This window comes from Crinia signifera, chromosome 5, assembly GCF_055691185.1.
Source record: "Crinia signifera chromosome 5, ASM5569118v1, whole genome shotgun sequence".
Classification (NCBI taxonomy): Eukaryota; Metazoa; Chordata; class Amphibia; order Anura; family Myobatrachidae; genus Crinia; species Crinia signifera.
The window spans coordinates 264,786,201-264,930,379 of NC_139221.1; the positions used below are offsets into that span (position 1 = coordinate 264,786,201).

Consider the following 144,179-nt stretch of genomic DNA (forward strand, 5'->3'; position numbering starts at 1 on the left):
TTGCTTTAATGCAAACACGGAAAACGCAGGCATTTCCAGGCGTTTGAAGGGAAATCATGGGACTTTAGCTCCAGCCCTGATCAGCCTGTTTCTGGGCTACGCACAGACTGGACACGCTGGAAAAATCATTTGAAGGTGAGAAGGTGATTGCTGCAAATCACAAATTGGTGTAATTTTCACAAGCCTTGCCCAGTAATTCGCAGGGTTGCACAGGGCAAGATTTCACTCTGTTGGGCTGAAATTATCTGATTGCAGGGCTCTTCAAATCAGCAGCTCAGCAATCCGGTCGGAATAACCCCCCTATATCCACACTTAACATCAACTACTCATATATGTATGTCAAGTTGAAGATCAACCTCTATAGCATTGATGGTCACCTGCCAATGCTAAGTGGTTTTACCATCAATGGTATGGACACAGATGATTTCCCACCACTGAGGGTTTCTGTGAACCAGGCGTTACATTACTAGGCTTCCAAGGTTTAGTGCCGATATTTTTTATATAAAACCCTGAGGTTCCCATCAGTTCTGGTTCTAGGGTGTTCGGTGTTCACTCTACAAACTATACATTTGAACCGTCCTACAAATATGTTCTCTTGACAAATCACTTTACAGTTTTTCATACTTTACCCTGCAGCCCAGGAAACAGAAAATGGGGGATAGTGATGTCCATCAATGATAATACGCCAATGGTTGATGATTTTACCATCGATAGCAGTGCACCAGATAGTTACTCAGCATCGATCGTATCTATGGGACCATAACGGCCAATAGTTTTAATTTATTTTCAATATCCCCTGTCTGGGTGAATGGACTCACCAACTCCCTCTCCTGCCCTCCCTCATCTAGCTGTGCAACCCCGCATTCTATCAATGCTTTAGAACCATCGATGGTCTATACTTTTACCAACAATGGTGTATAAACAGATGGTTTCCCGCCATTGATGGAAACAGTATTCCGGATTTGGGATGCTGCTGCATCACAGGGCCACTAGGCTGCCAGCCACCGGCCCTGCGCTGCCCATGGTACTTACACTATGGTCTAGATTCTGACCTGCTCCTGGGCTGTGAGTCTTCGGATCCCAGTGAGCAGGTAAATGTCACCCCTCCGAGCTCCCTCCAACCGCCCCTGTGCACGGCAGCAAATGCATTTGCAGTAGTGCACACAGGGGGGAAATCCCTCACTCTAATGATTCTCCCCCTGCTTGCAGCACTGAGTAAGTCTAGACTCACTCAGCGCTACAGAGACCTTGGGGAGGAGGCCACTACTGATGTCAAATTCCCTCCCTCCCAACAGCCAGGCAATGTATTTCAGAAGTTTCAGAATCACAGGTAGTGCGCTCTCAGGTGGGCAGCAAGTCTGCTAGTGAGATAAATTGGAGGTATTCCACAGTCCTCCCAGAATACAGTGAAAAAGATAGAATTATCTCCCAGCACCTAAGCGCCTCAACCCTTCCACATGTATTATGCACACAAAAAATATTCAGAAGTTCTTATCTTAATAGGCTCAAATTGATGGGGCAAGGTTCCTCCTTCAAATCTCTCCAATTAGTATCATGCGAATGGGAGATACAAAGAAACCATCATAGCGCAAACAAATTTATTCACATACAATGCACACTTTAAAAAAAAACCTTAACATAGGATTTTACAAGTACCATAAAAGATGGAGAACTATAATCAAACAGTTCTCATAAAAGCATGAAACATAGAAGGAAATCCACTCCAGATATATCCCATAAAGAAAAGGAAAAGTCAAATGCAAGTTACCAGATGGCGTGGAGACTCAGTGGGCCACTGAAATCTCACATGAGCAATATGCACGACTCTTTGCTAGTCCTGGACCTCTGCAGCTGGTCACCGGGCAGCAAATCCCTTCCTTCACTTCTACGTCAGGGGTGGGCTCCTTCTGGATCTCCTTCAAGGGCCAACGAGTTTCGACCACGTCCGTGGTCTTTTTCAAGGCTTTAGGAATGTTCAGTCTTTCCGTCTCAGACGGCGCTATTTACAGTCCCTGATTGAAATCATCCCTCCAATAGGGAGAACAGGATTGTCCGCGTCACCGCGCTCAGCGCGATGACGTTTTCGGCGGTCACGTGACCCGTTCCTGTTGGTCCGTCCGCTTATCAATAAAGCTTTACAGCGTGTGGGCAAGTTTTCCCTTAGGTAAGATGGCGATGCCGGATTCTGCAACCTCCGTGAGTTGTATTCCCAGGGTGATCTAAAACGTGACGCCCGCATGATCTGGGTCACGTGATCGCCGCTTCCTATTACCATCTTACAGGGTGTTTTCTTTTGGGTGCCATAACAACCCTTTGTTGTTTTCCAGATTCACTTATTCTATAGGTCAAACATGGAGAAAAATATAAATTACCACCTAAAAATATTATGTTTAAATATACTTTAAAATACATAAAAAATCAGAGATAAAAGAATACAGTCCCTGAATTTAAAGTGACAAGTGCATTATATATAAAGAAAAAGAAGAAATGGTGAAAGGGGAGGGAATCATAAAAACCATTTTAACTCGAAATCCGAGTTTAGACCACCTGGTCACGGGTCACGTGACCGCCGAAAACGTCATCGCGCTGAGCGCGGTGACGCGGACAATCCTGTTCTCCCTATTGGAGGGATGATTTCAATCAGGGACTGTAAATAGCGCCGTCTGAGACGGAAAGACTGAACATTCCTAAAGCCTTGAAAAAGACCACGGACGTGGTCGAAACGCGTTGGCCCTTGAAGGAGATCCAGAAGGAGCCCACCCCTGACGTAGAAGTGAAGGAAGGGATTTGCTGCCCGGTGACCAGCTGCAGAGGTCCAGGACTAGCAAAGAGTCGTGCATATTGCTCATGTGAGATTTCAGTGGCCCACTGAGTCTCCACGCCATCTGGTAACTTGCATTTGACTTTTCCTTTTCTTTATGGGATATATCTGGAGTGGATTTCCTTCTATGTTTCATGCTTTTATGAGAACTGTTTGATTATAGTTCTCCATCTTTTATGGTACTTGTAAAATCCTATGTTAAGGTGTTTTTTTTAAAGTGTGCATTGTATGTGAATAAATTTGTTTGCGCTATGATGGTTTCTTTGTATCTCCCATTCGCATGATACTAATTGGAGAGATTTGAAGGAGGAACCTTGCCCCATCAATTTGAGCCTATTAAGATAAGAACTTCTGAATATTTTTTGTGTGCATAATACATGTGGAAGGGTTGAGGCGCTTAGGTGCTGGGAGATAATTCTATCTTTTTCAACAGCCAGGCAATGCCTGCATTCTCCGGGACACTACCAAAAAGCGGAGGCTTTACACCCCCCCCCCAAATGCCCAGCGCCTGTCAATCCCCTTGCGAGCGGCCAGCAAAGACTAGCCGGTACTAGTGTATTATAGCGGCGCCCCCGATTCCCATCGTGCAATGTTTTAATCGCATTGCATGCCATGCACCCGATGGCATACGATGCGATGCGACACGATTTTTGACCCCTATACGATGAAAGATTGTATAAGCACCCTAAAGGGTGCTTTTAAGCACCGTAATGGGTGCTTACAATGTTAAATGCACCCCCACGCCACCCCACCCCCACTATAAACGTGAACCCGAAGCGTGGTGAGCGCAGCGGTACGCGTCCTCCGACCTTTTCATACCCCCACTATCCACGTCGGCGTGGAGTTGAGAATAGAAAGTGTGGCGAGCATAGCGAGCCACCGAGCCCGAAGCGTGGCGAGGGGGCGCGGATACCTTCACAGGTATCGGAGTCCCCTCGCGGCCTTCACAGGTATCCGCGTGCGCTCGCCACACTTTCTATTCTCAACTCCACGCCGACGTGGATAGTGGGGGTATGAAAAGGTCGGAGGACGCTTTCCGACGCCCCTCGCGGGCTCGCTGCGCTCGCCACGCTTCGGGTTGACGTTTATAGTGGGGGGGTGGTGGGGGTTGCATTTAACATTGTAAGCACCCATTAGGGTGCTTATACAATGTTTAATCGCATTGTATGGCATTGTATGCCATATACAATGTCATACAATTTTAAAATTGTATGGCATTGTACAATATCGCGCGATATCGCGTTGCATACCATCGTATGCCTTATGGTATGCGATGCGATGGGCACCGCCAAAATACACAAGTACCGACTAGCCTTTGCATGATCCATTCGCAAGGGGACCCCACACAAAATCACAGCACTGCATATGGCTCTGAATCGGGCCCTATGTCTAAGAGCTGGGAAAAGGATGCCACGCCTCCTTATCTGTCAATCACAGCTTGACCCCACCCCTGCTCTCATACAGAAGTGTTAGCTGGCGGGCATACACAGAAACAACAATGGCAAAACCATTGATGGCACAGCATAGAATAGTTGCCTGCCATTGATTGTAACCACCAATGGTAACTACACAGATGGCAACATGTAAGGAGTCTCAAATAATACATTCGGGGCCAGATGCACTAAGCTGCAAAAATGATAAAATTGAGAGTGATAAACAGCCAGCCAATCAGCTCCTGCCTGCTATGTCCAAGACTGTATTTGAACAATGTCAGGCAGGAGCTGTTTGGTTGGTTGTTTATCACTCTCTACTTTATCTCTTTTAAAGCTTAGTGCATCTGTCCCACAGTCAGCAAGGCCCCTCCCAGTCCCTCACTGATCCCCCATTTTAGTCAAACAGAGCAGGTGCTGCCAGACCCACAGGACTACAGGGCACACTGTGCAGGGTCCAGAGATAGCGCCACCCAATAGTTCTGTGAAATTGCAATGAATTGGCATTGATGCACAAAGCAGCAATAGAATGAACCATTGACAGGAGGCCATTACATACCACAAATGTATAAAAGGAGAAGGCTAGACATTCATGCCTTCTCGCATTGAAACTTGATAGTGCAATAGAGATCATTTCTTTGTAACCAATTTATTACTAAATCAATACATTCTGCAATACAGTACAATAAACAGGAACAGACAGACAGAGCAGACAATAGCTTTTTTATTTTCATTTGTGGGTGCATGCAGATGTAAAGGAGATTCATGATTCATGTTCTTACAAGGACATCAATTCATACAAACACTATACATACTAATGTATCCTCATGGGATTTCAATGTTCTCAGTTTCATTGCTTCTAGTGATATTTACAATATCCACTGGAAATACATGCTTATTATTATCTTCATCAGTTTATCTTATGCCAAAGTACAAAAAAATCTGACTTTCGTCAATTATTTCCCAACCTTGGTTTCTGTAACTTGACCAAAGTGTTGTGTGGTTGGTGAACAGGCAGAAATTCTATGACGGCGATAAACATTCATTTACATTGGTTAGGCATATGCATAACAGTCTCGAGCTCTCTCAGTTCAGCTGAACATTGTCATATTTAATAAATAAACCGATATACACTGAACAGGCTGCAGGCACACAGATAGTCATTACACAGCATAGGCAGAATACAGAGACCTTTGGAATCTGCCAAACATACATGACTGACAAGACCGCACAACATTATACAAAGTATGACAACACTAAGACACTGGAGAACAGGTGGAGTGATACATCAGTATAATGTATGAGTAAGAAAAGTAAATAATAATTTTATATATATATATATTCACATGCATACAGTATATGCAAAATTGACTGGAGCAGCAAAATTAAAAAAATGTACAGAAAGTAAAAAAAAGGGGGGGGGGGGGGTGATAAGGGCAAAAAAAATAAGAAAATTATAAAATATGAAAGGATATGAACTGAACTACCCAATTATTAGATTAAGAAAATCTAAATATATATTATACTAATTTAAATAGCAATGCAAAAAAGTTAGACATATTTGTTGGGTGTGTTAATACAGTAGATCTACATATACTACAATATTATAAGTAATTTACATATATGATCATTAGTTTCTGTCTTTTGAATGAATGTTTGATAGGTTAGTATTCAGACTGGCACAGATAATACTGCACTTGATCATTTTTAGGCTGAACGGATTGGTTTGTTCATTACTGATGCTTCAGTGTATTAGTTTCGTATCCTTGAAAATGGAGCTTCATGCAGTCAAATACATTTTTTTTGTGGATTAACAAACTATCTGTACCATATTTGTATACTATGGTTTCTGCATCACACAACTTTGAACTTTTTGGTCTATAACCTTTTTGTCCACTTTGGCCTCATGTAACTGCAAGTCCCCGAGTCTCGACTCCATGCAACGTTTATGTCCAGAGGTTCTGTTTCTCATCTTCTTTCTCCTCACCTCCTGCCTGCCTGCTTGCACAGACCAATAGGATTCACCCCTTTATGCTTTTTTTTACCTTGTCACTGAAATTCCAAATAAAGTACAGTACATTCCATTTTCACATTATTATCAAGAGGTTGAATGTTCTCCAGAAAACACCACCAACTCTGAATAATTTGGTGTTCATTTAATACAAGTCAAAAGAAAACAAACTAAAAAAAAAGTATTCATTTTCACATTTAACAGTGCTAAGTCGAGGTAATGTTGTCATATATATAATATTCCTGTTGATTTGAGATTTGCTGTCCCAGAAGTTAAACTTCCTGTTAAGGTTCTTCCTATGCAGGTGTGTTAGGAACAGGTGTTGCTGGCAAGTACTGTTTGGCGTCGTGCTATAGTAAGACAGGATGCAGTGGTCCTATTTCTCCCAGTCAGACGTGACTATTACAATTCTCAAAAAGCCATTAGCAGCAAATGTATTTCTTTTACTTAAACTTTAGTATATTGCCCAGTCTTGTTGAATTTCTTTTACGATAGCACCTGATGTATGTGTGACATCACGAAACACTCTAACCCTTTCCTCTTGCTTCTCATGTGAAATATCGACATTGTGTAGAGTCAATGTAGCAATAGATAGTGCATCGCAATTGTCCATAAGATCTGTTGGGAAAGGACATAGAACAATATTATTCCATAGATAGACAATCTCATTTGTGAGCCCACACGCCACCAACCACTGACACCATTTTTTAGTTTAAGTGACTAAAAGATTTACTATTACTATACAATGACTGCCAGCCAGTGTGACCAGACACATATGCTTATGTATCCCAATGCTGGGCTTGTTGTACCACAGGAACAAAGTCTTAACATAAGCAGCGGGAAATATGAGTCACTCACAAAATGGCTGTGGAATCTGTTCACAAATAAAGTATCTGCAGATGTGTCCAAATACAACCATTCTCAAGCTGCTTCATATTAGCCACATCAAAGCACTATTCCTAAGTAGCCAACCTAGTACAGCTCAGAGGCAGATGCAATGGCAGTGTTCATGGCATTGAGCAAGCATATTCTAATATGTTATGGACCCAGTAGCACAGAAGCTCAGTCACGCTGAAGGCCATGCTCAGAAGAAATCTGCACCTTCCATGGGGTTGGTGCAAACTTAGACAGTGTGACCAATGGTCTAAAGAAGCACCATGGGTATTAAAGTGCCTACAGAAGCTCATAGTGTCAGTCCTTGCATATTCATATCCACAGATGTACATCAGGGAAACCAATGGTTCCAATTGAAGCATAAAGGAGCAAGAGATTAATCTCCATAAGAAGCTTTTGCGTTCACCTCAGAATGAGGCCATATAAGCCAACTTTAGGGAATAGCACGACAATGGAGGAAAAATGTACACAATGTAGCGTAAAAAGGTAAAAGACGGGTCTGTTAGCAGTAACCCATCACCATGCATTGTGTTGCTTACTCTGGAACTTTATACCAATTCCCTTGATACAAAAAGTTACAATAAATTCCTAGTACACTATAATCAAAGATGAAAATTTGAGAAAAAGTAGTAACAACTGACGGAGAGGCTACTTGCGGGTAAAAACCAGGCACCTTACGCCATATAGAACTAGGAGGAAAGGTGTATGAGGACACATCAGTAAAAGCAGAATTGACCCGCTTACACATGCAAATACAATATTTACTATCAATAATATCATGTATATGTATATACATACCCTGGTAAATATGTTCCACATGATTGATAGCCAAAGTCTTTGCCGTCACATTCTTCTAAACCCTCTTGCCGAAAGCCGTCCCCACAATAGGCCCGCTTGCATTCTAATAAAGAGGCCACATTTTAGCTACTATCCATTTCTTCTATAAAGCACTAATTAAACATTCACTGGGCTTGGGAGAATAATACATCCATAGCTTGCAATGCAAGGGGACAAGTAAAACCTAGAGATATCTTGTGTGACATACTATGTATGGGAAAGAGATAAAGTAGAGAGATCTGCTCCATCAGTGATTATTATATAGATATATTCATTTACTACATAAAATGTTAAGATGAATTTATCATTGTGATATGTCTGCACTTTTAGCCCATCCTTTTCCCTTTATGATGTAATGGCCTGTATACTTATTGAGGCACCAAAACCGGTCCTTATGGACAGGAATATGTTCGCAGCTCGACCTGTGCGCATGAGCATTTTTGTGCATGTGCATATGTAGGGTGCGTGCACCCTACACAGCATACGGAGGGGCGTGGGGCACCAGGCAGCCTCATTACCATATGGGAACGTCCAGCGTTCCATGGGCATTCCTATGAGAACACTGGGCATTCTCATGGTAATGAGGGCATGATGGACAGGCAGGATCACCGGATGTCAGCTGCCCACCTACTTCCCTCTGAACGGACACGCATATGTAAGGTTGCTCAGAGCAACCGTACATGCAGAAACCATGTTCCCTGTCAATAAACAGAAGTGGTATGTAAAATGATACATTAGGCAGTTTACACTGTTACTTGTAATACTTATGACAGTTACTGTTTTTCAATAACAGACTGCAACAGTTATTTCTTATTTATGTACACAGGATTGTCTACCTTTGTATATGCACTGCAACGAGAGCAGCATAAATCCAATTACCTCCTCACTGGGATGGAATTAGCAAAATCTGACAACCAGACACTGTTATTGATAAGAGAAAACATACCGCACTCACAGTGCTCAAAAAATGCTAAATAGTATTTTTTTTTTAATTTATAGATTTCAAAAACAGTGCAGGTTTTTTTTTATACTTTATTAGCATTACTATCACAAAACATTCCTAAAAATATAATCAGCTTTATTCCATATGTGCTATTGTCCTTTTATATAGAAGGTTGGTAGGACATTACCAGTGAAAAGGTAATGATGAGGCTTTTCTGTGAACTGTTGTATCACTGCCTTTTGGCCCTTATTCAGACCTGATCGCAGTACAAATTTGTTCTCAAAATGGGCAAGACCATGCTGCACTGCAGGTGGGGCAGATCAAAATGCATTTGCACGTTTCTTATTCAGGTCAAGTCACAACTTCTCCACACTAGCCGATTTTAGAATATCTCAATCTCAATTTTTTCACTCCGCCCTACTGTATATTTTACACATTTCTCTGATTAAAGGGATATGATAACAACCATGAATAGATCACAGCCCATTTTGAGGCCTGACGCGGTAAAATAAAAAATATTGAAATAAATTCTTCTTTGTTTCTGGCATAGGCATGCTTATGTGTAATATGAGGCTCACCTATACAGGTGTCTGTGGCACTTTTATTACCATCATCACATTCCTCTCCAGGCTGAACAATTCCATCCCCACACGTGCCGCTGGCGTCAGACAAGGAAGAAACTGGCTGGAAATAAATAATGTCGGGGTGATCGGAGATTTGTGCTTTAAGGGAGATGTCTTTAAAAATATTGTTATCATAAATGATCAATTTATTCACAGCCAACATTTATCAAGGGCTCACAGCCAATGTCTTATTAAAGATATAAAGCAATATTATTTTAAATATAGAAGTGTTTCATGGGGATTATGCTGAATACAAATTGGCCATAGAGGCGCGATAACACTTGACCATATCCTTGGTTTGCTACTCTTCGTTGGCACAGACATACACCAGACTATACTTGGTGTAAATGATGCGACTATAAATAGGAGTTTTTATGCTTAAGCCTTGGGACGAAAGCTGTGCCCTCAATGAACTATGGGGGTTATTCTAGTATTCTGACAAAAACCTTCTTAGATGGACAAAACCATGGAGGTTATTCTGGTTGGTGCGTACATTTCCGAAATCTTTCGGAGCGGTCCGCACGCCATGCTGTGCGGACATCGTACGAAGAAACACCCACCGGACCTCCGCTTACGGACGGACTCACACTAGAAGAACAGGGTGTGTTTACGGACGACATCCAAACCTTGCGTGTGCGGTGGATACACACATATTCTGCACGGTCTTACAGCGTATGCACGGTATTACCGCGTCGGAACGGACGGGAACCTGGCCGTACGCACGGATGCGGTGTATTTTCACATATATTTGTGTGTTTAGTAATGGTCCATTTAAGCTGCAATGGTTCCAATTGAAGCAATGAGAAGAGTGTAATTAATGAGTAATGAGTAAAGAGTGGATTGTATTGTGTTCAGCTGACATTGGTTGCGGTGCGCCCGTACTGATTGCGCGTTCCGAATGCCTAGCGCATGACCGAGTGGTGTCCGCAAAGAAATACTTGCTTATGAACACCGCATATTTCTTGCCTTTTTGTTCGTGTGCATTCGGTGTGCTGTCCGAATGCACTCCTACCAGAATTAGTGCACTCCCTCTTGTACGCCCATGTTTACGCCCAGTTTAGCCCACTTTGAAACTACGCCCCTGTGTAGTTCCGAATGACGCCCATAATACGCCCATATTTCACGAGTGAATGCGGTGCACATTTCTGTACGGTGTTTGTGCGAACAAGTACGGAGACCATGCGTGGCACATGCGCATAGTGTTGCCCACGCATGCGCAGACGGCTAAAAAACGCCATCCGAAAGAGTGCGCGAAAGTACGCATCGACCAGAATAAGGCCCCATGTGCACTGCAGGTGGGGCAGATGTAAAATATGCAGAGAGAATTAGATTTGGGTGAGTTATTTTGTTTCTGTGCAGGGTAAATACTGACTGCTTTATTGACACTACAATATAGATCTCACTTTGAAGTAAAACCCCACCCAAATCTAATTCTCTCTGCACATGTTACATCTGCCCCACCTGCAGTGCACATGGTTTTGTCCATCTAAGAAGGATTTTGTTAGAAAGAGTTAACTAGAATAAGGCCCATAGTGACAGCCCAGTTATTCTTCTTAAGTTGTAATGGGAGAAGTGTATAACCCTGAAATTGCAGCCTTGCAAGTCATCCAGAATAAGGACCTATGTGTGGAACAAATATAGGGCCTAATTCAGACCTGTTCAATGGGTTGCGTATGTTCATAACCTAGTAAACCGGAAAACACCGCCCGAATCCCCTCGCTAGCATGTGAGGGCGTGTGTCGTCTAACACATCCCCTCGCATGCGGCCGAAAGGGAGAGTCGATGGTCGCACACCATGATTTTTCTTTGCTTCGGTAATAAAAGTCAGTGTAAACTGCAGATCGCCGAAAAGGGGGCAGACACCGATGTCATGTGATGCCAGCCGCCATAAAACGCTAGGTGTTCCCCTGCTGTCGCCCCCTGCCCACCCCTTCTGGAGCGAACGGCTCGGCGAGTGTGAAACTTGATGAAGCCGCCCGCTTTCGGGATTTGCACATGCACATTGCACATGTGCAACTCCCCCCCCCCCACCACCACCACCATGGAACACGGGGCCGAATTCAGGCCCATACAAATGGTCTGAATCGGCCCCATAGTGGGAAAGTTTGCAAGAAATGCTCCCCAAATAGCCATATATGCAGCGCAGCATCAGGCCCTATGTGTGCAATCTCACTAATATATATATATATATATATATCACCCATAGTAGAAACTCATTTGTCCCCCACCTATACCATCTAAGTCCACTGTATGGCTATGTTCTTATATTTTTTCTTATATTTTTTATATATGAAATTTTTCTCCATTTGTGAATACTTACTATTGTGTTCTACTATTATAGATGTGTATAAAACATTTATACCCCTGATGAAGTCGCATAACGAGACAAACGCGTCGGGTACATGTTTCATCCATAATCTTGAGAAAAAGTACATCTCTGACAAAAATATTGACACAGAAATCCTGTTTCAAATTATGTTGTAATAAATGTTTCGTTCTTGTTTATGGATTTTTAAAGTAAGGAGAGACAGGAATCACCACCCTATACTGTAGGGCGCCTTGTAACACTATTGTGGGTATATTTTGTTTGTGGAGTGTTACTGGCGACCAACATTTTAGAAATAAACAAAATTATCAGTCCCAAGGCGCAGTCACTCTTCTTCTGCCGGTCCGAAAGGAGGGGTCACCACTCAACCCCGTGTCGGTACAATTGGTAGAGAAAGGGACCAGGGGCGATGAAGAGGTGTCAACACATCCGAATAATATGAAAAAAGATGGTAATAATAGGTTAGGGACCACCTAAATGATTTAGAGATGTATAGTCACAACATTCGGGAGAGGGGTCTTCAAATGCATACCCGTACTCACGCTCTAAAATTGAGAATAGTGCTCATAAAGGTTTCTTTAAGCAATTCTAGGGGATTTCACCACAGGTGGATTTTCAATATTGGATGCGTACCGTACTCACAAGTGAATATTGCTGGTACAGGCGCATCAAGGTTTCTTTTTTTAGAAGGGAACCCGGTTTCTTAGATGTAGTAGATATCCATAGATTACTCCATACATAAAGATGAGACAAAGAAGTCCTCATTCAGGAAATGTGTACAATTTTTATTGACAAAGACAATGACTGGGAAATACCAGATGTAAACAACACGGTACCTGGTGACTGGGGTATTGGCCTTATACCCCAATCATAACCGCATGTAGGTGGTGAATTCCCAGGATTAAATACAGCAAAGCTCCTCTCCTGCCAACGCGTTTCAACAGGATAACCTGTCTTTTTCAAGCCTTGAAAAAGACAGGTTATCCTGTTGAAACGCGTTGGCAGGAGAGGAGCTTTGCTGTATTTAATCCTGGGAATTCACCACCTACATGCGGTTATGATTGGGGTATAAGGCCAATACCCCAGTCACCAGGTACCGTGTTGTTTCCATCTGGTATTTCCCAGTCATTGTCTTTGTCAATAAAAATTGTACACATTTCCTGAATGAGGACTTCTTTGTCTCATCTTTATGCATGGAGTAATCTATGGATATCTACTACATCTAAGAAACCGGGTTCCCTTCTAAAAAAAGAAACCTTGATGCGCCTGTACCAGCAATATTCACTTGTGAGTACGGTACGCATCCAATATTGAAAATCCACCTGTGGTGAAATCCCCTAGAATTGCTTAAAGAAACCTTTATGAGCACTATTCTCAATTTTAGAGCGTGAGTACGGGTATGCATTTGAAGACCCCTCTCCCGAATGTTGTGACTATACATCTCTAAATCATTTAGGTGGTCCCTAACCTATTATTACCAACATTTTAGAAATCATCATTAGCGCGGCCTAAGAGATTTTGTGCGATTATATATATATATTACAGCGATTGAACAATAAACCAAAGAAGAGCCCTTCCCTGCTATCCCATGAGCCAAGTTTCCTTAACACATTGGCCGCTAGGAGCAATGTAATAGTAACGTCATGGACTAAGCAGAGTGTTTGATAGGGGTTATTTGTGGATCCTGAGATTTACTAAAGCTTCTAAAACAAGACGTATGAGGGTGTTTCTCATAGCAACTAATCAGAGTCTGTCTATCATTTCCCCAAATGCAATAGAAAATTATAGCTTGGATTTAATCAGTTGCTATGAGCAACACCACCACTTTATTTTAGAAGCTTTAGTAAATCTACATCTGAGTTTCTTACCTGTATAGGGAACCACCTATTTGTGTGCCTGAAATAAAGGGATCGTAGGTCCTTCCGAAATGCTAAGGCATTGTCAATATCCAAACTATCCAGCTCCTCCTGACTGTTGACGAGAAATATCTGGGAACACACAAACATAAAATGGAACATTATCTCCGTCCGACCAATTACGGTTTAGCTTAAATGAGGCTGATTCTCTTTGAATTGTCATTTTTACTTTATTTTCTGATATAATAATTACAGTATCTGCTTTTACCTATATCCTCTTATTATTCATTGCAGTACGGATGGTGTAATGTTAGCATTACTGCCTCACAACGCAGAGGTTATGGGTTCGATTGCCACCATGGCCCTAACTGTGCGGAGTTTGTATATTCTCCCTGTGCTTGCGTGGGTTTCCTGTGGGTACTCCGGTTTCCTCCCACAATCCAAAAATATACTGGTAGGTTATTTGGCTCCTAACAAAAATAATCCTAGAATGTCTGTGTGTGCGTGTACATGTGGTAGGGAATATAGATTGTAAGCTCCAATGGGGACAGGGACTGATGTGAATGGTCAGATATTCTCTGTAAAGCGATGCAGAATATGTGTGCTCTATATAAGAAACTGTTAGTAAATACTAAACTGCATTACTTTGTGTACATATTGGATTCTTCTTGTATTCCTGACCTATGTTCCCTCTGCCCAACTTTCTTTCTTCTATACCCCTTTCCATGAAAACATGTCTATAAATATTTTTCACAATAAAAAAAGTGTTTTACAATTTGTTAATTGCCTAAATAACTCCAACTAATAACAATACTAATAAATTCCTGCTGGGGGGGGGAACTGATGGGAATGGCCTAATATTCTCTTTAAAGTGCTGCAGAATATGTGTGTGGTATATATTTAACTGTTAATAATAATAAATAATTAACTTTGCAGTGTTATTCTAGTTTTAAAAATAAAAAAATGAAAATGTGCACCAAAATCGATAAGAGATGACAGTCTATTGACATAGATTCCTGAATATTATGAATCTGAAAAGTTATGTAACATTGACAAAAGGGAAGAAGCACAAATAAATTACAATGTTAACATAAGACAAATCTTGCTCATACATGAACACTGAATAAAACCAAGATATTAGGGGCATGCTAAATGTTTAATAAAATAATATATTTTAATATTTTATGTTGTCACCATTTGTATTACTCAATAAAGGGTGGTAGTAATTAAAGGTCCCCTATTCAGCGCTGTCAGTAGTCCAACAGCCTAAATGTCACTATATTTCTTAATAGGACCAGGGGCAGATCCAGAAAAAAAAGGACAGGGAGGGCACAATGAGTGAAGTAGAGCCAGCGGGAAGAGTATCTTGTGTGTGATCCTGAAAAGTGGGTGCGGTCTCATAACAAAGGCATGATCAAGCAAAAAGGGTCATGGCCTCAAAGGGAATGCCATTCTCATCTGATGGGGAGAGGGTGATAACTTGTAGAGGCAGAGGGTGACAGGAGAGAGAGGGTGATGGATATATAGTGAGGCAGTGGGTGACAGATAGGTAGTGGGAGATTAAGAAGCAGTGGGTGATACCAGGAGAGTGTGACCGTGAGAGGCAATGGGTGACACCAAGAAATGGGCGACAGGGCGAGAAAATGGGTGATGCTTAGGGGGATGTGGCAATGAGTAAAAAAGAGAGGAAGACTGATAGATGCAGTGGGTACCTAAGGTCACTGTAGGAATAGGAGGTAGTGGACGGGGTAAATTTTGTTGAAAAAGAGAAGGCAAGTATCACTGGGGTAACATCGGGATCTAATACAATAGCTGGGAGAGAGAGGGAAAGAACGAGAGAGGAAGCGCAATAATGAGAGCGCGAGAACAAGAGGGAGCAAGAGAGGGAACATCAGGGAAAGAACGAGAGGGAGCGAGGTAGGGAGAGAACGAGAGGGAGCGAGGTAGGGAGAGAACGAGAGGGAGAGAGAATGAGAGGGATTGAGAGAACATGAAGAAGCTAGAAAATGAAAAAGAAGCTTAAAGAGCTTTGAAGTATTGGCCTAACCACAGTGCCCGTTATCTTATTTATGTCAAGTGCCGCCATATGTCTATCTTCTATGTTTAGTCAGCCGCAGTTATTTTGTTTCCGTGCAGGGTAAATACTGTCTGCTTTATTTTTACACTGCAATATAGATATCAGTTTGAAGTAAAAACCCCACCCACATCTAATCTATGCAAAGATAGCGGAAGAAATCTAGATGCAAATCCAAACATGGATCTTGAGTGACAAGTTGCATCCCATGCATTTATATGCCTTGTTGAGGTTTTCTACCAACTCCTTGTAGCTCTGCCTATTTACCACTAACATGAGTGCTTCCCATGCAGCCCTTTCCTTGTCATGCAGTGTAGGGACAAATTCACTACCTCTAAGAATTTCACAAATCCAGGAAATAATAAAAACACCTTCTTTTCTCTTAGCATCACTTAATCTGGGACAGTGTGAATTGAGCTACTTTAAAGCGTGATCTGTTTTGTCCGTGGCTTTGTAAAAGTTCTTCATCGGACACAGTTTTATGTGTTAGGGTGGTAACAAAATCTTTCTTGATTCAACCACTGGTGGATGCTGAACCTTTTTCTTCCCAGGCTCCAATAATGGACGGACTGGCCAGATTGTGATGACATAGTGGGTATATCTTACACAATAAACTAACAAAAATATACCGATGGTATATCAGGCGCAAATTATAAAAATTAAGCTAAATTAAATAAACAATATATAATATTAAAGGTACCACAGCATTAATTGGTTAAGGTGCTGCTCCCAACAATTAAACCAACACTACCAAAATTCAACTAAAAAGAGAGAGCGCACTTAATATATCAATGTATTTAATTAATATAAATACACACTTTAAAACAATTCATTTGTAATCAATAAATATAACATAATAAATAAAATAAAATAAGAATCAACTTTAAATGTCACTAAAAGTTTATCCAGAGGTCAAATATCATCAAACTTTTGCTCCGATGCTCTTACCCACTTGAGTCCTTGTATTGAAGGGGGGTGTGGGTAGCCTCCACTATATAATTTGTAACAATTGTGTAAATAGATAGATTGTATCAATTTGGGACAAATAGAAGGCAAATGTCGTTAAACCATAGGTTTCCAGGCACTTTGTATTAGTCCTTATCTTTAAGGGTTTATTACCACAGGACAGGAGGATGATGGAATAGGGCAGGAAAGTCAGTAGGTTGCTTCCACCGGTGTGGCTCTGTTGTATTTGGAGCCAACGTCGGGAGTAACCTTCGCTGTAGTAGATGGAATAAGTCGCTACAACCGGCGCGGCTCAGATGTGATATGAGCCGGGAGCAACCTCTGCCGTGATGTTACCTCTCCTGTCCTTTGCGTGGGATGGATAGCGGTTGCCGTTGAGGCAGGCGGTGCAGGATTGCCGCAGGTCTCAGTTCACCGCAGTCTGGACGCCTCTTGGTTTCTCTTGAGGTGGAGGGCTAAGTTTGATGTTTGGATATTTTGGCCAAAAGTCCGCAATTCATCGGCGGGTGCCAGTCCGAATCAGAGTCTTGGACCAATGGACAATTTAAAGTTGAGCAATAAGTTTCCCCATTCTTGACACGTTTCTCCCTTGTGGTACAGTGAGGGTTTCCTCAGAAGATGGGGGTGTATTGTTAAAGTCCAGGTTTAAAAAGGTGCCTTCACCTATTGGCATACAGCATTCATTAGGCTGCACCTGTATGCACACACCTGTGAGTTCTTACATCAGGTAAGCGTGTCTCACAGGTGTGTGCATACAGGTGCAGCCTAATGAATGCTGTATGCTGATTGGTGAAGGCACCTTTTTAAACCTGGACTCTAACAATACACCCCCATCTTCTTAGGAAACCCTCACTGTACCACGAGGGAGAAACGCGCCAAGAACGGGGAAACTTATTGCTCAACTTTAAATTGACCATTGGTCCAAGACTCTGATACGAACCGGCACCCGCCGATGAATTGCGGACTTTTGTCCGACATATCCAAACATCAAACTTAGCCCTCCACCTCCAGAGAAACCAAGAGGCGTCCAGACTGCGGTGAACGGAGACCTGCGGCGATCCTGCACCACCTGCCTCAGAGGCAACCGTTATCCATCCCACGCAAAGGACAGGAGAGGTAACCTCACATCTGAGCCGCGCCGTTTGTAGCGAAACCTATGGTTTAACGACATTTGCCTTCTATTTGTCCCAAATTGATACATTCTATCTCTGGACACAATTGTTACAAATTATATAGTGGAGGCTCCCCCCCCCCCCTTTAATACAAGGACTCAAGTGGGTAAGAGCATCATAGCTAAAGTTTGATGATATTTGACCTCTTACACGACTGTCTCAAGCACGTAGAAAACAGTAGTACTTTGTATATCCGCCCTGCAGACCACCTTCAAATAGCCACAGAACTGCCACTGATGTTTGTTTTAGTTTATGCAACCCAACAACTGATTTATGTTCTTATCAGTTTCTTTCATATGGGCTACATAATCCAGTGTAATTGATGTTTTATGCTCCCATTATGCAGAAAAAGTTTAAGAGACACAGTATTGCATCTACAAATGTAGAGCTAATTAACAATTTTAACCATCATTATTATTATTATTATCAGTGACCTACACCTACACTACATTTCTATCAGAACCTTTCTGGCTGTAGATCAGTGTTACCTTTATTATGTTACACTAATGATGCCACTGCCAGCAACTTATCTGTTTAATCCGTTGACAATCACGGTTGCAGCTTCCTAAATTGCATTGCTTTCCGTCCTCTGCCAGGCTGAATTTCCAAAGATCCTGTTTCTTCAAACTTACGAATCATTGATCTAGCTGACCTATGACCTTACACAAGTTATGGCACGTTATAATCTCCTAAACAGCAGCTGCTACTGTATATTACAGTGGTTCTTGTCAAATTATTTCACAAGCACAATTATCAATAGGAGCAGGTTTCTGATGAATCTCCTTTACTTCTAACTCTATGATGTCAGCTACACAGGTGGTCAACTTCTTTTTATGCAAATGACTGGGTTCCTGGCTACAACAGCCCTATATTTCTAATATAAGCAACTTTCTGCACTACAGTTCTAGTTATTAGACGGAAATACAGAAAGCTATGGATCGGGGGGAACTATATTATTCATTATAATTTAACTACAATCTCCTGTTTTCAATTTTTATTTTGTTCCTCTTTTTATTTTACCTTTTGTAATGCACTAATATCACTGTTACTTTGTGGTATGTTCTCCTATACTATCTTGACTCCACTGTTTTCAGTTTGAACACTGATTATCCGGCACCTGATGGTCCAGAACCTCCACTCATACCCCGTTCTCACTGCCGCAAAAACCCGGGTTTTTGCCAGGGCAAGAAGTAATTTCCCGTGTCCTGTGTCAGTGTGAAAGGGTCTTTGTGAAATTCCCGGGTGTTTTGCCCTGGGAATTACACACAGATTTTTTGCAGGGTTTTTCCTGGGTAATACACGGGTGTATGGCAGTGTGAACAGGCTAGACCCGGGTTTTTCTCACAAAATGCTAAAAAGCAAGTTCATTGCATTGCTCAAAGCTGCTTTTTAAACAGCCAATCAAAGATACTTTTTAAACATCCAATCAAAGCTGCTCTTAGATGACACACACTTGATGGCAGGCATACCAGGGGAAGCAGTGTGAACGTGGAAGACACAGGAATTTCCCGGGTCTAAGGTGCAGTATGAATGGGGTCTGTAGAGCCGAGATGCTCTGTGCCCCCGCCAAAAACACAGGAACAAATACCCGGGATTTTGCAGGGGCAGCAATGAGATCGCAGCATAATCCGGACACATCTGGTGCCAGGGGGAAGTTAGAACTTTTAGGGTGTTAGATGTAGAAGGGGCAGTGGGAGGGCTTAGAAGTACTTAAGAGGGTAATCCAGCTCAGTGCGAGAACCGATGATGCTGTATAATCGGTGTTGAACCTGTATCCCACCAGCCCACATACAGCTCCTTCCCCCCAAAAGTTTATCCGCATCCACTCATAACCTTCAACTAGTACTAATCTTGCACCTTGGTTGCGCAATCGGTTATGGCAGTGGTTCCCAAACTGTGTGCCGTGGCTCCCTGGGGTGCAGGGGTGCCACGGGTTGGTGGTCCAGGACCAATTCAAATAATTTATGATCAATTATTTACGGACAAAACCAGTGCTGGTGGCTTCCAATCATAAACTATGTACAATCAGAAGCAAATTCTGCCATTTAAAACATAACTGAACCAAATAAGCACATATAAACACAATCTACTTAATTTTATATATATTTTTTGGGCCTAGGGGTGCCGTGGAAAAATTCTGATACTCTAGGGTGCCGTGATTCGAAAAAGATTGGGAACCCCTGGGTTATGGTATAAAACATAGACTGATAGTCATATGGTTGACCACTAATGGCTGACAGTCACAAGGTTGACAGGGTCTAAAGTTTGACAGGTAAAAGGTCGACATGGTTAAAAGGTCCACATGAAAAATATCGACATGGTCAAAGCGTCGACAGACAGACAAAGCGTTGACAGGTCAACGTGGAAAAAGGTCAACATGAGTTTTTATTGTTTTTAGGGTGTCTATGTTGACATAGGTCGACATGGACAGTGTCTAAGTGTACAGCGTCCCCTCGCATGGCTCGCAATGCTTCGGGCTCAGTGCCTCGCTGCGCTCGGCACACTATTTTATTCTTCCTCCACGCCCTAGTGGATGATGGGGCATGAAATACCACCTGTCGGCTGAAAATTTTGTAAAAAAATGTATGTCTACCTTTTTCATGTCGACCTTTTCCATGTGTACATTTTGACCATATCAACCTTTAGACCCTGTCGACCTTTAAACCCTGTCGACCTTTTGACCATTAGTGGTCGACCATATGACTGTCTGTCATGAGTCAGTCTATGATCAGTCCGGATACCGCGCAATTCTAATTGATGGAATGTTTTGTGTAACTTGTGGATACACAGGCATGTGGGCTTTATAACACAATGTTACTAGTTACAGTGCTGAATATTTTTATACTCTATAAACAAAGGTAAAAATATTGATTCAACAAACTGAAAAAAAAAAAGCATTAACATATTGGGGGTTATTCTAGTTCATTCTTTCTGACAAAATCCTTCTTAGATGGACAAAACCATGAGCACTGCAGGTGGGGCAGATGTAACTTGTGCAGAGATAATTAGATTTGGGTGGGGTTTTTCTTCAAAGTGAGATCTATATTGCAGTGTAAAAATAGAGCAGCCAGTATTTACCCTGCACAGAAACAAAATAACTCACCCAAATCTAATTCTCTCTGCACATGTTACATCTGCCCCCCTGCAGTGCACATGGTTTTGTCCATCTAAGAAGGATTTTGTCAGAAAGAATGAACTAGAATAAACCCCATTATGTAAGACACAATTACACACTATGGGCCTTATTTTGGGTTATTCTTTCTGACAAAATCCTTCTTAGATGGGCAAAACCATGTGCACTGCAGGTGGGGCAGATATAACATGTGCAGAGAGAGTTAGATTTGGGTGGGGTTTTACTTCAAAGTGAGATCTATATTGCAGTGTAAAAATAAAGCAGTCAGTATTTTCCCTGCACAGAAACAAAATTACTCACCCAAATCTAATTCTCTTTGTACATGTTACATCGGCCCCCCCTGCAGTGCACATGGTTTTGTCCATCTAAGAAGGATTTTGTCAGAAAGAATGAACCAAAATAAGGCCCTATATGAGGTGTACATATAGCATTTAGGATGGAGAGATTGATCTTTTTTTTCTTGTACCTTGGCTGAGTTGTATCCATTAACTGACTCTTCAATCACAGACTGAGGGTGCTTACAGTGACATCTGCCTGGTGGTCCAGGTACTCCTCTCTCTCCTTTTGGTCCAACAGTTGCTTGCCCTGAGAAGATGACAATGTTTGTATGCTTAGACTCGGGTACATCACAACAACATCAATGGGAGAAACTGATTGGAACACAAAATACTGTGATGCAAATATTATAATATCATTTTGTTTTGTATAAGCAGAGACGAAGACAATGTTTTCTATAGTCATATTCATCCTTGTTACCTGGTCCTGGAGGTCCAGGTGGACCAGTAGAACCTGGTCTACCAGGAGGGCCCATAATTCCCATGGCACCAGTCATGCCCTTGTCTCCCTACAAATAAAAAACATCCTTCATTTATTACACAGTTAAGTAACACACAAAAATAAAGATACACTACAGTATATACAGTATGTATATATAGATATATATACCCATATAGTATGTATTTAGAGTTGATTGAGTATGTTCAGTCTTATGAAAACCAATAACTTTGTGGGCATCTCCAGCTCAATAAGGTTTGTAGAGGTAGATTCAAATTCCACCATTTAATCGCTAGTGTAAAGATTCTCAATGTGTAAGTACTCCAACGGGTTGGATCCTTAATTATATACAACATAGACCTGGGGTAGCCAACTCCAGTCCTCGGGAGCTACCAACAGTTAATGTTTTCCAGATCTCCTCACAGAATCACAAGTGAAGTAATTAGCTCCACCTGTGGATCATTTAAAATGTGTTAGTGAGTAATGAGTGCAGCTGTGCAGCAGCTAGGTTGTCTGGAAAATGTGAACTGTTGGTAGCTCTCGAGGACTGGAGTTGGCAACCGCTGACATAGACCATAGCTCCTCTCTGTCTGATGCACCTGTCCACAGTCTGAAGGAGGATTGTGGTCATGTCATGAGAACCATAATATGGAAATGCTAGTTTCAGTTCTCCCCTTGACAGGGGCGGATTGGCCTGCCGGGAAACCGGGCCATTTCCCAGTGGGCCGGACCAAAACTCCTTAAAAACGGGCCGGCCGTGCTCCTCCCTGGGCTGGCAGGGTCACGGCATTTTGCCCACATCCAAAATGGCCGCAAGAGGGCTGCTGCGCATGCGCAACAGTGCACAGCACCTCCCATGGGCCTTCATGTGTGGTGGCAGCGGACCCCCAGCTCCCGTTCCCCCCATCTGGAGCCAGCAGAAAGGAGCAGGTGAGCCTTCCCCCCTGCATTACATCAGCGGCCGCCAAACCCCCGCCCCCGCATTACATACGCCGCCGCCCAACCCCCCCCCCCCCCCCCCCCAGAAGATTTTTTTTTACCGGGCTGGATTGAAGTCCCAATCCGCCCCTGCCCCTTCCCTTGAGTTCTAGCATGCACATGAATGAAACGTCTCAGCACACTGTAACACTACCAGTGGATTCATGATACACTGCCATCACTACACCAAAGCATGCATCCTGGACACTTGCACCAGCCATGTGGACAGACTTTTTACAATCACCCCCCAGTGACTACTCAGGAACACACTCAATTTCTGACACTGTGTTCCCATGAACAGGCTGCAAATGGATGTTTAACATAAACATCCATTCGCATGCTGCGGGGAACACCCACATCTTTTGATTGTAAAGCGCAACAGAATCTGCTGTGCTATATAAGAAACTGTAAATAATGTGGAAGGTACACATATATATAAAGTCAAGTCACTTACATACGCATCACGGCCTCATTATCATGAGAGTGATTAGCGTAAGGACAAGAATAAGGGTCTATATCCCAATAATACATAGTCATTTATTATTTATTTATTTATTAACAGTTTTTTATATAGCGCACACATATTCCGCAGCGCTTTACAGAGAATATTTGCACATACACATCAGTCCCTGCCCCAGTGGAGCTTACAATCTATATTCCCTGCCACATGTACACACACACACACAGACATTTTTTTTAGGGTTCATTTTGTTGGGTTCCAGTTAACCTACCAGTATATTTTTGGACTGTGGGAGGAAACCGGAGTACCCTCAGGAAACCCACGCAAGTACGGGGAGAATATACAAACTCAGCACAGTTAGAGCCATGGTGGGAATCGAACCCATGACCTCAGCGCTGTGAGGCAGTAATGCTAACCATTACACCATCCGTGCTGCCCGAAAATAGTGATACACACTCCCAGTACTACACACTATACACCGTCCTAGTGTATACATAGTAATGCACACAATCGAATGATTTTGCCTCCGCATGCTACCCTGCAAATGAATGTTTATGCAAAACATACATTTGCAAAGCAGCGTGGATGTTAGCGTTAAAAGGCTCGCTAAGCAGCAAATTTTCCCTGCTTAGCGAGTCAATCAGAATCACCTCCTATATCCCAGTATCCCAGTAATACATAATACACACTGCCTCCCAGTGATATATATTAACCCCTTCAGTGGTAATTCCAAGAATTTTCCTGGCTATGGTTCAGTGCCCAGACTCGCAAGCCTGGAAAATTCTTGGGATTGCCACTGCTTAGTGCCGGGCAGCGACGCTGAGCTGATGGCTGAACTCAATTTCAGCGCTGTCCGGCTCTGGCTGCTTGGCGTCGCGTCCCCTTCCTCCTGTGCCCCCCCCCCCCCGGCTGTTTGACAGTGTGTGACGTCACGCTGGGTTGCCGGGGGGCAGCTGACATAGTGCTCAGCGACGCTGCCTGGCCCCCGGGACACAGCGAGGTGGGTTTTTTGGGAGTGCTACCTAAAAAAAAAACACTGAAGGGGTTAATACATAGTTAACCACACTAGTAATAAATACTAAGTACACACGGCCTACCAGTAAGACACACGGCATACTTGCATAGTACATCTCACTAATACATACAGCTTCCAGAAATAGACAGTATATTAGGTACAGTGCTGACAGGGGAGATGTGAGACAGATCTCCCTTGCAGCAGTTTGGGCTTCCCTACACTGAGGCACATCCCTGATAACATCACCACTATGATGTCCCAGGATTTCCAGTGCTCGGAGGGCAAGCCTAGACCCATAATGAGCAGCAGGTTATAAATGGCAGCTTAGCATAATGTTCTCTTTTAACTTAACCCAAAATTGTTAGCATCGGAGAATGAGTTAAAGGGGAAATGCAAACAGCACCAATATGGAGTCAGGACAGCAGCAAGGCAATGCCACACACACACACACACACACACACACACACACACACACACACACACACACACACACTCTGTATGTTCCACAAGTGCTAATATTACGACAACGCTGACAATCTATTATACATTACACACAAAATCAATGTTCATCTTATTACAACATTTTCTGGCTTTATGAGTTGCAGAAATGTTTAGTCATACCTCCTAACTGTCCCGCTTCCCACACGCACAGCGTCTATTTATGCCCCCACAGAGGCAGAAACTGGGTGTGGATTCGCGGGAGCGTTGCACGTATCAGTCACACCCCCTCTCTTCTAGGCCACTCCCTCAAAATGTCGGACACATCTACGGCGCACAGGAGCAGCCCTTCTTGGCCATCCTCAAAGTTGGGAGGTATGGTTTAGTATATGTTATGTAGAGGCCAGTGTCCTCAAAGGTCACTGCATAAGACCCTGGTAATAATGGTAATTGGTGTCCAGAATCAGAACTTTTGCAGAGGTCACTGTAGACCAGTGGTGGCCAACCCGTGGCTCTTGAGCCTCATGCGGCTCTCCCCCTTGTAAAGTGAGGCTCCTGCTCCCACTGCTGCCCGCCGCCCACTGTCCGTCCCAGTCCCCCCTGCTGCCGGTTCCCTGAATCCCTTCTCCTTCTGAGGGGAGGAGAGCACACATCGCGCATCTCTCCTACCCCTTACTGTGCATCCTTGTGACTGGGCCGTCCGCCAATCAGAGCTCGCGGGCCAGCAGCCAATAAGGAGACGGCCAGCGAGCTTTGATTGGTGGACAGCCCAGTCACAGGGAAGTGAGGGGGAAGGAGACGCGCGGTGTGCTGTGCTCTCCTCCCATCAGTGACATGACAGGAGGACTGCAGGGGGACACCAGACTGTCCTCTCCCCGCCCGGCAGCAGCAGCAACAACGGTGAGTGCTGCTGCTGGGAAATTTGCACTGTGGGGGCATAGCAGTTTGTGGCACTGTGGGGGCATACCAGCTTTCTGGCACCATAGGGGCATACCCGGCACCGTGTGGTGCATTCCTGGCACCGTGGGGGGCATATGTATATATGGCACTGCACTATTGGAGGCATATTTGTATCACACCCACCCAAGGGGTCAAAATAAACTACGCCCCTTTTTTTGGCGCATGCGCCTTTGGCGCGTGCATGATGTCGGCTCTTTAGCTTGACTACCGATATTTTTCAGCTCTTTACCTCTGACCGGTTGGCCACCCCTGCTGTAGACCATACTTACCTATCTCCCAGGATGGCCGGGAGGCTCCCAAAAGTCGAGCGGCACTGCTGGCTACCTGGAAAAGGGATCAGCTCCCTGCTAGCAAAGGAAATGTGGGTATGTGATCACGCAATTCATTTGTTATTTTCAGCCCTGCCCCCGCTTTACAATGCTGTAATGTGGTCATAGTAGAGAGGGGCCACAATGGCGCAATCCTATCTCTGTGCCTCCAGTCTGCCCCTGTTTCTAGAGCCGTGTCTCCTACTGAGCCTCTCGGAGGGAGCATTCGGAGAGTCGACAGTTTGCTGAAGATTTCCTAATGCAAACTGTTCTGTTTCCACTTCTAATATATAACTCTTACTAGTATGACAATTCATTGGGGTTCCGTTCAGATAGAAAAATTGTGTCTGTTTCACATCCCTAACTGCAGGACACCTAACGCAAAGGTCAATGCAATTAGGTAGTATTAGCAGTGCTAAATGCTGTAAATGGAAACACTGGCAAAAGCATTTCCTCTCGTCCCCTTCTCACTCCGTACCAGATTTTTGTAGGCAGACATATGGGCGTGTTGATCCAAATTGTATTGGGAATCCCTATCTGCAAGACAGGGATTCCATCTGTAGAGATACATATCACTGTGTAGTTGTGGACTGACCTCAGTGACTATCATGCATTCCATTACAGAACATATCCCAAATGTCAATGGTGCTCGAGTATTACAGGCACACAGAGAAATAGCTGCAACAGGTGACTGAGGAGGGTGATCTACTTTCCATATTGCCTGCCACATGCTACACGTAGGGTCTCACATGCTTCACAGAACCACATGACACTAAGATTGACCATGTCATTACCTGTTTGCCTCGTTTCCCTGGTCTGCCGGTAGGGCCTCTACTCCCGGGAACTCCTTGCTCACCTTTTGGGCCCATTTCTCCCTTTGGTAAAAAAAAAAAAAAAGATACATTATAAGAAATTCTACCAAAATAATATTAGTTTCCTAGAGCGTTTGTAATAAATAGAGTGTCTGTATCATCAGGAACATAAACCATAGCGTTACTTCCAGCATTCAGACTCCAGGCAGAAAGCACTCTGCTCATAAACTCAATTGATGTTAAGTCTGTTCTTATAAGACAATTTAGTTATAAGAAGCGAGCATTAAACCTTAACTGAACTGGAATAATCTAAGGGCAATTCAGACCCGCTCATTGCAGGCTGAATTTGCTACCCCATCCAATGTCTGGGGTTCACGCATGCACAAATGTGCATCTGTGCAAACCCCGGTGCCAATGCCTTCAGTGAGTTTCACACTCGCCGGGAGTTCGCTCCAGGATGAACGGGCAGGAGGTGACCCACCCAGTGTTTCATGGGCGTGCCAACAAAAATGGTGGGTTCACCAATAGAAGTGCTGGGTGTATCCCTGCAAACGCAGGCACGTCGATGTCTGCTTGGGGTGTGACGGCTAATGTCATATGACATCAGTGCCTGCCCCGAATTCGTCTGTCTCTGGCCAGAATAACAGTCAGTCTAGACTGACTTTTATTAGAGCAGGAAAAAAAAAAACAATCGATGGTGAGCGATCATCGCATGATTTTTTTCCTATAAATTGTAAGCTTTCAGCAGGGCCCTCCAACCGCCAAGTCTGGGCCTCTGTACCCAGTTTGTTCTATCACTTTCTACAGTTGTAAAGCGCAACGGAATCTGCTGCGCTATATAAGAAACTGTAAATAAATAAATAATAAATAATTCTGTGCAGCCGCATGCGATTGGATGTGTATGCGAACGCATCCGCTCGCATGTTACTGGGCGGATTCAGGCTACAGGGGGGCTACTTTTTTCTGCTCGCTAGACTGCGAAAAATTATAATAACGGGACCCCAGCAAGTTACTGCAGAATCATCATATCACATGTGTAGGCAGCAGGCAGCACATGTATGGCAGCATTGTGGAGCCACAAAATGATGTGAGTCTAAAATAACAGACAATTCAAAAGACTCCTTGAGTCACTGACTGATATTAGAAAAATCAGCAGCCTGATGGTCAGCAACATGGAGTCGCGACCCCATGCTGAGAAGCGCTGTATTCAGTGGCGTAGCTACCGTACGGCAGCCACCGCGGCTGCTTAGGGGAGCAAGCGCCAGCGGGGCGCAGCACACTGCTCAGAGCCGCCCCCCTTACCCCTCCACATGCCGCCGCATTCCTGCCTGGTCCGGCACCGCAGATATCCTCCTGTCGTGTAATGAAAAATTACATGGCAAAATGGCTGCCCCCATACAGCAGACAGTGTTTTTAGGAATGTTAGAGGAGGCGGCTGGCTCCTCTAACATCCTTAAAAACTGTCTGCTATTAGGGGGCAGCCATTTTGCCGTGTCATTTTTCATAACTGCAGGAGACGGAGCCAGGAGGATATCTGCGGTGCCGGACCAGGAATGCGGCGGCGGCATGCAGGGGGGGGGGGGGGGTCTTAACTTTACATGGGTGGGCAGGGACTATGGGGGGGCGGCGATGTCAATTTCGGCGCGGGGGGGGGGGCGCAAAAATATTGGTTACGCCACTGGCTGTATTAAACTAATGTAATAAATGCATATACAATATTTCCACTAGTCCGGTAGTGCACGCGGATGATACACCCTTATGTTTTGTATCCATAGCCAATGCTGAATACAATTTAATTTCTACCTCTAGACCTAAATTATATTCATTATGTCATTTGCTCTCAGTGGGTTCATCCACCAGTTAGAGAAACAAAACAAATTTCCTTAGCATGATCCTCATGTAACAATTATATGATTATCACAGATAGCACAGATGCTGCCAGTAAGCAGTGCTATATTTAGCCGGGTTATTAAGAGTAATGTGAATAAAACAAATACAGCGCAGCCTCCTCGCTGCCAACATTTCCTAGGACACAAATTAGGTGGTGGTGTGTGTGTGTGCGTGTGTGTGTGTGTGTGTGTGTGGGGGGGGGGGGGTGGGGGGGGGGCGGCATAAACTCAGTTGGTGTAAGGAGATATTCGCTCAACTGCAAAAACTTTAGCATAGCGTACAACTCAGAATCAGGCCCATAGATTGTACTAAGTATCTACCCAATGAACAACAGTACTGTTCTACCAAATGGGGCCAATTCAGACACATTCGTTCTGGTCCGAATTCGGCCCCTTCTCTGAAGGTGGGGGGTTTGCGCATGTGCGAATATGTGCATACGCAAACCCCCTGTAGTTTCACACTTTATAGCGGGCGTGCGGGGGGCTGGAGCAGGGGAAACCCCAGCATTTTATGGGCGTCCCCATAAAAACTCTGGGTGTTCCCCTGGGAATGCGGGTGGGTCGAATGCTGCTGGGGTTGGGCGGCTGACATCACATGATGTCAACTCCCGCCCCCGAAATAAAAGTCAGTTCAGACACTATTATTTTGGAAGGTGATAAAAATCATTCGATGGTCCATCTAATGATTTCTCTCCCCTCCAGCAGCATTCAAGGGGATGTGTTCTCATAAGAGGAGTGCAGATCCAGCATTTGGAATATATATATTCACCGGCATACAGTATAGATAGTGTTACACGTGTACAGAAGTCCCATCAGCTGCACCCCAAATCCTGTTGTAAGATTCACAGATCTTGCTCAATAGTGACTGATGGGCCATACAGTGGGATGTTGTCTAGCTTTATTCAATGTTGTTGGCATCTAAGTACATAGATGCTGGATGAAATGATGCATTTATTATTTTTTTTATCTCAATACAATTTATTTGAAATACAGCGAGTACAGAGGAATCAATCACATAATAACTTCCTAGGTACAAATAAACCATGGGATAAAAGGAAAAAAACAAACTGGGAAGGATAAAACGGGAAGGAAGACAACAGGACATAAGCATAATTAATGTCAGTAACATGGTATATACAACTGTAAATAGCCAAGTGTTGCGGAGAGTTAGCTAAACAACACATAAGAGATAGAGGCAGTGCCCAGAGGCGTAACTAATATTGTGGCGCCCCCCCGCCAAAAACTTACCTTACCCCTCCGCATGCCGCCGCCGCCAGCCCCGCATTCAGTCCGGCACCGCAGATAGCCTCCGGGCTCCGTCTCCTGCAGTAATGAAAAATGACACGACAAAATGGCTGCCCCCGTACAGCAGACAGTTTTTTAGGGATGTTAGAGGAGGCGGCGGCCTCCTCTAGCATCCTTAAAAACTGTCTTCTATTAGGGGGCAGCCATTTTGTCGTGTCATTTTTCATTACTGCAGGAGACGGAGCCCGGAGGCTATCTGCGGTGCCGGACTGAATGCGGTGGCGGCGGCATGCGGAGGGGTCTGACCAGAGTACCCCGCTGGCGCTTGCTCCCCCAAGCAGCTGCGGTGGCTGCCTTACGGTAGCTACGCCTCTGGCAGTGCCCTCAGCAGCAGTATAAACCATTCCATAGTCTCCATTTGACTATAAGAGAGGACAGGGAAGTTGAATATTTGAAGCATATGATGTAGGGAAGGTTAAAGGAGGGAAACCAAGTAACTTGAGTTATCATATCAAAAACATCAGTCCATAAGGGCTTAACCCTTTGAGTGCCAAGTGAATTTGTCAAAATAGGTGTGAAAATTGCCAAGCAAACATTTTTATTCATCATAATCACCTGAAATGTTTACCTTATATAGGAAATGTCATCTTTTTTTTTACACCAACATTTTTATTTGATTTGAATTTATATAACAAATGTGAGCGATGCTGGTACAGTATTTGTAGCAGATATTTTGCACATCTCTCACAGAGATGTCGGCACTCAAAGGGTTAATAGCAGGACATGATCAGAAAATGTGCAACAATGAACCAACTTCCCCACAATACTCCAGCAAAATTTAGCTCTGGAGATCCTCCTCCCATCTCTTGGATAGGCAACTTATTCTGTTCTTTGGGGGCAAAAGGGTTAAATACCACATCGTAATGCCACCTTTTTCGGGTGGGGAAGAAAAGTTAGAGGATACATAGAGGTAGAATGGAGAAGCCAGTGTCAGATCTATATATATTGGTACAGCTTAGTAACTGGGATAGAGTATTGTTCTGGAAGTTGGAGAAGACTTCAACTGATTGTTTTCATATATATTCTTTATAGTAAGCTATACACTTGCTGTGGCAATTTAATGACAATACATCCATGATTTCCAGCACTTACTTTTTGGCCAAGCATTCCTGGGAGGCCCATAAATCCCTGAAAAGAGAAACATGACATTTGTAATTAGAATCTGGGTGGAGTGTGGTGTAAATACAGCAGAGGTCTGCATGTAAGTTCTCCCAGGCTTAAGGCTCCAGCATTAGACTTCTACTTGGGCTTTTTTTAAGTTATTCCCTGCTGACCAGGACTCGCATTCATAATAAGTGACAAGACATCAGCATCACTAAGCAACTCCTCTAATGCACTGACATGAAAAGTCCTACCTGTTCACCTTTGGGACCCTTTATTCCTGTATCACCTTTCACACCCTGAAAGCAAAGATATTAGGAAATAGATTACATTTATATTAATTTTGAGATATCACTTGGTACAGTGGATCTACAATAGCCCACTATCAATCAATATTTATATATATATATATATATATATATATATATTAAAATTAAAAGTATATGATCAACCACCTACAGCAGAATATTCCGGATGAGTTTTGGAAATGGATATTGCATGAAACTAGTTTGGAATACAATTCATATAGGTAAGACAGTGGTTACTGCGTTCTAACAGCTTTGTTCCTTTATTTGCACGCATGTCCAAACTGTGGCCCTCCAGCTGTTGTGAAACCACACATCCCAGCATGCCTTGCCAAAGCTTTAGCATTCCCTTATAGCAAAACTGTGGCAAGGCATGATGGGACTTGTAGTTTCACAACAGCTGCAGGGCCATAGTTTGGACATGCCTGCTAATGACTATAAAGCCATATTAGGCTAGTGGTAATGTGCAGTAATGATCTGTGACTGCGCATATCACAGCTGACTACATTACCACAGTATAGCAGACTTTCCTGGACCCTGTTCACCTACGTACCTGCCGACATATCAAAGCTCCTCACTCAGAGAAGCCAAAAGAGGAGATGCATCCTGTTACTGTTTTGGGGTGGAGTCTGGCTGCATATCAATCGATGCCGCCCCAAAATGGTGCAAAATGAAGGACTGCGGTAGCGGGCAGCACTTTATGACACAAATTCACATCATTTAGCCCACCCTGTCCATATAGCTCTGCAACTCCCAGTACTAGGGCTTAAAGTGGTCCTGGAGAGGTGGTGAAACTCCTTTCCCCTAATACCGACACTGCCCCCCCCCCCCCCCAGTAGGCAGAGCCTAGACCAGTGCTAGTGCCCCTTATACACATAATGTCCACAGTTGTGGTGCTTATACACATCTGTCTCTGTCATTCCAGCAGACCACTCTCCATGTCCCTGAACAGTTCCATGCCCTGTGCCCCTTCAGCAGCTTCACAACCTCTGAGTCTGTCCAGCCACCTCTCGCCCAGTCTTCAGCATAGCTTAGTGGCTATTCTTCACTTCAGCGGCAGTGATGGCATGACATCACCTACGACGTGCCAGAAGAAGCTGCCGCTGGGACAGGCTTTTCTGTTGGAATTACTGTTCAGGGTTGTGGTAGAGGTGGATCTCAGTTTCCCCTACAATTTAAGGTGGTGGAACTCAGTTCCACCCCATTCCCTCTCACTTTAACCCCTGCCCAGTATGATCTAATCCTGCAAGTTGCACTAGGAAGCAGGCGGGAAGCAGGAGATGTGGCCTATCTGCTGTGGCTGTGGGAAACTATCTGAAAAATCATGAGTTTCCCACCACTAGTGGGAGATTAGGCAAGTTACGTCTCTATACAGTAGGACTCGTAATCTATTATAATGAGTGTTACACTTCTTTGTGTTATTATGGTGACAGTAAGCATCAAGTATTTAATGAACATGGGATTATGTCTTACTAACGGGTGAAACCTTCCCTTTTTTTTACCTACTATCAGTAAACTAACTGACATTTGGTGGACCGGACACACACTTGGAACTGAGTTTACTATTATCAAGAGGGTAAACTGACTTTGGCATGGAAGCTGAGAATTAGCTCAAATTATTTTCTGTACAATCAATAAACATTTTGTCTGGAACAGTAATTACTATTGTGTTCTAATATAAGTGGGTGAACTCATATTAACATTACTTGTAACTACAGGTTGAGTATCCCTTATCCACATATCCATTATTTAAATTATTTCGAAAACCATACATTCCAGAAAGTGAAAAAAAAAAAAACTACTAGGGACATCTATAACAGCACTACTGAGGACATGATATGTAACTGGCACTACTGGGGACATCTATAACAGCACTACTGATGACATGATATGTAACTGGCACTAAATATGTGCAAGAAAATGATTGCTTGGCATTCCAATTCAGTACCTGAGATAGGACACAAACTTTGTTTCATGTTTTGAAACCTTGTTTTATGCACAAATAATATAGATTTGTGTGTATGTCATGTGTTTAATGTGTTTATACAACATAAATGTAAGATACCTCATTGAAATATAAAAATATTCAGAAATACAGAATAATCCGTTATCCAAAACTCTTGTGGTCCCAAACATTTTGTATAAGGGATACTCAACCTGTAATGTGTTTTATTCACAGGACAGAGAAGAAGGATGTCACATGACTGCCAGGCAAGGGCAACTCCAGGGATGGGCTGGAAGTGCAGACCAAAATAAAAAAATGGGAGCCACACCAACTTCCAGTGAGTCCCGGACAGCGATGTTTGCCAGCGTTTGGTTTAGCAGTTGGTGTGGCTCCCTGTTTGAATTTTGGACTGTGCTGGATTGGGGGTAAATAAAATGGAAATTGCTAAGTATCTAAGGGATACATATGATTTCCATAAAAAAAGCTGTCACAAAATTATGGTGACCTGGAAATAAAGGAGATATTGTAGGTCTACAGAAATACATATTGCAGTACTACAATTAACATATTTCGTATTTTTCTGAATAAGATTAAAAATGATGGGTTGGTTCCTGTGTTCTCTCATTCATTGGAATCCATACAATCCCACTTGAGTCTCAGCAGCAGAATTGTAGGAATGTACATCTACTGCCTGCTCTCCTGCCATTGGACATTCCATACCCCGGATCAGGTCTCATATTTATTTAAGGACAGTTTGGATATATCAAGTGCTCCATTAATGCAGGTACTACTGCAAGTTGTAAGCATCAATTTCCATATACTTGGATGGTTATGTATCATCATTATCATCGTCGTCAATAGTGTGGACTAGCTAGCACTTGCCTATACTGGAAACAGGTATTTTCACAGTTCTGCCCAACTCTGCATGGCCTGCAGTTACAGTATATGCCTCACTGAACTTGATTACAGCTGAGCAGGAGAAGTTGTTCTTAAAGGCTCATACTTGTGTACCCTCTGTCCCGGAGCACATGCTAATGCTAAAACATGCACGATACACTATGCGAACACTATATGGTGCCCGGACACAGGTGAGGGGGGGTGGTGTGGGGCGGCGGTGGGCCGCAGTAGAAGCCCATCCCAGTAACCCGACAGGAGGATTTTAGAGGGGGGATTTTAGAGAATCCTCCAATGCGGTTAAAACCCCCCGATAACAGGGTTTTTAGCACATTTTTCCTTTAGAGAATCTCCCTCAAGATCTGGTCAAGCAGCATGGAAATTGAAGTTGGTTTATGGCCTCCATAATTACATTTGTAACCCTAAAACAGGTATTCCCAATCTCACTTGTCAAGGCACCATCCAGGTTTTCGTGATATCCATGATTGAGCACAGGTGACTTAATTAGTAACACAGTTATTCTGATTTACACAGCGATAGGGGCTGAAATCGCTGGGAATATGGTCGCAGGCGACCATATTGCAAGTAATGGGAGTGTGCCCCAGCGATAAATCGCCTGATGCCTGCTCCCGTTTTCAGCCCCAATCTAATCGCTGGTCGCAGGAGCTTGCTCCTGCGACCAGCTGATTACCTCTGCGGCACCGCCAGCAGAGGTTCCCTTTCATCAGCTACCATCTCTGGTCGCTGATGAAAAGGAGAAGCTGAGCAATATATCTCCCCCGTGTGTACGGGGCTTTAGTTTCTGCTAATTTCCAACAGAATCAGATTGTTTTGACCAATGCTGTCCTGTGGGACCGCTGCAGCTGCATGTGCTACATCTGATCAGATTGCAGTGATCTACTATGATTATAGTACAGGTACAATATAAGGCTATAGATTTGAATGGGTAGGAATGTAAACAGTTACCTTAATAGTAAACATTATTACTTTTAATTATGTGAATATAGAAGGTTCCAATTAGAAAGCACTGACAGGTATAAATCAGCTGATCCTTCGAATAGACAGGTCAGTGGCGCACTGTAACCTATCCTTGATTGAAAATAAACTCTCATCTACAAAAACTGAAGAACAGATAGTGCCTCCATCAGTATTAATACACAAGATTGCAAGAATTTTGCAAATGTTTATATATTGGTGCTATTTCCATGATATCATGGCACAGTAATTCTCTAGGCCAGGGGTTCTCAAACTCGGTCCTCAGGACCAGACACCGTTCACGTTTTCCAGGTCACCCGGCAGGTGTACAGGTGCATTCATTAGTCAATGACACATTTTATAAGATCCACAGGTGGAGCTAATTACTTAACATGTGATTCTGTGAGGAGAACTACAAAACATGCACTGTGTGGGGTCCTGAGGACCGAGTTTGAGAACTTGTGCTCTAGGTCATTCTTGCGGTAAGCCACAAATATGCTTGTATATGTGCTATAAAAGCACTTTAAAAGTGCAGTACAATTATGCGTTACAGCATGCCAGGATACATAATCTGCAGTGACTCAGATAATAAAATAAGCTGATAGCAGGTGGTTATGTGAAATGATCTGGGGTACCTAGAATTGCTCTATCGACAGTAACAATCAGCACATATTCTGGTTAGTACTCAGGCAGAACCACTGACCTTTTCTCCTCTCATGCCAGGAAAACCCTTAAAGAAATGGCAGACAAATTATCTAAATGTGCAACAGAAACAAAATATCAAACATGCTGTAGCTAAACAATCGTATGCTCAAAATAATCACAAAGACAAGAAAAGCCTTATTTAAATAATGTGTAGCTTCCAAATTCCACTTTTTCTGTATTCTTGTCTTCTATTTTAGTTTTTTTACATTTCAAAAAACTATTATATGTACTTTGCGCCACCATTTGTTTTATTTTATTGCTTCACATGTAATATGATGTTATGGTTATAAAGTACTTGGTTGTTAAATGTATGGTGGTTAGTTCTTAAAAGTAATTAGAGAAAGGCAGGATACACATTATTTAACATTAAATACGTTTTCTGTTAAATGCTGTGTGCTGAGCAATCTTGCTGAGCATTTTGAGCTCAGAATGCTCAGCACGCTCAGCAAATCCAATCTGTCACATTGTTTAAAAATAAGCACAAATCGCTTTGTCTGCACCCCCAATAGTGACCATTTGCCAGCTCAGATCTTTAGCACATGCAGGCAAAATCTAGTTAGACCACCTAGCAAGTGCATACAAAACATTAGCGCAGATCGCTTAGCACACATTGTTATGTGTATGTGTAATACCCTGCTCCTGCGATGTTTTACTGTATGTCTGACATGATGCTTTGTTACACACATGTCTGTTAATTTCTCAGGTAGACAATTCCCAGCAGCCTCTGCAACTGTTGCAGAGGTCAGGAGCTGGTCACATGATCAGGGTCAAAGGATGACAGTTTATAGTGGGCAGCAGTTGGGCAGGGCAGTCTAAGGTGATGATGAGACCAGTGAGAATAGGTGCAGCTGTGTAACCACCAATGGAGGCTGTGTGGGGCCACATCCCAGGAAGATGTGATCTGGGGCCCCCAGCGCTGAAAGACATGCAGTGAGAGTGAGGTAGTCTTCCATATCAGCATCCACCTTGAGTAGTACAGAGACTGGCAGAGGCAGAAGGAGCAATATGGACAGCACCATAAGGCCTCCAGCAACTGACAGTGAAAGTAGGCAGGTTATGAGGTAAAACCTGGATATCCTTATAAAGAGAGAAGGCGGGCATAGCTGCAGTCTGTAGATACCCTGCACAGATGTCAGGAAAAAGGTATCACCTGCAAGCCGTAGGTTTTTACACAGTGTCAGACAGCTACATTAAATACTGAACTGAGCTTTAGCGGAAACAAATATGTACAATATTCTCAAAGCCAGAGTTGCTTCTATAGGAACAGTACAGTCAGTGCCTCATTGAAAATAACATTTAGTGTCTGAAGCAAAGTATGTAATATTGGCTAAAGACAGAAAACAGCTTTGTGCCTGGCATAAAGAATTAAGACAGTTCTCCACAGAGGCACCTTTTATGAACTAATCACCTCAGCTCTTCTACAATTAGTGAGGATTGTATAAGGGAAGTCACATTAAAGTTTATCCAGCAGCAACTGATTTGTTCAGAGATATTTATTTTAACCTGTAAACAGATTGGCATACAGCTGAATTACTAAGAGTATAACTGACTTTTTTCCCCACCGGAAGTCTTACAAACGTGCACGCAACGGAAAAACTACAGACTAACTACACTGTCTAGGAAACTTAGGAAATGTTGGTACTCTTTACCTAGAAGGGCGCCAGCGATTGAAATCGCGGTCGTCGGGGGTAAAAATCGCGGTCATCGCGGGCATCGCGGGTAAATCGGGATGGCCGCGATGCCCGCGATGACCGCGATTTTCCCATAGGGAACAATGTTAAAAAGGCTGATTGACCGCGATTTGACTGTTAAATGCCTCAATGGACCCGATTTGGCCCTAGGAATCAATGTTAAATGGGCCACAGAGCCCAAATAAGCACAATTAACCCTTAAATGTCCCCCCCAATTTTTAACGCCACCCCACGATCCACGCGAACCCGAAGCGTGGCGAGCGCAGCGAGCCCGCGAGGGGCGGCGGTACGCGTCCTCCGACCTTTTCATGCCCTACTATCCACTAGGGCGTGGAGTGAGAATATAATAGTGTGGCGAGCGCAGCGAGCCACCGAGCCCGAAGCGTGGCGAGCGCAGCGAGCCCCGCGAGGGGACGCGGATACCTTCACAGGTAGACGCGTCCCCTCGCGGGCTTCACAGGTGTCGGCGTCGCCACGGACACATGTGAAGCCTGTGAGGGACCGCGTATAACTGTGAAGGTATCCGCGTCCCCTCGCGGGGCTCGCTGCGCTCGCCATGCTTCGGGCTCGGTGGCTCGCTGCGCTCGCCACACTATTATATTCTCACTCCACGCCCTAGTGGATAGTAGGGCATGAAAAGGTCGGAGGACGCGTACCGCCGCCCCTCGCGGGCTCGCTGCGCTCGCCACGCTTCGGGTTCGCGTGGATCGTGGGGTGGCGTTAAAAATTGGGCGGGACATTTAAGGGTTAATGGGCTCTGTGGCCCATTTAACATTGATTTCTATGGCCAAATCGGGTCCATTGAGCCATTTAACAGTAAAATCGGGTCCATCGCGCCTTTTAACATTGATTCCTATGGGAAATCGGGAGCATCGCATCGCGGGTACATTTATGGCCGGCCGCGACGCGACCGACACGATTTCCATGTTTAACATGGGTTTCAATGGGAAATCGCGGGCATCGCGTCGGTCGCGTCGCGGCCAGACATAAATGTACCCGCGATGCCCGCGACGGGCGCCCTTCTAGGTAAAGAGTACCGAAATGTTTTATCGGATTCGTACAAACCGTGACTATTTCTATAATCTTATTATTTATTCGCTTAGAGGAACTTTTTAAGAAAACTTGAATGCAAAGATTATTGCAGAAACACCATACTGTGTTTAGGGACCAAAAAATTTTAGCAGTTTCATAAATGTGGTTACAGTAACTGAAAGCATTTAACGTGTGACTTTGTATCTGTACATATTCTCCTTACTGTGCATAGTGGGTTAACCCTTTTAATTCAGGTTATACTGGCATCAGAGGTAACCAATGAGAAGGTAGATTCATTCTAGTATAACAAAACCTGTGTTGTGTTGGAGTACAATTTCTTGCATTGTAACAGTGTTATAATATTTATGTTGTTATCTCTTACTCTTAATATAAATATATTACCCTTCATAAAATAATCTATTGACAAAACAAGTGGTACATTATTGAAATTATACTTATCTAAGAAGTACATTACATATGGCCGATATAGACAGCAGGAAGTTCAAGGGAAATCACCTAGCCTACAGTAAATCACTTAGTAGCACACATTGCTAAGCACGAATCTCAACGTGAGCATGGGCCTTCAGTGCTAATACAGAGTAGAGATTCTACAAAGGGCAGTATTCAATGAGAAAAATTCTCCGTGCATGGCGAGAGATTTTTTCTCTCGCCATGCACTCGCCCTGTTCCGGAGGGCTCGCTGCCACTCCTGCTCCCACTATTCAATGTGGTTAAGACTCGCCGCCACTCGCGGCGAGTCTTAACCCCTGCAGCGGACGAGCGTCCGCGGCAGGGAGCTGGCAGGGAGCCGGGGGACGGTGGCAGCCAGGGAGATTAAAGTCTCCCTGGCTGCCCCAGAACATATGTGGAGGGGAGGAGGGCTCCCCGGGACCCAGGCAGCACAAGCTGCCCCCCCCTATAGCCAGCGGGGGACCCAGTATTCACTGCACCCGATCGTGCATATGTAATGATCGGGTGATGAATGAATATCTAATGAGCGGTTTGAGAGCTCCGGCCCCCTGCTGGCTGCTCTGTGTAAAAAAAAAAAAAATTAAAAGAATATTTTTTTAAAAATTAAATATATATTCATGTGCTATAAGCACATGAATAAAAATAACATGCCCCTTCACAGAAAAAAAATCCAGATTTTTTGACACCAAAATTAAAAAAAAAACCTTTTAGTTTAAAAGTTCACATTCCAGTTCTCCATGAAAACATGGAGAATTGCTACATGGAGAGACACGGCGAAAATCACTTAAAAAGATGGCGAAAATATCACATTGAATAGGGTGGTTCACTTTTGGAGAGCAAAATGCTCCTTCCAACGCGAAAATAGCACAAACTCGCCAAAAAACACGGCAAATTTTTCTCATTGAATACTGCCCAAAGTGTTCCCCCGCATTCTGCAACGGGATACGGTCACTAGGTCTACATGCATTAGGTTGACAAGCATTAGGTCGACCCCACTAGGTCGACATGACTGAAGGTCGACATGCAGGAAGGTTGCCATGGTCATTATGTCGACACAAACATTAGGTCGACAAGGGGAAGGTCAACACGGGGGTTTTCACGTTTATTTTAAAAACGAAATTTTCCGACCGGCGGTATATCATGCCCTAACATCCACTATGGCGTTGTGGCAAAATAAAATCGTGTGCCAAGTGTAGTGAGGCCCGAAGCATGGCGACCGCAGCGAGCCATGCGAGGGGTGCAGTTTTACATTTCAGTGTCCATGTCGACTGTGTTGACATTCGGGACAAAAAAAACTTTAAAAACCCCATGTCAACCTTTTGACTGTTGACCTTCCCCATGTCGACGTAATGCTTGTGTTGAACTAATGACCCATGTCAACCTAGTGGTGTCTATCCAATGATCCCATTCCTGTGCAACATTTTGGTCTGGGCTCTGTTTATTCAGATGTGCTCATGTGGGTTTAGGTATCGGGATGAATTACCATCGTACTTGCTGGATTTAAGGAGATCTCTGCAGGGTAGTAACTAGGGATGTGTGACCAGTAATGTCGCAAGGGGTGCAAGGCTGCCGCACCATCACTTGCCGGCTGGCCCATCATGTGTGGGCGTGCGATTGTACTCTGGGTTACTTTTAGTTGCTTTAATGTTTAGTTGCGTGTACCCGGTATTGTTCTGATGTGTGTCATGCTGTATGTACGACGCTGCCAACCACTTGTAATAGTGAGGTTTGTACTTCCCTACCGCGATTAGTTTTATCATTAGGGTGTTATACACAAAGGTCTTTGATAAAAAAAAATGTAAAATAACTAAGCTTAAAAAAATCATCTCATGATAATTGTACTTTCAAGCTTAAATTGGTTTTAAGCGTTAATAGTATAATACAGCAATGGTTAACAATTAAGAACATTTTGCAATAGTAACTACCATACAATGGATTATTAAATAATGAATTGAATGACATGAATAACATGTTTGGCAGTGATATATTAATGACCGTTTAGTGCTGAATGCAAAGCCACAATGACAACTGTTTAGCATTGTTTAATGAATGAGGTGCTGAATATTCTGCAGACAGGTTTCTGGGTTTAAATAAATAACTACAGTCATTATAACACATATTTAGCGCTTTGGGACTGTTCACATTTTTTTTTCTTACATCACAGAATCAAAATGGAAGGAAATTTTTTATTGGGTTAACAAATAACAAATAATAATTGCATACTTACAAATTTTACTTAATTTCATTTCCTAAGATACGTCTAAATACAACTTATAAAAAAAAAAGTCATATAATTGTTTCATTATTTGAAGTTTAATGAAACAATTAAGTGTTTTAAATGACAGTATTTTGGCTACACCTGTCCCTGAGAGATCCCAGAGCTGTTTTTTACATTTCCAAATTACTTCATCATGAATATTAAAGAACCTTAGACCGGCAATCCAAGAAAAAGTAGTTGGAAAGCAACATATGAACTTTACTGTTATAAATAATTTGGTACTTGTGGAGTATCACGGCTCCCATCGCATGCCATCCCATGCCATATATAGTGGCATGTGATGGCATGCGATTGGATGCGATTTTTGCAGTTTTTAACCATTTTTACAAAATCGCATGCGATTTGATCGCATGCGATCGCATGCGTTTTTTAACAGAAAAGCATCCAAATGCATTGAAATTAGTATCAAACATGTTCAATGGCCCCCAAATGTCATTTTTGAGGCTGTACCACCACCACTACCAACGCGAACCCGAAGCGTGGCGAGCACAGCGAGCCCGCGAGGGGCGGCGGTACGCATCCTACGACCTTTTCATACCCCCACTATCCACGTTGGTGTGGAGTTGAGAATAGAAAGTGTGGCGAGCGCAGCGAGCCACCGATCCCGAAGCGTGGCGAGCCCCGCGAGGGGACGCGGACACCTGTGAAGCCCGCGAGGGGACGCGGATACCTGTGAAGGTATCCGTGTCCCCTCGCGAAGCTCGCTGCGCTCGCCACGCTTCGGGCTCGGTGGCTCGCTGCGGTCGCCACACTTTCTATTCTCAACTCCACGCCGATGTGGATAGTGGGGGTATGAAAAGGTCGTAGGATGCGTACCGCCGTCCCTCGCGGGCACGCTGCGCTCGCCACGCTTCGGGTTCGCGTTGATAGTGGGGGTGGTACAGCCTCAAAAATGACATTTGGGGGCCATTGAACATGTTTGATACTAATTTCAATGCATTTGGATGCTTTTCTGTTAATATAGTGGACTAACCAAATGACACAAAAGTTGTAAACCCTAAAAAATCCACAAAATAAATGCATTGGCTTTGCAAAGATTTACAGTATATGCTGGGGAAAACAGCACCCAGTGACAGATAGGTAAGATTTAACAAACCTTGGGGCCCATTGGTCCTCTTGAGCCTGTCACTCCCAGAGATGCAGAATCCCCCTTTTCACCCTGCAGACAGCAATGATGGAGATGAATGAAATAACATTTAATGTAAGTGACATTTTGCACTACAGCCAGTAATTTCTTTAATGGACATTCTTAATGAACCTTGTATCCAAATCCACACCACATTAACTGTACTGTATGGCGGCGGATTCTCACGCAAAAGTGTTTGCTACTCCAAAGGGGAGCAAATTGGTGCGAAAAAAGGCTAGCGGAAGGATGAAAGTATTCATATACTTTTAGGCCCTTATTCTGGTTGATCAATTCTCGCGCACATTTGCACACAGCCAAGCAAATGACAGGCACACGGGCAGCGAAGGCACTACTATAAGACATGCAAACCCATTTTTTTGCATCTAAAGACAAAGGGGAGTGGTGTGCCACTGCACTACACTAAACTGTTCGCACGTACCTCAGCCTGTTCGCTCGGACATCCAGTGGGCGACCGAGCGAACAGGCTCTGCGGGTGTTTTACTTGCAACAGAAAGAATTTGCTCATATGTGTTCTATATGTACGGCGCTGTGTACCACTTGTGGCTCCTTATAAATAAAAATATAATAATAATTATAATAACCTATTGACCAATTACCCTCATTTCATGTTGTTTACTGGATTCCATTTATAATTACACTACTAATTAACCGTTATTACATGTGTCCTTCTTGAATGTGTCACTTTCCAAAGTAACTCTCAATCTATGTGTCCCACAAATGTGGTGTACATTAATGATACATATATAGATATGGAGTATACAAGTGTAAATGTGTAAACAGCAAAAGTGTGCTTACCGTGTGGCTGCATTGAGTGGATGTGGTTAGGTAATTGGTTAATGAGAGAAACATGTATGGTGCATGTGTGAGTATTGCATGCAGCTGGTTGTGTTTTAGCAATTGTGCGTGTTGATTGGGGATGCGAATGTTGGGCCGCTAAGCGGTTGTCCTGCAAGGCGTGAGACTTGTTTTTTTGGTGGGAATGATACTGGAATGGGTGGTGGTGCCGCGCTCTGTCACTGAAATTCTACAGATGTTTGATAAAATGTTTCTTTATTTGTTTACAAATGTATCTTTTATACATATAGCAATTGGCCTTTTCAATACACTGTTCAGTCAATCGCGCTGAAAGAGTGCATTCCTTCAAGGTCAATAAATATGATTTACAAAATGTACATGAATGTTGTGCCTGAATTACACAATATCAGAATACAATTAAACGAAAAAAATGTGAAAATAGAAAAAATATTGAGGAATTAAATAAATTGGGTCATGGATTGGATGTCCAATAAATTGTATGGTGTGTACACTCGGGTTGGATATGCACACAATGAAGTGGTAATTCCTGAAAAAAAGTTTACACAGTCTTGCAATGTGAAGCGGCGTCCCGCTATTTGTAATCCTTTATGATTTGAAATGCTTCCTGAAAAGGAAATGATGATACCTGTGCGCGCGGTGCTTCGTGTTCGGGAGTGGTTTTTTCTAAGTCGAGGTTGCTGGGGATCCCCGGGTCCCGGACTGGGTGTGCTACGTCTGTGTACTGTAGAGCACCGGCAGCTCCGTGTGTAACACGGCTGACTGGGCTTCAGTGAATGCAGACGCTGCTCCCTGTCTTGGCGAGGATGTGGAGTCCTTTGCGTTGACCGCTTACCTCTTGGACAGGACCCTGCTGGCTTGCCCTGCTCCCCCTCCTGTTTGATACTCACCACTGCCGGTACACTTGCTCCGTGTCAGTCTCTCTCCGTCTTCCGTTACGTGGCGGCGTGTGCACCCGCCGCTCGCCTACTTGTGGGGTTCTCACAGGTGTTGGTCTCTTGGTCGGCTTGAAGTTTCAGTGGACATTGGTATGTACCCTCCAACGCGTTTCAGCTTTTACCTTCTTCTAGGGAGACGAATGATGTTGACCTTGAACACTGCGAGCGCTTGCACAATGCCAACAATGCCAACACCCAGCGCTTGTAGTTACCACCTATGTATACGCCCCAGTTTCCACTCAGTTTTGCCTACTTTTATGGCCGCGCCCATACAAATGCCCACATGATGCCTACTTTGCTCGAATTTGTTCGCAGGCGTATTTACACTCGCAAGGTTGCGTGCGTGTACGGTTGAACAAACCAGCACATGCGCATTGTGGACGGTACACATGCGTACTAAGCAAAAAATCTTGGTCGGTGCGAATTTGTGCAGGACCGAGTCAACCAGAATCAGGCTCTTAATACCTTAACATTGCCATGATTGGCTGACTGCATACTGATTCGTCATCTGTTTTTCAGTTTTTTTCCGCTTTCTAGTTAATACACGGACTTCCTTTCATGTATTCTTACATAAGGATTACAATTCATACATGAATCACTGTCCAGTATTGGACAAGGAGCAATTGACAGCAATTGGTTAATGTTATGTTAATTAAATATGACAAATATGCTATATGATTATATGTATAATTGATTTACTAGTTTTTAATAAATGGTCAATTAATATATATTTAGCTTGAACCAGTGAAAAGTTAAGTTGTGAGTGAAGAACTAAGCACTTGTACCCACCTTCTGTCCTATTGGTCCAGCAGGTCCTATAGGGCCTGGCATCCCTGGAACACCAGGAGGACCAGTCCTGCCCTGCAATGTATACAGTGTTACTAGCAATTCCAGACACATAGCAAATCTATAGTGTACAATATCACAGCAAATCATGTGCTACTACATGACAGAAAACCAAATGCAGAGAGCATACTTATATATTAGGGAAAGTATTAATAACATCTTAGACAATGAAAGAATGCATGCAAACATTGGACCTTATTCTGGTTCAGTCTTAGAGGCAAATTCCTTCTCAAATGGACAAAACCATGCTGCACTGCGGGGGGATACTGACTGCTTTATTTCTACACTGCAATATAGATCTCACTTTGAAGAAAAACCCCACCCAAATCGAATTCTATCTGCACATGTTATATCTGCCCCACCTGCAGTGCACAGGGTTTTGTCCATTCGAGAAGGAATTTGCCTCTAAGAGTGAACCAGAATAAGGCCCATAGAAAGAAAGTATAAACTCCACATAGAAGGTGTAGTGGTCAGTATAGGACTCATGGTCTCACCCAATGGCGGATTTAGAGGGGGCACCAAGGCACTTGCCCCCGACCTTTAGAAAAAAATGTGGGGTCAGGAGAAATGGAGGGGGACAGAGCTGCAGCTGTCAGGACCCGGCGGAGCGGTGAAGGAGCTGCAGCTCCTGGGAGCCGGCTGAGTGGGGGACGGAGCTAAAGCTGAGGGGGTGCTTCAAGTACACATAATGATCTTGAGGTTTATGGTCCGAGCAGGGGACGGAGATAAATCTACTGGGAGCCGGCTGAGGTTTATGGTCCGAGCAGGGGACGGAGATAAATCTACTGGGAGCCGGATGAGGTTTATGGTCCGAGCAGGGGACGGAGATAAACTACTGGGAGCCGGCTGAGGGGAGATGGTGCTGCAGCTTTTAGGAGCCAGCGGAGCACTGCCAGGAGCCATCTGAAGGAGACAAAGATGCAGCTGACAGCAGATGAGGGGAGGATCTGTTGCTGCCCAGAGCCTCCGGAGGAGGAGGAACATAGCAGCAGGTGCCGGGCGTGTGGGGGAGGAAATAGATCTGCTGCCCAGAGACAGGTAAAGTTGGGGACAGATCTTCAGGGTGCCTGGTACAATGGGGGACATACTGTATTTGCTGCTGGCATTGTAGAGGTGATGCAGCAGGGGAGAGGCTGTTGTTAGAATTACATGGGAGTCGTGGCGCGGCTGGCATGGTCAGGTGGCAAGAGGAGCTTCTGGGCTGGCTGCTGCTGTGGTCTCTGAACCGCTGCAGTACCCAAAGATCCACTGTTCCTCCGTCTGCACCCCATTATGAAATATGGCCCTTTTGCAATCAACATGGGTGAAAAATGGTCTGAACAAATTGTACAGAGTCTGTAATCTGCGTGCCTATTTGTGTGCACATGTTAGAGAATTGGCAAAGTCCTTGGGGAGTCTGATTTTGTGTATAAAAAGGAGGCAATTCAACTTTTGCCGTGATGTCCTGCTATGCACATTACCGTCTGTTATACAATCTTTGCAATTTTCTGTCACCGTGGAGTGCAAGGGAAGATGATCTCATAGTGGGGCAAAATGACATCATCTGGCCTTCATTACAACCATAAACCTCAAGATCATTATGTGGCCTATCCTCAGACAACACCAGGACTTTTCCCAGGCCTACCCCTTATGGTGTGCAGGAAGCTGTGGGGGAAAGTACCAGTGCCAGCCTACTACTTGAATGTGCTTGTATACAGCATACTTGCCGACTTTGGCATACTCCTTTCCGGGAGAAGCCTGGAGAGGAGTGAATGGGGGCGGGTAGAGGCTTCGTTTTGGGGGCGGGGCACGGGTGATGTCATCATGCCCCGCCCCCATGACGGGCTGAAGCCTCAATTTGCGGGTCCGTGGGTGGGGGGAGGGGCTAAAAATGCAGCGAAATGCCGCGAATTGTGTCATTTAGCCCCGCCCCCTCCCCGCGGACCCGCGAAAGTCATAGTTTTTAGACCGTGGGGAGAGGGGGAGCCGGGGCTGTAGGGAAATGCGGGAGACTTGCCCCCCTTCCTGGGGGACCGGGAGGGGGACCTGATTTGCGGGACCTTCCCGGCCATTCCGGGAGGGTAGGCAAGTATGCTATACAGTGTACTTGAATGTGCTCCCCACTTTATCACTCCCACCCATTCTGCTCCCATCAGATATGGGCAGTAATAACTTTTTCAAAATAATGATTCCCAAATCACCCCCCTTTCCTGGTCCCCTGCAAATGTTTTGTTATTATGTCGTTTTTCTTTTTTTCCCCCACCGTACTATTCCTGTAATGTGCATCTCCACTGACCGCACACCCTGCCAGCAGTGACCTACGCAATGCATCCCAGGCTGGTTGCCTCAGATGGCCCCTCTGTGGGCGGCATCTGCTTCATGTGGATGTTTCCATACACTGTATGTCATACTACTACTGTACATAAGCACCTGCTTTCCCATATCTGCATTGGGTCCTTATATGGCTCTCCTCCCACAGTGTAAAAGTGGCGTAACTATAAATTGGGTGCCCCCCCGCCGGAAATTTTGCCCCTTAAAATAAAGCCCGCCCCCCTGTAAAATAAAGCCCACCGCCTGCCTCCCACCTCCAACCCCCATCCCCACTGCTTACCCCTCTGAAAATGACCCTCGCAAAATGGCTGCCCCTAACAGCAGACCGTTTTGAGGATGCTAGATGAGGCTGCCGCATATGTTTCTGTCCCCCTGTGCCTCTTTGGGCCCAACTGCATCTACCTGTCACCCTCTACCTGGCATCATCCACTGCCTCTGTCCATCATCCTCTATGTCAAGTAATGCCTCCCCCTGCCACCTATTCCCTGGGGTCACCTACTGCTTTTCCTTTGCATTCTATTGTGAGGCCCCTCCCACTTTTCCGACGCACGTAAAATTACTCTTTTCCGCTACCATGGTGCTCCCCCTGTCATAAAGTGAAAGTGCTATGAGGGTATTTATGTATCATACTGAGGCAGGGCTAGGGTATCATGTAATTCACAGTAAATGAAACATTGACATGTTATAATAACAGCCAAAAATGTTGTCAATTTATATATATTTAAAAAAAAATAATGTTTACAGACTTTACACACTAAGGGCCTTATTTTGGTTCATTCTTTCTGACAAAATCCTTCTTAGCTGGACAAAACCATGTGCACTGCAGGGGGGCAGATGTAACATGTGCAGAGAGAATTAGATTTGGGTGAGTAATTTTGTTTCTGTGCAGGGAAAATACTGACTGCTTTATTTTTACACTGCAATATAGATCTCACTTTGAAGTAAAACCCCACCCAAATCTAATTCTCTCTGCACAAGTTACATCTGCCCCACCTGCAGTGCACATGGTTTTGCCCATCTAAGAAGGATTTTGTCAGAAAGAATGAACCAAAATAAGGCCCTAAGAGATGTCCCACCTCAACATTAGCTCCACCCATTCTATCCACAGCTCCACCCACAGGGGCTCCTGCCTATTCTGTCATTCTTGGAATCCACAAATTCTGATGGCAGCCCCTGCATACAACTCTGCACTGCTTGTACTTTTTTTTGCATGTATATAAAGCCTACACAGGCAAAATAACCAAATCACTTGTACAGTACAAAGATTCTGCATCAGGCGCACCCATGTTCCATTATAATGTGTTCAGTTCATACAGCAATTTGTGCTAATGCAGAAATGTCTTTTTGGGATTGTCAGAGCTAAGAGCATAAAATAACTTATACCAGTTAGTATTTCGCTATATTCTGTTAAAAACAGCCACAGGAAGGTTTATAAATAACACTTTGTTCCCCAGCTTCTAATTCGGAACACTTCCAACTGAGAGGATATATGTGATGTTGCAGAACATGTGAGGTTATTTGTAGCTATCCGGTATAGTATTTACCATGGTAATGTCTAGAATTCAGACATGCAGAGTCTGTACAAAGTATTTTTACAGTGGACAAACATCTTGCTTAGTGGTGCCGCACTGTCTTGGAAATGATGTGACTGCAAGCACAAGTCAGTGAGACTAGAAACCATCCTGGAACAGGGGTTACTGATAGAACAGAGGGACAGTCCACTAGCTTCCCTAACAGTGCTTATTCCATGAATCATTAATCTATAACCTTTGGCTTTTTTATGTTTATAAGAAAACCAGTTATTGTAGTTAACTTAATAGTTGATATTTGCATGTTGTACTAAGTGGCAAACTTTATTAAACCAATTTAATATAGGACGATTAACAAGTTACAACACGTGTAAAACTATTACATATCATGCATGGATTTTACAGTCTTGGGCCAGTAAATGTCAATCTGCAATAGTTGGAAACTCCTGACCCATACCTCCTAACTGTCCTGATTACAGTGGAACAGTCCCACTATTTGGAGACTGGGTGGCAATGTCCTGCAGGCGCAGGGGCGTAGCTATGCTGAGGCAGCCCCCGCCATGGCTTGGAGGAGCCAGCGCCTGCTGGGCGCACAGAGAACTGAAGAAAGGTCACTGACTGCACACAGAGCTGGCGCTGGCTGCTCAGCACGCTCTGCAGTACAGGAAGGCACCGACATGGACAAGCGCTGTCCCTGCTGCTCCTGTCAAACAGCTGACAGGCAGCAGTAAGCTACAGCAGTGGAGAAGAAAGCTCTGCAGCGCGATCCCCCTGGCCGGTCCTCTCCCCCTCAGGTAAATACACACAGGCTCCCCACTGCTGCAGTGTAACCTCGAGGCTGTTACAATCAGAGTTGCCCCCTCTATGGTAGGTTGTATACCTTCCCTCCCCCACTCTGGAGTCTCACACGCACTTAAACCTCCAGTCCCAGCAGCAGCTGAGAAGAAGCTTCCTCTCTGCTATTCCTTTTCCTCCTGTACGACGTGTTGCTCCGCCCCCAGATCTCCTGCTACACTTTCTAATGCTGGGTACACACCAGGACGACTAGGGCCCGATCCCCTCAATCTAGATCCAATTCCGACCAATTGGATGTAGATTGTGTGGTGATTGGGCCCTTTTCTGTCCTGGTGTGGACCGATACCGATCCGATGCGCGGTCCCGCGGGTCGGTCATTATTGAGGTCCTACCTGCTGCAGGTAGGATCTCAATGACGACCATAGAGCCGGGTGCGGGTCGCCATCGGATCGGACCCGCTCATGGTGCACATCGTGAGCGGGTCGTGCCCCCCCGCGGCACCGTGAGCGGGTCGGACGAGACACTGACGACCCGCTCACGATGTGCATCGTGAGCGGGTCGCCCTGGTGTGTACCCTACATCAGTTCTGCTGCTGTCCTCCCCTGCTTACTGTAAGTCTAGATTCTATCCCTAGCTGTGCCACTGCCTCTACCTACCCCATGTGTGCCCCTGCCCACCCCATGTGTGCCCCTGTCCACCATATGTGTGCCCTTGCCCCTGCCCACCCCATGTGTGCCCCTGCCCACCCCATGTGTGCCCCTGCCCACCCCATGTGTGTCCCTGTCCACCCCATGTGTGCCCCTACCCACCCCATGTGTGTCCCTGTCCACAGTCCATCATATGTGTGCCCTTGCTCCTGCCTACCCCATGTGTGTCCCTGCCCACCCCATGTGTGTCCCTGTCCACCCCATGTGTGTCCCTGCCCACCCCATGTGTGTCCCTGTCCACCCCATGTGTGCCCCTACCCATCCCATGTATGCCCCTGTTCGCCATATGTGTGCAGCTTGCTCCTGCCCACCCATGTGTGTCCCTGTCCATCGTATGTGTGCCCCTGCCCACCCCATGTGTGCCCTTGTCCACCCCATGTGTGCCCCTGCCCACCCCATGTGTGCCCCTGTCCACCCCATATGTGCCCATGCCCACCCCATGTGTGCCCCTGTCCACCCCATGTGTGCCCCTACCCACCCATGTATGTCCCTGTCCATCATATGTGTGCCCTTGCTCCTGCCTACCCCATGTGTGCCCCTGCCTATCATATGTGTGCCCTTGCTCCTGCCCACCCCATGTGTGTCCATCCCACCCTATGTGTGCCCCTGCCCACCCCATGTGTGTCCCTGTCCATCATATGTGTGCCCTTGCTCCTGCCCACCCCATGTGTGCCCCTACCCACCCCATGTGTGCCCCTGTCCACCATATGTGTGCCCTTGCTCCTGCCCACCCCATGTGTGCCCCTGCCCACCCCATGTGTGTCCCTGTCCACCCCATGTGTGCCCCTACCCACCCCATGTGTCTCCCTGTCCACAGTCCATCATATGTGTGCCCTTGCTCCTGCCTACCCCATGTGTGTCCCTGCCCACCCCATGTGTGTCCCTGTCCACCCCATGTGTGTCCCTGCCCACCCCATGTGTGTCCCTGTCCACCCCATGTGTGCCCCTACCCATCCCATGTATGCCCCTGTTCGCCATATGTGTGCAGCTTGCTCCTGCCCACCCATGTGTGTCCCTGTCCATCATATGTGTGCTCCTGCCCACCCCATGTGTGCCCCTACCCACCCCATGTGTGCCCCTGTCCACCATATGTGTGCCCTTGCTCCTGCCCACCCCATGTGTGCCCCTGCCCACCCCATGTGTGTCCCTGTCCACCCCATGTGTGCCCCTACCCACCCCATGTGTCTCCCTGTCCACAGTCCATCATATGTGTGCCCTTGCTCCTGCCTACCCCATGTGTGTCCCTGCCCACCCCATGTGTGTCCCTGTCCACCCCATGTGTGTCCCTGCCCACCCCATGTGTGTCCCTGTCCACCCCATGTGTGCCCCTACCCATCCCATGTATGCCCCTGTTCGCCATATGTGTGCAGCTTGCTCCTGCCCACCCATGTGTGTCCCTGTCCATCATATGTGTGCCCCTGCCCACCCCATGTGTGCCCTTGTCCACCCCATGTGTGCCCCTGCCCACCCCATGTGTGCCCCTGTCCACCCCATATGTGCCCCTGCCCACCCCATGTGTGCCCCTGTCCACCCCATGTGTGCCCCTACCCACCCATGTATGTCCCTGTCCATCATATGTGTGCCCTTGCTCCTGCCTACCCCATGTGTGCCCCTGCCTATCATATGTGTGCCCTTGCTCCTGCCCACCCCATGTGTGTCCATCCCACCCTATGTGTGCCCCTGCCCACCCCATGTGTGTCCCTGTCCATCATATGTGTGCCCTTGCTCCTGCCCACCCCATGTGTGCCCCTACCCACCCCATGTGTGCCCCTGTCCACCATATGTGTGCCCTTGCTCCTGCCCACCCCATGTGTGCCCCTGCCCACCCCATGTGTGCCCCTGCCCACCCCATGTGTGTCCCTGTCCACCCCATGTGTGCCCCTACCCACCCCATGTGTGTCCCTGTCCACAGTCCATCATATGTGTGCCCTTGCTCCTGCCTACCCCATGTGTGTCCCTGCCCACCCCATGTGTGTCCCTGTCCACCCCATGTGTGTCCCTGCCCACCCCATGTGTGTCCCTGACCACCCCATGTGTGCCCCTACCCATCCCATGTATGCCCCTGTTCGCCATATGTGTGCAGCTTGCTCCTGCCCACCCATGTGTGTCCCTGTCCATCATATGTGTGCCCCTGCCCACCCCATGTGTGCCCTTGTCCACCCCATGTGTGCCCCTGCCCACCCCATGTGTGCCCCTGCCCACCCCATGTGTGCCCCCGCCCACCCCATGTGTGCCCCCGCCCACCCCATGTGTGCCCCGGCCCACCCCATGTGTGCCCCTACCCACCCCATGTGTGCCCCTGCCCACCCCATGTGTCCCTGTCCACGCCATGTGTGTCCCTATCCACCCCATGTGTGTCCCTGTCCACCCCAGGTGTGTCCCTGTCCACCCCATGTGTGCCCCTGTCCACCCCATGTGTGCCCCTACCCACCCCATGTGTGCCCCTACCCACCCATGTGTGTCCCTGTCCATCATATGTGTGCCCTTGCTCCTGCCTACTCCATGTGTGCCCCTGCCTATCATATGTGTGCCCTTGCTCCTGCCCACCCCATGTGTGTCCCTGTCCACCCCATGTGTGTCCCTGTCCACCCCATGTGTGTCCCTGTCCACCCCATGTGTGCCCCTGCCCACCCCATGTGTGCCCCTGCCCACCCCATGTGTCCCTGTCCACCCCATGTGTGTCCCTGTCCACCCCATGTGTGTCCCTGTCCACCCCATGTGTGTCCCTGTCCACCCCATGTGTGCCCCTACCCACCCCATATGTGCCCCTACCCACCCATGTGTGTCCCTGTCCATCATATGTGTGCCCTTGCTCCTGCCTACCCCATGTGTGCCCCTGCCTATCATATGTGTGCCCTTGCCCCTGCCCACCCCATGTGTGCCCCTGTCCACCATATGTGTGCCCTTGCCCCTGCCCACCCCATGTGTGCCCCTGCCCACCCCATGTGTGCCCCTGCCCACCCCATGTGTGCCCCTGTCCACCCCATGTGTGTCCCTGTCCACCCCATGTGTGCCCCTACCCACCCCATGTGTGCCCCTACCCACCCATGTGTGTCCCTGTCCATCATATGTGTGCCCTTGCTCCTGCCTACCCCATGTGTGCCCCTGCCTATCATATGTGTGCCCTTGCTCCTGCCCACCCCATGTGTGCCCCTGCCCACCCCATGTGTGCCCCTGTCCATCATATGTGTGCCCTTGCTCCTGCCCACCCCATGTGTGCCCCTGCCCACCCCATGTGTGCCCCTGTCCATCATATGTGTGCCCTTGCTCCTGCCCACCCCATGTGTGCCCCTGCCCACCCCATGTGTGCCCCTGACCATCATATGTGTGCCCTTGCTCCTGCCCACCCCATGTGTGTCCTTTCCACCCCATGTGTGACCCTTTGCCATCTCTACCTCTGACCCCCATGTGTTCCTCTTTTGCTTTCCCCATCTGTACCTCTGCAGCTCTGCTATGTCCTTATGTGTACCCATGCCTCCCCTCCATGGCTGTTTTCTGCAAGACCAACACAAGACCATGTACAGTGCCACACATTTGAAGAATGCAGGTAAGCACAATTTTTTATTGGTAAAGCACTGGGGAGGGTCTGTGTGGATGTGGGGAGGGTTCTGCTCCTTCTCCCCATGGTGACTTACTGCCTGACATCTATTGAGTGTTACCTTATGTCTAGCGTACAGTGTAAGGTGCATTACAGTGTGTGGCGTACAGTGTAAGTGGCATTATGTGTGTGGTGTACAGTGTAAGTGGCATTACGGTGTGTGGCGTACAGTGTAAGTGGCATTATGGTGTGTGGCGTACAGTGTAAGTGGCATTATGTGTGTGGTGTACAGTGTAAGTGGCATTATGTGTGTGGCGTACAGTGTAAGTGGCATTACGGTGTGTGGCGTACAGTGTGAGTGGCATTATGGTGTGTGGCTTACAGTGTAAGTGGCATTATGTGTGTGGCGTACAGTGTAAGTGGCATTATGTGTGTGGTGTACAGTGTAAGTGGCATTATGTGTGTGGCATACAGTGTAAGTGGCATTATGTGTGTGGCGTACATTGTAAGTGGCATTACGGTGTGTGGCGTACATTGTAAGTGGCATTACGGTGTGTGGCGTACAGTGTAAGTGGCATTATGTGTGTGGCGAACAGTGTAAGTGGCATTACGGTGTGTGGCATACAGTGTAAGTGGCATTGTGTGTGGTGTACAATGTAAGTGGCATTATGTGTGTGGTATACAGTGTAAGTGGCATTATGGTGTGTGGCGTACAGTTTGAATGGTATTACGGTGTGTGGCGTACAGTGTAAGTGGCATTATGGTGTGTGGCGTACAGTGTAAGTGGCATTATGGTGTGTGGCGTACAGTTTAAATGGCATTACGGTGTGGTGTACAATGTAAGTGGCATTATGTGTGTGGTGTACAGTGTAAGTGGCATTATGAGTGTGGTGTACAGTGTAAGTGGCATTACGTTGTGTGGCATACAGTGTAAGTGGCATTATGTGTGTCACATACAGTGTAAGTGGCATTACAGTGTGTGGCGTACAGTGTAAGTGGCATTACAGTGTGTGGTGTACAGTGTAAGTGGCATTATGTGTGTGGTGTACAGTGTAAGTGGCATTATGAGTGTGTGGCATACAGTGTACGTGAAATGATGGTGTAAGCAGCATTATGGGGGGGGGGGGGGGGGGGTGCACCAGATACTATATTGGCAGGGGGGAGCAAAATTTATAGTTACGCCACTGTGCAGGCGGTGGTGGGGGGGGGGGGGGAGCATTTGCAATTGCGCATGCGCGCAGTGGCCGTTATTCAGATCTGATCACAGTACAAATTATTTGGAAAATGGGCAAAACCATGTGCACTGCAGGTGGGGCAGATGTAACAGATGTGCAGAAAGAGTTATGCCTGGTACACACCAGGACGACTAGGGCCCGATCCCATCAATCTAGATACAATTCCGACCAATTGGATGTAGATTGTGCACATCGTGAGCGGGTCGTCGTGGTGTGTACCCCACATTACATTTGTGTGAGTTATTTTGTTTCTGTGCATGGTAAATACTGGCTGCATTATATTTACAATGCAATTTAGATTTCAGTTTCAACACACCCCACCCAAATGTAACTCTCTCTGCACATGTTACATTTGCCCCACCTGCAGTGCACATGGTTTTTCCCATTTTCCAGACAAATTTGTACTGCGATCAGATCTGAATGAGGGCCAGTATCTCATCACTGCAGGGAGGGAGGGTATACCTAGTCACTAGAGTAGAGCTGGGCACACCCCTGAAAATTATAAAAATGGAGGTTGCAGCGCTAGGCCCAGCCCCTTAGCCCCCTCCCATTTTCGGACCAGCTGCGCATGTCCCAATTAGAACATTAAAAAATGTTGGGAGGTATGCAGACCTAGTAAATATGCGCTGTGTAATAAATTCTGCACCAAAATTAAACTTTCAGTTGTCTCCAAAACCCATCAGATCAGTAAAAAAAAAAAATCATCAGATCAGAGGAAAATACAAGTCAATGTGATAAAATAAGAACTGCAACAAGATTCAAAATAATAAATAAATGTCAACTGTAGTAGCTGGAACACACACTAGTATAAACTGGAAGTCAAAGCTATGGTTGTACCTTTCTTCCCGGCCTGCCAATTTCACCCTGCAAAAACAGAGGACATTAAAATACATCAAACTATAATTCCAAAACAAGAGGTCTCTGTGTGTTTCTGTTACTGTATGTATCACTGTAATCATCCTCCCCTTGGCCCTTATTCTGATCTGTGCGGCCAGATCAGAATATGCGGCCAGGACCGTGCAGGCGAATCCCCGCCTTCCATACGGATCGCCACCTCCGTCCGTACGCGGATATGTGGCGGTCCGCATGAAAGTGGACGGGGATACGCCTCCTCCATCTTGGGAGCAGCCCCTGCATTCGATGGTCGCCGAACATCGAATGCAGGGCCGCACGCTCCACCAGCGCCCGCCACCCTAGACCACACGGACACTTGTCCGTATGAAATCATGTATGGGGGCGGGCAGCTGACATCCGGCGATGTCAGATGCCCGCCCCCTACACATGCGTCACGGCTTCATTACCATGCATACGCCCTGCGTTTGCATGGGAACGCCCATGAAACGCGGGGCGTATGCATAGGGTAATGAGGCTAAGTAGCCCTTCACGCCCCTCTCCGCCCCCTGTGCGGCGTCTAAAGAATACGTGCGGCGAAACCGCTTGCACATGCGCAGAGTGACCTCTGCACATGCGCAGTCGCCAACCATCGGCGGTACGACCGCATGCGGAAAAATCCGCACCGATCAGAATAAGGGCCCTTGTGAGTAGTGACAGTATATGCAGATATACCCTGCCACATACAGAAATATTGATTCAGTGATAGAACTAAGGCCCCTTTCACACTAGCCGGTACTGACCGATACGACAAACTCCCAGACGGCCTTTTGCTGTGTTGGGATTGTAATGAATACTACATCTGATCAGGATCATTCACACGGCCTGGCCCAGCCGCCATGTAGCAGATGGATCTATATACTGAAAAGCCCGGCTGCTGGGCCGTGTCTGGGCTCTGCTAACACGGCAGTGAAGCACTGGACGGTATGGGGCCTTTCACACTTACCGATCTTGGGATTGGACAGTGTGTGCAGTTCTAGCTGTCCCCTGCTCCACAACTGGACACCACAGCTAAAACGCGCCTCCAAATTCACTCAGCATGCAGTCACTGTGCAGCGGTCAGTAGTTGTGTATTTATATTAGCCATTCCCCGACTGTTCCATACATAAAGCAGCAGGGACAATGTATTTTAGAAGTATGGCAGAAATCGATTTTGCTATTGAGAGGCTTATTAACTTAGTAGATACTAGACCTGTGTTAGGTGAAATGCTGCTGCTGCATTTACCTACTTCATTCGGCTTTTTTATAAGCACAACATTAAAGCCAAAAGACTGCTTGTCCCCTTAAAAATATGGGGGGAAAGAGTGGGCGCCTACACTTGGGGTGCTAAGCCAGCTGCTCACACTAAGGGAAGGTCAGTTCCCAATCAAATTCTAGAGAAGAACAGGATAAAAGATAAAAGGTGGAGCGCTTGTATAGTGTTACTTTAAATGAATTGGTGATCCAAAAATTTAAAATATAATATTCAAGAATGATCAATTGGGTTTTCAATGATAATAGCATTTATTTAATAAAAAATAAATAAAATTGATATTATCTACACTTTAAGGCTGATGCAACATGTTAACAAAAAAATCAACAATTCTGATGAATATTCAGAGAATATTTCAAAACAATGGATGGCAGTGGGAAAAAACATATTTTTAAAAATAAGTATTGGTATAGTCCCGCTTGTCCTATTGTGCTCCCTTGTGGGTTAGTTGTCCACAAGTGTATAATCCATCGCAAAATGAGTACTGGAATTGATGGGTGTCCATAAACCTGACAGGGTTCTTATGACAGCTTTTGGTCCAAAGGCAGATATAGAATCACGCCAAAGGAGGGGTCCCAAAATTGAGCAGGTGGTGGTGTTCCAATGATTGAATGGTCCAGATTGCTTGGAAATAGTTAAGTAGAAAAAAAAGGGGGGGGGGAGCTGGCCCAGAGCGGGGTGATGCAAGTGTATCCCACGGTCCAACAAGGAATTTGTGTGGCCTGACGCGTTTCGTTGTCTGCTGAGGACTTTTTCAAAGGTATTGAATCTTTGGATTGGACAGTGTGTGCAGTTCTAGCTGTCCCCTGCTCCCCAACTTGACACCACAGCTAAAACCTGCCTCCAAATTCACTCAGTACGCAGTCACTGTGCAGCAGTCAGTAGTTGTGTATTTATATTAGCCATTCCCCGACTGTTCCATACATAAAGCAGCAGGGAAAACGTATTTTAGAAGTATAGCAAAAATCGATTTCGATATTGAGAGGCTTATTAACTTAGTAGAGGCTAGACCTGTGTTAGGTGAAATGCTGCTACTGCATTTACCTACTTCATTCAGCTTTTTTATAAGCACAACATTAAAGCTGGGGCATTTGAAAGGCACTGCCATCCGGCAAAAAGCTGTAATATTCATTAACAATCCCGATACTGCAAAAAGCCTTCCGGTATTTTGCAGTGCCGGTCCATCCTGGCTAGTGTGAAATAGCCCTAATGGTGCCCATACACAGTGCGATAGGCACCGTTGTTTTGAACTAGATATGATACGATCTAGTTTATAAAGTACCTGCAGCACATACTTTTAGGACTTAAAGTTGTGATGTGCGCGGGATCTCCGTGTATTGGGCATAATGAATGTCCAATAGCGTCTGTGTCTGTCAGTATTATTTTTTTTCTTTGTTTAACAATAAACAAACTTTTTTTTTACTTTGTGTTGTTTCAAATGCTAAGTAATAAATAACACATTTTAATATAGAAAAACATTTTGATAATGCCATTAAAAAACATGGAAGGACACAGATGAGATCTCTCAGTGGATGGTAATGTTGCCCATAGCAACCAATGACATTATTTCTATGATTTCTTAGAAAATGATAGACAGAATCTGATTGGTTGCTATGGGCAACATAGCCTATTTTCAATATTAGAAGCTTTAGTAAACTTACCCAAAATCACTGGCTTGCCCCAGTGACAGAAATCCTATTTACTACCATGCCTCTAGAACCCCATATTATCGGCAACAAGTAGGGCGGGACTTACTATTTACTTTATTTATTCTTGTAGCAGTCTGCTCGCACTGCTTTCGCAGCCTGTTAGTGGAGTTCCCAGCTGGTTCCGCCTTCGTCTTCCCCATATGTAACATTTTTATGTGACTAGCGGTCACAGCTGAGAACGCAATCCGCCTAGTCTAGCTGGCCGCATGATTACTGCACATGCGCATCCCCATCTGTTTATGCTGTCATGCGTAGTAGAGGTCGGAGGATAGGAGCGGGTGATGCGAGTGGATGGCTGAGCGTAGAGGTAGGCAGGTAGCACACCTGTGGTCTTCATTAATATAAGTTGTGTGCGATCTGCTTTTTTAAAGTTAAGGAAAAGTGCTATTCTTTGCAAATTTGTTCAGCTATTCTTTGCAAATTTCTTCAGATATAGATGGCGAAATTAAAATCTCTATTGTCCTCCGCGGTTGCTCTAAGTACATCTGAGCCCGCAATCTATACATTTAAATCAATAGGCTGGAAATACCGCAACGTAATACTCACGGTATTTCGCAATGCGGAGGAGATGTGATACATATATCTATATCCTCCAAACCTGCTTCCTTCCTGCTACCTTGTTTCCTCCCCTAATGGTCAGTTTGACCTAGTTTAACATATAGGTACTATATTAAGTTCTGTATTAAGCACCTGTTTGATTTACGGTACATGTTTCACCACCTAGATCCAAATCACCCCTGAGGAAGTCCTAGCGGATGAAACGCGTAGGGTCATATCTGTACAACTACCTTCTGGTGTCGAATCATCTATTGGATCTACTACTTGATTTTATGTAAAGTTTTGCAATTAAAGTGAAATTAACAACTTTAATAGATACAGATTTTTAACTTTGTGTATTTTCTGTGGTGGAGAAGTTACATTGGGCGCACTTCTATTTTCTTTCTTTTCCTATTTGTATCTCTTGTGCCTTTATTAACAGCTTAACAGCAAGGCACTATAGAAGTGCTGCCCCAGTACTAGTGCAGAAAAAAGCCCCCCCCCCCCCTTTATATATATATATATATGTGTGTGTGTGTGTGTGTGTGTGTGTGTGTGTGTGTGTGTGTGTACAGATTGGGTATCCCTTATTTGAAATATTGCCCAAACTATAGGTTTTCAGAATATTTTTGTTTGGTTTTGTTCCCCCCCTACACCTTTTTTATATACTTACCTTGTCCCCCAATGTCCACAGCAACCATCGGACTCATCTTCATTGGCATCCCCGGTCCCAAGGTTGCATTGCACGGGCATGCCGGTGACAACCCCGGCACACCCACGCAATGCATCTTTGGGACCGGGGATGCCACTGAAGAGGAATCTGTAGGCCGCCATGGATGCCAGGGCCCCCGTGGATGTCGGGGGACCATTGGGGTAGCACCAGGGGACCAGGTGAGTATAAAACATACAATTATTCCGAAATCCGCAATAATCCCTTATCCAAAATGCTTGTGGTCCCGAGCATTTCAGCGTACCCCCAATCAAATGTATATCAGTGTCCCAGCTCTGGACTGCTCCCGGAGAGAAGAGCACCAAAGTAGGAAAGTGAAATAAATTGATAACAAAGAAAGGTATGTTAACCGAAGCGTGACTCTCAGGACTAAACAGGTAAAAAGTCCTATTGTAGAGACCAATTACTATTTGAATGCATAAAGTCTGTGATCTCTGCTACAAGAGTATACCCACTGGCATAGAAATCAAGCATCGCTGCATAAAAACAATGAATAATTTAATAGACCTGTAAATAGCAGTCAGAAAAAATGCTCACAGCAACATACTTTTTCTCCTTTTGGTCCGACTATCCCTGGAATCCCCGGAGGACCCTAAATATAAAAACAGAAAACAAATATATCAGATGAAGAAAAGGTGATGAACAGTTTGCACCATTTAATGGAATGCCCATAGTACTTTTATAGTGAGTAAAACAAATATATAATAATACAATGTAAAAAAAAAATAAAAAACCTTGTTATGGATTGAAATTGCAATGACTTCGTATTTCAAGCAATTCATAGATATCCTGGCATATTTTCCAACAACATCTTTGGGTTGCTTATGCCCCTTTCCCACTGCAGGTCTAAAACGGTAAATTGACGATTTTTCAGTGCAATTTACAGTTTAAGGCTGCAGTGGGAAAGATAACCGGTATTTCAACCCGTTTTAAAAGCAGAGTCCTACACAGTTAAATACCGTTTTTGAGGCAGTGGGAATGCCTCTGAAACGGTATTTAGTTAAAAAAAAAAAATCGGCGTGGGGTCCCCCCCACTGCTGTAACCAGCACCAGGCTGAAAGAGCCGGGGCTGGCATTAAAAAATCAGGAAAAAGCCGACAAATAGGGCTTCGCTGATTTTTTTAAAACCAGCCCCAGGCTCAAGGGCCGTGGGCTGGTTCCCAAAATACGGGGGACAAAATGAGTAGGGGTCCCCCGTATTTTAAGAACCAGCCCCAGGCACAACCAGCCAGCAGGGTAATGCCACAGCCGGGGGGAGACTTTTTATACAAGTCCCCGCGGCCAAAGCATTAACCCTACCGACCAGTCAGCCTGGCCAGGGGTCCTGGGGGAGTGGGGACCCCCCCAATAAAGGGGTCCCCCCCTCCAGGACTTACCTGACCAGGCTGAAGCCTGGTGCTGTCCCCGGTGGCCCTGTGCAGTGGCCACCGGGCTGATCATTGTGTAAAAAAATAGATGAAAAACCTATTGTTTTAAACTGTGGAACTATGAGTCCCAGCAAGCCTCCCCCGCAAGCTGGGACTTGGAGAACCACAAGTCCCAGCCTGCGGGGCATTAAAGGGCCCGCTGGGTCTTGTAGTTCCCCAGTAAAAAAAATAGATAAATAAATACACACTGACACATTATAAAAAAAAAAGTTTAATACATACATTACACAAACACACTGATACTTACCTATCTTGATCCCGTAGGTAGGTCCCAGGGTCCGGTCCGGTGGCTTGGTTCCAGGGCCTTGGTTCCGGGGCTGGTCCGGGGCTCCAGGGCTGAAGAGTCCGGGGTCCTGGATCCGTAGTAATCCAAAGGGGTACCTGGGGAAAGAAATCCTACTCACCTGTCCTCTGGCATCCACCCCGGCATCTTCACTTCAAGACGCGCTGCTCCCGGCTGCTGGTACCCGCTCCGCTGTATACTAGAGACGCAGAGATCCTTCTTCCTCTGCGTCTCTGCTCAGAATGAATTCTACTGGCTGCCTAGCGGCCAATCAGGAGCCGAGAAAGTCGGCTCCTGATTGGCCAGAAATCATTCTGAGCAGAGACGCAGAGGAAGAAGGATCTCTGCGTCTCTAGTATACAGCGGAGCGGGTACCAGCAGCCGGGAGCCGCGCGTCTTGAAGTGAAGATGCCGGGGTGGACGCCAGAGGACAGGTGAGTAGGATTTCTTTCCCCAGGTACCCCTTTGGATTACTACGGATCCAGGACCCCGGACTCTTCAGCCCTGGAGCCCCGGACCCGGACCAGCCCCGGAACCAAGGCCCCGGGAACCAAGCCACCGGACCGGACCCTGGGACCTACCTACGGGATCAAGATAGGTAAGTATCAGTGTGTTTGTGTAATGTATGTATTAAACTTTTATTTTTATGTGTCAGTGTGTATTTATTTATCTATTTTTTTTACTGTGGAACTACAAGACCCAGCGGGTCCTTTAATGCCCCGCAAGCTGCGACTTGTGGTTCTCCAAGTCCCAGCTTGCGGGGGAGGCTTGCTGGGACTCATAGTTCCACAGTTTAAAACAATAAGTTTTTCATCTATTTTTTTACACAATGATCAGCCTGGTGGCCACCGCACAGGGCCACCGGGGACAGCACCAGGCTTCAGCCTGGTCAGGTAAGTCCTGGAGGGGGGGACCCCTTTATTGGGGGGGTCCCCACTCCACCAGGGCCCCTGGCCAGGCTGACTGGTCGGTAGGGATGAATGCTTTGGCTGGGGGGACGTATAAAAAGTCTCCCCCCGGCTGTGGCATTACCCTGCTGGCTGGTTTGGCCTGGTGCTGGTTCTTAAAATACGGGGGACCCCTACTAATTTTGTCCCCCGTATTTTTGGAACCAGCCACGGACCTGGAGCCTGGGGCTGGTTGTTAAAAATCGGGGAACCCCTATTTGTCGGGTTCCCTGATTTTTAATTACCGGCCCCGGCTCTTTCAGCCTGGTGCTGGTTACAGCTGTGGGGGGGACCCCACGCTGTTTTTTTTTTTTTAAATCCCCCCCCCTCATATTTTTTATGGGTTAAACAGGTTTTTAAACGGCATTGTGAATGTGCCAAAAACGGCTTTTAAACGGTAATTTACCGTTTAAAAGCTGCAGTGGGAAAGGGTCTTTATGGCTCTTGCCGTTTAAAAATCCGTTAAAAAAAAAACAAGTAATGACCCGTTTCAGCAGTGGGAAAGCAGCATTAGAAATAACAACAATAATAATAATAATAATAGAGTTTAACAAGAGGCAACTTTTAAATGTGTATAAATGAAAAATAAAATAAAAAAATTAAACCCGAAATTATGTTTAATACGTACTTTCTGCACTAATATCCCATATATGAATATGTACTTTATAATCATAACAAATCATTGAGGCATTCTGCTGCGTGAGGTTATAATAGATTTAACATGTACCACCCAATAAGCTCCTAACTGTAATTATTCTAATACTGGCAGTAAAGTGACAGGAGCTGATTGGCTGGTACTCAAGATTTTTTTGTGACTGTCCCGCTGTCCCACCCAGGGGCAGCAGTGCGGCCATGCCCCTATAGTGATGGGAAGCGGGAGCGTGACTCATGATCATTCCCGCGAAGCCATGCCATCATTTTATGAGGCCCTGACCCTTTTCGTGAACGCGTGGCAATGTGCGCAGGAGTCCTGGCTTTCTCTCTGAGAATGTTGGGAGTTATGCTTTATCTCTCTGCTATTTCTCGCCAAGGTTAGAGAAATCCTTCCCTCAATTTAGCAAACAATGTCGGGGACAATTTTATACAGGATTTATTGAAGTTGCCCGTGTCTGTGTGAGGAAGAGTGAGGGTTGTGTGGGGTGGTGATGTGTCACAGGTTGGAATAATTCAGCACCATGGACAGGTAGCGAAGGATGATGAGAACGATGATGGGAACTATAATGGTAGGAGAACCGAGCAGAGACAGGGTAAAAAGAATTTATTCATAGATATTCAAGTGAAAAAAAGAAGGGATGGCTGTTGGTGGATTATCCATCGATGGTTACCATCAAAGTCAAAAGTGCCATTGATGGATAACCTCAATGGTGTAAAACAAACCATTCATAACGGAACAATTGATGGTTTTACTCACCGATTCCTCCCCCCCCCCCCCCCCATATACACACACACACACACACATACACGTAGACACACATTCATTTTAATGTTCAGTGGCCAATAACCATTGGTGATTTTAAATCATTGCTGGTCAATGGCCAGCCCTAAGGAAGAAATAAAAAGTTTTATCTGATCTAACAGAAAACATAAGTAAGATGACGGATGGTGCATATAATTCCTCTCTGAACTGGTCGAAATTTAACAAAATACAATACCAGAAAACCACTTTTATTTTTATCATGCACCACTAATACCCCCTTCACACTGCAGCTATAACACGGTGTATTGCAGATTTTTAAGCATGTCAACCCGGAGTTAGGTGCAGTGTGAAAGCTCCATAGTCCAAATACCAGGTCAAAAAACCCGGTATTTTAACACGGCAAAAAAAAAGGATCCTACACGGTTCAAAGGCGATTCATTTTGCAGTGTGAAAGCCTCAGACCCGGTATTTTAAACACATGACTGTGCCACAGGAGGTGATAGGCTCTCACCCTGCCTGATGACACAATCCTGAGTCAGGAAACAAGAGAAATAGCATATGAAGTAGTGGAGAAGCATTGCTGTCATATTTCTGCACTACAGAACATACAGTTTCAGCAACATGGACTGATGAGGAGGGGAGGGAGATGCTTATAATAAGAGTGGAGGCTTATAATATATAAAAACATTTGAAATTGGTCCAGTACATAAACATAACTATGTTTAGCTACATTACAAGCATGTGAGCCATAAACGGCCATTACAAATGACATTACACTGATTTTTATGGGTGAACCGGGTTCAGTGTGAAAGGCACCAACCCGGTAATCACCCAGTAATAAACCGGGTCCACCATGCATTGTGAAAGGGGTTTAGCTTGCTCAGACCATTTTGGAAATGTGTTCAAATACCGGGTCAGAGCATGGTTTGCGATGTGAAAGCAGTATAACTATATAAGCCTAATGTTGTCATCAGGAGATTGAAGTGCAAGGTTAAAAAAAAACACAAAAAATGTATTACATAACACTTAGAGGAGATTATTTTTTTTCACCTGTGGGATGTAACTCTAACTGAGTCGCATTAATACTTTCTAACAATATAGTAGCTGTATCAGCGTATAAGCAATGTGTTACTGAGACATACATACAACAGTATAATACAAAAGGTATTTTAAATACATTATTATTATTTTTTTTTTTTAATCACTACAATGTACAAACCTGTGGTCCAGGAGGTCCTTCTGGGCCTGGCGGGCCTGGCAAACACAACGGTATAGTTGGGTTAAACTCCAGCTGTGAATTTGTATAATCCAAGTCATATATCTAAAAAAAAAAAAGAGAATAAAACCATATTAGGATAATACATTGGGGGAAAGTTAGTGTAGCTCTAAAAAGCTTCTATGCTTACCAATTAGCAGAAATTACATTATGAGGTACTTGTGTACTAGCACGGCGCCCATCGCATCGCAGACCATAAGGCATACGATGGTATGCGATGCGATGCTACGCGATGGCAGGCGATGTTATACAATTTTAAATTGTATACAATCGCATTGTATGGCATTGTATGCCAATGTATCGCATATACAATGGTATGCGATTTAAAATTGTATAAGCACCCTAATGGGTTTTTCAATGTTAAAAGTGCCCCCTATAAGATAATTAAACGTCATGGGTGCTTAGTATGTTAAATGCACCCCCACTATGAATGCCAACCCGAAGCGTGGCGAGCGAAGCAAGCCCGCGAGGGGCGTCGGTACGCGTCCTCCGACCTTTTCATACCCCTACTATCCACATCGGCGTGGATTTGATTATACACAGTGTGGCGAGCGCAGCGAGCCACCAAGCCCGAAGTGTGGCGAGCGCAGCGTGCCCCGCGAGGGGACGCGGAATACATGTAAAGTAATATGCGTGCGCTCGCCACGCTTTGGGCTCGGTGGCTCACCACACTATATAAAATCAACTCCACGCCAACGTGGATAGTGGGGGTATGAAAAGGTCAGAGGACGCGTACCACCGCTCCTCGCGGGCTCGCTGCGCTTGCCACGCTTGTGTATGCATGTATGTTATTAAAACTGAACCTTTTTTAAGAGTGTCAGTGTCTTTTATTTATTTTAATGATCATGCTGTCGGACTACAAGCTTCGGCCCCTGGGTGGTGGGTGCCGGGCTTTTGTGCAAATAAAATAAATAAAAAATATCAATGCAAGTCCCAGTATGCGGTGCATTAAAGAGGCAACTGGGACTTATGGTTCTCCAAGTCTCTGCATGAGGGGGAGGCTTGCTGGAACGTGTAGTTCGACAGCACAACCCAATGATATTTTTTATTTATTTTATTTACACAAAAGCCCGGAACCCACCACCCAGGGATGCCGGGGTCAGCCCTGGCTTCAGCACTGTATGGGTGAAGCTTGCAAGGGACACACATCTTTATGGTCAGGGTCCCCAGGGACCCAGTCAAGGGCTGGGGGTGATGTTTTGGCTGGGGGAGAGTATATAAAAAGTCTCCCGTGGCATCAACCTGTTGGCTGTTGGATCCTGGTGCTGGGTCCAAAATAAGGGGGACCCCGATTCTTTTTGTCCCATGTATCATTGGAACCAGGGCTGGCTCAAGAGCTCGGTGCTGGACTCTTAAATATGGGGAACCCTGCTAATGCTAATGTACTTGTGTTATTGCTCAGTTGTGCACCGAGCTCCTCCCACTTTCTACACTGGTTAGAGCCTGTTTGTGTACACACCGTTGTAGGAAATGTTCAGTTTCATAGCAATTTCTCGCATGGAATAGCCTTCATTTCTAAGAAGTCCTGTCGAGTTTCACATGAAAGTTATTTTTCACCAACCTGCCTCATGGCCATTATGTAGGCAGTAAAGTTTTATAGCTTCCAATCTATTTCCAGGGATTATTTTCAGTCTTTTTTCATTCTAAATTAACGTCAACATCAATTTATTTTATGCCACACAGAACTATTGCCTCCAGATGAACATTAGCACAATAAACCCACACCACAGCCACTCTCCTACCTGTTACTATATAGCAGCTATATTTCATATGTGCACAGCACTGTCTGACAATTCATTATATATACCCACAGTTCTAGACAGCGCAGAATGCTGAGCAGAGGAAAAGGGCAGATGTGCTCAGTATTTATCCGCACAGAAGGGGAGAATCCAGGACACCGCCCACATGACAGCGCAATGGGCTGATCGTGCACTACAGCAACCAATAGGGAGCAGGCAGGTTAAAATTTAAATAATAGGTAAAAACAACAGTGCTGTCAGATGCAGTAGCTGAGGGCGTAAATATCCCACAAGAAATATACAAAGAAAAAGAGAAAAATAAACAAAGAAAGAAAAATAGGCACCACAGCCCCGTTCTAGCCGGGGCCTGGGGGCAGACCAACATGTAGTTTTGCCTATGTGACAGAGCCCCTGCCTACTAACATAGCAAGCTGCTGAAGAGGTGTGACAGAGAGCACAGAGAACGTACGGTAATAGGTTAAATATATTCCATTACTACAAAATCTAATTATGGGACTCCCTATTCATTTACCAACACACATCTGTATGCAGGGCTTTTACCCTGTTGCTGATCTGCCTTTTGCAGCACACATACATTACTGAGAAGTACAGTACAGCATTTCACATGGAATAGTGTAAGAACTGCAGACATCACTCTTGGGGTGAAATTTACTAAGATGTTAAACACACTTCACAGGTCATGTTGCTATGGGCAACCAATCAGAAGCTACTTCTTATTTATTTACCACCCTCTAGAAGATAGTAGACAGGATGTGATTGGTTGCCCATAGCAACATGACCTTTGAAGTGTATTTCACATTTTAGTAAATTTCACCCTTGGTCTACACAGTGCTACTAATGGATCACCTACAGTATGTCAGTGTAAGAACCAGGGTCCATTATGAGAATTGTTCTGACAGAGAACATAATGCATATGATACACCATGCACAGTTAGTAAAGGTAGCGCAAGCATTGGTTGCTTTCATCCATCCATCCATCCCAGGGGTACAGTACTGCTCAGCCCATAGTGCAGATTATACATTCTCCTATAAATATAAGAACCAACTGTAACATCGGCAGACAAATAACAAGACTGATTATTTCTTTATGAATCCATAAGTACACATTATACCGTGGCAGGGTTATTATCACTTTTACAGTTTGTGGGAAAGCTGGGAAGTGCACAAGGGGAACTGATATGTGATCAGCCGCACTGTCTCTGACTAGAAACGGCTAGCAACAGGTGAGTGGGGATGGAGCGGGGAACAGCAGTGAATTTCCCATGAGGCCTAGGGGTAGCACCTGGCTAATTGGGAGGCAGCACCTGGCTAATTGGGAGGCAGCACCTGGCTAATTGTTTCAGTATTGTCAGTCAGAAATTTACCAGTAACTCCAAAATATTTCACTCTACTGTACCATACACAACCTTGAGTGGAGGGTAATTGGGTAGGACTTGAAGAGACTCCATGAACGCTGTCCCTTAGTAAATACTGTATATTAAACATAATGAAAATTAAATGTTATAGTTTATATCTTTTTTTTTTTATTATTATTATTATTATTATTATTATTATTATTTGTTAATATTATTTTATTATTATTTTATAATATATAATGAGGACTATATAATGAAAATAATAATATTGGCCAGAAGAGGGGGCGGCCATTAGTGTTGTGCCTATGGATGTCCTGAATCCTAAATCTGCCACTGGGGAGTAATCAATCTAATTGAAATAAGCTAATGTTGAGTCAGTGAGTATCTATAATGGGTACCCAGTGCAGTTCCAGGGGGGCCCACACCACGCACACTGCACCCATTTTTACAAACATTACCCTCCGGAGTACGGCAACATTTTTCCAGGATCTCAGCAGCGCTCCTGCCGATATCCCAGAAGAATGTATTGGCGGCCATTTTTCCAGTGATCTGCACATGCGCAGTGGAGTCTGAGCACTCTAGTGCTCAGACTCCACAGGGCAGAGCTGCCAGCAGCAGCACTGTGAAAATTGCTGCCATTTTTCTGAAGGTTTGCGCATGCACGGTGGGGTGTGAGTACTCTAGTGCTTAGACCCTACTAATCACGGCAGAGAGGAGGGGGCCCGGCCAGAGGAGGCTGCACACGGGCCTCCTCCTCTCTTAGGACACCCCTAAGCAAGGGTGTAAGCAAGGGTGTAAATGAACATAATGGAGGTAATTACAAATATATACGGGTTAGTTTCATAAATATATAAAACAATTTATTAAACAAATAAAAAGTACATATATATCACATGAAAACATATAATGGCTAAAAACATCTATTTATGGTATATTGCACTTTGTGCGAAACAGCCCCTATAATTGGGGGATGGATACTTTGGGAAAAATACAGTCACACTTGTTCCTATGTGGACTCCCTTTTTTAACAGTTTTTGCCAAAATGGATGTATATTAACTGGTTTGGTGGGTTTCCATGTTGGATAGCCAGATGTAATATGTCACTTCGTGAGCATGGATGTTGTTTACTCATGGAAAGAACGGCTCCAGAATGAACAGGTGGTGGTGTCCCTTGAGTGTCCAGTGGGCAAAAAGATTGGTGTAGAGGGAGTTGGTCCACGTGGTTTGTAGAAAGCTTTGTAATCCGATTTGTATCCACAGAAGTATCCAGGGGTAAGACCTGACGCGTTTCGTCATCCACAGATGACTTTTTCATACCTCATTGTCCATACCTTTGAAAAAGTCATCTGTGGATGACGAAACGCGTCAGGTCTTACCTGGTTCGCTCTACCAATGGGAGTTATCGCTGGTGGTAAAGCTATTATCATATAAAGTGATGGGATTTTGCCCATTACAAAATAAATCGTATTCTACATCTAAAACAACTTTTTAAGAATGAGTGAATGTCCATGGGCCAGTACCATGTACTTGCCTCCCCTGGCTAAAATTGTCCAGCCAGACCTTGTCAACAAGGTCTGAAATAATTAGGCTTTGTTTCCTTATCCCAATGGGCTACGACAGAAGTCATACCAGTGCCTTTGATATTTAAGCTCCATTACTAGATAAACAAATGAACTGACCTCTATGAGACCATGGGAAGTGCTTGTTTTAGCTTTGATATAGTTATGATGAAGCTGTTTATATAACACTAAAACATTTCCATATGTTTTTAATATTCTTATTCGCAAAATAAAAGCTCTGATTTATTTGTGTAAGACATCAGCTTGAAATTAGAACTTTTATCCCATTAATGTATGTTATGTCAAGTGAATGATAGCACTAGAATAATACACTCTGCTGGTAAATACTGCAATGAATTTTACAATCCAATCAACCATAGAGATTAGTTTTATGTTGCTGGAACCTCTTTCTGGAACAGCAGCCTGTATGATAATCTGTAAAGGCTGCACGTACAGCTAAGCTAATGAAATTCACTAGGTTCTATTAGCTAGATTGGTCTTAACCTTCAAGGGCATAAATCCCAAGAGTAATTGTTTTCAAGGGCAAAATAGAAATTCTACCAGATGAAGAGTCACAGACTCCTGAAATCATTCATGGAAGTAGGGTAATTGATTTTTGTTATTTTTTATATATATATATGGAACTAAGGCACCACTGTAATGTAACTGTTTATTTACTTGGACTATGTGCTTGATTGTATTATGCACATTTCATTTGGTGTCATTATAATTTTTTTAAGTATTCTGCATTTTGTGATATCAAACAGTACTTGTAAATCACTGCAATACATCCCCTCTATAGACAGATCATAAAGCACCTACTAAAATATGAATTTTTTTCACCGTTCTCTTGTTAATCCATGTAACTCATTAGATATGTTTTAAATTTACTTTCCTTATCCATTGATTTGCAATCAATATACAGTATATAAATAGAATGTTGTCTATAACTGTAAAATTTCAACCTAAACCTGAAGATATATCTATAGATCAATTGATCTGCACATATATCTGCAGATGGATCAGGAATTGTGTTCTGCAATCACACTGCCCACCCAGTTACGCTGTCATTGATTGCCAGTTTGTGCAGCAAGTCTACAACGGCACAATGTTATAGAAAAATAGAAACATAGAATTTGACGGCAGATGAGAACCACTTGGCCCATCTAGTCTGCCCCTTTTTTAAACATGTTACCTCAAACCATATTTGATCCTTATTTTTTTGTAAGGATATCAATATGCCTATCCCACGCATGTTTAAATTGTACTACTGTATTTGCCTCTACCACCTCTGATGGCAGGCTATTCCACTTATCTACTACTCTTACTGTGAAGTAATTCTTCCTCAAATTTCCCCTGAATCTTCCTCCCTCTAGTTTCAGTGCATGACCTCGTGTTCTGTTGCTCCTCTTCCTGTAAAGAATGTCTCCCACCTGTACCTTGTTAAAACCCTAGATATATATAAGTTTCTATCATGTCCCCCCTTTCCCTTCTCTGCTCTAAAGTATACATATTAAGATCTTTTAGTCTTTCCTGGTACGTTTTGTGATGTAGGCCATGCACCATTTTAGTTGCCCTTCTTTGTACAGTCTTTAATGTATTTATATCCTTCTGGAGATATGGCCTCCAGAACTGAACACAGTACTCTAGATTAGGTCATACCAATGACCTATACAGTGGCATTATTACTTCTTTCTTTCTACTGCTGATACAGATGTAGCCCCTGCCATCCTTGGCCGGGGCTCGCCAGACCCTCCCCGCTGGCGAGCCTCCCAGCCGGCGGACGGTGGCTATACTGAACTGGGACGCGTGTGCGCCTCATGCACACGCGCGTCCCAGTCTCTCGGCGGGGACGATGCGTGTCCCTGCCCATCTCCGCTTCAGGGAGACGGGCAGGGTTAGGGCACGCGTGCACACGTGTGCAATGAGTCGGTCTCTGTCTTTGTTTTGAACCATACTGCTTGATGGTCACTGGCTCCCAGGTTTTCACCCACATTTACATCAGATATTCTGTCACCATTCGTAAGTGTTAAGTCTAATATTGCGTCCTTACGAGTGGGCTCCCTCACCAATTGCTGGAGGGATGCTCCTTGCAAGGAATTCAGAATGTCCCTAATTGTGGTGGAACTTGCAACAGGCAGCACCCAGTTTACATCAGGTAGATTAAAGTCTCCCATGATTATCACCTCTCCTTTTAATGCCATTTTATTGATGTCCTGCAATAGGCTCTTGTCAAGTTCCTCTTCCTGACCTGGTGGTCTGTAGATCACCCCTATACGAAGAATCGCCTTCTACCCTGTTTCTATGGTCACCCAAAGGGCCTCAGTCTTTTTTCAATACTTTGTATTAAGGTAGTTTTTATGCTTTTTTCACATAATTCCAAGATCCAATAGGCAGATGAAAGTGGCAAGCGTTCGAATGATTGGCAAGCTAGTGGTGTATATCTTAATTAGATTCCCTGGATAAAAAAAACCACCTGCATCTGAAGTATACTGGATGCTTGCCATCTTCATCTAAGAAAATGAAAACACTGTGTCCAACCTATGGCCACCAGAGGCTACTTCAATCATTTGATACTACTATGTGTAGTATACAGATGTAGGATATTGCAATGGCTTCTGTGCAATGTTAGAGTTTTGCTTACCAATTTTTTTCTTTCTGACAGCTTGCAATATTTGTAATGATTCCTGATGGTGATTCATTTCTACATGCTTGCACAAGGCCTGATTAACCAATAGGCTGATTAGTATTGCAGGTAATGGACGAGGAATAAAATAAAGGCCTCATTTATTCCATGCTTCTTAGCTATCACCCAACCCGATATACGTACAGTGGGGGGTAAAGTTCTTAAGGTGACTGCCAGAGGGCTGTGCCAATGTAACCTACTGGTGGAACCATTACTTTATGTACATTGTGCTACAGCGCCAGCTCTGCAGCCTAAAGCCAAAGTCTCTTTCACAAGCCACAAACATTAGATCCTACATGCCAGTTGTATAACCTTCGTCACATGCACATGGGCAGTATGACTGGCGAGTCCCTGGGCGCTTATACACATGTGTTTAGCAGCAGTACAGGGAAGCTACATGTGTATTAGCCAAGGCACCTGGAACCTTTAATCAGGCCCCCTGTGTTTGCTTGCACATTTTCAGCTACATATGATCTATTTTATGTTATAATTTTATTTTATCTTATTGTTGTATGTTTTATATTTTACTGCTTGGCAGCTGAGCATTTTCTTGGGATGTCATCTATAAATTCCATTCTTTGGGTACAAACATATTACAGATTGCCAACATATTGAAGTACACAGGCATGTGTCTTATGCGGAGCCAGACCAGGACTTGGAAGATGCTGTTGGCAGGTCCACCAGCTCCGTGACATTGTGGGAATACTCTCACAAGCTCTTAGCATCTATAGTAAAGTTCTTAGCAGTAGTAGACAAATTTGATGTACAATACAAATGGACAGAGTCATATGCCAAATACATCCGATTGACATATAATACACATGCATGGCAGAGTATTATATGTATGTATACAGTGTTTACATATTTCTTTGTACTGTGAAATTAGATATGAGATTATTGAGCACATTTACAGCTTTATTACTGGGAATGAATAAAACAATCCTCTACCTGTAACACACACTACAGAAGATTATTATCTGAGTACTATCTATTATCCTCCTGAAATGTCATCCTATAACACACACAGGGTACACTGCTCTGTTACGCCTGGCCTCCTGCAGAAATGAGATATGAGAGAAATAAAGAACCAGCAAATAATCTCCTAACTTGACAGTAAAGGTGACCATACACTTATCCAATTTGGGCCGATTTCACCCAATTCCGATGGATCGGGCTAAGAAATAGGCCCAAATCGGTTGTGTTTGACATCCCATCCGACCCGATGCACGGTCCCGTGCGCATCGGCTCAGAACCTACAAATTGAACCTGCTGCTCTTTAGCACCGACGATGTGTTGGTCCGATCCGTAGGTGTGTGCCAGCGGTGAAGTACCGCTGGCATACACCTATATGAAGGGGTCGGGCAGCGTGGGATCTGGGCTGCGTGAAGCACCCAGGGGCTGTGGGTGCAACATCTAAGCGGGGCAGGCAGTCCGCAGTGTCCGGGAAGCACTAAGCAGGCACTGTGGATAGCGGTGGCAGAAATTGTAAAAAATTTAAAAAGATCGGCCTGCCGTTGATTGGTTTAGAGTGCTCTCTCTCTCTCTCAACCAATCAGCAGCCTTGATGCCTCGCCGCTGATTAGCTGAGAGAGATAGAGAGAGAGAGTAATCTTAGCAAATCAGCGGCCGGCCTATCTTTTGAAGGTTTTTTCAAATTCTGCCGCAGCTGTCCGCAGTGTACAGGGAATAAATGGCACATCAAGTGCCAAATCGTAGTGAGCTCTCGCGGGCAGCTGCCGATGGAGCTCAGGGGAAATTAGGTCTGACTTGTCCTTCGGACAAGTCGGCTTAATTTATGGGGCCTTCAAGAGTTGGTTGGAACTTTATTTCTCTCCATTGTAACACTGCAAGTGATGATGCATCACAACCTACAGTACAATGTCAGACATTCAAAATCAAATATATGACCTCAATAGAAGTCAGCATTGCAATGTTAACATATAAGTACTTCCTGAAGGCAACCCTATCCACAACCCTGGGTTCTTAACCCTTTCAGGTCCAATGTCTAGTCAGATTCAACAGCCCTAGCGCTAGTTGCAGATCCAAAGCTGAGCCACTTTAAAAAAAGAACATTAACCTCGTTCAATGTAGACTATTTTTGAATCAAATCATTTTTTACAATTAATTAAACATTTTTTAAACCAGACTGTTTCAATTGCAAAACAAATTTGGACTGCAAATAGTTTTTTTTTTTTATTTAAACAATTTTTATTTATACAATTCCTTTTAACCACATACATTAAAATACTTTTTTACAGTTCTGTGTTTTGTACATATATATATAGATATTTTATCTATTCTTTATTTTCCGTAGTTCGGCGCTGCAGCGCCATCTCCCGTCCGCATTCTTATATTCTCTTCAATATTTTCTACCCAGATTAAACGCCAATACTAAGATTAGTGCTAAGTTATTATTATACTTCCCGTGTTCCCCCGGGTCTCCTCTTGTGATCTAAAGTGTCTAATTTCTATATGTGTATATATCATTTCTCAGTTAAATAAATATGTATGGAGGATACTCCTCTTTCTTTCCAATTTTCCTCTCCAGTAAGTGTCAAAGTTCAAAATTAAGTGTCTAGAAGAAACAATTTCTTAAGTGCTTATGATTTAACTACTTATACTTCCTTTACCCCCTATCTACATTTCCCAGCATGCCTTGTCAGTTTTAGAAATCTATAATATAAAATCTGTGGCAGGGCATGCCCACCCCACCATAACTGAGGTAAGGCTTACTTTTTTGCAGCGCTGCTGCCACTCTGCATTCAGCCACCAGAAATATGCACCGTCTGCATCTCTGCCTTCAGCCACCAGAAATATGCCCCGTCCACCCCTCTGCCTTCAGCCGCCAGAAATATGCACCTGCAAATATGGCTTCTTTCCCTCCCTATGCTCCGACTGCCCGTCTCCACCGACTCCTTTGGTGCCTGATGTGTAAGCACCCTACGCCGGTGCATGGTGATGTCACCCGCAAAAAGCACTGCTGGTACAGTGCTTCAGAAGAAACTTCAAGCCCCATCAGCAGCCCTTGAATCCCATTCCCAGCAGTGCATTTTTGCAGTTGCCAGTGCTTATTGTCACCGCTTCTTGTCACTGGCAGCCACTGTCAACCTGTGGGCCACAAAAGTAGGTGGCTGGGGCTGCATGCGGCCTGCAAGTTTGACATGCCTGCTGTAGACTAATGAAACACTTAATAGTAGAGCTATGTAAGCAAGATCTTAAATACAGATGGGGAAACCTCTTAACATCAAGTAGTGCACGGTGGTCTGGATAGATCATAACCAACTGCTCTATCTGTGTGATTTAAGCCATTTGTCTGAATGGCTGATTGTCATTTGCTCCAGTGGCAAACGCAGGAATTTTAGAGGGGGGTTTCCAAACATGATCCAAAATCTCTGACATTGGAGTAACAGCCCTTTTTAAACACTGAATACTGTATGGAATACAGTGTTAATATTTATCAGTACAGATGGTCTATATATATATATATATATATATATATATATATACTAACTAACTCCAGTCCTCGAGTGCTACCAACAGTTAATGTTTTGCAGATCTCCTCACAGAATCACAAGTGAAGTAATAAGCTCCAACTGTGGGTCTTTTAAAATGTGTTCGTGAGTAATGAGTGCACCTGTGCTGCAGCTAGGTTGTCTGGGAAAATGTGAACTGTTGGTAGCTCTCGAGGACTGGAGTTTGGATACCACTGCTATAGACCATCTGTACTCAAACATTTAAAGTGGTCAGGAAATATTTAAACATATAATAAATAAATACACAGATGTAAGCCCCAGAACTGTCAGTACCAGCGCACATAGAGTTAATCCGGCGACAGCCCGTGATGGACAGGTCAGGGAGCGTACCTGATTGGAGGAGAGAGACTAGGAGGGAGCCGGAAGGAAGGAGGAAGTAGTAAGAGGCTGGACGCACGTGTGCAGGAGCAGCGTGGAATAGCGTGTTAGGCGAGGACCAGCAGCGCGAGCAGCAGTAAGTCAGCCCTCGGGGCACCCAGTCACAGTATCCCTGCGATAGCTTCTCCCAAGGGCACTGTTTGTCAGTCACTTGCCCACTGAGTAAGGCACATAGACTGTCTCCCCATTGAGACGCCTGTCCCAGAGGCCCATCCTGGTGACAGAGCATAAGGACAGAACCCCAAGCCCTTTGTGACCTGAACACTGTTAGGAATAGAAAAGGCAGTAACAGCCTGGCCACCAAGGCCCCTCTCCCATTCCCCTTGCCGGTAAGGAAACAGGGTAACTATAAGGGCCCAAAGGCCTCCTTACCAACACCTGAGACTGAGCTAATCCTTCCAGGACTCCAAGTGAGAGTCACCCACGCCCTAGTAAAGCGACCCCACTCACAGCAAACCAAGAGCCCTTCTTCTATTGTTTTCCCCTGGCCCATCTTCAGATAGGATCACCGTTTGGGCCCCACCGAATTTCCTGTGCACGGGTCAGGTTACTAGGACCTGCAGTCCGGGACTTTAGTTAATGGTAATGGTTACTGGTAACCTTAGGTTATGTGCATGCCAAGAGTCTATGGTGAATAGATGTCAGAAGCACTGATTGATTTCATGAGTAATGAGTATGGTCTAGTATTATGGTAAAACGTTTCCTTCTATGCATGGTCTAGTATTATGGTAAAACGTTTCCTTCTATGCATTGTCTAGTGTTATGGTACAACGTTTCCTTCTATGCATTATCTAATAGTATGGTAAAACATTTCCTTCATGTTGTCTACACTATTGCACTTTGTTCACTTGTTGTTGTTAATACTGTTAAATTATTCAATGAAAGAGGTTGACGTTCTCAGGGACAGATTCTGAAATAAAAGGTCAACCTAACCCAGTAGTCGAGTGTTCTGTATCCATTCCTGTATCAAGAGAAGACTCCAGACTGAGAGCCGTGAAATCGGGGAAGCACAACCCCCACCGCATCCATAAGGTAACTCCACCTTTGGGTGTCTACACAAACATAATAGAACCATTACTGCACTTTCCAAGCTCACAATCTCCCACTATTCCTCCTGGCAGCTACTCTCTGGTCTATTGCGATGTTTGAGGGCTCAGATCCGCAAATACAGTAAATGTGGTAGAAGAAGCTGGTACACTAGGCATGTGCAGCAGCTCTGCTCTGTCCTTAATATTGCATGATGTAGTGGCAGCTCTATTGATCATATTATATACCAGTGCTATTGTAATAATTCAAGGCACTTGCCAAGAGGAGAGGGGTTTCCGGGCAACCAGAAACCCCCCCTGCATTTCAAGATTGATTGGAGGAAATACTTACTGTATTCCTACGATCTCTAAAGAACGGTGGAGGTGGGAAGATCGGTGGTGGTGGAGGTGATAAGTGACAACATCCTCGAGTAGTACTTCGTTTCTTTTGATCAAAGGAAGGAAAAGCTGTAAAAAAAAATTTAATAAAAAAATTATCGTTCATTTCAATTACATTCATGCAACTTGTTTAACAAATATAATTATACAACAGATACAAACATAGCAGAACACAGCAGTCTTTTCAGTAAGAATTATACAGATGTGTGCTTGCTCACTGTGCAAACAAGTCACAGTTAATGCAACTCGCATGTGCCAAATTGCATGCCCAAGACTATTTGCACCATCAATTGATTTTTCCAGTATGTACAGTCTGGGTGTAGCCCAGGCTGTCCGGGGCCGAAGCTGGTATCACACGCCTTTCCCTAAAATGGCACACCTAAGTTTTCACTGAAACTCCCAGAAAATGGGCAGTTTCCACCCACAAACGCCAGCTTTCTGTCAATCAACTTGCATAAAGCCAGCGATCAAAAAAGTAGTTTTATTGCAGGATGGCCTCACGCACGATAACTGCACAGCCTGCAAATTTGCAGGTGTGATATCGGGACTGAATTAGGCCCATTGCATGCTGTTTACATAGCTGTAATCATGGCTAATACATTAGAAATACATACATTAATTATATGCAGCTTTCTAGCATCCTCAAGTCAGTTTAGCTATATGCCAGATTTATGCTACTGGTAGGCTTGTAGATTTTTGCTTTCAACCTTATAGTGCTGCATACGAAAGCCAATTAAGGGGCTAGGAGGGAGATTCTCTAAAACTCTCCGCCCCCCTTCGCAATTATAATTATCGCATATGTTCTAACATATGCAATAATTATAGCAAAGGACAGCTCTTGCGTTAATAGCTGTTCTTTGCGGTGAGAGTCGCCGGGACCCAGCAGGTCCCGGCGGCTCCCCCCTCCCTCCCACAGCAGCAGCGCCGGGCTCTCCTCCTCCCTGCACCCAGAAGTGCAGGGAGGAGGTCACAGGTCCGGGCAGCACAGCTCTGTGCTGCCCGGACACAGGTGAGGGGGCGATGCGTGGTGGCGGGGGTCCGTGCGGGGCGGCAGGGGTCCGTGCGGGGTGGTGGTGGGTTTGCATTAGAAGCCCATTGGCTTCTATGGGGCATCGCCAGATTTTTCTGGCGATGCCCCCCGCCGCGGTAACCCGGCGGGCAGAGCCGAATTTCCCATTAGGCACGTGCCTAGGGGCGGCACATGTTTGGGGGCGGCACTTGGACGCCTGTGATGGTACTGTCAGCCCAAAATGTACCAATAATTGCAAAATATCCACTGTACTGTACTATATTCCATCTTAAATAGAGTGTAAATGGATAGGACAAGCAGATTCTGCCCCTGTAAACTGTCCTACTTAGTAAATATGTATTCACAATAAAAGAACATGTCATAGTTAGTGTTTTTTTTTTAAATAAATCCATTATATTGGCTGTTTTCAAATGAGAGCTTATAAGTAATCAATAAAAATAATACAATTAGGCGGGGGCGAAAATTATTGTTGTGCCTAGGGGCGCCCTCATCCCTAAATCTGCCCCTGCCGGCGGGGGATGCTTAGAGCATCCCGAAATGCGGTAAAAACCCGATAACGGGGGTTTTACCGCATTTTCACCTTAGAGAATCTCCCCCTAATTCAGCATGGGTCGCTAATGTAAGAATTTGCAGTGGACTATGAGGAGAATCTGTGAGTGGTAACTAGCCATTTTCTGGGATTGACAGGAAAAATGCAAGCGCGCCCTGGCGTTTTTAGTGACGTCAGCTCCAGCCTTAATCAGCATGTCTCTGCCACAGAGGGTCAGAGTCAGAGTTACGCACACTTGTGCAGACTGGTAAAATCACTTGATGGTGAATTGCTAATGGATTTGCAGCTCATTGATCTATTAGCAAGCCATTCGCAGACTTGCACAGTGCAGAATTTGAGTCTGTCTGGGTAGCGGTTATTTGATCGTAGACCTCTGCAAATTTGAGCAGCAGCAATCTGGTCGGAATCACCTCCTAAGACTGTTCCTTATTTTTAGCACATGTAGGGGGATATTTACTAAGGCGAATATGCCTGAAATTCGTAGGCAGTCATATCCAAATGCAACTTCCCACACATATTCGGCATTTACTATGGCCGATATATGCCTATTCATATTCTTTTGACAGGCGTATTCGTATTCCTAATCAGAAATACGAATGCATACGCCATCGAAAGAATACGAGTAGGAATCACCATTCAGTCGAATGGTGATTCCTAATCTACTAAACGGCCGTATGAAATATACGGCCGGTAATTGCCATGAAAATACACCTGGAAAATGAGTTGTATTTTCCAGGTGTTTGGCTTTAGCCTGCATGGATCAGTCAGATCCATGCAGGCTTCAGTGTAAATAAAAAGAAAAGAAAAAAGCAATAATTTAAAAAAAAAAACGGCATGGGGTTCCCCCTTCCACATGGCCGTAACCAGCCCCGGACTCAAAGGGGGTTATTCTAGTTCACTCTTTCTGACAAATTCCTTCTTAGATGGACAAAACCATGTGCACTGCAGGGGGGGCAGATGTAAAATGTGCAGAGAGAATTAGATTTGGGTGAGTTATTTTGTTTCTGTGCAGGGAAAATACTGACTGATTTATTTTTGCACTCTAATATAGATCTCACTTTGAAGTAAAACCCCACCCAAATCTAATTCTCTCTGCACAAGTAACATCTGCCCCACCTGCAGTGCACATGATTTTGTCCATCTAAGAAGGAATTTGTCAGAAAGAGTGAACTAGAATAACCCCCAAAGAGTCGGCACTGGTTGTAAAAATTCACAGGGTAAAACAAGTAGGGGATCCCCAGAATTTTTCAAACCAGCACCAGGCTCAAGGGCTGATCCTGGTTATCAAACTAGGGTCCCCTGTATTTTGAGAACCGGCACCAAGTAGAACCAGCCAGCAGGGTAATGCCACAGCCAGAGGAAACCATTTATATTAGTTCCCCCAGCCGAAGAATTCACCCCCTGACCAGTCAGCCCGGGCTGGGACCCGGGGGAGTGGGGACCCCCAATAAAGGGGTCCATCCCTCCAGGATTAACAGCCCAGGGCGGTGGGCACTGGGCTGATGGCATTGGTGTAAAAAAAAAAAAAAAACGATTGGGTTCTGCTGTGGAACTATGAGTCCTAGCAAGCCTACCCCGCATACTGGGACTTGGAAAACCAAAAGTCCCAGCATGCAGGGCATCAATTACCATGCTGGGACTCTTAGTTCCACAGCAGCCCAATAAAAACACACATACAGTACACTGCCGAAAAGTATAACTTTATTACATGCTGAGCCGACACACTCTTGAAAAGTATCAGAAACTCGGCTCATGATTGGCCGATAAGCGTCCAATAACACACTTCAGGGTGAGAAGTGCTGAATGTAAACAACTACATTCTGTGCTTCTCATAGGCTGTCCTGGGTACGAGTTACTAGCGATTTGTTATTTTGCCAAATACAAGGATGCTACATGGTATGAAGAGGACCAATCCATGCCAAAGGAGCTCGTAAGTATAATTTCCTTCTAGAGGTACCCATATGGATTTTCTACTGGGCAAGTGGACCAATACCTTCATGTCAAGGTAGGTACATATAGAATGTGTGGGCTCAGAATGTAATAAAGTTAAACTTCTCTGCTGTGTATGTGTGTTTTTATTGGGCTTTTGTTTCTGATGTGGAACTAAGAGTCCCATCATGGCCATTAATGCCCCGCATGCTGGGTTTTGCCATTCTCATAGTTCCACAGCAGAACCCAATAGTCAATCATTTTTTTTTAACCAATGCCATCTGCCCTGGGGCACCGGGGACAGCCCCGGGCTTAAGCCTGGGCAGGGTTAATCCTGGAGGGGGGACCTCTTTATGGAGGGTCTTCCAGGGTCCCTGCCTGGGCTGACCGGTCAAGGGGTAAATGGTTCCTCTGGGGGGAATTCGAAAAAAAAGAGTTTCCTCTGGCTGTGGCATTACCCTGACATTACCCTGCTGGCTGGTTGGGCCTGGTCCTGGTTCTCAAAATATGGGGGACCCCTAGTCATTTTGTCCCTGATAATTTGGGAACCCGGACTGGACCTTGAGCCTGGTTCTGGGGATCCCCTACTCCAGTGATTTTCAACCTTTTTACCTTGCGGCACACTAAACAAGATTTAAAAATTGCCAAGGCACACCATGAGATCCCCACAGGGCAAAACACATTGGCCCCCACCAGAAAAAAAACAAACCTAATGGCCCCCATATAAAAACAATCACACTGGTCCCCACAGGTAACAAAAATAGAATACCTTGGCCCTTTACATGAAAAGAAGAGGCTGGTAAATAACAGGTAAACTGGTGGTGCCTATAAACTGATTTGGGCATCTCTAGATCTGGGGGCACACTTGAGAACAGCTCAAGGCATACTAGTGTGCCACGGCACAGTGGTTGAAAAACACTGCCCTACTCATTTGGACCTGTGAATTCCTAAAACTAGGACCGGCTCTTTGAGCCCAGGGCTGGTTACGGGCGTGGGAGGGGGAACCCCACACACAATTATTTATAAATTTTTCCTATTTTTTTACACTGCAGCCTGCACGGATCTGACTGATCCGTGCAAGCTGCCGACTCGTATTTTTATTAAGCGCCTGTATATATGGCCACCAAATACGAATACGGCGACATAAGGCCTACGCCACCGGGCAAATACAAATCCATAAATATGGCAGATTAGTAAATCTGCCCTATTTACGAATTGTATTTTTCTGAAAATACGAATATGGAGTCGTACCTGGCATCGGCCGTATTTTCAGATGTGAGTAAATTTCCCCCATAGTATTATTATTATTACTATTTTAGGTACAGTCAATCATTCTGCTACAACTGTAGTCTATATATAAACCAATACCCTAATGATCATGACCGTGAGGTACTGCATATGCCAGTGATAGAAAGATAAGGACACATGTCTGACTGTCACTATGTTGTACTTGTAGAAACTGACATTTAAGCCCTTTTGTTTATACAATGGGTGGTGCACAAACCTATATAGTACTTGCTGTGATCAAAATAGAACCAAAAACATAGCTATTGTAACACTTGTTCTGTGTCACTGACAAGGGGTCATTCATTTACCAAGTAACTCTCACTGATCATGTAACTAGACTACAGTGCCACCGGCTAATAATCAACTATGTCCTTGTGCTGTGAGTAATACCCCTTTAATACCATAATCCCAGCAAATACACGGCCTGGCATTTTCCCCATGGGTCTAACCCGGGTCTCAGCTCAGAGAACCCTTTCACACTACACAATGCAATAGAACCAGGTATTTCTTAGGTACATCCCTTAAAATCGATGACACACCCATGGTTCAGTTTACAGATTTTATTTGGTATGCGGTCCCTGGGTGGACAATGTCTAGGTTGACAGTCACCATGGACATGGACATGGTCGACACTCAAAAGCTTGACACAAGTTTTTATTGTTGTTGTTTTTTTTAGACTGACTTGGTTCACACTTTACTATCCAAGGGGGCATAGAGTGAGAATGTAACAGTGTGCTGAGTGCTGCGAGGGGACGCAGCACACTTCTAGTGTTTGTGATGACATATGTCGACATGTACACCAAAAACCGTGAAAAACTTGTGTTGACCTTTTGAGTGTCGGCCATATGGACCTTAAGCTCCTGTCGGCCTTCTGTCAATGTTGACATATGGTATGTTGACCAGTTTCAGGTGTCAACCTATTCACTGTTGAACATTAGTGATCAACCTAGTGATAATATGTACAATTTGAAAAATAATAACTTTGGTTAACAAATATATTCCATAACTGAGCATCATCACAAAACTTTGAGATTGACAGCTTAATTTATACATAAATATAATACTTAGAAAGAGAGGTCTTTAGAACCTAGTGATGATTCTCGGCCATTTTGGAATATTGGTGGAATCTCGTTATCTTGGAATAACGATGTTGGATTGTTCTTATCTTTGTTTGTTTATAGTAATGGCCTGATACTTTTAACAGACTATTCTCATTAAACATTTGTGCATTTATGATTTACGTTCTCTGCACCAGCTGTCCTGAAGGCTTGTCTTCAATTCAAGTGACTCATTGGCTTATGTGAACATTGACTGACGGTCCGAGCCATGCTGAGGACTGGCTGCTGACATAACATCACAGGTGTCTTTCCTACTTGGGAGCAGATCAAAACTAATAATAAACAAGCCGGGTGATACACATTACGTACTTAATACTGACACTACCTCAGTGCCTCCATTCATTATTTTCCCACACTCCCTTGGACATCCTGCAAGTATTAATTTCCTCAGTTATGACAGTGAATTAGGATTCTTGGCTTAAAATAGTAGAGAACAACTACAGATACAGTATATGCAGTATTATACAGAATTGTTCAGGTTTTTTTATCGTCAGAAATAGTTCTAGAATTTTGTTTTGCAATACTTTGGACAATTTAGCTGCCACATAAATTGGATTAATCTCTGATCAGGGGCTTAAGTTCATACCAGGTGCCTGGAGAGGGCATAGACGGTAATGTCCCATGGACACACATAGGGCCTAATTCAGAGTCGATTGCTGCTCTGCAAAATCGCAGAGCCCTGCGGTCAGTTATTTGCCGCCAGAGTGAAAACCCGCCCTGTACATGTCTGCAAATACTAGAGAGAGCACCTGTGACCCTAAATCTGAGGTAGCCAACTCCAGTCCTCGAGCGCTACCAACAGGTAATGGTTTCCAGATTCTCTCACAGAATCACAAGTGAAGTAATTAGCTCCACCTTTGGATCTTTTAATATGTGTTAGTGAGTAATGAGTGCACCTGTGCAGCAGCTAGGTTGTCTGGAGAATGTGAACTGTTGGTAGCTCTCGAGGACTGGAGTTGGCTCCCACTGCCCTAAATACTACAGACCACACCTGTGACCCCCAGATACTACAGAACGTACCGGTGAACACAAGATACTACAGACAGCACCTGTGACCCCAAATACAATAGAAAGCAGCAGTGGCCTCCAGATACTACAGAACTCACCAGTGACCCCCAGATACTACACACGGCACCCGTCACCCCCAGATACTACAGAATTACCAGTGACACACAGATACTACAGACAGCACCGGTGACCCCCAAATACTACAGACCATACCTGTGTCCCCCAGATATAACAGACAGCACCAGTGGCCAAGCACACATATACATACACACATTCACAAATACATGTGCTCATCAATTATATTTCTTTATTTTGCTCTGCTGGTTCCGATGGTTGCCCTCCACACACATGCATTTGTGCTCCATGCCATTCTTCCTTCCAGCACGCGATCAGCAGATCTGGATAGAAAACATGATTGATAATTGCAATTGGACTTTGGGCTCTGTGCCCCCCTGATGGCTAACGCCTGGCATCCAATGCCTCCGTTCCGGGAGTTACACCAATGTCACTGATAGTGACATTGGCGTACACAGAATCGTTCCCCTAAGTGGTCATTATCAGATGAATAATCTGCACCTGCTATAGATCTGGTGCAAATTTCAATGGTGCAACAGATGGTAAGTCTAAACACTAGTGCGATTTGGGCCCTTTTCGCATGATTTTGATGAATCGGGCCAATAAATCGTGTCAGATCCTATATCTTTTACTTTAGAATCCAATCCCAAGCACATTGGATCAGATCTGGAGTCTGTCACAGCTGCAATAATGATACATTGTTTGTATGTAAAGTGACCACAAACAATGTATCATATGTGATCTAGCTGACAGGGAGATGGTATCTGAGGTACTGTATTGAATGTGAACCTGCATGCGATACCTTTGGCTTGTGTATGGCCAGTTTAAAGACGCACTGGGTTGGGTACAAATCCTCGACAGTCAGAAAGCCAACAGTGAATTTTGATGGGTTCCAGGCATGTATTTCATCCTACCTCTAATCGTAACCCTAGACTCCTCAGCCTAACCCTAGCCTCCCCCACAGCCTAACTAGTGGTGTGACAATGCCTCCGCAGCCCAAGTGGTGTTGTTGTGGAGGCAGGAATTCTGCACATTCTATGCAGTCTGGCTGTTTGCATGGAATCTGCTGGAAATGTAACTCCAATAATAGCCACCGTCTTGGAGGAGACAAGAGCTAGAGGTCCTACCTCTAGCCTCTGTCAGTGCATACAGCAATACCTTGTAGTGCCAGATTCCTGGGAGCGCTGGTGCACTGTGAGCACTAAATCCCTGGCATTAAGCACTAAACCCATGGCAACGAGCATGTAACCCCCTTGCAACAAACTTGAAACACCTTGCAAATACCATGTAACCCCTGGCAATGCGCAAGAAACCCCTGGCAATGAGCAAGAAACCCCTGGCAATGAGCAAGAAACCCCTGGAAATGAGCATGTAGGTAAACAAAATATATAATTAAAGTATGGGGACAGGGGGCGCCTGAATTTTTTTTGGTAGGGAGGTGCAAAATTTCTAGTAACCATCAGGTTATCATCTCATGGCAAAAAGTATGAAAGTCAGAGTACTAAAATTAAGTCATCCAAAATCATGCTGTAGACATGTAGGCAGGACATAAGCATGGTGCCATCCACCGGAAAGACTGATTCATACAGAGAGTAAAGTACACATAAAATCCATGAGTATTATGCTATGGGGGAGATTCACTAGGCCTTGAAGAGTGATAATGTAGTGAGGGATAAAGTACCAGCCAATGAGCTTCTAATTGCAATGTTACAGGGTATGTTTGAAAAATGACAGGAGTTGATTGGTTGGTATCTTTCTGAACTCAGTTCGTTTCCCCCTATATCTGTTATCACTCAAGGCACGAGGTTAACAGACCAGAGCAGAAAAAGTATCAAAGGTTAATCAGACAATGAAATACGGTCATGTGTTTAGCCAAAATGAACATACATTCAGTGGCTTAAGGTCCATACACACTGGGTGACTATGCCCAGCATGTATGGACAGCGATGATCGCTATAATCGCTGCGGGGAAAGCCGCTCAGTGAATACACACTGAATGGCTTTCCCCCTGCCCGGAGCCAATGGAGGGGGGGAGGACGGCGTTGCATAGCGGAGCACTATGCAAAGCCATCCTGAAAGCCGCTCATCTGCTGATATAACCAGCAGCAGGGCCGGCGCAAGGCACCGGAGCGCCCCAGGCGAGTCGGGGTGGGGGCGCCGCGGTGCCGGGGGGGGGGGGGTACCTGTCCTGCGGCGCTGTGTATTTAAAGCTGGCGGCGGTGGCAGAGAGGGGTCCCTGCAGTCAACGAGCGCTATCCGCCGGGCTATGCGGAAGCGCTTCTGTTGTGAAAAAACTGGCCGCACGGTGCACGATGATTGGCTGAATCTCAGCCAATCAGCGTGCGGACAGGGTTTTCACAACAGAAGCGCTTCCGCATAGCCGGCGGATAGCGCTCGTTATTTCTTCTTATTGACTGCAGGGACCCCCCGCTGCTGCCGCCGCCAGCTTTAACTACACAGCGCCGCAGGACAGGTACCCCCGCGGCATGGGGGGCAAAATGCCGCCCTCCAGTGGCCGGCGCCCTAGGCAAATGCCTAGATTTGCCTAGTGGTGGCGCCGGCCCTGACCAGCAGATGAACAGCTTTCCCAGCGATGTTGCGGGAGCGCGCAGCAGCACTCATCGGCGGGGCATACACACTGGGCGGGTTTGAGCTGAAAGCCACTCAAACCTGCTGTTTTGAGGGACTTTCAGCTCAAAGTCGCCCAGTGTGTATTGGCCTTTAGAGCTCAAGAACTTCATATATATATATATATATATATATATATATATATATATATATATATATATATATAGCCCTGTGTGTGTGTGTATATATATATAGAAGTAGTGTTGCGGCTTGGCACTCCAACTCAGTAGTACAGCCTCCCAGGTGCCCTCAGGATACAATGGATAGCCCGGTGGTATAAGAATATACACAAACAGCGGCACTCAATGTTTTTTTTTAAATGGTGTATTCAAGCGGTCCAACGTTTCGGGGACTAGCCCCTTTGTCAAGGAAAAACGACCTAATGCTGTCAGATTTATGACGACCTACTGCTGTCAGATTTATTAATAAATATGTGTTATATATATTGTATCAGTAATATGAATGTTATAAGATATTGCCACCATGCATGCTTTTAATATTTTCTATGTGACACTCTTGGTGACTTAATGTTTTTTTCTGTTGTGTATATCCTTGCTCCAGGTCCCGGACGCCGGGTTTCCATAGCAACCCTGAACAGCTGAACTGGTGAGTGAAGGACTTCCGGTGTCTTGACAGGAAGTGCGTGGATGGCCCGGCGTGGGGAAGGAATGGACAAGCACAGGGATATAAGGTTAGTTTTATGTATCATTTATTGTCTGTACGCTGCCTGAGGAAGAACTTAATAAAAAGTTTGAAACGTTGCAAAGCAAGTTTGGGTATTTGCCTATGATTTCAAGTCCGCCGAGTGCCGGTCCCACGTGGATGTGTTATATATATATATACACACACACACACACACACACACACATGTCTTAGCTGTTCAAATTCACTTTATCAGTGAGGTTGTTGATATAAAATACTTCATGCCAAGCAAAAAAAAATTGTCCTGCAAAACAAAATTTGCATTCATAGATACCCACCACAATAAAATTATCCATTTGCTAATACACAGGTTAATTCCAACAAACAAAAGGGGAGGGAGTGACAGTACCGAGTATTTACACGTGTGCAAGTGCCCCTAAAATTGCAGGGCTGTCAATAACTATGGGGGTTATACAGTCCTGATTGCATGCCTGCGAATTAGCAGGCCGGGCGATTATTGAACAACTTAGCATGCGTACTGCACTCTGTATGCATGCACAAGGTCATCCTGTGATAAAATCCAGCATCTTTTTTTCATAGTTGGCCATATGCAAGTTGATTGACAGGAAGCCGGTGTTTAATGGGAGTGTCAGGTAAAACGCAGGCATGCCCTAGCATTTTCAGGGAAGGTATGTGTCAGCTCCGGCCCAGATCAGCCTGTTTCCACTGTACTGGCCGAGTAGGTCCTGGGTTACGCACAGACTGCACACACTGGAAAAATCATTTGATGGTGAGTGAGATGTGAATGGATTTGCAGCTAAGCGCAAGGCTGCAAATTTACGCAAGCATTTCCCAGGCTTTCCCCGGGGCGGGATTTCACTCCGGCGGGCAGTGATTACTGCACCACAGGACTCTGCATATTAGCAGCTCGGCAATTAGGTCTGAATAACCCCCTAGTCTTCTTTCCACCGAAAGGTTATAAATTGGGTCACATTTTATTTTACTGACCCCGGTAGAACAACTTTAAATGACTTCCAAAATTAGCAATTGTTTATTGACAATGATAATATTGACATTGACTATGTAGACACTGATAAAGCATATAATTGTCAACATATCATTACTGATGGCCCAGCTGTGACTTTCCTGCTCCCAATAGTTGCAGTGGAGTCATCCTTGACCCAGCAGTCATGTGACCCAGAGGACACTGTTGCAACCATTGAGAGCAGGTAAGTCATGCACGGAGCTGCATTCTGGTAAGTACAGTCCTCCTATCCCTATCCTCCCCATAGTGCCTAGCGCTCCCATCCCGTAGCCTAAACCTTATGTAGACATTCCGAAAATACCAACATATTGCCCATTGTCAATTTAACAATGTTGACACCAAAACTGCCAACACTATGGTGTCACCATTATAAATACTGAGATTGTTATTGTCAGCTTAACGACTACATCCTGTTAATGACCAGGACAGGATGGTGAACTCTGTGATATTGAAATGATAATTTGGGCAAAGAAAAAAGTTCTATCTCTGTGAAAAGCATCAGTAAATATTTCCAGTATATACTGTAGACCCAAAAGTGTATGTTTAATTACAGCATGATCTACTGTAAATATGGGAATCCTTAACGTTGTTTAGAATCTCTGCAAGTGATCTTTAATTTTGGCTAAATAATATCAAAGACTCCCATGTCCAATATTTAGAATTGTACATTGATTCTACGCCCTTTCATACTTTGCAATATTCATTAATACCATTATTTATTATGTATTTATTACCTGTTATTTATATAGTGCACACATATTCTACAGTGCTTTACAAAGAATACTGTATGTAGCCATTCACTTCAGTCCCTGCCCTAGGAGAGACTCTAATATATGTCCCTTAATACATGGACACACACAGATACACACGAGGGTTAATTTGTTTGTTGGGAGCCAACTAACCAATCAGTGGATTTTCTGAAGTGTGGAAGGAAACCAAAGTATCCGCAGTAAAAAAAACGCATTGCCGTGGTGGGAGTCAAAACCCTAAGACCATTAATATTTATTATTAGTTTCTCACATAGCGCATACATATTCCGCAGAGAATATTTGAACATTCACATCAGTCCCTGCCCCAGTGGAGCTTACAATCTATATTCCCTACCACATGTACATGCACACACAGACTAGGGTTAATTTTGTTGTAAGCCAATTGACCTACCAGTATATTTTTGGACTGTGGCAGGAAACCGAAGTACCCGGAGTAAACCCACCCAAACACGGGTAGAATATACAAACTCCACACAGTTAGGGTCATGGTGGGAATCGAACCCATGTGAGACAGTAATGCTAACCATTACACCGTCCGTGATGCACATAAACATATGTAACAGAGTGTGTGTGTGTGTGTGTGTGTGTGTGTGTAATTTTCAGTAGATAAAATTTGTATTTGTGCTCTTTCTTCAACAGACAAAGGTAACAGTGCAATATGTGTGTAAATGTGATGTAATAAATAGTATTTCATTTCACTTTACTAAAAGGAATAATAGGGCAGCTTTAACAAGAGATAAATGCAAGGATGATAAGGAGAGATAAACACCCAGCCAATCACCTGCTAACTGCCATGTTACAGCCTGTGTTTGAAAAAAGTCAGTAAGGAGCTGATTGGCTGGACGTTTGTCTCTCCTTATCACCCTTGCATTTATCTCTTGTTAAGGCTTAATACATCTGCCCCAATGTGAGCAATATTACAAGATGTTCTATGACAAATGGAATGTCCAATATTTTGAATACTAAATAGCATTTTCCAGCAGCTGCTCTGTGTAAAAGTGCAAAATAGCACATTCCCTGAATGACACAGTATAGGAAATTACATGGGACACAAAATGCACTAAATAATTAAGTGGAGTGTAGCATGATTTTATACACCGAAAAATGAATTATTACACGCTAGTAGATGCAGTACTTTGGCTGACTAATTATTGGCAACTCTGTTCCCTGAAAATTACAGATAATTTAGTCACGGATGCATTTTCTGTTTGTTTATTTGTTTTTTGCTTATGGACGCGTATATATTATAAGAAAGCAGATTTCCAAGGATCTTTCTAAATGGAAAATATAAATGATCTTGTTTTCAGGTAAAGAGCGCCACTATGCAGCAATTACTGTATTATGGATGGATGTAATCAGACCAGAGGACAATTATCTATGAAAGTATAAATACCTAAATCTATTAAAGATAGGAATGGGTACACAAACGGGAAAATAAATAGGAGGCAAGAGTTGACAAAATGTTAAATATACTATGTCAATGTAGTAATTCTGTAAAAAAAAGAAATCAAATATTAAAGTGTGATTTCCTTTCTTAAAAACTAGCACAGTAAATTCCCCAAAAGAAATTGAAACTTGTATAAAAATCTCAAGTTTCAAGAACAGTACTTTCCCTATCTCTGTAAGTCATCAATACAAATTTTGAAAAAAGGTGCAGAAATAATAATAATAATAATAATAATTAATATTACTACTGTAAATGTTTGTGTAACCAGGGAAAAAAATTCAAATTTCTGGGGTAGACATACAGTCATTAAGAATCTTATTAATTAAATTTGCAGAATAGCCTGACTTTGTTTTGGTGCTTCAACAAAGAAATCCATCAGTAGTATTGGGTCTGTTCAAATTTCATATCAAGGCTTATTCATGTTATTTTTTTACAGAAACTTGATCAATAATAAGAAAGAAATAAGCAGCCTAAAACAATTAATTGGTGATAGAAGCAATGCATAGTGATTGAATGGTCAGATAAACAATATTATCTTTTTTTTTTTTAACATTGCAAATTAAAACGTTTTAAAAAATGTGAGTCAACAGAAGAAAATGTAGAAGCATTTTAGAGGAGGTACTTTTTTGTCATCAGAATCTACTTTACACTCTTTGATTTACCAACCAGTGGAAAAAATATTTACATGAGGTGAGAGGCTCATGGCTGCATCAGAATCCAATCAGTAAAAAACCCATTTGTTCATATTGTCACTAAATGTACCCTAGATTAATTGTTTAGTTCAATATCAATAAATAATACATTATAAAGCAATTCAATTGTTCTTTTCATATATGTTGTATAAACATTGTGGAAACAGTTGAATTCATTTTATTTATTTTTTTCATTTTCAATTTATATAAACTAACACAAGTTTTTTTTATATTTATATTTTCCATTAAGTAATATGGTGCTACCTTTTACATGATCTGTATTTAGTAAATTAACAATAATAATTACATTAGAAATTCTATTAAAGATTATAAAAATACTGTACATGCTACATAAAACACATGTTAATTTAGAATTATAAAAAATAAAAAAATTGTGCCTAGTTACACACTTGGATTCCCATCCTGTAAGTACATAAATTGTTGATAAGAGAAATAGCTATAAAATACATCAGAAAATATAACCACCCATATATTGCACCCATGTCTCAATAAATGTTTGTATGTTTGTATTTCATGGTGTTACTGTAGATACTAGGGATGCCAATCCCGGGGCATTTTTTCAATCCCGGGATCCGGGATTGAAACATGCTCAATCCCGGGATTCCCGGGATCCCGGGATTGGCATCCTTAGTTTGCTGGCATGTGCCCTATACCCACCCCCACACCGGCCGACCCGCAGATTTACTTACATTGGCAGGCGGGCGGCCGGGAGTGGTGTGGGTTCTGAGGTGCACGGTGCCGTCGGGCTCGTGCACCTCCTCATATCAGCACTGCAGCCGGGAGGAAGGCGCGGGCGGGCCGGCGTCGGTGAAGGGGCGGGCTGTCCGGCGCAGGAGAAGAGGTGGGGGCGGGCGGCCAGGAGGAGTGACACTGACAGCAGTGTGGGGCTGTGGGCGGTGTGCGTGGCCTGCACAGCGTGACCGTCACGCTGCGCAGGCCGCACGCAGGGGTATGGAACAGTCGGGCAGCGTCTGAGCGAGTGTTCAGACGCTGCCCGGTATTAGACTGTGCATGCGCAGTCTAATACCGAAATCCCGGGATTGGATACTCCAATCCCGGGATTGAAATCCCGGACTTTTTAGGGCCAAATCCCGGGATCCCGCCGATCCCGATCCCGGGATTGGCCACCCTAGTAGATACGTTATTCTTGATACAATAGTAATAATTTGGCTTAAGTAATATGAAAAGCACTATAATAAAGAAATAATATTAAATTATTAATAGTAATAATATTCATAATAATATGAATAAAAAAATATTATTATTATTATTATTATAACTTTAAAAAAATATTGCAGCACAGTAATGCTCACACAAAAAAGTTTATTCTTTAATATAAATAGATATGAATAGGAAGTATTACATTATTAAGATTTTTTTTTTTTAACTCAGCTAAAGTAAATCTATTGCATAATTCTTGTTCTATATCATATCAATGAATAGGTTTCAAATTGCAAGACAAATTCTTAGGAACTTGCATCTGTTTCACTAATTCTTCTGTCTATAAGAAGCTAGTTATGTTTCAAAAACATGCATATTTTTTATTATAATGTCCAGGCTATAAAAGTACAGTACACATTACATGTATGAAATTTAATTTACAGTAATTCATCTAATTTTTTCCCACAAGATTTATTTTAATGTTCCTAAAACACTAAATATTTACACAAAACACTATTAACAAAGTAAACAGATGTATTGCATATTAAATATTAATCTTGGATCATGCTAAACAACTCAGGTCAGTCATTGGTTTCAGTCTCATGCATTGAAATATTTCAAATACATGAGACTATTTCTTACTGAGATGTTTATCTGTGGTTCCTAGTTACTGTCTTGTGACCCTGTAACACCTATACAATATTTGTTTACATATGTTGCCATGGAAAGACATGTGATGTCTTAAATAAAAGGTATTCTAAGGCCACAGATTTTCAAGCATAATTGGATATAATCCAAATGTATTTTTGTAACCCATGGAAAAACAAGTCATCACTCAAGAATGGGCTCACTATTAAATGTGATTCGTTTATGCTTTACAAGATAGGTGTATTTGCCTTTCACAGATGTGTTAAAGCAACAATTACAGGGAGATTGAAATTTCAGGACAAATAATAAGTGCATTACAGTAATAACTTAAAACCCTATATATATATATATATATATATATATATATATATATATATATATATATATATATATATATATATATATATATATATATATAAATATATATATAAAGGAGGTGACCCTTAGGTGAGCTTAGGAGTTGTAGCAACAGCTCTATAGGTTCCCTCCCCCCCCCCCCCCCCTTAGTGGAGTATACAAAGGAGATGTGAACAAAAACGGTTTTAGAGCGCGCTGTATCAGTACCACTACCTTTCACGATAACACCTCATATGAAATAGAGGGAAAGAAAGGTCTCCAACATGGACACATTTTCCACATTTATTGTATGAAAATGTTATACAGAACATTTATTTTTAAAAGATAAAAGATAAAACACTGCAGAATGATATTTTCAATAAAATAGATGCTTGAAATTCCTAGAGACAATGTCTAGGTCGACAGTCACTAGGTCGATCACTAATGGTCGACAGTGATTAGGCAAGTATAGCGAGGTGCAAGATGTCCATGTCGATATATAGACCATAAAACATGAAAACCCATGTCAACCTTTTCAGTATTGACCATGAGAATGTCATCATTTTGCTTGTGCCGACCTTCTGTCAATGTCAAATTATGGCGACCATTTATAGGTGTCGACCTTCATTGTTTCTGTACTGTATTACATTCATTCTATCTGTTAAGCGCCTTGAGTCCTATTGGAGAAAGAGCGCTATATATAAAAAAATATTATTATTAGTGACTTGACCTAGACATTGTCAACCCACTATACCATTACCATTCTAGGGAGTTTGCCCTTCCAAAGAATTTACTGAATAAAGTGTTACTTTGTGTAAGTAGGAGAGGCAGAGAATCAGGGCTGTGGAGTCGCTAGATAAATGTTTTCCGACTCCGACTCCTCGTACTTCTGACTCCGACTCCTCGACTCCGACTCCTCTGTATTAATATGCAAATGTATTTGATACATTCCTTGAAGGAAAGAAAGGCAACACACATATTATTACTACAGAAACTAGAGGCTGGTCAGCTAATGTCAGCTGCTCGCCCTGTGCGAGGACAGAGGTGTCTCAGATCTGAGAGCGCTGAAGAAATTTCTTCCCGCATGTAAGGCTGCGAATGGATGATTATGCAAATCATCCATTCACATGCCTGTGGGGGTTCAGGGAGGGCAGGCGACAGTGCAGTGTCTGATGGAATCACAAGGCTGCTGAACCAGAATAATGACCAATGTTTCTTCAAATAAAGGGCCAATTTTATCCATGCATGTTATTAAAAGCTTGGTTAAGGCACAGTCCAGATCACAGGTAGTGGGATGCACAATTTAGGCAATTTCAGCAATGTCCAAAAAATCTATTGGGTTAAAGACGGTCCTTACATTATTGGGTAAATCTATTGGGTTAAAGGTAGGTGGGTTACATTGGCAGAATGGGTAGTATGGCACTCCTTTGATGGCACTGTGGAGATTACAGCCCGTGGAATATTTGATGGGAATATGGAGATTCCACTTCAAGAAGACGTGGAAAGCATATGGCACCACCACCTTGCCTACATTGGGCTGCCCTTGCAAGCTGGATGGCAAAGCCAGGAGGATATGGAGCAGGGAAGCTACTCAGAGGTTAATGGTAACTTTGGACTTACAAGTCTTTATGGCTGAGATTGGTTATAATGTACATTTAACAACTATCTCACAAGCTGTATACAAAGATGACTTGTATAGATAGATAGTAGGAAGGAAGCCTCTACCGAAAAAGCACCACAGATACAAATGCGAAAATTTACTAAAGCTTCTAAAAATGAAAATAGACAGACATGAGACATTCACCTCATCCTCCAATGTTTCTGTCGCCCCTGTGCCACAGCATCTCTCCAACTACAGCTGACTAGGGATACCAATCCTGGGGAATTTTTTTAATTAAGGGATTCTGGATTGAAAAATGCTTCAATCCCGGGATTCCCGGGATTGGCCTCCCTGATAAAAAAAAAAAACACCCCCGCCACCCCAAACTGCCTGCCACTTACATCACTGAAAAGTGGACTAATCCCCCACCATTTCTCCCTATCCTCCCTGCCCTGCACTTTCACTTACATGGCGGTGGTGACAGGCAGTAGCAGGACCATTTCCAGCGGACGTGCGGCTGGGGGGCTGGGATCAGCACAGCAAGAGGAGCGGGAAGCTGGGAGCAGCACAACGGGCGTGTGGACAGTCGACTGAATTCAGAACAGTGTGCTGTAGCAGGATAGCTGTGGTCGGGCTGTGCAGAGTGATGTGATGTCAGGGGTCATGTTGTGCAGCCCGGCCACCGTCATGCCACTACAGCACATTGTTCCGAACAGCTGTACTGCTGCCTACTGGGTCTCAGTACTGTAGCTATCCGGCTTGAAAAAAAAAAGAAGTGTATTTTGCATGGGGGTACTAATCCCGCAATCCCGGATTAGAAGGCTCAATCCAGGGATTCAAATTCCACTGTTTTTAGACCAAAATCCCAAAATCACGCCAATCCCAATCCCTGGATTGGCCTTCCTACAGCTGACCATCTTCTTTCTCTCTAGCCTCCCCGCTCTCAAGTGTCTCTATAGCTCCAAACAGCCACCCTCTCTGTGGGCAAGATGTATCAAACTGAAAATGCAGTAAAACCCCGGTTTTACCGCATTTTCCTATGTATCAAAACCCGGCCGCACCGATACCGCATTGTAGGGTATCGCCACCTTTGGGTGGCGATACCCTATAGAAGCCTATGGGCTTCTTTTCGCCGCCCGCCGCTTCCGACGCAAACGCGCCGCCTCGCTGACCCCCCTCCAGCTTACCTTACTGAAAGGTCCTCCTGGACCCCGGAAGGTAAACCCCTTCTCCCCCTAGTGAAGCAGCCGGATGTCCTTCCGGCTGCAGTGGGGAGGAGGAGGCGCCGGGGACAGCCTGCTGCCCCCTGTTCCTCTACCTGCATGAATGGATGATGTGAGCACGCGAGTGACAGGGAGACTTCCAACTGCCCCTCCTCCCCACCATGGAAGCCTGCTACCCACGGGTGGGACAGCAAAAAAAAAACCTCATGACTGTCCTGTGAAAATAGGGACAGTTGAGAGGAATGCTGTATGGACATGATCAAATTACTGGGTATTATCTTCACATATTGGCCCTTATTCTGGTTCACTCGCAAAGGCAAATTTCTTCTCAATGGACAAAACCATGTACACTGCAGGGGGCAGATGTAACATGTACAGAGAGAATTATATTGGCAGCTTTATTTTTACACTGCAATATACTGTAGATCTCACTTTGAAGTAAAACCCCAGCCAAATCTAATACTCCCTGCACATCCACCTAGCAATTACTGCAGGTGAGCCATCCACTTCCTCATCTGTACATCCGGATTGTGCATCGGCCATCAGTGCGTGCTTATCAAACTAGGCGATAATTTTTATCCAGTGTGTACCGGGCTCTAGACTTGTCTATTATAAAGTGAATATCATTATCTTTATAATAATCTGTAAATGTCTTCCCTTCTTCTTCGCCTACTATTATTCATATGAGGATTACATTCCCAACTTTAATTTCTATATAGATTAGTGCTTAAAATATCCTAGTACGGCATTAGTGTAAAGACTGCAGATAATGAAACATAATGATGTCCTAAAGTGCCAAATATAACAGCTTGCGGATCTCTCTGCCCTGAAGTGGTTTATTAAATGTATTGTTTTTGTTTCATCACTTATGCTGTCTTAATCTGTATTATCATCACTCATACTAACATCGCTTCCGCTGTGGAAGTGATTTTAACGCTTACCAGAATGCTTGTTTAACAAACACAGAAGCTCTGAGACTACTCCTGCAGATGTCAGATGCCCGGCTCAGTAGCTGGCACACATGTAATCTGCAGGATGAGAAAAGGAAAAGGCGTCTCTGATTACTGTTGCTACACATCCAAATTTGTTTTACCAATAGTGAAAATGCTTAGATAAACAAATACACAGAAATTGCTCTATTTAGCCATAATTGTGATTTTTGCTTGAATAATTTTGGCAAATATCTTTAGAATTGTCGGAATGTTTACGTAAAACTTCATCAGTATGCAGGAAAAAATTATTTCTCAACGACAGCAGGAGCATTAACACACTGTCCATAGAAAAGGACTAATTCAGACCTGAGCGCACGGTTGTGAATTCACAGGTCCGGTGATTATGGATAGACTGCGCATGCATATGGCCCATAGTACGCATGCGCAAGGCCATCCTGCAGTAAAATCCAGCTACTTTTTTGATCGCTGGCCATACCAAAGGTGATTGACAGGAAGCTGGCATTTATGGGTGGTAACCGGCCATTTCCTGGGCATGTCAGGGAAAACGCAGGCTTGCTCAGGCGTGCTCATATGTGCAGTATATAAACAGGCTTCTCAGCACTTGGCTGCTGTCTCCTCCACTTGCTACTCCATTGAGCAATAACTCTGCCAGGAACATTGGAAGAGTAATTGCAGAATTGCAGCTACAGGGCCTGATTGGACCAGAGCCATTGGTCCTTGCATCATTTTGCTGAAATAAGGATTTTCCAGATATAAATGCCATTCACAGATGCATACCTCCGAATTGTCACAAATTTCAAAACACACTCCCTTTTTTGGGGAGACTGTCCTGCTGTCACACCCATTGGCAGCAGTGTCCTGTGGTGGTGGTGGTAGTGGTGGAGCATTTGGAAAGCTGCCTATCCTCACTGCTCTGCAGAACGGCAGTGAATCAATGCTTTGCCATACTTACCTACTTTGTCTGCAGGGCATTTCAGGGGGTGTCTGAAAGGTTTCATCATAGGCCCCGCCTCTAACATAGGGAAACACCCACAATTTACGGGTCCACGTTGAAGGGTTGGAGCTACGAATGACATGATAGTCATTTAGCCCCACCCCCTTCCTTCAGCTCTCGCAATTGCCAGTTAATAACATACAATCCAGCCTTCTTCACTAGGAAGAAGGCAGGATTAGGGATGGCCATCGTTGCCATTGCCATCGATGGTTGCCATCGATGGCAATTCTGCAACTGGCCATCGATAGTGCTAAACTATGCAATGGATGACCATCGATATTATTACATATCAATGGTCATCCATTGTGTTTGATTGATTGGCCTGTGGCTAAACACGGGGGCGGTGCTTCGCGGGTGTCCGGGGGTGGAGCTATGCTCCGTGTCGCGGCACTTTGCAAAAGAAAAAGAAAAACATCGTTTTGCTGTTCCATTGATCGAGGGAAACCATCTGGTTCTCCCCCATCGATGGCAAAAGTATTCAACATCGGCCATGAACCATCGATGATTTCAAATCATTGATGGTCGATGGCCATCCCTAGGCAGGATGCAGGACAGCGATCTACTCCTCTGAAGCTGCCTGAGACTACCCCAAAATTGGGAGCCCCCCAAGTAGGCAATTATTTATTGTGCCCATGCACACAGTGTCTATTCACAGAGAGAGGCTCTGGGCATGCCGGCAGCTCACAGAGCGATTAACATGCCCACCCAAGGATGAAACATGGGTGAAGCTAGGCCTGCTTTTGTCAAGGCCATGCCCTCTTTTCTGGCTTTATCGAGTGTGAGTCGCGAGTACTGTATGTTCAGAGGTGGCATTATATAAGGTAAGCCATTCAGGTTGGATCTTGCCATTTTTCTGGAACCTGAACTTAGAAATGTTAAACGCTGTAGCTCTCTACAGTGCAATGTTATGAAAGCCATTACCAGAGAAGATAATTGTATTTATCTTCCCTGTTAACCCTTTCATACATACAGAAGTATCCTATTAGCTGTGGTTAATGCATCCCACAGGAGCAATCCAATTAACCCCAGCAGACATTGCTTATCGGGTATTCTGCTGAAGCTACTTTGTCCAATATAACACCTGGGTCTGGGAACTTATCCAGGAACCCATGTTTTATCACTCCATAATGGGTCATTTACCATATGTTAATATGGACTTTAATTGGATAGCCCTATAGTGCTCTCAGGCTAAAAAGCCCATTTTGCAGTGCGGTGCAGCATGTAATAGGATACCGGCCTTAGTTTGGATACATACATCATGCAGAAACATTCGATTTAAGTAATATTTTGCTAAGTAAATAATAGAAATAAAAATATCATGTTTTGAATCTTTACAAAACTAAAAAGTGGCGGATTCAGACATGAAAAATGTAAGCTTACTGGCATGTGTGGTTTTACTATTTGAGATTTTTGTTCTTTATAAGCAGAATTTGCTATCATTCCTGAGGACCTTGAATTTTTTGGTTTGTGATGGAAAAAAAATCTTTATTTAAGACAGTGGCGTAACTAATAAATATTACGCCACTGCAGCAGGAGTGAGGAGGAGACGGAGAGCCGGGACTACACAGCCGCCACAGTGAGTCCCGGCCACAGACGCTGCAGCAGCGTAACCATAGCCCCGCACACCCCCGGTGCCCACACTTTGTTACATCACTGATTTAAGATATTTTCCAGCTTTGCACAAACCCCCGTCATGTGACTAATGCCAGTGTGATTAGTTCAACAAAATTATATAATTTACAATGACCACTGATCACTAATACTCTTGAAATTAAATATTTTCATTGTAACTGAGGGCAAAAATACTTTATAACTGCAAAACATAATGTATTTACATTTAAGCTGTAATGTGTATTGAATTATGGCATTCATTTTACCTGTACTCTATTTTATTGTTCATTTATTGTAATGTTAAGTTTGTCTCCCTGTACTGTTCCTTTGTACGACGCTGCAAAACATTTGTGGCACCTTATAATTATAATAATAATAATAATAATGTAGACAGCTTTATATTTATTTTTTTCTTCAGGGGTTTGATGAAGAGTTAATGACTCAATACTAAGTGGCAATTTAGGTGTGAGTTGCCTTGCACATATTCTAGTCTTACAATGTGTAAAGTGCTGGAGACATATCAAATCTAGAGGTGCATTTAAAAAGCAGTACATAGATGTTTGACACAGATCACGACTAATTGATCAGAGATCAACTTTCTGGGACTTGCAAAGGAGATCTTTCACATTCTCAGGGGGGTATTCAATCTCTCACAGCAATCTCCAGATGGGGGAAGATGGCTGCCGGGCCCTAATCAATGCTGTCTTCCCCGACAGCATTGAACAGGGGATCTAGGCAGAACAAGCCTGACTTCACAAGCAGTCGGGCTCGTTCTGCCCAGAACGGCCGGGAAGTTACGAGCTCCCATCTGCAGCTCGCCTCTTTCTGGCCCCATCTCACGGCCACGCCCCCTTCTCGTCCCTCTGCAGGTGGGACATTGAATCCCGCCTGCCTGTCATGAGGACCAAGAATGGGAGAGGGTCTGGGCCGAGGATTGAATACCCCCCCTCAGAGCTTGAAATTTGACAAGAATGGCCAGACTAAGGGCCTGATTCTGGTTTATTTACAAAAGAAAATTCTCTCTCTAATGGACAAAACCATGTGCACTGCAAGGGGGGGACGACGACAAATGTAACATGTGCAGAGAGAGTTAGATTTGAGTAGGGTTTGTACTTCAAACTATCTATATTGCAGTGTAAAAATAAAGCACCCTGCACAGAAACAGAATATCACCAAATCTAACTCTCTCTGCACATGTTACATCTGCCCGCCCCGTCCCGTCCTCCCCCTCCCGCCGTGCACATGGATTTGTCCATCAGAGAGAGAATTTGCTTTTGCAAGTGAACCAGAATCAGGCCTTAAAGCAAGATAGACAATCTGCTTCTTCTAGTATTCAACCATGAAGACTATTGGTTTCTTGTTGTCCAGCACTGAACATCAATACTGAACTAGTGTTATATGTATCTGACCTATAGCTTATAGATTGTACTATTGTAAAGCAGAACGGAATTTGCTGCACTATATAAGAAACGGTCTATAAATAAAAAGATTATTTACATTTATTGAAGCAGACTGTATTTTATGTCCTCAAAAACATATGACGTGGTCCCTGTGATTAACAATTTTTAGTTAAATTGCCAAAAAAATGAACAAACACTGTCCAGTCCTGAACATATATGGACTGTTTCATAGCCAGATGCCAAGTGGCTGTACTGTAGATGAAGGTAGCCACAATAGATTGATTTACTACCTTATGTAAATGTGGGTATCCAATCAACTAATGCAGGGATTCAGCATTTACAAGCAGAAAACCATCACGCCCCATGATTTTAGACCAGTCACCACAACTACTATTATTTGCACTTTCCCCAGCCCCCTAGATGCAGCATATACATAAGAAGCAGGATTCTTACCCATACAGGCTGAGCTTTCCATACCTGTCCGCCACACTCCAATCACACTCCCAGGGCTGGATTACCCATTAATGTGCTTAGTGCATCAAGGGAATGGGGGTACCACCGAAATTTTCCATTGCTGGAATTTCATTAACTATATGATGCAAAACTGCAAATGATGCAGCTGAATCAGGTTCCACAAAAAGGGACTCAGCAACATAAAACGGACAAAAAAATATTCTACAAACATATAATAATAATAAATTAGTAATAATAGAGATGAATATAAGAACAACGCAGTGGCTGAATAGACATGGAGTGACTTAAACATACAAAGCTGGGTGTGTACCTTGGGCTAGCATGTGACTCGGAGTGGGCCAATAAGGTTGTTAGGAATGTCTTGGTTAGCTGGGATATAGGGACAGGAAAAGGAGGAGTCATCCTCTTTTTCCTGAGAAAGTTCTCCCTCCTCTATTAGGTGGTTTTTGGGGTGGTTTAATTGCGTTGGCTGATAGGCGGGAAAGAACGGCAAGTTGATGCACTTGCCTCTCATTGGCTTAGGCCTTCGCTGGATCACCCGTTCGGGGTCAGCGATCCCACCAGGCTGGGTGGGGTAGTCAATGCAGTAGGTGGAGTGGATACCGCTTGTTAAGTTAGGCTGGATTATGTATGCTAGTTTTGGGGTGGAGCTTAGTTTGAATAGCCGTTCTTTCTGGGCCACCATTAATTAATTAATAATCAATCAAAATTAGCTTAAACCATTTAAATAAATTCAGCTGACAATTTTCTGCCAAACCTATGTCTCCGAGTCGTTATTTCTGATTTAGTCGTATAAGTTATTATATGCCATGTCTTATATGCTAAGAGGTCACACATCTGCGGATAGGATGTTTATTGATTAAATCTTGGGAATACAATACAGATGGTGTAATGGTTAGCATTACTGCCTCACAGCACTAAGGTCATGGGTCCAGTTACCACCATGGCCCTAACTGTGTGCAGTTTGTATATTCTCCCCGTGTTTGCGTGGGTTTACTCCGGGTACTCCGGTTTCTTTCCACAATCCAAAAAGATGCTGGTAGGTTAGTTGGCTCCCAACAAAAAAACCTCCTAGAGTGTGTACATGTGGTAGGGAATATACATCGAAGCACGGCATTGCGCACGTTAATTGCAGCCTATATGCATGCATAGTGTATCGGAACTCGTCCGCTGTCACTGCCCATTTCACTCCCCAAAATGCGCTATTTCACATAAAGACAAATCCAGCCAAGTTACTCCAACTGGGAATAGGATGGACATACGCAATGATGCATAAAACATATACTCATGTATGGATAAAATCGTGTTTATATAGTTCACCACCTGAAGATATTAAGAAAATATAGTTTTCACCTAAAGATACTGAAACGGTTACATGCATTTTTAGATCAGCCCATTAGATCAGCACACAGAACATTGGACCTTATTCTAGTTCACTCTTTCTGACAAAATCCTTCTTAGATGGACAAAACCATGTGCACTGCAGGGGGGCAGGTGTAAAATGTGCAGAGAGAAATAGATTTGGGTGAGTTATTTTGCTTCTGTGCAGGGTAAATACTGGCTGCTTTATTTTTACACTGCAATATAGATCTCACTTTGAAGTAAAACCCCACCCAAATCTAATTATCTCTGCACAAGTTACATCTGCCCCACCTGCAGTGCACATGGTTTTGTCCATCTAAGAAGGATTTTGTCAGAAAGAGTGAACTAGAATATCCCCCATTATCTCAAAAGCCAAAATGTATTATAAAAGAAATTAGAGAGACAATTAGTACAGTACTTTCTAGGAAACCAGACCAGAAGCATTTAAGCAAGATAAAAACACATACTGTACATTGTGGAATCCACAGACATCAAAACCATTGTTAAAAAATATATATAAATGGAAGTTTAAGAAATACATCACAACATTCTTATTCCAACATCACTGCAAAGAGACACTGCCCCAACATCACTGCAAAGAGCACTGCCACACTATTTAATCAGCAGCTGATGATGACGATAACATGGGGAATTTTTTTATTGAATATTGCATGGTGCGCCTAACATTTCATTCTTGACGATTTTGAATTAAAAACATCAATGTATACAAAAACAACATTTGCGTAACACAATACAATAAATAAAGCGGACTCTCCAATGCACACACACATACACACATCATTTATATATATATACAGTATAATATATATTTATATTAATACACCTGCTTGAAGCAAATGCTTCGAAAGCTAGTTGTTGTAGGTTCACTTGCTGCCAGTGTTTCAAAAAACTGCACTTTTTCGTGTTGACTGTATGTGGCCCTGCTGTCCTCATCTTAGATGAAATCACATAAAAAATTACAAAAAATGGGACTTACAAATATGGGGGCCGATTCAGACCTGTTTGTTACACACAGAATTCGGCCCCGTCCCTGATGTTCGGGGTTGAAAACGTGAATATGCTCATGCACAAGCCCCGGGAGTGATCGGGTTCGGTGAATGTTACACTCGCCCGGCTGTTCGCTCAATAGTGGGAGGGAAGGGGGCGGGCTGCAGGGGAACGCCCCAATGTTTTATGGGCATCCCCATAAAAACACTGGTGATTTCCCTGAAGACGCAGGCGTGCCACATGACATCTGCGCCTGCCCCGAATTCGTAGGACAGCGGCGCTAGAAAAGTCGAACAAAGAGCGACCATCGAATGATTTCTCCTTGCGGCCACATGCGAGAGGATTTGTTAGCGCACACATCCCCTCACATGTTAGAGATGGGATTCGCGTGGCGGGGGTGGGAGTTTGGCTGGGCGGCGGGAGGTGTTTACCTGTTCACTAGGCTGCGAACATACCCAGCCTAGCAAACAGGTCTGAATCAGGCACATGATAATGACAGGACATCGCTTCAGTCCCAGGAATGCTGCCTGTTTTCTGCTATTTTTGATATCCAAAAAAATAATATATATATGTATATATAATTTTATATATATATATATATATATATATATATATATATATTATATACAACATATACATTTAACAAATTTATGAGAACCACATACTGTATTAAAGTAGCACAGATGACAGTAATGCTGCTAACACCAGTGAAGTAGAACAGAGAATCATCACACGTAAACTCATTGACCCTTATTTGCATTGCATTTGATATGAATTGCCTGCATCATTGGTGTAATATACAGCAAGCATGTACACAGGCAAGGTGCTATTACCACACTACAAACCCTGGAGAACCTGTACCACCTGCTCTGTACTGCAGTGAGAAGTGCTCTGTGCATGCACTACACTGCAATATGCCCATTCCCCTCACCAACATAATTCATCAAACCTTTATTATCTGTAACTATCCTGTTACTTGGATGGATTTCCTGCTCAAGCTGCTGGTAACAGGCATATTATGTACAACTATACCCACGTTTATTTATAATGTACTATTTAGGAGCAGTGACAGAGAACACGCTAGTGCAATATTGCAGCAAGCTACTGTTGCTTTCCAAGACATATTAACCATTTCAGTAAAGACAGTCTGATCAATGGCAGCATGGGTATTAAAGAAAAAAAAAAAACAGAAAAAAATAAAAATAAAAAGGCAATAATTAATATTTGTTCTTAGCAGATAGTACAAGCAGTGTGATAATACATGGTGGCAAACATTTCACAGTAAACCCTTGAGGGTTATCACATTATACAGCCTGGTTCCTGATTGGTACAGATCCCATGCTTGAGTAGACATGGAGACATGAAATAAAGACTACATATACATAAAGACTTTGTGCATTCTGCTAAGCAGTGCCTGATGTGGGTATAGCAATACTGTATACAATCACTAGGCTCTGGCTATCCCCGACCCCAACCAAAATAGAAGTCACCCTGCAGAGGGAAAGGGGACTGCTCTCCCACCAGGGCAGGGAATCCGGCAGCCAGTGCAGTGAAGGACATGTCACACAGTCTGCAGCCCCATCTCATGCATAGGTATCAGGAATAGTACAGTATTATTTAGAAGTCCCCATGCATCACATCTACTGTATACAGTGGGTTGGAGAATATACCCAAACTATGAATTACCTGCAGGAATTGGGAAGACACTGTCCATGAAGGAAGTCTGAGAAAGGACAAAACAGAGGAAAAGCTGGAGATAAAATCCCAGTGCTATCAGTCTGAGCACAACCATGCTGGCAGCCTGCTGCAGGAGGGACCCCAGTAGAAAACCTGAGCCCAGGCAGAGCCGGGGAATCTGGCTTTTTGCGGGAGTGACTGTCTGTACCAGTGTCAGTGTCTGTATGCACCCAGCAGCAGATGCATCATGCCTCCACCCAGTGAGTGGGTGTGTATCTGAGTGCTGCTGCTTCTTGTGTCTGCCACCTTGAGTGTGTCTGTGTGTGAGTCCTGCCTGCTGCGTTTTCCCTTTATTCTGTCTGGCTACTTGTGGGGTTTTGCTTTTCTACTATGCAGTATTCATGTGTGCACTACTTTAGTGTGTACAATATGCATGTCCCTTGTCATTTTAGTGAGTATATGTCAGTGTGGGCATTTATACAATGTTGTCTCCAGGGAGACTGTCAGTGTGACCCTCCACTCCAGTGTGTACAATATGCATGTCCCTCCCTTGTCATTTTAGTGATTGTGTGGGTGTCCACAGGGAGACTGTCAGTGTGACCCTCCACTCCAGTGTGTACAATATGCATGTCCCTCCCTTGTCATTTTAGTGATTGTGTGGGTGTCCACAGGGAGACTGTCAGTGTGACCCTCCACTCCAGTGTGTACAATATGCATGTCCCTCCCTTGTCATTTTAGTGATTGTGTGGGTGTCCACAGGGAGACTGTCAGTGTGACCCTTCACTCCAGTGTGTGTGTCTCCAAGGAGACTGTCAGTGTGACCCTTCACTCCAGTGTGTGTGTGCAGGGGCGAATTTACTGGACAGGCCGCCCCTAGGCACAACATTTTTGGCCGCCCCCCTCCCCCATTTTAACATATTCGTTATTAAGTCCTAACTATGCAATTGCCAGTATACTGTAATAATAAAATATGCCTAGAGTAGAGCTAAAACCGGACCCTGCCTGATAATATACAAATAGAAACCTAAATCAGCGGCACTCGGAGACTGACTGACATGTTGGTAAAATAGTGTTGTATTAATTCAACATGGTGACAGCAGTCTCCAGGAGTCACCATGCTGAATTAAAACAACACTATTTTTACCATGTACTTGATGTCATCACACACCCATTTCATATTATACCGCATGCCAAAATGCCCATTACACATTATGCCACACGCCATACCTATTACACCACATGTCGTAATTCCCATTACACGCTATACCAAACACCATAATGCCCATTACATGTTATAAAAAACACTGTAATGCCCAATACACGCTATACCAAACCCCGTAATGCCCATTAACATTATACCAAACCCTGCAATGCCCATTACACGTTATACCAAACCCTGTAATGCCCATTACACCAAAACCTGTAATGCCCATTACTTGTTATACCAAACCCTGTACTGCCCATTACTCGTTATACCAAACACCGTAATGCCCATTACACACTATACCAAACACCGTAATGCCCATTACACACTATACCAAACACAGTACTGCCCATTACACATTATACCAAACACCGTAATGCCAATTACATGTTATACCAAAATCGTAATGCCCATTATATAATAACACACGCCATACTGCCTATTACATATTATGCCACATATGTGCCACTTACTTGCATGCTCGTTGCTATGGGTTTCATGCTTGATTCCAGGGGTTTCATGCTTTGTCTGGGGTCTCTGTGACAGGTAGCCAGTGACACCTGTGTGGTGTCAGTGTCACTCAGCCTTCCCTGTGGAGAACAGGCCAAGTAGGAGGGACCTGCTAGGGCAGCAGGGGCCAGGGGGGCAATTTCTCAGAGCCACAGGACTCAAGAGGGTGGGCCCACAATCACAGGGCTGGAGCCTGGCCGGGCTTTGCTAGGGCAGCCTGAGCCCTTGGCAGCAGCAGGGGCCAGGGACGCAAGGGCTCCTCACAGCCTATAAGTGCCACACGGTGACGGCAGCTGAGCCACAGGGTATGCTGGGCCCCACACACAGCATTGCACTGCACTAAGTGCACTTTTTGCCACAAATTATCAGTGGAACTTACAGTACATATACTGATGCTGCAGAGGCACTGGGCTGCGGAGGCACTGGGACTTGTCTGGATGGGTGGCGTTCAATAGTCAGGGAGCATCGGGCAGTCACACAGACTGGCAGCCCGCAGCCCCATCACCCGATTCTCCGGCAGCAGCGGAACAGCGCTGTGTGCAGCCCCAGCGTCCGTGATGTCCTCCTGCGCATGCGCCGCCGCCAGCCTGTGCTTAAAAGCACAGGCTGATTAACGGCTCCAGGGTGCGCGCACACAGCGTTCTTCTGCAGAGTCTGCCGTGTCTCAGCAGCAGCGCTGCGCTGCACCCCACATCATGTTCAATGTAAGCGCCGGCGGTGGCGGCGGAGAATCGGGTGCTGGGGCTGCGGGCTGCCGGTCTGTGTGACTGCCCGATGTTCCCTGACTATTAAACGCCACCCGTCCAGACTAGGCAGCCTGGCTGCCACCCATAATATGTGCCGCCCCTAGGCCCGTGTGTCCAGGGAGACTGTCAGTGTGACCCTCCCTCCAGTGTGTGTGTCCATGGAGACTGTCAGTGTGACCCTCTACTCCAGTGTGTGTGTCCAGGGAGACTGTCAGTGTGACCCTCCCTCCAGTATGTGTTCCCAGTCCTTACAGTGAGCATACAGTATGTCAATGTGACGCTCCCTCCAGTGTGTGTCCCCAGTCCTTGTAGTGAGAATACAGTATGTCCCTGTGACCCTCCCTCCAGTGTGTGTCCCCAGTCCTTGGAGTGAGTATACAGTATGACCCTCTGACCCTCCCTCCAGTGTGTGTCCCCAGTCCTTGGAGTGAGCATACAGTATGTCCCTGTGACGCTCCCTCCAGTGTGTGTACCCAGTCCTTGCAGTGAGCATACAGTATGTCCCTGTGACCCTCCCTCCAGTGTGTGTCCCCAGTCCTTGCAGTGAGCATACAGTATGTCCCTGTGACCCTCCCTCCAGTGTGTGTCCCCAGTCCTTGCAGTGAGTATACAGTATGTCCTTGTGATGTTCCCTCCAGTGTGTGTCCCCAGTCCTTGCAGTGAGCATACAGTATGTCCCTGTGACGTTCCGTCCAGTGTGTGACCCCAGTACTTGCAGTGAGCATACAGTATGTCCCTGTGACCCTGCCTCCAGTGTGTGTCCCAGTCCTTGCAGTGAGCATACAGTATGTCCCTGTGACCCTCCCTCCAGTATGTGTTCCCAGTCCTTACAGTGAGCATACAGTATGTCCCTGTGACCCTCCCTCCAGTGTGTGTCCCCAGTCCTTGCAGTGAGAATACAGTATGTCCCTGTGACCCTCCCTCCAGTGTGTGTCCCCAGTCCTTGGAGTGAGTATACAGTATGACCCTCTGACCCTCCCTCCAGTGTGTGTCCCCAGTCCTTGGAGTGAGCATACAGTATGTCCCTGTAACGCTCCCTCCAGTGTGTGTACCCAGTCCTTGCAGTGAGCATACAGTATGTCCCTGTGACCCTCCCTCCAGTGTGTGTCCCCAGTCCTTGCAGTGAGCATACAGTATGTCCCTGTGACCCTCCCTCCAGTGTGTGTCCCCAGTCCTTGTAGTGAGTATACAGTATGTCCCTGTGATGTTCCCTCCAGTGTGTCCCCCCCCAGTCCTTGCAGTGAGCATACAGTATGTCCCTGTGACCCTGCCTCCAGTGTGTGTCCCAGTCCTTGCAGTGAGCATACAGTATGTCCCTGTGACCCTCCCTCCAGTGTGTGTCCCCAGTCCTTGCAGTGAGCATACAGTATGTCCCTGTGACCCTCCCTCCAGTGTGTGTCCCCAGTCCTTGCAGTGAGCATACAGTATGACCCTCTGACCCTCCCTCCAGTGTGTGTCCCCAGTCCTTGCAGTGAGCATACAGTATGTTCCTGTGACCCTCCCTCCAGTGTGTGTACCCAGTCCTTGCAGTGAGCATACAGTATGTCCCTGTGACCCTCCCTCCAGTGTGTGTCCCCAGTCCTTGCAGTGAGCATACAGTATGTCCCTGTGACCCTCCCTCCAGTGTGTGTCCCCAGTCCTTACAGTGAGCATACAGTATGTCCCTATGACGTTCCCTCCAGTGTGTGTCCCCAGTCCTTGCAGTGAGCATACAATATGTCCATGTGACCCTGCCTCCAGTGTGTGTCCCAGTCCTTGCAATGAGCATACAATATGTCCCTGTGACCCTGCCTCCAGTGTGTGTCCCAGTCCTTGCAGTGAGCATACAGTATGTCCCTGTGACCCTCCCTCCAGTGTGTGTCCCCAGTCCTTGCAGTGAGCATACAGTATGACCCTCTGACCCTCCCTCCAGTGTGTGTCCCCAGTCCTTGCAGTGAGCATACAGTATGTTCCTGTGACCCTCCCTCCAGTGTGTGTCCCCAGTCCTTGCAGTGAGCATACAGTATGTCCCTGTGACCCTCCCTCCAGTGTGTGTCCCCAGTCTTTGCAGTGAGCATACAGTATGACCCTCTGACCCTCCCTCCAGTGTGTGTCCCCAGTCCTTGCAGTGAGCATACAGTATGTCCCTGTGACCCTCCCTCCAGTGTGTGTCCCCAGTCCTTGCAGTGAGTATACAGTATGTCCCTGTGACCCTCCTTCCAGTGTGTGTCCCCAGTCCTTGCAGTGAGTAAACAGTATGTCCCTGTGACCCTCCTTCCAGTGTGTGTCCCCAGTCCTTGCAGTGAGCATACAGTATGTCCCTGTGACCCTCCCTCCAGTGTGTGTCCCCAGTCCTTGCAATGAGCATACATTGTGTCCCTGTGACCCTCCCTCCAGTGTGTGTCCCCAGTCCTTGCAGTGAGCATACAGTGTGTCCCTGTGACCCTCCCTCCAGTGTATGTCCCCAGTCCTTGCAGTGAGCATACAGTGTGTCCCTGTGACCCTCCCTCCAGTGTGTGTCCCCAGTCCTTGCAGTGAGCATACAGTGTGTCCCTTTGACCCTCCCTCCAGTGTGTGTCCCCAGTCCTTGCAGTGAGCATACAGTGTGTCCCTGTGACCCTCCCTCCAGTGTGTGTCCCCAGTCCTTGCAGTGAGCATACAGTGTGTCCCTGTGACCCTCCCTCCAGTGTGTGTCCCCAGACCTTGCAGTGAGCATACAGTGTGTCCCTGTGACCCTCCCTCCAGTGTGTGTCCCCAGTCCTTGCAGTGAGCATACAGTTACAGGTATTCAATGCCGGTGCGAGCGGCCGGCGAGGGGGTTAAACTGCGAGGATCACAGAAAACCAGTGATCCTCGCAGTTTAACCCCCGCACCGGCCGCTCGCACTATGCAACGTTCCGGGGGAATCCTTGCCGTCACAGAACGGCGAGGATTCCCCTAAACTGCGAGAGCCGCGGCTAGTGCAGCAAACTCGCTGTGATTAGCCTCGGCTCTCGCAGCTTTTGGAGGCACATACGCCAATTCTCCCTCGCTCAAAAAACGGAGCGAGGTGGAATTTGCGTATGAGGGGGGTCAATTGAATACTGACAGGGTGAGCGGTGACTGCGAGCAAAAAGTCCTGCTCGCAGTCACCGCTCGCCCACGGCATTGAATATATGCCAGTGTGTCCCTGTGACCCTCCCTCCAGTGTGTGTCCCCAGTCCTTGCAGTGAGCATACAGTGTTTCCCTGTGACCCTCCCTCCAGTGTGTGTCCCCAGTCCTTGGAATGAGTATATATGTCAGCATCCTTCTACTCCAGTCCCCTGGGAGGAATGCACCAACCATGCTCAGTAGAAATCCTTCATTCAGCAACCCATGGTGATAAATATAACTCTGGCAGAGGAGAACTCTGCTGTGTATTCCAATATATGACTCAGAAAGGGGACCCGTTCTACCAGTAAATCCATTAATAAATGCATTCCTCTGGGTATCAAGCTCAGGTAATACAGAATAAGAAGCCCACCTTACCATAGTAATGATGGAACAGAGCAGAGCTTAATCAGTTAGATGTTGAAAAAAATTCCCTATATTTCATATGAACAGGGCTATAATAACCACCAGCCTTTGTATTCCTTCCTGCTGCAATTTGTACTGCTTCCTTTTTTAAATGTGTGCTTTGGTCTTTGCTTTTTAGCCTTGTGTTTATATTATCAGGTGCAGCTGTTTTGTTTTCTGTTAAAAAGAGCATTGGGCCTAATTCAGACCTGATTGCACAGCTGCGAATTAGCAGGCCAGGCAATTATCAATAGACTGTGCATGCATATGTCCCGTAGTATAGTATGCATGCACAAGGCTGTGCTGTGATAAAACCCTGCTACTTTTTTAATTGCTGGCCGTATGCAAGGTGATTAACAGGAAGCCAGCATTGGTGCACCCCCTAATAATATAGTCTGTGCACATCTATGACCGCTATGCTATTAAAGAGGGGGCTTAGAGCTTGGCCGACAACTACTGGTCGACACCTTAGAATGGTCGACATACTCTAGGTTGACAGTCAAAAAAGGTCGACACAATGTAAAGGTCCACCTGAACATGGTCGACACTGAAAAGGTCGGCATGACTTTTTCATGTTTTTTGTTGCTTATGTCGACATGGACACCGTATAAGTGCACTGTTATACTCTATGCCCACTTAGATGGTAATGTATGAACCAAGTCAGTAAAAAAACTTGTATCGACTATGTTAACGTTGACATTTAGCTTATGTCAACATGGGCAGGTATTCAATGCCGTGGGCGAGCGGTGATAGCAGGGCTTCCTGCTCGCTGTCACCACTCACCCTGACAGTATTCAACGCAGTCCCCTCATACGCCAATTCCCCCTCGCTCCATTTTTTGAGCGAGGGGGAATTGGCGTATGCGGCTCCAGAAGCAGCGAAGCTCGTGGCTAAATACAGCGAGTGTCCTGCATTAGCCACGGGTCTCGCTGTTTTGGGGAATTCTCGACGTCCTGTGATGGCGAGGTTTCCCCCGGAACATTGAATAGAGCAAGCGGCCGGTGCGGGGGTTAAACACTGAGGATCGCCGGTTTTCTGCAATCCTCGCGGTTTAACCCCCTCGCTGGCCGCTCGCCGCGGCATTGAATACACCCCATGATATCAAACAGAGACTGGAGAACCACAAGTACAGTTAAAGCAGCTCTATATGGGAGTGTGTAAAGCTCCCTGTATAAATTGTGTAAAGAAAAAGAAGTATACAGTGCTAGGTTTGACTGAATAAAAAGTTACACCATTTAACCAATAAAATGCATTTATTATACAATATAAAAAATTTAACATTATCTATAGAGAATTCTCAAAATAAAAAAATAAAGGGGGAATATATTAAAACCAGTCTGAATGTGTATTTGCTCCAGTGAAGAGTATTAAAGCAACAGTTCAATACACCATTGAGGTTAATATTTACCAGATATAGGGGCACATTTATCAATGATCGGAATATTACCGCCCAGGATCTCATTGTAAAATGCGATCACATCACTGGGATTTATCATCCCTGGCACTGCAGGGACAGGGCTCGTCCCTGCGAAGTGCTAAACCGGAAGCCGGGGGTCAGCGCATGCGTGGTTATGTGCTGACCCCTGCCGACCCCTCTTACTGCACTGATGTGTAGCCATCGGCTACAATGGGCTATCGCCATATCAGAATGGCGATAGCCCAGGGGTGCGATGCCGGGCTGCCCGATGTTGATACATCGGGCAGCTTCGCATCCCCCATAGAAACCTATGGGGGATCCGGCCTGCGGCGCTGCAGGGAGGATCGCAGCAGGGATCAGAAATCCCTGCTGCGGTCCCCCTTTAATACATTTAGGTGAAACTTAATATTTGCGGTAAACCACCGAAAACGTGTGTTTTCGGGGATTTAGCCGCAAATATTAGTTGATAAATGGGCCCCATAGAGTTGGATATTTTAGAAAGGTCCCGGAGAATTGTCCAGCATTACGGATCCGGATTAACTCAGAAGAATGTTACGGGTGGGATGGTATCAGTACACCCAGGTAGGCCTTTGGCAGGTATTCAATGGGTAGAATCGTGGACGGCAGCGAATCCTGTGCAGGATTCGCTGCACTTTCGCCGCAATTCTCCCTTCAGGGAGATTCGCCCGGCAGCCGCCCCTCCGCCCTGTTCAACGCCTCAGGGGCTCTCTGCCCCAGGCGGCGAATATTAACACCCCCCCGGCGAATGCCACCGGGGAGCTGGGGGACGGCTGCAGGCAGGGAGATGGAAGCCTCCCTGCCTGCGCCGGACACTGTGGGGGTGGAGGAGGGCTGGCACTGACTCAGGGAGAGCCCCCCTAGAGCTGGCAGGGGGCTGGGATAGGAGCCGCTGCACTCACTGGTCCCGATCCTGCATATGTAATGATCGGGACCAGAGTGCAGTGAATATATGAATATTAATGAGCGGCTCCCAGCTCCCGCCCCCTGCTGGCGAATGTGTAAAAAAAATTGTTAAAAAAAAAAATAATAATTAAAAATATGAATTTTTGAATTGAATAAAAATAGCAAAAAAAATTATTTTTTTACACCAACAAAAATAAAAATAAAAAACGCTTCATTTTAAAAGATCATATTCCAGTTCACCTAAAAAAATGAATTTAAAATGCAGAATCATGGCGAAAATCAATGGAGAAAGCAGTTCTCCATTTGAGCATTGAATACACTCTTGGCAAATCCCAGTGAAAATCCCATTGAAATACACCAGCGAATTGCAGCGAGCATGAAACGGAGAACTGGCCGGCATTCACTGTTCGCTTTCGACGAACAGTGAACATTGAATAGGGTGAATCATATTTTCAGTGAAAAAAAAAAAATCACAGCAAGGAGTGAAAACAGCCCGATTTGCCGAAAAAAAACCCCGGTGAATCGGGAGCATTGAATACTGGCCTTTGTATCAAGAGCTGAAACTGTAGAATCCTTTGGGCTTTTCAAGCTGGTCCGGGTGGTCTGGTAGCAGGTGCAATGGGTAACTGGAACAGATGGTGGCTCTGGTGGCTCAACGCGTTTTGACGTGTTAACGCGTCTTCTTCATTATTGACCTTGGGTATGTCGACCATTTTTAGGGGTCAATCCTATTTGGTGCGGATGATTCACGAGTGCAAATCATCATGGCACCGGGCGCACTTTACGGCAGGCTAAATTAGCTTAAAAGTGCTTACATAGGGGTGCGAACAATTTTAATCGAATTCAGCTCAGCGAAGGGTGCGAGATCGGCCTGAATCCAGTGCCATTGCCAGCGTTTAAACGCATGAAGATGGCACGCAAATGGCACTTTGCACCCTTCGGACCTAATAGGATCGACCCCATTGTCTTCTCAGCGGCCGCATACCATGGCCATTATTCTGGTTCACTCACAAAAGCAAATTCCTTCTCAAATGGACAAAACTATGTGCACTACAGGGGGGCAGATGTAACTCGTGCAGAGAGAATTAGATTTGATATCTCAACTGGATTTTGATATTTGTACTCCTACTATAGGTTTAAGGATTATCATGTCCTCACATTAGATTAATCTGGAAAACATCTTTATATAGAAGGAATCACAAGACCGTTATTCCCCTGATGAAGTCTCTATGAGACGAAACGCGTTGGGATTTTCTACAAGCGTTTTTTACCTGACTATCCTGTGAAGAAAATTAAACTAAAGTATTGGAAAAACATATCCTGGTTTACTTCACTGGATGTGGATATTGCAAGTTTGCTATTGAACTTTGTTATAGGCGCCATACCACTATTGGATAAAAACATTGGGCTCTGTTCGTTCCCTACCCCTCAGGGAACTTAGTGGTGAGGCTGCCAAGCATATAATTGCGACACACTGTTTACATAATTTGTGAAATAGGCTTCAGCGCGAGTTGGAATATTGGGGATATATATATATATATTTATTTTTTATTTTTTTCGGAGTATCCGCACTCACGGCCAGCCTTTGTTAGCACAAGGGGTGCTCCACTAAGTAAACATCTGCAGATGTTCCAATAATAGCATGGGTGTAGAGCTGTATAAGATCCACAAGGAGCACTCACCAGTAAGATCACAGAGGTAATTTAATGGTACTGTTCAGGAAATAATACATCTTACTTTTGTATATGCAGTCGACGTTTCGGCCACTAGAGGGCCTTTGTCAAGACAGGTCAGCAATGCACATCCATACACCACAAGGAAATCCACCTCCTATCCTTTGTTTTTATATATATATATATATATATATATATATATATATATATATATATATATATCTTTCTTATGTTTTAACTAAATAAACAGCATTAAGAAAATCATTATTTGGCTAGCAATTAACTGGTTTATTCACATGTAAACTACTTTAACTACACATGCGCACAGCGTCTATTCACGGACCATGGGGGGGACTCCCAACTCCCCCCCGCAGCGGGACACTGGGAATGTCCCAAAATATCAGGACGTTACCGCGATAAGCGGGACAGTTGGGAGGTATGCCCCTGCAATGAGCATGTAACACCCCATAGCAACGAGCATGTAATTTCCACTAGCAATGAGCATGTAAATCCCTCCGGGCAATCAACATGTAATGCCCTGTGGCAACGAGACTGAAACCCCTGGCAAAAAGCATGTAAAGCCTGGCAACGAGTATGTATCCCCTGGCATTGAGCAATATACCTCTGGTAACGAGCATGTAGGTATGCAGCACTTATGAGGCATAATATAGAATAGGCATTATGCTGTGTGGTATAATGTATAATAGGCATTATGGTGTGCGGGATAATGTGCAATAGCCATTACGTTGTGTGGTATAATATGTAATAGGCATTACGGTGAGGTAAAATTTGTATTGGGCAAATTTGTGTAATGGGCATTACCAATTGTGGCATTATGTGTAATGGAAATTACGGCACGTGGCATTATGTTTTATTGGCATTACAGTGTGTGACATTATGTGTAGTGGCCATTAGACTGAGCACTGAGGCACAGCCCGGAAAATTCTCTCGATTGACACTGAAGGGGTTAAAGCGGACATTTAGAGCCTGGCAAATCCCAGGGGCCCTACGACAGGACTGAATTCATGTGTGCTGTGCTCTCTGAATACTCCCGGCAGGCTGTCACTCACCTGTGCCTCATTCAGTGAGTCATACGTGTGGCTTGTCTGATTGGCTCCAAATTCTGCAGCAGGTGACCCCAAACATACAGTCAATGTCATTAAGAACTATCTTCAGTGTAAAAAGGAACAAGGAGTCCTGGAAGTGATGATATGGCCCCACAGAGCCCTGATCTCATCTTCGAGTCTGTCTTGAATTACACTTAAGAGAAAAAGGATTTGAGCAAGCTACACCCAAAGAAGATCTGTCGTTAGTTCCTTTAAAAACTTTATGCAAGAAAAATGTATGGGGTATTGAATTCAAATAGTGGTCAAACCCATTATTGATTTGATCTAGATTTCTCTTCTGTCCAATCACTTTCCATTTTGCTAATTTATAAAAATTATCTATTCACATTTCTATTTTTGAAAGCATTCTGTCTCGGTTTTTGACTCGGACAGGTGAATGCCAGACCGGGAATTGGCTTGACCTGACTCAGGGGTGCGGAGTCTAACCGTACCGGCGGTTTTCGCCAGTGACCCCTCCAAGCGGGATTTGGGCTTCGCTGCACTTCGCTGCACTTGGTACGCCGGTCGCGGTCCCCTGGTCAGGTTTCCCACATGGTGCTGGTAAACACTGGGCGTAAGGCAGGGTAAGCTCTGGAATACTCATGGTCAGACTTGCCGGATCAGGAACTTGTAGACAGATACAGGTACTATAGGAGTAGGCTTGAGCAAGAGTCCAAGTACTAGCCGGGTCATACACTGGGAGTCACAGGATGCAGTACACAGGGAGCGGGCAGGAGAATGGTCACAGAACAAGCCAAGGTCATACACAGGATGTCACGAATGCAGTACACAGGGAGCAGGCAGGAGAATAGTCAGGAGAATAGCCGGAATCATACACTGGTAACACTGGGTATCAGACCAAGCACTGGGAACGCTGGAGCAGGTTAGTGAACCTATACTCTGGCACCTTCTGCCAGAGACTGCCTTTTATAGGAAGCACAAGGAACTGGATCACCTGTGCCTCAATCAATGAGAGCTAAGCATGTCTCACTCAGGTGTTTAATCATTAGCAATGGTCAGGTTACACAGAGCTGTCTGGCAGCATGGACTCACCCAGGTGTTGTAATCAATTAGCAAAGCTCAGACCACAGAGAACTCCCTTGCAGCATGGAGTAGGGCTGAACTGACAGGAGAAGCCACAAACCAGGTAAGGAACCAAACAATAACTGAATGTTGTGACACATTCTTTCTTTTCCACACCAGTATACCAGTAATAGTCTGGCCTGGCACTCCTCCAGTTGGATACCTGTCTTGGTGACTTCCCGGGGTAACCAGAAATATCGAGTAGATCCAACAGAAAAATAATGGCAATTACGGGTTTTATCACACAAAAACTGTCACAAATTGTGTTCAACATTTCAGTTTTTAAGGTATTCCGCCATTGTTCTGTTGGACTGCTGCTGGACTGTAAGAGGGGACCCACCAATGAGCGCATATTCATGCTGCAGATGGCTGAATCTTGTCAGCTTGACCCTCACCCACCGGCCATTGTCACACCTTGTTTTAAGGGGAGGGGGCACCAAATTTAAAATTGCCTCTGAGTGACTGGGATGAAGTTACGCCGCTGTGCACACTAATGCACCTCCTATGTATGCCCAACATTATTTATAATTGTAAGATAAAAGCAATGCAGGTCATCCTATGAAAAGACTTATACAGCCTGTTCTGAATTCAAAAATAGTTCTTTTATTAGAAGCCCACTGTTTTGTTTTCTGTAGTGAAATTGATATGAGTCAGTATAGTCTATTTTTGTGTAATTGTAAATACCACTGGCTAAGAGAATTAGAGACTGAGAAGTTAAATATAAACCAGATAACACAACAGCACATTATTGCAGAATATAAAAGGACACTACTGTACTTCCCTGTTGAATTTCCAAATCCCAGCCACTGGGAACACTACTTATTCTTTTTTAAGACCATTTAAGCCAGGCATGTCCAAAGTCCGGCCCGGGGGCCAATTGCGGCCCGTGCCGTCATTTCAAGTGGCCCGCAGCCTCCAGCCAGAAGCGGGCGGAGCATCAGATGCAGGATGCACAGCACAGGACACTAAAGGTGGGGTCCCGGTGAGCACGCCTTTACCTTGCTGTCTGCTGCAGTGAGAAGGTTCCAGCAGCCACAGTGAGATGTGTTTGGCGGCTTTTGGGTGAGTGTGCGTCCAACCCCTGGACATTCAGAGAAGGGGGGGCAAGCTACGGGACAGAGTAAATGGGTGCAGAGTGGGGAACATACAGTGAATGGGGGCATACAGTGAAGGAGGGGCAGGCTGGGGGACATACAGAGAAGGATGGTCAGGCAGGGGAATATGATGTGAAGGGGGCAGAGTAGGGGACATACAGTGAATGGGGGCAGGCAGGGGAATATACAGTGAAGGGGCAGGCTGGAGAACATATAGTGAATGGGGGCACGCTGGGGGACATAAAGTGAATGGGGGCAGAGTGGGGGACCACTCTGATGTGATTAATGATTCAAAGAATGTCAGGCTGAATGGTCGGCCCCCCCACATTTTCACCTCACCAAATCTGGCCCTCGTCGCAAAAAGTTTGGACACCCCTGATTTAAGCATTTAACTTGAACAAAGGACTTTTAAATTCAAATAGAACTGCAAACATGACAAAGTATATGTGGTAGGGAATATAGATTGTAAGCTCCACTGGGGCAGGGACTGATGTTCAAATATTCTCTGCGAAGCGCTGCGGAATATGCAGTGCCAGATTAAGGTCTAAATGGGCCTGGAGCTGAACATTATCAAGGCGCAATAATAGGGGTTGTGGCCAGCACCTAAAATGTGGGGGGCGTGACGAGTGTTCTAGTTGGGTGGTCTGCTCATGGGTGTGTCTCTATTTGTGTAAATACTTTCAACACATATATATATATGCCTATAAAAGGCAGGGGGCTGACATAGGAAAAATGCAAAATGTTTAGTATAGGGTGGAACATGGCAAAGAGGTTGGCATATGCAGAGGCGTAACTCTGGGAGGCAATGGAGTCATCTGCCACCGGGCTCCTGCTCCCCTCTACTTCCCTGCAAGTTTGAATAAGCTAATTGAAAACCATTGACATAGCTTCTTTGGCTGACTCCCCCTCCGACCACGACCAGAGACATCACATTCACTTTATTTTAAACACAATATCCATAACATACATACATACATACATACATACATACATACATACATACACACACACACACACACACACACATACATTTATATAAGGTTGTGTGTGTGTGTGTGGGGGGGGGCACCAATATTTATCTTGCCTCCGGGCAACGGGACGAACTTACACCACTGGGCATATGCAAGGGCCTGGCACAAAAAAGTGGGAATATAGAATATACTTACCTTCCAGCAGTGACTGCAGACTTTGGGCTGCAGTGCCGGCAATGTATCGCCAGCATTGAGAGCATCGGATAATATATATACACACTCTCTCCAGCCAAAGAGTGCAATGGCATATATAAATCGCCAAGGTAGAGGAGCGGCACTCGGACTAACAAAACAGGTCGAATAAAGGAGATGACTACTCCATCTGTCGGCGTTTTAGTTTTTAACTGTTTTCAAGTCACTTATATATATACACGCACACACCAGGCATCTTCCCCGGCAGGCCGGTGTCCAGGGCCGGCGCCACCACTAGGCAGCTTTAGGCATTTGCCTAGGGCGCCGGCCACTGGAGGGCGGTAGTGAGCTGCCTGCAGCCTTCCAACATGCAAGCAGCAGTGCCTCCCAGAAGGAAAGTACCAGGCCAGGAGGGAGCAGGTGAGCGTACCCCCCCCTCGCCCCCCTGGAATTAATGGTTGGCTTGGTTGCCACTGCCACCTCCCCTCCCCTGGTCAGTGGCAGCTCCTGATCGGCGGGTGGCCCCTGGAGTTAATCTGCTGCTGCCCCCACCCTGGTTGGTTGCCGCTGCCCCCCCCCCCCCCGGACAGTGGCAATCTGCGCCCGCACCCCCATGGAGCGCGACGCTCGCTGCCTGCCATCCCCAGTCAGCAGTAAAAGGCGACTGGCGCACGCTAGCCCCCCCCCCCCCCCCCCCGCTGGTCAGCCGCAGCAGCAATTTGCAGGTAGCGCCTGCACACACCCCCCCCCCCCCCCCGGAGCGCGGTGCCCGCTGCCTGCCCAACCTCTCCTCCTGGGCGTCAAGGGGAGGGGGAGCGCATTTGGGTTTATATGCCTAGGGTGCCCAACATTCTTGCACCGGCCCTGGGTTACCTCCTTAGGGGTGAGTCCATTCTATATGGTCACAGGAAAGTAGGCGGCACACAAAAGACTCCAAACTTATTAAGAAAAGTGCTGGTGCAGTTTAATACAGATGGAGCCCCTGCCATCCTTGGCTGGGGCTCGCCAGACCCTCCCCGCTGGTGAGCGTTGGCGGCAGGGACTTCATGACCTAATGATATATGTGAGCACTAGGGTAAGTCAGACACCGTATGTGACACATTCCCACCATACTGAGCCTAGATTACTAATGATATATGGGAGCACTACAGTAACTCAGACTCAGTATGTAACACATTCCCATCATACTGAGCCTAGATTACTAATGATACATGGGAGCACTACAGTAACTCAGACTCAGTTTGTAACACATTCCCATCATACTGAGCCTAGATCACTAATGATATATGGAAGCACTAGGGTAAGTCAGACTCAGTATGTAACACATTCCCACCATACTGAGCCCAGATTACTAATGATATATGGGAGCACTAGGGTAACTCAGACTCAGTATGTAACACATTCCCACCATACTGAGCCCAGATTACTAATGATATATGGGAGTACTAGGGTAAGTCAGACGCAGTATGTAACACATTACCACCATACTGAGCCTAGATTACTAATGATATATGAGAGTACTAGGGTAAGTCAGACGCAGTATGTAACACATTCCCACCATACTGAGCCTAGATTACTAATGATATATGGGAGTACTAGGGTAAGTCAGACGCAGTATGTAACACATTCCCACCATACTGAGCCTAGATTACTAATGATATATGGGAGTACGAAGGTAAATCAGACACAGTATGTAACACATTCCCACCATACTGAGCCTAGATTACTAATGATATATGGGAGTACTAGGGTAAATCAGACGCAGTATGTAACACATTCCCACCATACTGAGCCTAGATTACTAATGATATAAGGGAGCACTACAGTAAGTCAGACTCAGTATGTAACACATTCCCACCATACTGAGCCTAGATTACTAATGATATATGGGAGCACTACAGTAAATCAGACTCAGTATGTAACACATTCCCACCATACTGAGCCTAGATTACTAATGATATATGGGAGTACTAGGGTAAGTCAGACACAGTATGTAACACATTCCCACCATACTGAGCCTAGATTACTAATGATATATTGGAGCACTAGGGTAAGTCAGACGCAGTATGTAACACATTCTCACCATACTGAGCCCAGATTACTAATGATATATGGGAGCACTACGGTAAGTCAGACTCAGTATATAACACGTCCTCACCATACTGAGCCTAGATTACTAATGATATATGGGAGCACTAGGGTAAGTCAGACTCAGTATGTGACACATTCTCAGCCGAATTCAATTTATTTATGGTCAGTTATTTATGGGCAAAACCAGTGCTGGTGGCTGCCAATCATAACATATGTGTACAAACAAAAGCAAATTATGCCCTTTACCACATAACTGAACCTCAGTATCACATGTAAACACAATGTAATTCTTTTAACCCCTTCCCGACATTTGACGTACATTTACGTCATGGTCGGGATGTACTTCCCGACACATGGCATAAATGTACGTCATGACTTTAAAGTGTCACTGCGTCTAGAGACGCAGTGACAGAGGGACGATGTCTGCTGTCCCTGACAGCAGACATATCCCTGCATGCCCAGGGGGGGCTGCGATGCCGCCCCCCCGTCGGCGATCGCTGTGATTGGCTGTTCAGTGTGAACAGCCATTCACAGCGTTTTCCTGTGTTACCAGCGAATCAGACGCTCGGTAACACAGGTGTCAATCACCGCCGGGCGTCAGGGGGCATGAGGGGGTCATCGGTGACGACGACACCTCACCCCACCTGCCCCCAAGGCTGTGATTGGTCCGTCGGACCGACAGCCAATCACAGCCAAGGCGCGACATTTAAACTAACGGTGACTGCGCTGCAGACGCCATTCCGGTCTGGAATTGCGTGCAGAGCGGTCACCGTGCCTATCTGCCGTGATACTGACCTGATCCTTGCAAATACCTTACCTGATCACCTGATCACTGCTTGTAGCGTGCTGGATGCTTCCTGGATCTGACTTCTTGTGACTTCCTGCTGCTGCTGCAGTGTGATAGAGAGATAGAGAGAGAGATAGAGAGAGATAGAGAGATAGTGACAGAGAGTGCTATATTTTGTGTCTGCTACCCCCCCTTTTTGGGGGTGCAGGTTTTTTTTTATATATATATATAACTGTCAGTGCTGCTGCTGCAGTGTCATAGAGTGATAGATAGTGATAGATAGTGAGAGATAGAGAGATAGAGAGATAGTGATAGAGAGTGCTATATTTTGTGTCTGCTACTACCCCTTTTTGGGGGTGCAGGTTTTTTTTTTTTATATATATAACTGTCAGTGCTGCTGCTGCAGTGTCATAGAGTGATAAATAGTGATAGATAGTGAGAGATAGAGAGATAGAGAGAGATAGTGACAGAGAGTGATAGAGAGTGCTATATTTTGTGTCTGCTACCCCCCCTTTTTGGGGGTGCAGGTTTTTTTTTTATATATATAACTGTCAGTGCTGCTGCTGCAGTGTCATAGAGTGATAGATAGTGAGAGATAGAGAGAGATAGTGACAGAGAGTGATAGAGAGTGCTATATTTTGTGTCTGCTACCCCCCCTTTTTGGGGGTGCAGGTTTTTTTATATATATATATAACTGTCAGTGCTGCTGCTGCAGTGTCATAGAGTGATAGATAGTGATAGATAGTGAGAGATAGAGAGATAGTGATAGAGAGTGCTATATTTTGTGTCTGCTACCCCCCCTTTTTGGGGGTGCAGGTTTTTTTTTTTTATATATATAACTGTCAGTGCTGCTGCTGCAGTGTCATAGAGTGATAAATAGTGATAGATAGTGAGAGATAGAGAGATAGAGAGAGATAGTGACAGAGAGTGATAGAGAGTGCTATATTTTGTGTCTGCTACCCCCCCTTTTTGGGGATGCAGGTTTTTTTTTTATATATATAACTGTCAGTGCTGCTGCTGCAGTGTCATAGAGTGATAGATAGTGAGAGATAGAGAGAGATAGTGACAGAGAGTGATAGAGAGTGCTATATTTTGTGTCTGCTACCCCCCCTTTTGTGCTGATCAGTATATCTGTGCTGATCAGCAACTTTTTGGGGGTGCAGGGGTTTTTTTTTTATTTACAGTATACCTGTCAGTTGCTGCCAGTTGCACTGTCAGTTGCACCAAAGGTTGTGCACCTGCTGCCCCTCACTGGTAATCAGTGTCGCATCAGTGATCACCTTTTTTTTTTTTTGAGGGTACTGTGGGGTCTTTTTTTAATTTTTTTTTTACACACACTGTGATTTTGTGGGTGTCCTGTGGCCACTGTGCGCTGATCAGTGACGTACATCACTGATCAGCTTTTTCGGCACAGGGTTGATCTTTTTTTTTTTTTTTTTTGATCAAATTCCTGTTGCCTTTTGAGCGCTGTTCAGTGACGGACGTTACTGACCAACATCTGTGCTCAATTTTTGGCGCAGGACCTTTTTTTTTTTTTTCTGCACTACATACACACTACACACTACACACTACATACCCCCCCTGGGTTGAAATAAATTTTGTACCCCCCCTACACTATACACGTGTTGAAACATTTCACTACCAGAAACACAAAAATAAAAATGGCATCCCAAATGTCATCCCAAATGTCATCCCAGTCATCCAGAAGAATGTATTCAGCGGAGGAGGCATATGCCATGCTTGCCTCTGACTCTGACACAGCCAGTGAGGCAAGCGGGGAATTTGAAGGATTCATCTTAAGCTCCTCTTCCTCCTCTAGTGATGAGGGACCCCCTCAAAGACGCCCCCGTAGAGCAGCTGAGACCCCCCCCCCCCCCCAATAATTGATCTCGTATGGACCCCACCACCAGACAATTTTGAGCCCCAGGTTCCTGAGTTTTTGGCCATGCCAGGAATCCAATTTGATTCCACAGGTCTCAGAGAAATTGACTTTTTCAAATTATTTTTCTCTGATGATTTTATAAATTTAATGGTGGACCAAACTAATTTATATGCCCAGCAGTTTATTGCTCAAAACCCCACGTCATCATTTGCTAGGTGGACCCCTGTAGATGCAGTAGAGATGATGACGTTTTGGGGTCTGGTGTTTCATATGGGCATAGTAAAAAAGCCAGAAATTAGGCAATATTGGAGTACAGATGTTCTGTACAGCACCCCATTTTACCGTATGGCCATGACTCGGGCTCGTTTTGAGATAATCCTTAAATTTTTGCATTACAACGATAATGCACAGTGCCCACCCAGAGATGATCCCACCTTTGACCGGCTATTCAAAGTCAGGCCGGTCATTGATCATTTCAGTGCCAAATTTGCAGAGATGTACATCCCTGAAAAATTTATTTGTATTGACGAGTCCCTTATACATTTTAAAGGAAGGGTTAAATTCCGCCAGTACCTTCCCAGTAAGAGGGCAAGGTATGGCATAAAAATGTATAAGCTGTGTGAAAGCACCTCAGGGTACACCCACATGTTTAGGGTATATGAAGGGAAGGATTCAAGAATTGAACCGCCAGAATGCCCCCCCTCCCTCGTAGGTGTTAGTGGAAAAATTGTCTGGGATTTAGTGCACCCCTTCCTGGATAAAGGTTATCACCTCTATGTGGATAACTTTTACACTAGCATCCCCCTGTTTAAGGCCCTTGGTTCAAAAGGTACAGCAGCTTGCGGTACTGTGCGCAAGAACCAAAGAGGCCTCCCAAAAACGCACATTGCCCAAGTAATGAGAAGGGGTGAAAGCAAGGGAATATGCACCGAAAATATGTTGTTGGTCAAATATAAGGACAAGAGGGATGTCCTTATACTGACAACAATTCACGGAGACAGTACCACCTCCGTCCCTGTACGAGGTACCAGTACCCACACCTCAAAACCTAATTGTATCCTGGATTACAATAGGTACATGGGCGGAGTGGATCTTTCAGATCAGGTACTGAAGCCGTACAGTGCCCTGCGGAAAACAAAAATCTGGTACAAGAAGCTGGCCGTGTATATCATCCAGATGGCACTGTATAACGCTTACGTGCTATTCCGTTCTACCGGCCAGAGGGGGACATTTATGCACTTTCAAGAGGAAGTCATAAAGGGCCTAATATTTGGGAACCAGCAGGCAGAGGGCCCCAGTACTTCTAGTACTGGCCCCCGTATTGTACCAGGGTAGCATTTTCCTGATGAAATCCCCTCCACTGGAAAAAAGGGCAGGACACAAAAAAGGTGCAAAGTTTGCTATAAAAAGGGAATAAGAAAGCAAACTATTTTCCAGTGTGACACTTGCCCCGACAAACCCGGCCTATGTATAAAGGAGTGATTTAAAATATACCACACATCTATGGATTATTAGGTTCATAATTTCACCGTGCTTCGGGGGTCTTGCTAATGCCACATAGCACCCACCATTCATTCCACCAGAATCTGAGCCGCAAAATCCAAAAATCACTCCTTCCCTTCATGAGTCCTGCCATGCACCCAACTGGTATTTTTTGGTCACATGTGAGGCATTGCCGTACTCGGGAGAAATTGGGGCACAGATTTTGGGGTGCTTTTTCTCCTTCATACCATCTGAAAATGAAAAATTTTGAGCCAGAACTGCATTTTTGTGTAAAAAAATGTAATTTTTCATTTTCACTGCCCAGTTGTATCAAAATTGGTGAAACCCCTGGGGGTTTTAAATGTACACTATACCCCTAGATGAATTCCCTGAGGGGTGTAGTTTGCAAAATGGGGTCACTTGTGGGGGGGTTCCACTGTATTGGTGCTTTGGGGGTCTTGCTAATGCGACATAGCACCCACCAACATTCCACCAGAATTTGTGCTGCAAAATCCAAATATCACTCCTTCCCTTCTGAGTCCTGCCACTTTTTGGTCACACATGAGGCATTGCCGTACTCGGGAGAAATTGGGGCACAGATTTTGGGGTGCTTTTTCTCCTTCATACCTTCTGAAAATGAAAAATTTTGAGCCAGAACTGCATTTTTGTGTAAAAAAATGTAATTTTTCATTTTCACTGCCCAGTTGTATCAAAATTGGTGAAACCCCTGGGGGTTTGAAATGTACACTATACCCCTAGATGAATTCCCTGAGGGGTGTAGTTTGCAAAATGGGGTCACTTGTGGGGGGGTTCCACTGTATTGGTGCTTTGGGGGTCTTGCTAATGCGACATAGCACCCACCAACATTCCACCAGAATTTGTGCTGCAAAATCCAAATATCACTCCTTCCCTTCTGAGTCCTGCCACTTTTTGGTCACACATGAGGCATTGCCGTACTCGGGAGAAATTGGGGCACAGATTTTGGGGTGCTTTTTCTCCTTCATACCTTCTGAAAATGAAAAATTTTGAGCCAGAACTGCATTTTTGTGTAAAAAAATGTAATTTTTCATTTTCACTGCCCAGTTGTATCAAAATTGGTGAAACCCCTGGGGGTTTGAAATGTACACTATACCCCTAGATGAATTCCCTGAGGGGTGTAGTTTGCAAAATGGGGTCACTTGTGGGGGGGTTCCACTGTATTGGTGCTTGGGGGGTCTTGCTAATGCGACATAGCACCCACCAACATTCCACCAGAATCTGAGCTGCAAAATCCAAAAATCACTCCTTCCCTTCTGAGTCCTGCCATGCACCCAAATGGTATTTTTTGGTCACATGTGAGGCATTGCCGTACTCGGGAGAAATTGGGGCACAGATTTTGGGGTGCTTTTTCTCCTTCATACCTTCTGAAAATGAAAAATTTTGAGCCAGAACTGCATTTTTGTGTAAAAAATGTAATTTTTCATTTGCACAGCCCAGTTGTATCAAAATTGGTGAAACCCCTGGGGGTTTGAAATGTACACTATACCCCTAGATGAATTCCCTGAGGGGTGTAGTTTGCAAAATGGGGTCACTTGTGGGGGGGTTCCACTGTATTGGTGCTTTGGGGGTCTTGCTAATGCGACATAGCACCCACCAACATTCCACCAGAATCTGAGCTGCAAAATCCAAAAATCACTCCTTCCCTTCTGAGTCCTGCCATGCACCCAAATGGTATTTTTTGGTCACATGTGAGGCATTGCCGTACTCGGGAGAAATTGGGGCACAGATTTTGGGGTGCTTTTTCTCCTTCATACCTTCTGAAAATGAAAAATTTTGAGCCAGAACTGCATTTTTGTGTAAAAAAATGTAATTTTTCATTTTCACTGCCCAGTTGTATCAAAATTGGTGAAACCCCTGGGGGTTTGAAATGTACACTATACCCCTAGATGAATTCCCTGAGGGGTGTAGTTTGCAAAATGGGGTCACTTGTGGGGGGGTTCCACTGTATTGGTGCTTTGGGGGTCTTGCTAATGTGACATAGCACCCACCAACATTCCACCAGAATCTGAGCTGCAAAATCCAAAAATCACTCCTTCCCTTCTGAGTCCTGCCATGCACCCAAATGGTATTTTTTGGTCACATGTGAGGCATTGCCGTACTGGGGAGAAATTGGGGCACAGATTTTGGGGTGCTTTTTCTCCTTCATACCTTCTGAAAATGAAAAATTTTGAGCCAGAACTGCATTTTTGTGTAAAAAATGTAATTTTTCATTTGCACAGCCCAGTTGTATCAAAATTGGTGAAACCCCTGGGGGTTTGAAATGTACACTATACCCCTAGATGAATTCCCTGAGGGGTGTAGTTTGCAAAATGGGGTCACTTGTGGGGGGGTTCCTAAATTTTAGCATCTGATGGTGCCTAGAAACCTACATGGTGCCTAAAAAATAATCTCATAAAAAGGAGGCTCCAAAATCAAGTAGGTGCTCCTTCTATTATGAAGCCTGTGGTTTGGTCAACGTGCACACTAGGGCCACATATAGGATATTTATGAAAACAAAAGAATTGGGGGAATCAATTTTTAGTCACATTTCTCTAGTAAAATCTATTGTGTTCCTTAGAAAAATGTATTAAAATTGCAAATCTGCAAAAAAAATGAAATTTTGAAATTTCACCTACACTTTGTTTTAATTCCTAAAGGGTTAACAAACTTCCAAAATGCTGTTTTGAATACTGTGAGGGGTGCAGTTTTTGAAATGGCATCATTTATGGGGGTGTCTCACATACAAGTCCCTCAAAGTCACATCAGAACTGAACTGGTCCCTAAAAAAATCAGTGTTTGAAATTTTCATGAAAATTTGAGAATTTGCTATTCATATTGTAAGCCTCCTAGTGTCCAAAAAAATTAAAAGGAAGTTGAAATAATGATGGAAACATAAAGTAGACATATGGTCTATGTTAGTTATTAACTATTTTGAGTGGTATGATTATTTGTCTCACAAGCAGAAAATTTAACATTTTGCAAATTGCTAAATTTTCCATTTTTTTACGACATTTTGGTATTTTTCACAAAAAAACACAGACTGTATCGACCCAAATTTACCACTAATTTGAAGTACAATGTGTCACGAGAAAACAATCTCAAAATCACTGGGATAAGTAAAAGCAAAAAAAAGTTATCCCCACTTAAGTGATACATGTCAGATTTGAAAAAAGGGCTCTGTCAGGAAGGCAAAAACATGCTGTGTCAGGAAGGGGTTAATATTTTTTCTAAATTTTTTGGGGGCCTAGGGGTGCCGTAAAAAAAAATTCTAATACTCTAGAGTGCCGTGATTCAAAAAAGATTGGGAACCCCTGCCCTACTGATTACAGAATACTAATGATATATGGGAGTACTAGGGTAAGTCAGACACCGTATGTAACATATTCCCACCATACTGAGCCTAGATTACTAATGATACATGGGAGCACTACAGTAACTCAGACTCAGTATGTAACACATTCCCATCATACTGAGCCTAGATCACTAATGATATATGGAAGCACTAGGGTAAGTCAGACTCAGTATGTAACACATTCCAACCATACTGAGCCCAGATTACTAATGATATATGGGAGCACTAGGGTAACTCAGACTCAGTATGTAACACATTCCCACCATACTGAGCCCAGATTACTAATGATATATGGGAGTACTAGGGTAAGTCAGACGCAGTATGTAACACATTCCCACCATACTGAGCCTAGATTACTAATGATATATGGGAGTACTAGGGTAAGTCAGACGCAGTATGTAACACATTCCCACCATACTGAGCCTAGATTACTAATGATATATGGGAGTACGAAGGTAAATCAGACACAGTATGTAACACATTCCCACCATACTGAGCCTAGATTACTAATGATATATGGGAGTACTAGGGTAAATCAGACGCAGTATGTAACACATTCCCACCATACTGAGCCTAGATTACTAATGATATAAGGGAGCACTACAGTAAGTCAGACTCAGTATGTAACACATTCCCACCATACTGAGCCTAGATTACTAATGATATATGGGAGCACTACAGTAAATCAGACTCAGTATGTAACACATTCCCACCATACTGAGCCTAGATTACTAATGATATATGGGAGTACTAGGGTAAATCAGACTCAGTATGTAACACATTCCCACCATACTGAGCCCAGATTACTAATGATATATGGGAGTACTAGGGTAAGTCAGACGCAGTATGTAACACATTCCCACCATACTGAGCCTAGATTACTAATGATATATGGGAGTACTAGGGTAAGTCAGACGCAGTATGTAACACATTCCCACCATACTGAGCCTAGATTACTAATGATATATGGGAGTACGAAGGTAAATCAGACACAGTATGTAACACATTCCCACCATACTGAGCCTAGATTACTAATGATATATGGGAGTACTAGGGTAAATCAGACGCAGTATGTAACACATTCCCACCATACTGAGCCTAGATTACTAATGATATAAGGGAGCACTACAGTAAGTCAGACTCAGTATGTAACACATTCCCACCATACTGAGCCTAGATTACTAATGATATATGGGAGCACTACAGTAAATCAGACTCAGTATGTAACACATTCCCACCATACTGAGCCTAGATTACTAATGATATATGGGAGTACTAGGGTAAGTCAGACTCAGTATGTAACACATTCCCACCATACTGAGCCTAGATTACTAATGATATATGGGAGCACTACAGTAAATCAGACTCAGTATGTAACACATTCCCACCATACTGAGCCTAGATTACTAATGATATATGGGAGCACTAGGGTAACTCAGACTCAGTATGTGATACATTCTCACCATACTGAGCCTAGATTACTAATGATATATGGGAGTACTAGGGTAAGTCAGACTCAGTATGTAACACATTCCCACCACACTGAGCCTAGATTACTAAACACATACTTACAGGTACTGTATGCAAACTTCTCAATCAGTAAGAATTTTAGAGAAACGTTCTTCAGCAAAATCCATTACATTATCATTATACTGCACAAGTTATAATTTAAAGAATTACTACAATCAGACTGAAATGAAAACTGAGCTCTACTGACTAAATCTTGATTAAAACGACACAATAAAAAGACTAAAATATTACTTTAAATAATGTAAAATTTTAAGTAAGTAACTAAGACTAAAATTAAATTGTCAAAATGAATACTGTCCAGTACTAGGTACAAATTAATGGAAAAATAATTGAAGATGAATCTCTGTAACATTAGTTTAGCTATTTATATAACAAACTGTTAATAAATAATAAATCATTTCATTGTTGTCCATCATAGCAGTGTTTAATGGATTAGATAAAGATACATTTTCCACCTGGAGTAGTTAGAAGATTATAAATGCAATGAAAGGTATTATAAATAACAACATAATGCGCACCCCTTTCTGTAGTGCCCTGGAAAATACCAAAATGAAGCTGGATTAGCTTCAGCTGTTATACTCTACTTAGAAGAGGAACTTGACATTCCAATGGGATTACTCAACTGGAGGAAGTTCAAATTGGAATACTTTGACAATAGGAAGAGTTGTAAAGATTTATACATGTGACCGGCAGGATTATTGAAAGGGTGGAACTCAATTAGGTGCAAGTATCTCACACCTGCAAGTAAGTACAGCTATATGTTGCAATTATTGTTCCGCTTGACTCGTTTTCACCCTATAGGGCTCTGAGTAAAAATATGCAAGTCTAAAGAGTCAATTCTGATGCCACTGCTGGCATTTATACAACGGTGCAATGGCAACTCGCCCGCCATTGCATGCAGGACTGGGCTAATTGAATTATCCCCATGATCTTCTGTATGTATTAGATACATTTAGAGATCTGAAGAAGTATCTACAAAAATGTTGATTGGCAGAAATGTGTTAATGAATTATTCATCAATTTGCATATTGCTAAATCTACTGATGACAAATCAACCTATAAATCAGCAGTTTTCCAAACCTCTAAAAAAATGCCTAAATTATTGCAAACTCCGCTCTGTCAACGTTCAGCATGCAAAGCTCCATACAGTAAATCACTGTTTATATCTCTAAAAATGTGGTCACTGGTTTGAGACTCTCAGTATTGTGCAGGTCTGGACTACTGGTCTGGATCTTATACCCCTGTGGGAGCATTTGCCCCCTCAGTGGGCCCACTCTTTAGGACCATGGGCTTTAAAATCTCTATTTATTTTACTATAAAAGCTGCAAAAGAATAACATGCAGAGGGCAGGGCCGGTGCTAGGGTGTCCGGCGCCCTCCTGCAAACCATACATTTTGCGCCCTTTCACATTGCCATTGCAACAAGCTGCAGCCCATTGTGGGAGCGTATGCAACATGCGATCCTATGGAGGATCTCGGGTGCATGTACATGTATGCATACACCATCTCAGTGCTGTGTCCGCAAAATGTTGCAGGTACTAAAGGTGTCCATACATGCTGCGAGAATCGCATACGTTATGGGCTAGATCGCATCACACGGCATGCATGCAATGGGTGTGCAATGCGATCCGAAAGCAGCACAAAAAGTATGTGCAGCACATACTTTTTGTACTGTGCGATGCGATGCCCGCTGGAGTGCACACTGCATCGCACGCTGCTATTGCAGCGTGTATGGCCACCCCTCTCGTGACTGAGGGGAAAAGGAGGGGAGAGATGGAAGAAGAGGCAATGAGATAGAGGGGGCGGAGTGTTGAGGACTGGCAATGGCACAGGCACAGCACACTGAGAAGAGGGAAGGAAGGGGAGTCGGTGCTGCTGCCTGTTCGTCATTTGATTGACAGCTAACAGGCGCAGGGAGCAATGGGGTGGATCCGGACATGACATGTCATCCAGGCATTCACAGACAGCGCTATATGCCTCAGCGCAAGTGTCCGTGTCCAAACTGCCACCCGCTGTCAGACAGGCACTGCAGGCTGCAGGCGGCGTGCAGGCTGTGTGCACTCGCAGTGCAGAGAGCAGCTGTTTATACTGCCGCCCGCCCGCTGTCAGACAGGCACTGTGGGCAGCGTGCAGGAGGCAGTGACAGTGAGGTCTGAGGCAGCTTTAGCAGAGCAGGGAGGGAGACAGCGCCTTTTCAGCATGGCGCCTCCCTGCTTTGCAGGAGCTGCTGATTGGGTAGCGCCGGCCCAGGCAGAGGGTGTGGATTGACTTCCATTCAGTCAGAACATGGGTATATTAAGAAAATCCAGCTCCCTCTACCTAATTTCTCCAACAGTTCACGCTAGTGCCTAAAATATCTACCAGCCATCAGGCTTATCTACGAGACTGCATAGAAACATAGAGTTTGATGGCACATAAGAACCGCTTGGCCCATGTAGTCTGGCCAATGTAGAAATGCCCTTAGTCTCCATAACTGTATGAGGCATAGTCCCACGATAACACTGTAGCATATTACACCAGACCCATCATCAACTCCGATTGGGTGAACTCTGCTGTCATTGATGGATCTGCCGATTCCTTTATATCTGATTCAGTGTCCACAATTGGATTAAGGTTTACAGTGGCACCAGGTACTTAAACCAATGAGTCCTTGTAGATTATGAGGCTGATTCATTATCACAAACAACAGACTTTACTGCAGTGTCATTGTGAGCTGAAAATAAATTATTAAAAGGGTACTTGTTTCCTAGCACGGCCACAATCGCGGGCATCGTGTACCTTAAAGTTAAGGTACACGATGCCCGCGATGGACCCGATTTCCTTTGAAATCAGGTCCATTTTACCGGCAAAGGCAAAATCGCGGGCATCGCGTCGGTCGCGGCCATTAACATTGCCCCCGACGCGACCGACGCGATGCCCGCGATTTTGCCATAGGCTTCAATGTTAAAATATTTTTTTACATTGAAATCGGGAGCATCGCGTCGGTCTTGTGCCATTATAATGGCACAAGATGAGATGGACTTGATTAAGTCCATCTCACATAGGAAACAATGAGAAATGGGCCAATATGACCCATTTCACATTGTATATGGCCCCGTCGCCACCCCACGATTGACGCCAACCCGAAGCGTGGCGAGCGGCAGCGGTGCGCGTCCTCCGACCTTTTCATACCCCTACTATCCACCTCGGTGTGGAGTTGAGAATACAAAGTGTGGCGAGCGCAGCGAGCCACTGAGCCAGAAGCGTGGCGAGCGCACGCGTATACCTGTGAAGTTATACGCGTCCCCTCGCCACGCTTCGGGCTCAGTGGCTCGCTGTGCTCGCCACACTTTATATTCTCAACTCCACGCCGACGTGGATAGTAGGGGTATGAAAAGGTTGGAGGACGCGCACCGCCGCCCCTCGCGGGCTCGCTGCGCTCGCCACGCTTCGGGTTGGCGTCAATCGTGGGGTGGCGTTGAGGGGGCACAATTGGGGGTCTGGGGAATATTTTACATTGAAGCCAATGTAAAATAGGGTCCCAGGGACCCTATTCACATTTCATGCGATGCGACCGACGCGATTTTTCCGACACGACCACCTCGATGCAAATCGGTGTGGCCGTGCTAGGAAACAAGTAACCCAAATTCTCCTACCAATTCTTATCTCCCTCAAACTAGTTTTCAAAACTAGGCAAGTATGGGTTACATTAGTAATTTAGAATGGTGGGAAAAGGCTCATAACAAACCATTTGTCTATATTGTTTTAAAATGTCCATGGATTTTTCCAATGAAATGCTTTAACTTTGCTGATCAATACAGTGATTGTACATGGTTATCTGTTATGGTAATGCTCTGTCTTTATTCCGGAGGCCTGGTAAACATATTGTTCAATTCTCAGAGGAATGTTCTCTACAATTAGATGCTTTCTGCAGTTGTTCAATGTACAGTACTGTAATGTACAGTACTGTATGTCGTATTTCTGTATTATCTCTGTGTATAATTTCATCACTGTGTAAATGACCTCTACCTTTCCAAGCCTGATATGCATACCTATTGGTAACAACCATTGCGTGCTGAATAGTTCTCTATACTGTTCACGTTACAAACTCCATATCAATTACCTGCCTGTAATTGACAATGGTAATCTGGTTACTTGTGCTTTCCTTTATATGCCAATTATTATCCATATATTCCGGCCACGTACTGTGCTGTATGTACTACAACAAATGTGCAGCTAAGTGAGCCGCCCCTTTAATATCAGGCATAAAGCAGTATGTATTATTAAGAAATAGGGAGATCTCCTGTACACAGGTGACATCTGTAATATAGCGCTGCAGTTCTCTCATCAATCTAATAGACTGTTATAATTAAAATAATATATAATTATAATCACTCAAATGCAATAGTGTTCTGACGCATGAAATAGGTTGACATAGCTAAGGTTGGTAGGGCTGGAATGTCGACAATGGCAAGGTCGGCAGTCAAAAGGTAGACATGAGTGTTTCCCTTTTTTTGTCCCAAATGTCGACATGGACACCGTCAAAGTGTATCGCAACACAGTAGAGGCACAAGTGTGGTGATTTTAATTTAGGGACAGAGGCGGACATAGCCGTATAATTACAGGTGATGGATCTCCAACCACTAATGCCCTGGCAGCAGATAACCTCAGTGATTCAGGGTACCTCAGCATTACACAGATGATGTGTATACAGTATTACATAGGGATTGGGTGAAAACAGGAACGGTCCAGAGTTGGACTCCAGAACACTGGCTCTTCGGCTCCCCATCCAGAGGGGTGTCGGTGGCAGTTATCAATGGGAAGACTAGCGGGAGATCACAGCCTCCATGAATGAAGCTGCTGTTGCTCCCAGCAGACTGTAAGCTCTGCCTGGAGCCAAAAAGAGCTTTCTGAAGGGATTGGACATTGACCATCGATGATTCATGGCCGATGTTGAATACTTTTGCAATCGATGGGAGAGAACCAGATGGTTTCTCTCTATCGATGGCACAGCAAAACCAATATTTTTTATTCTAAAGTGCCAGGACACAGAGCATAGCTCCTCCCCTGACACCTATGAAGCCCCGCCCCTGTGTTTTAATTGGCCCACAGGCCAATCAGTAAAAAAAAATGGATGACCATCGATATATCTATGGTCATCCATTGCATAGTTTAGCACTATTGATGGCCAGTTGCAATATTGCCATCGATGGCAACCATCAATGGCAATGATAGCCATCCCTAGCTTTTTTGTGCACTGTCCCAAGGAAAGCTATACATGTACACGGCATTGACTGACAGGAGGGGAGAGGACAGACCAGGAAAAATAACTTTTTCTGTGGTAAGGGGTCAGGGGGAGACATGTGCATAGACAGAATAACTTAACATACAGATCCTGGTTCAGGGAGTGAAGCCAAAATAAGGAGACTATTGTAATCCCCATCTAGTATACCTAAGCATATAAACATGTTATGTTATGTTCTGCTTGGAATGTTGTCCCTATAGGGGATATTAGAGAACTGATGGACACATATACAGCTATCAGGATGCTTTCGCAGAAGGCACCAAAGGAGTCCATCGAGGGAAGGATGTTTATTGTGGGACACCCTGAATCCCCTCTCGGGCGAATGGATTAAACTACCTGAAGCAAGGTTCACTGTAGGGAGAACTCAAATCCCCCGTTCAGAGGGGTCAACGTTTTCCTGGACATGTCAGGGAAAGGAATAAAGTTATTCCGCTCGCGCAATGAGCGGGGAACAGGGAGAGCGCGTGCCGCAATATAAAAAGAGGACAGCGGTTGGTCCTGTGGCGCAGTTCCCTGGAGGGTGTAACGGAGTGAGGAGAGCTACTCAGCGGAGTGCTGGAGGACGAGATATACTTACCGGCAGCTCCGGTGACGACGGCAGGGGTCCCTTTTCCTCGGCGGTGATCCGCACTGACAGACGGCGGCGGTAATAGTAATCCGAGCAGCCGTGGCAGCAGACGCTGAGACGCGTCACGGAGAAGGAGGACGGCGCCATTGCTGGGCGGGAGTAGAGGCGGTACCTGAAGGCGGAGAACGGGCATCTGTGAGGCCTACCCAGCGTATGGGGGAGTGGTGAGTAGAAAACTCAGCCCTATCCAACACACTAGCACTGCCCACAGACCAGCCCCTTGCTAAGTACACAACCCAGCTACTGCTTCCACAGGCTGTATAACGCCATAGGCACTCTGATTAGCAGCCAGAAAGACAGTTATAGCCTGCTGTTCTGCACACCCCAACCCGATCTGATCAGCACCAGGTTAATAGGTGATAACCGGCAAATTGAGACAGTAAAGGCAGGAATACCAGTCAGGAGTAAAGAAAGTATAACATCGCCTGAATATACACCTGTGTCTAACACAAGGCTAAACCCGGCTTAGTGGGGAGCCAGGGGACGCCTAGAAGAGAGAAATAGTCCGGATCAGATCCTATTTACAGCTTAGGGAACGGGCTAAACCCGGCTTAGCTTGGAGCCAGGGGACGCCCAGAAGAAACAGATATAACTAAATACCAAGAGAGTGGTGCCGCAGGAAGATAAAGTATTAATACGGCAGGGAACCCAGATACTTATAACGTAGGAATCGCTCTCAGCCAGCATGCAGTAAAGCGCAGCTAGACACCCTGACAGTGTACTTTATCACTTACAACGTAACACCCTGCTACCCGGGAGATTTATAAGTCATCCACTCTACCCAAGGAAAGTGAATGTGAACTAAGACACTCATTGGTTGCAGCAAAGAAAGACACATTTCTATAGTCAGAGTCAAGTGAGAAAGGGAGGTACCTTAACAGATACAGTGTTGCTAAAGACTGGGAAGAAGTATTAGTAAACGTTGTTACATGAAATGACTCTATTTCAAACTCAGTACTGATTAATTGTATCCTACTCACCATTGACTGTACTGTAGATCCTCTGAGAAGGTTATTGGAAACTGTGCGGGACTGTGATCACAGGGTAGAATTCTGTAAGGGGAGAAAAGCGCTTTAGTTAGATAATTAGGTAATAAGAAGTAAGTTAAAGTATTATTGCGCAATAATAAGGTGGCAATAGAGGTAACATACATATCTAATGTTCACGGTAAATGAAATGCATGATCCAAATTAATTGCATTATCTGCTCCTAGGCATACCAGTTATTGCCACCTAACGTTTGTGATAATTACATTTATTGGTTTCAGTATATACGGTAAGGTGTTGTGTTAGTTTAACTGAAGAAACCTGGATTGAAGGAGATTCCCAGAGAACGAATGCATGTTCCAGTCTAATAAATCAAACGATCTCTGGTGTGTTGTATCTGTTATTTGCTTTAAAAGCCTGTATTTCTTGTTTTGAGATATTGTAATAAACTATTTAAAAACTTCTTGTGATACTCTGTGGAAAAAGACATCACCTGCATATAAAAAAGAAAACTTACCTCTGGAGACTTCTGAGTCGACATCAAGTAAGAAATTAAACCTGTTAGTACCTGAAGTTTACACTATGGCAATATATGAAACATACAGGGGGAAGGGCGGGGGGGGGGGGGGGGTGGAGGAGCTCGGTAAAACAATATGATGGGTGGGTACGAGAGGAGAGTACGAGAGGAGAGTACAAAACCCTTCTCGCTGCACTAGTTGAAATACTGGGTCTCCCGACCAGGGTTATATCAGCTAGGTGCGGCTCCCCTGCACAATAACCCAGGTTGCTGCGTGTTCATGTGCAATATCCCAGTATATTCGGGACAGAGTGTAAAAGGGGGTATGAATTAAAGTTGCCTGAAGGTGGAATACACATTTGAGAGAAAAGTTGGTTTGGCTGGTGCCTAATAACGGCAAAATTATGGTGTCAGCTGTTTGGAAATGTGAGGTGAATTAGGGTAACCTCATAATGACATGCACATATCATTCTGCCGTACAGTTTGGTTTGGATGCCTGCCAGATGATCACTCAGCTATTGCAATTAATTGTGCTTCAATGTCACTGGGTTTGTAAAAAGTAGCAGTGAATTACAGCAACTCATTCAGTACAGGAACGTCAAACTGCAGGTGAGTCCAGGCGTGGATTAGCAATATAAATCACAGTGACGAGACCCGGAGGACTGGCATGTGTGTGGGTCTGCCTGTGGCTAGGAGAGGCTGACAGACTGGTGGTGTGGGTTTGTTATCAGGTAGAGTGTGGCATGCAGGTGCGAGTGTGTTCAGGAGTAGAAGCTGGCAAGCTGGCCATGTGGGTGTGTAAGTGGGCCACTTTTTGACAATTTTTCTACAGCCACTTTAAATTCACAGTCTGCCCATGACACCAGGGAAGGGCATTGCAGGGGAATTAGCATACACTTACAGACACAACTGCAGGAAAAGACACAAGGACGGCTTCAATTGTGTCCAACCCAGAACCGGGTTTTAGGAACAAGGACCTTCAACAGATCCTGCCCCTTCAACAGATCCATGAAATTTACCAGGGTGTTCTTTCATCCTAATCCAACCCTGGGTGAGTCCCTTAAGGGTTCGCATCCAGTACTTCATTAGAACTTTACAGCTTGTATTGTATAAGTAGTATTTGAATGGGTTCCAGATCTGAATGGGTTCTCTCAGCCAATCAGCAATTGGCTGACAGAGCTCTCAGCCAATCACTGGCTGCCCATTCATTTGTATTGGGGTTTTTTTTCCTCCAGAGTCCCTGATCCTCCTGCCCTGCTCACTCGTTTCCCTCAACGGCATCCCCTGCCCGCTGCCTCCGTGTCCACTGACCCTGCCCGGCTCTCCGGCGCCCCCCCCCCCCTTCTGCTGCCTATTTGTCAGCTTAACATGCCTCATGTGTACCTCCACCCCTTCTCATGCATCCCTCTGCCCCTTCTCATGCGTACCTCCACCTCCTTCCCATGTGTACCTCCACCCCTTTGTCATGTGTGTCTCTACCCCCTTCTCATGTGTTCCTCCACCCCTTCTCATGTGTACCTCCACCTCCTTCTCATGTGTGTCTCCACTCCCTTCTCATGTGATCCTCACCTCCTTCTCATGCGTGCCTCTGCTACCCTTCTCATGTGTGCCTCCTCCTTCTTACGTGTACCTCCACCCCTTTCTCATGCGTACCTCTATCTCCTCTGTGCCTCCACTGCCCTTCTAATAAAGTATGTGCCCCCTGACCTACCATATGTAGTGTTTATATCTATCTCTTTTTGTACATTGAATCTTTAAAATACGTTGTTCTGGCTCCATATATATTCTCTGAAAAGTCTTTGCATGAGCATATTGGAATTCTCTTAATTAGATAAATGTTTATCAAAATTTACAGTTCATCAATAGATAATACTGTGGCAATATCTATTGTGACTATTGTTTATATTTAATATTGTTGTTTTTTATGTGTATATTTCTATGCTAATAAAGCAACCAATACTTATACTTTAGCGCTCTCTAAATCATTGGTCTTTTTGTATATGTCTGTTTTTTGGGGTGTTTTTTTTTTGGGGGGGGGGGGGGGGGGGGACTGTCTCTAATTTTTGTCCCACAAATGTATTTGTGAGATCCAATATTTCTCCTCCTTTGCATGTATGCCTTTCTTTAATCCCTTACCTTATTTTATTAGTCTCAAATACAAAACTTTAATAGGTACTTGTTTCCTAGCACGGCCACACCGATTTGCATCGGGGTGGTCGTGTCGAAAAAATTGCGTCGGTCGCATCGCATGTGACCAAATCGCATGCGATGCGACCGACGCGATTTTTACATTGAATGAAATGTGAATAGGGTCCTGGGACCCTATTTTACATTGGCTTCAATGTAAAATATTCCCCAGACCCCCATTTGTACCCCCTCAACGCCACCCCACGATTGACGCCAACCCGAAGCGTGGCGAGCGCAGCGACCCGCCAGGGGCGGCGGTGCGCGTCCTCCGACCTTTTCATACCCCTACTATCCACGTCGGCGTGGAGTTGAGAATATAAAGTGTGGCGAGCGCAGCGTGCCACCGAGCCCGAAGCGTGGCGAGCGCAGCGTGCCACCGAGCCCGAAGCGTGGCGAGCCCCGCGAGGGGACGCGTATAACTTCACAGGTATACGCGTGCGCTCGCCACGCTTCGGGCTCGGTGGTTCGCTGCGCTCGCCACATGTGGGAATGGTGTCTCACACACACACATGGATAAGGGGTTGAGCAGAGTCACAAACATAGAGGAGAGGGGTTAGAGGGGATCAGACACCAGGAAAGTTGGGGTAGATGGGGTCACAGAGGAAGGGGGTAGCAGGTGACAAGCTGTCACACAGGTAAAGGGGGTACAGGCAGTGGCGTCACTAGGGTTGGTGTCACCCGGTGTAGTAACTCATGGTGTCACCCCCCCCTCCTAATTTTTTTTTTTAAATAATCAAAATTGGGGGCGTGACCTATCAGCATGGGGCGTGGTCTGTACCATGATTGTACTGTGTGCTTGCAGATTGAGTCAGCAATTAGCTTGAAGAAGCTAGTGCGAAACACGTGTCCTAACCTGTGTTTATAGTGTAGACACAGGACTGTATGTGTGTGAAGTAGGAATTATACCTTAGTCAAACTGTCAAAAATATTTTTACGCTTGTACTGTGTGACTGAAATTTTTTTTGAAATCTCTTGGGCGCATAGCTTGTTTCCCACCAGTAGGTGGCAGCATTTCACTGCATACTGGAATAACAATATAAAATAAGGAACCAGTAGACGCCAAAGTAGCAGTATAACCTAGTTAGCTACATTGTAGTGAGTTACGCTCTGGTGCAACAAACAAGTTAAAGACACTGTAGTGATATAGTGTATTCAATTCAGACAGATACTTCCTAGTTTGGTAAAAATTAAACCTGTCTAGAATTAACAAACAAAAGTTGAACTGTTGTAGAGAGTATTATCTCTCCCCAATAAATTATAACAGCGTCAACTGAATGTGTAATAAAATCAACACTAACCTCATATGAGAAAATTCATCTGTGTTGGTTATACTCTACAGGTTTTGCACAGAACATAAGTAATCTCCTACCAATAAGGGCTAACAAAGGTCCAGTACTGATACCTAAACTCTGAAATATTATGTGCCAGTATAGGCAATATATGAATTATTGATACCCATAAGGGATCGCATCTTACCAGAGAGTGTATCAGGGTGACAGAAACCCCAAGCTTAAAGACAGGCACCACACCATACAAATCCGGTCTACCTATATTTTAATACTATTATACACTTATTCTTATCTTTATCACCAAATGTTTGTACTTGTTGTATGTTAGTAATTTTAACCTCTTGTATTTCGCCAAACTACTGTGGGTATATCCTGAATCCAGTTCACAATAAAGATTAAAAGGATTCCCCACATAAGATATAATAATCCGTAGACATCACTCATTAAGACCCAAATAATTACCAAATATATGTGGTGTGCATCCGCCATGACTACTCTTCTTTCTCTTTTTCACTAAAACAGATAAACAAAGGGCCAGGAGGGCCCAACAATTATATGCCCCCGGGCCAAGAGGGCCCGA

The 144,179-nt window shown here is 44.7% G+C and overlaps 1 protein-coding gene across 2 annotated transcripts; it reads right to left on the reverse strand.

The window, feature by feature from the left end:
• Nucleotides 1-4,957: 4,957 nt before the first annotated feature.
• On the reverse strand, nucleotides 4,958-107,472 carry COLQ (collagen like tail subunit of asymmetric acetylcholinesterase). Of its 2 annotated transcripts, XM_083188964.1 has the most exons (17): nucleotides 107,143-107,472; nucleotides 78,398-78,513; nucleotides 65,693-65,794; nucleotides 60,947-60,991; nucleotides 56,118-56,144; nucleotides 45,110-45,181; nucleotides 42,519-42,581; nucleotides 35,949-35,975; nucleotides 31,381-31,425; nucleotides 31,118-31,153; nucleotides 26,814-26,894; nucleotides 21,843-21,930; nucleotides 21,553-21,671; nucleotides 13,754-13,873; nucleotides 9,515-9,620; nucleotides 7,955-8,057; nucleotides 4,958-6,880 (listed from the first exon to the last, which is right to left on the reverse strand). In XM_083188964.1, exons 1-17 carry the CDS (start codon nucleotides 107,246-107,248, stop codon nucleotides 6,811-6,813), a joined length of 1,326 nt encoding a protein of 441 aa, XP_083045090.1. In that variant the 5' UTR covers nucleotides 107,249-107,472; the 3' UTR covers nucleotides 4,958-6,810. The 2 variants fall into 2 exon arrangements, with proteins under 2 accessions (XP_083045090.1, XP_083045091.1); XM_083188965.1 differs by lacking the exon at nucleotides 35,949-35,975 and having other exon boundaries at nucleotides 107,143-107,468.
• Nucleotides 107,473-144,179: the final 36,707 nt, after the last annotated feature.

Coding starts and splice junctions, on each gene's coding strand:
- COLQ (XM_083188964.1), bottom strand. CDS start 107,248: ATGGTTGTGCTCAGACTGATAGCACTGGGATTTTATCTCCAGCTTTTC. Junction 60,992..65,692: donor AAGGACCTCCTGGACCACAG/GTTTGTACATTG, acceptor TTTTATATTTAG/GGTCCTCCGGGGATTCCAGG. Junction 21,931..26,813: donor CAGGGAAACGAGGCAAACAG/GTAATGACATGG, acceptor TTTTATTTGTAG/GGAGACAAGGGCATGACTGG.